This window comes from Pristiophorus japonicus, chromosome 10 (genome assembly GCF_044704955.1).
Source record: "Pristiophorus japonicus isolate sPriJap1 chromosome 10, sPriJap1.hap1, whole genome shotgun sequence".
Taxonomy (NCBI): domain Eukaryota; kingdom Metazoa; phylum Chordata; class Chondrichthyes; family Pristiophoridae; genus Pristiophorus; species Pristiophorus japonicus.
In genome coordinates, this window is record NC_091986.1 from 139,831,017 (window position 1) to 139,967,778 (window position 136,762).

The window sequence follows — 136,762 nt, forward strand, 5'->3', positions numbered from 1 at the left end:
GATAATTGAACTGGTTGAGGAAGATAGTGGAAAGGAATTACTAATGATGACACAATAAGTGAGAGAGCGTGCACCAAGGTTCTCTGATGCAGCCCGAGAGGCCTTGGTGCAGGAAGTCAATAGAAGTCCTCCTTCCACAGGGGCCAAGTGGCCTTCAAGGCAATGTAGCAAAGCACAGTGGGAGCAGATAACCACTGTGATCAATGCCAACAGTGTAGCTCTGAGGACCTGGACAGTGCAGGAAGAAGTTTAATGACTTCATATGAGTGATCAAGGTCAGTGAATTAATTTTCAAATGCCATATCCCAGAAGATGCACCACTAGCCTCACACACTGCTCAATTCACCATACCCCATCACTCACCTAACAACAATCTCTATCAATCATGATTCATACCTCACATTCACGTGCCCCATCTCACCCTCACACATCACCCTCACACATCATCATCATCATCATCATCATAGGCAGTCTCTCGAATCGAGGATGACGTGCTTCCACGTCAAAACGTTCACAGGTGTTTCAATGAAGGACCTAAAATTCCAGGTACCGAACTAAATCTTGACGGGTGGAAGATGCCTGTGTATGGATTTTTTTAACGTGTGGTGGCCATTGCACACCAGCCACCACACGGGCTTGACAGAGCTAGGTCTTGGTCCAGTGGCAAGGATTGACTGAGACGACTGGAGACCAGCTCCGCTGCACGGACCTAGTGCGCACACATATCGCAGTGTGGGCTGGCCCCTGCTGCCCCTGGGCACTCGCCTCTTCAGGGCCCCGAACTCACGCCTCTCCTGGGCCCCGATCACGTCCCTCTACAGTCTCTCGCCACTCCTTTACCCCGACCTCGCCGCTCCTGCTGTACCTGCCCACGCTCCAATCACCGACGTAGATCTGGGTGACGTCCCTCTTCACTGCCGTTACTCTCCTGCTCCAGCACGTGCTGCTCCCTAAGTGGAGCATTGCTCCTTCAGCTCCCCAGCCTGCTCCGATGGTGCTCGCAGGCCGGGGGCCGCTCAGCCTGCTGGGCCAGGCCGCCACGCTGCTCCTTCCGCTCCCTGCCCTGCTCCGATGGTGCTCGTTCATTATATTCAGCATGCCTTGACAGACTCTAGCCCGCATGCCAGACCCAAAGCAAGCGCTTTACTTAGAACTCCTTCATGGCAAACGAGTCAAGTGTGGGCAGTGGAAACGTTATAAAGACACCCTCGAAGCCTCCCTAATAAAGTGCAACATCCCCACTGATACCTGAGAGTCCCTGGCCAAAGACCGCCCTAAGTGGAGGAAGTGCATCCGGGAAGGCGCTGAGCATCTCGAATCTCGTCGCCGAGAGCATGCAGAAATCAAGCACAGGTAGCGGAAAGAGCATGCGGCAAACCAGTCCCACCCACCCCTTCCCTCAATGACTATCTGTCCCACCTGTGACAGAGACTGTGGTTCTCGTATTGGATTGTACAGCCACATAATAACTCATGTTAAGAGTGGAAACAAGTCTTCCTCGATTCTGAGGGACTGCCTATGATGATGATGATGGTAACCCATCCTCTGTGCATATGTTTTCTTAAAGTATAGCAGTGTTTCCTGTGTTTACTGCAGATTGTGGACCAGAGTCTGTCAAGGCATGCCTCACTCATAGCACTACTGTAAATATCATATCCACATCTCACATTTTGCACACACTGTCAGCTATTCAACCATGACGGGTACATCACCTAAACACATTGCACCACACTCACTGATGACTTCCCTTTCAGAACCTAACTGGTAGGAAACAGGCTCGCATGCATCACCATACCTCCATGGAGTAGATGGTGCTGGTCATTCTTGGGAGGGGCATGGCTGAGCCTGTGGCCAGCGGCAGAGTTGAAAGAGTACAAGATGCTGGTATCCTCATATGTTATTCTTCCCCTCATCCCGCGATCTTTTCTGATTTACAAGCTGCACATGGTGTAAGCATGCACCTCTTGCATTCGCTCCTTCTGCCCACCGACCCTCTACCCCCTCCCCCCTCCATCACCACAACCCTATCCTTGTGCCTTTCTCCATTCGGATACCCAAGAAATTCAACCTGCCCAGCCAGTGGTTAACGATGAAGAGGGAGAGGAGAGTGATCAAGAAGAAGAAACATTGTCACTCGATCTGACACTTGCAGCCACCAGCTCAGATACTGGCACTGTTTAGAGGTTAGGAGTTGCATGTGGTGAGTCACCGGGCACGCATGGGCTGCAGCCAGGGCAGAGGGAAAGGGTAGTGCAGGTGTTAGCTCCCCGGAAGACGAGGTCACACACGAATTCTGCTCCAGAAAACTCAGATGAAGACTTCAATGGGGCGGCCTACAGAAGAATGCTGATGGGTTTGCACAAAGAAATGCTTGGTGCATTGGCAGGCTTGCCAGAAAGCTTGAGTGCAATGTCAAGGAGCATGGAGGAGTACGGTACCAACCTTGCACAGGGCTTTGTGTAAAGCTTGGAGCCCATCCTTTCCAGCATGGAAGGGGTGGAAAGTGTCATGTATTCAACTGTCATTGTAACACATGTATAAGCTGACCTAAGTTGTGCACTGTGAGAACATTGACCACTAAGTGGTGAACTTGTGGGAGACACTCCTAACCTGGACTTTCAGGTATAAAAGGGGAAGCTCCACCCTCCTTCATCACTTCAGTGCTGGAATAAAGGTTACTGGTCACAGAGTGACCTTCTCTCAAGTATGGGCCTCATGTGCATTTATACTGTATAGTAAGGACATATTAGGCAGATCCATTAGCACACTTGTGGACCCATCCATCATGCAACATTTAATGGCCGATGTCTCAGCTTCCATTGCAGCACAAGCAGAAGTGCTGTGCTGGAAGCTCAGACTGAAGTCATGCAAGCTCTGAGTTCTCTCATGCAGGCTCATCTTAGTGCCACTTAAGCTCAGACTGCTACCAGACTATACCACTGTGAAAAGGGGCTTGCAGGATGTCAGAGCAGTCCAGCAATCTGTCCTCCAACAGATAGCTAGGATTGCTGAAGCACCGCCTCAGTGGAGTGGCAGTGGCTCCATGGAGGACAAACCTGTTGTCCTCTCTCAGGATGACAGCATTCATGCTCCCACCGAAGCCCCATATGCTTTCTCAAGTGGACATAAAAGATCCCATGGCACTATTTCGAAGAAGAGCAGGGGAGTTATCCTCAGTGTCCTGGCCAATATTTATCCCTCAATCAACATAACAAAAAAACAATATCCAGTCATTATCTCATTGTTGTTTGTGGGAGCTTGTGCACAAATTGGCTGCCACGTTTCCTACATTACAACAGTGACTACACTTCAAAAGTACTTCATTGACTGTAAAGCACTTTTGAGACATCGAGTGGTCGTGAAAGGCGCTATATAAATGCAAGTCTTTCTTTTTAAACAACTCTGGAAAGTGCCAAACACTTCCACAAACTTACAGAGCCAGTACAAATTAATCAGCAACTCACCTGAGAGTGGTTGATGATCCCTTTAACTACTGCATTTAGGGGGTCTTTACAGCTGCTGAATGCATGTTCAGCTGTGCGAGGTAAACACAGGGCGTTACTTCCAGCATTGAGGATGAAAATGGCATCATTGGTGTAAAATCAACTTGGCTAGCTGATTGACGTCATGATCTGCCTACTCTACAAACCTCGAGTGCACTCTCCCAGCGCCAGTCCTAACCCCGCACCAAGATGACATCCGGCATGGCCCACACCAGAATTGTGCGTGTGGGGCATGGACGCCACTTTCAACCCAAACGGCACCCGTAGCACACAACCAATGGACACTACACTATCGGATTTTTTGCCTGCACTCTTGAATATTGACTGTAAGCTATTTAAATCAATATTCAAGGATCCAAACTCAGACTTCCTAAAATTGATTTTCCAAGCTGACATTATGCATTTTGCTGGACTTCTGGTGAGTAACTCCTTAAAAAAAATCTTTCTTAAATATTTAATATAATTGTATAATTGTATCTTGTTTTTGCTATCTCAGAATAGAAAAATGCCAGTAATGTTGCTGTAGAATTTAGAGACCTGTATCTTTCTCCCTCCCTCTTGCATGTCAATAATGTAATTGATATTTAGTTGCACTTGGGATCCAGAATGTTACTGCCATTACAGTCTATATCCAATATGGCACCACATTCTCAACCTCCCACTTGCAGTCTCCACTCGACCAATTTACTTGGTTTAAAAGGTAATAAACACCACACTGCAGCTTTAGAAACATGTTGTTAGTAGTATTCATCCTTAATGTATGGAAAATGATCTTCTAGAAGTAAATTTAAATGCACAACAGTTTTCATAGGTCTGTGTGGATCCCCCATGATTGTGACATCACATCACTGAGCTGGGAGTCTGTGATCTCATTCATTTTAATCTGTCCAAACACTGGAGTGTTCACAGGATTGGGTAGCACAGAGGTCCGGTTACTGTGTAAATGTGGGCCAGCACAATCCATCAATTATTTGGAAAATTGTAATCCCAAATTAATAAATTAAATTTACGTAAACTTCCTTTAATTTAATTTAACGTGAAAAATAGGGGTAATGTATTCTCATCAGAGAAACATATCGATGCATACTCTATTCAACTTTCATAGTTGCCAACTGCCTGCTTTTTACACAGATGTTCATTTTAAAGCTCACATTCATGCTGCTCGTACTGGGGCCAAAATACCCACTTATTTTCGTATAGCCTAAGCCTCCTCACAGATTATTGTGAGTGATCCCTATTGTACATATGCAATCTAGCACATATACAGAAGAGGTAACCCATGATGTAGTATGGAGCAAATGATGTGAATGAAGCTCAAAGATTGGCAGGTATGAAGAGTTGCATGTTAGATTTGTTGTAAACAAGTTTCTAATAGACGTGAGGTACTCAAATCCTAGTTTGGAAATGCTTCAATGCCATCCCTAATTAATGTTGAATTTAGTGACAGAAACTAGTTCCTGGATATCCTTTAAGTGGTCTTATCCCTTAATAACTGGCTTGATTGCTCATCTACTATTTAGTCCTTAACACAATAGTATTTACTAATTATATAGTGGGTGGATATTGCAATTTCCTTCACAACTCAATTATAGAGCACTGGGCCCATCCTAATGTCATGAGGCAGAAATCCCGGCCTCCCCAGGTCCGTACGGAGTGTGTACAGTCCCGGAAAGGCATCGCAAAAGCCGGTTTTCGGCACGCAATGCCGGTGGGGAGGCCTTCTCTTCCCGTATACAGGTCCTCCATATCCCCACAGCCATGACATTCGCATGGGCAAGATTGCAGTATTTACCCATCTCTTGCCCAGCGAATGTCCTGAAAACTCTTGTGCCTGATAAAACCAGACACATAGCCTACTTTTACCAGCGTAAGAGTTTTAAAACATACAAAATCATATAAAAACACAATTTTAAAAACACATTTTAATGTTAAAAACCCTGCCCACTAAGGTAAGTTTATTTTTAACCCTAATTACAAACCTTTTTAAAAATCAGGGAAAACATTTTTTCTAAGGGCTAGAGTTTCCTCTCAAATCGTCCATTTACCGTCCAGTTACTGCCCAGTTACCGCCCAGAAATACAAGTTTCCTCTCAAATCACCTATTTACCGCCCAGTTACTGCCCAGAAATACAAGTTTCCTCTCAAATCACCCATTTACCGCCCAGATACCGCCCTGCGGTAAATTCCAGTCATTACCTCCAGGCAGTATTCGATACTGTCCGCCCATATAGTACCGCCCAAATACCGCCTAAAATGCAAGTTTCATCATTAAGATCCGTTTACCACCGGACCTTAATACCGTCCTGAAAAAGCAGGTCTTACTGGATCTTAAGTGGATCTTAAGTGGGTGGATGGACACAGATCTGACAGGTTTGTTTGATATTACACAGATCTTTATAGTTCTCCACAGTTTGATGTATTTTTTAATGGATTGTAGTATTTTCTAGTGTTAGGCAGTAATATAAATGGTCCAATAAAACCTTATTTACTCCTTTAGTCTCTCTCACTCACATTAGTCTCACTCACCCCCAGTCTCTCTCACCCCCCAGTCTCTCTCACCCCCCAGTCTCTCTCACCCCAGTCTCTCACACCCCCCAGTCTGTCAACCCCCAGTCTCTCACCCCCAGTCTCTCTCATCCCCAGTCACTCTCACCCCCAGTCTCTCTCACCCCAGTCTCTCACACCCCCCAGTCTGTCAACCCCCAGTCTCTCACCCTCAGTCTCTCTCATCCACCAGTCTCTCTCACCCTCCAGTCACTCTCACCCTCCAGTCACTCTCACCCCCAGTCTCTCTCACCCCAGTCTCTCACACCCCCCAGTCTTTCAACCCCCAGTCTCTCTCACGCCCAGTCTGTCACTCCCCAATCTCTCTCACCCCCCAGTCTCTCTCACCTCCCAGTCTCTCACCCCCCAGTCTCTCTCATTCCCCCAGTCTCTCATCCCCCCAGTCTCTCTCACCCCCAGTCACTCTCACCCCCAGTCTCTCTCACCCCCAGTCTCTCTCACCCCAGTCTCTCTCACCCCCCAGTTTCTCTCATCCACCAGTCTCTCTCACCCCCCAGTCTCTCTCCTCCCCCCAGTCTCTCATTCCCCCAACCCCCCCCCCAGTCTGTCTCACTCCCCAGTCTCTCTCACCCCCCCCCCCAGTCTCACACCCCCCAGTCTCTCAACCCCCAGTCTCTCTCGCCCCCCAGTCTCTCTCATCCACCAGTCTCTCTCACCCCCCAGTCTCTCTCAACCCCAGTCTCTTTCCTCCCCCCAGTCTCTCTCCTCCCCCCAGTCTCTCATTCCCCCCAGTCTCTCATCCCCCCAGTCTCTCTCACCCCCAGTCACTCTCACCCCCAAGTCTCTCTCCCCCCCCCAGTCTCTAACCCCCCCCAGTCTCTCTCCCCCCCCAGTCTCTCTCAACCCACCCCCCCCCGTAGTCTCTCTCACCTCAGTCTCTCTCCACCCCCCCAGTCTCTCTCACTCCCCAGTCTCTTCCCCCCCGCCCCTGCCCCTCGCCAGTCTATCTCACCTCCCAGTCTGTCTCACCCCCTACAGTTATCTCACCCCTCCACCCACAGTGATCTCCCTCTCCCCGGCCCCCCACAGCGGTCTCTCCCCCACCCCACAGCGATCTCATTCTCTGTCCCCCCCACCCGCCCCCACAGCGATCTCACTCTCTGTTCCCCCCCCCCACAGCGATCTCACTCTTCCCCCCACCACAGCGATCTCCCACCCCCCCCCCCACAGTGATCTCACTCTTGTCACCCCCTCCTCACAGCGATCTCTCCCTCCCCCGCACAGCACAGCATCTCACCTCTCGCCCCCTCCACTCCGCCCCCCCCCACAGCGATCGCCACTCTCTCCCCCCCCCCTCCCCACCTCCCCCCCCCCCCCACCCCCCTCCCCCCACCTCCCCCCCCCACAACGATCTCACTCTCTCCCCTCCCCACCTCCACCCCCACCCCCCCCACAGCGATCTCACTCTCTCCCCCTACCTCCACCCCCACCCCCCCACAGCGATCTCACTCTCTCCCCCCCACCCCACCCCCCACCCCCCCCCCCCCCCCCCACAGCGATCTCACTCTCTCCCCCCACCTCCACCCCCTCCCCACAGCGATCTCAGGCCGGCAGTCTCTGGACTCTCGTCAGTGCCTCTCGGGGGGGCGGAGCTTGGCAGCCGCGCGCGCATGCGCACAACTTGGGAGCCAAAGATTCCCGAGTCGATAGGCCTCCTCTGTCGCACACTGCCCGCTGCACTTCGTTCCCGCACCGCTTCGTTGCCGCCGAAATGGAGCACCCGAAAACCGCGGGAGCGCGCACCAGCAGCATTCCGGCGGTTGAAAAAGACGCAACCGCCGGAACACCGCTAAGGATCGGGCGGGGGAGATTTCAAAGGAAAATCCAGCCCTAAGACGTTTATTAATTTTAATTTCAATTAATTTTTATTATGGTGTTTAGTGTGTTTGTGGCCGTGTGGCTTTTGTCGGCCGGCGCGGACACGATGGATCAAAATGGCCTCCTTCTCTGCTGTAAATTTCTATGTTTCTATGGGCTCAAGTTTTGGCCTGAGTTGCTCCCATTTTTTTGGAACAACTAGTTTAGAATGGAGCATCTTAGAAATTGCAATTCTCGGCATTTAGTTTGCTCCAGTTCTAAAGGGCCCAAGTTTCCACATGATTTGCGCCTGATTTTTAGGAGCAACTGGTGGAGAACGGACTATCTTAGAAATCGCAATTCTCCACATTTTTTTTTCTGCAGTTCTAGTCAGGTAGAACAGTTTTACTTTGGAATAGAATTTTTTCTTCAAAAGGGGGCGTGTCCGGCCACTAACGCCTGATTTCAAAGTTTCCACAGTGAAAACGTATTCCAAACTAAAGTAGAATGGAGCAAGTGAAGATTTTTGTAGAACTGAAAAAACCTGTTCTACACATTAAAAAATCAGGCGCAGGTTACAAATTAGGCGTCCAGAACGAGGTGGGGGGGGAGGGCGGGGGGGAAGGGAAGTCATTAAATTCTACAATCAATCCTTATTTATACTTCTACAAATATTATACAAATAAATCCAACCTGAATAAACATTTATAAGCAAAGAAAAGATTAAATAAACCATCTTCGAAAGTGCTTCAGCCATCGTTCGTTCCCGTGGGGGGTGGGGAAGGAAACCGCCGTTTGTTGCCGCGGAGGGGAGGGAGGGGAAGGAGACAGCGGTTTGTTGCCGCCGTGGAGGGGAGGGAGGGGAAGGAGACAGCGGTTTGTTGCCGTGGAGGGGAGGGAGGGGGAGGAAACAGCCGTTTGTTGCCGTGGAGGGGAGGGAGGGGGAGGAAACTGCCATTTGTTGCCGTGGAGGGTGGGGAGGGGAAGGAGACAGTGAGAAGGGTAGCCTCAGTGCTGATGTGCTAATGGCAATGTGCTTTTATTAAAACATTTTCAAAAATTAAACAGCTACAAAGAACTACAAAAATGGCCGAGTGCCAATGTTTCCTTCACACTGCGCGTGCGCGAACGCTTCAACGCGCACGCGCAGCGTTGCCGACAGGAAAAAACTAATTTAAATAGTACCCGCCCCCTCCCACTTACAAAATTGGCGCGAGTGTAGGCTCCGCCCCCCCTGGGCGCCGCGCCAAACAGACAAGGAGCTGCAAAGCGCTCAAGAATAGCGCGTTTTTTTTCTGGCGCCGTTTTAGGCGCGAAAAACGGGCGCCCAGCTCGGAGGGGCGCCCGTTTTTTATCCTGTGGAAACTTGGGCCCAAAGAGTTAGAATAGTTCAATTTTAGAACCGATTTTTTTTCAAAAGGGGGCGTCTCCAGCCACTTACGCCTGTTTAGCAAGTTTAGGCAGCGAAAACTTACTCCAAACTAACTTAGAATGGAGTAGGTGTAGATTTTTGTACGCTTAGAAAAACCTTGCCTACACTTATAAATCAGGCGTAAGGAATGACAGATGGGGGGGGTGGGAAGTTTACAAACATTAAACATTTCACTTTTACAAATAAAGTGCCATCATCAATAATAAATGATAACTAAATCAATAAATCAACCAATAAATCAATCAAAAAAATTAAAAAATTAAAAATTAAAAAAATAATTTAAAAAATCAATAAATAAAAAATTAAGTTTCTACTCACAGACTGCAGCACCGGGAGCCCTCCAACAGCGTGCTGGGATGCCCCCACCCCCCACCCAGTGTGTGTGTGTCTCTCTCTCTGTCAGTGTCTCTCTATCTGCCTCTGTCAGTGTCTCTCTCTCTCTGTCAGTCTCTCTCTCTGTCAGTGTCTCTCTCTGTCAGTATCTCTCTCTGTCTCTGTCAGTGTCTCTATGTGTTTCTGACAGCGACGGGTGGGGGGAGGAGGGGGTGCAGGGTGGGGGGAGCAGGGGGAGGGTGGGGGGAGGAGGGGGAGGGGAGGGGGAAAGAGGAGGGGAGGGATGGAAGAGGAGGGGGAGAGAGGGAAGAGGAGGGAAGAGGAGGGGGGAGGGAGGGGAGAGGAGGGGGGAGGGAGGGGTGAGGGCGGGGGGGAAGGAGAGGAGGGGGAGAAGAGGAAGAGGGGGAGAGGAGAGGGGCGGAAGAGGAGAGGGGGGAAAGGAGGGGGGAGGGAGGAGGTGGGAGGAGAGTGGGAGGCTGAACGGGCCCCGCCGACGAGAGGAAGCTGGGCTGAAAACTTCGGGCGGGGCCCACCCCCAGCAAGATGCTGGGCGGGCGGTTCCCGCCGAGGACGGGGAGGGAGGGAGGGAGGGAGGGGGGGGAGAGGAGGGGGAATGGCTGAACGGGAGGGAGGGAGGAGGGAGAGCGGGAGCTGATTGGGAGGGAGTGAGGCCCGAGTCTGATCTTCGCCGCCTTGGTGAGCCCATTCGGCCAGGGCTAGGGGCGGCGCGCTTCGGGCCCCTCCCACGCAGCCTCGGGGGCGAGGAGCTACTGCACATGCGCGCATACTCTAGCGTGCATGTGCAGAGGTCCGGCACTGTTTTCAGCGCCGGGACCTGGCTCTGCCCTCCACGCGTTCTGCTGCGCTGCGCTGGATCGACCGGATGGAGGGGAGAATACCAAGGTAAATAATAGGCGCCGTTTCTATTCTAAAATGTTGGCGCACCACATGGAGATGCGTCGTTCTAACCCTTTGGCAAACTTGGGCCCAAAGTTTCTAATAGCAATGAGAACTTGTTGATATGGAGTTCTCATTGCTATTAATGCTGTGGAATACATTACCTGATTAGTTGACTGCATGTGACTGCACCTTCTGCGTCCGAACCTTGAGGACGGGTGAAGGCGTCACCACGGGAATCCCAGGCACCTCCGGGACCACCAAGTAAATTCGTAAAAATTCTTTGGTCAGAGGTGTTCGTTCGAAAGAAGCCTCTGACCAGAATTTCAGGGCCAATGTTGCAAACATCCACAGACAGGAGACTCAAAGTAAATGAGGACCTTATTCAAAAAACAAAGAGCCAATATGAATAAAGACCCTTTTCTCCCTTCTTCCAAGTTAACCCGAAGCATGGTTCCAGAATAAGAGCTCTATAAATTCAGCCTGTGAATAAAATCATGTATATTTGCGAACCATTTGATTTTCACAAGTATTCTCAATGTTTCTAAACTACATTCATGTTATTCATACTAGCTGCTGGAAATCAGCTGAAAATGGTTGGCATATATATGTATAAGATGCACTCATGCTGGCAACTCCATTCCCTTTAAATGCCATTTAAATTAAATGAAAGCAAGTGGTGTTGCAAATTACCAGGTATCAAACCTATTCAAAAGTGACCCCACCAATACTTGAACTTGTGTTGCTTTACATAATCACGAGGCTGAGCCAAACATGGGCAGCAGTTTGCAGTGCATTCTGGGAGCTGTAATCCGCTTTGCCAGTTTTCATACTAACAATCATGAGTCATGGTCAATGGTGGCCAATGCACTGGGCAGGTGCAGAGAGTTCCCGCCTCCAGAATACAGAGGTGACAATCAGGGCCATTGGCGCTGAAGATGTGATATGAAACCTGTCCAATAAGTTAGCCAATAGACCCAGTAGGATTGAGGCCCAGTAGACTAATTTGTGTCACCGAATGCTAACATGCCAACCGGGCCCAAAAACTTTGTCAGTATCAAATGGTTAGCATGTTTGCTTCTACCCTATGTGGAGGATATGGAATGAATATTTCCTGAAGAGAAAGCAGTTTAAATAAGTCCCATTCAAAAAACTGTACCTCTCAAATGCTTCTTCTGCTCCTCCTGCACACCACATCAAATTAGCTACCTAGTCAACTAAATATGGTAATTGTAATGTTTATTTTATACATTCAGTTTAGATCCTATTCTGAAGTAGATCACCCAATCCACCCAATCGCTGTTTGGTACAGAGCAGCACACTTCAACTACTTTCTTTAATAACTTCTATCAATTTTCACAAATTTACCCTATTCATTTTCTTCCAAGGTATCTTCTATCTTCTTCAATGACAATACAAAGAAGGAGCTTGTCAGGCATTCCTGGGAATTTCACTCTTAAGACCCATGATATGTATGAAATCCAACAATGCTGGCTACAACTCCCAGAATGCACTGTAAAGCACTACACATGCTTGGATCAGCCTGGGTGGCGGGGGGGAGAGGCGGGGGCGGAGGTGGTGTTACAGAAAGTGTCATGTGAAAACATTACAAGTTGAGGTAACATTGGGTTACTGATGTTGGATTTGATTGTTGGTAATTTGAAGCCACCCCTTTGATAGTTTCTGACTACAGCTAAAGGTTTGTAAGTGCTTTTATTTAATTTAAATAATATGTAAAGGTATCCAGGTTTAGATACATCTTGTACAAACATGCCAATTATTTTCAGCTGATTTCCATCCATCAGCAAGATTGGGGTTAAGGAACAGTCTGTTGATGTAAGTATGGAATATTTGTTATGGCTGCAGTTTAGACATGACATGTTTATGTCCCACTGCACTCGCATTATAACTATTTCTTTCTATACGTCATATTGTGAGGCTATTAGGTTTCAGCTTTCACAGAGAAACAAACTGAATTGTTTGTGGAATGTGATCCAAAGACTAATAAAATCCTGAATTCCAATGTAATAAAAAGGATTTTAACTTATTTTATTAATTGTGAAGCACTTTGAGATGTCCTAAGGTTGTGAAAAGTACTGTATAAATGGAAGTTCATTCTTTTGTTTCTTATTTAGTTGCCTTGAAGCAGTGGCCTTGATTCTAGGCCTTTATTGAGGGCTGTTTTCTGTCATACATTGTTTTTTGAGTTGTCAGCTTTTATGAAGCTGTCTGCATTTCTGAGTTTTGTAGGTTGTCATTTAAAAAAGAAAGAACTTGAATTTATATAGCGCCTTTCACGACCTCAGGATATTCCAAAGCGTTTTACAGCCAATAAAGTATTTATGAAGTGTAGTCATTATATGCTGTTTTCAAGATAGGCCATATGGCCTTTCATCCATATAAAATCAATCAGTAATTTGAAATTAACAGTCTGGGTTATATAGATATTAATAGCATTACCTGTACGATATTATTTTCAAAAGAAGTAGGAGAAGGGACTTAAGTGTTCTCTAAAGTAGCTTCACAGCAATTGAATTACTTTTGAAGTGTAGTCACTATTATATTTTGTAGACAAATACAGCAGCTAATTTGCACACATCAAGGTCCCATTAACAGCATTGAAATGAATGATAATTTGTTTTGGCGATGTTGATTAAAGGATAAATATTGCTTGGAAATCAGGACAGCCCTGATCTTTAAAAAGTACCTTGGAATCTTTTACATCCAAAGGAGAGGACAGATGGGGCATCAGTTTAACATGTCATTCAAAAATAAGCAGTCCCACAGTACAGCACTGAAGCATCAGCATAGATTATGGGGATGTATGTCATTGGGGCTTCTCCCGCTTCCCTGCTGTAACTTCAGCAGAAACCTCGGTTACACTCATAAATCTGGAATCCTCTCCCCCAAAAGCTGTGGGTGCTGGGTCAATTGAAATGTTCAAGATGGAGATTGACAGCACTTTATTAGGTAAGGGTATTAAGGGAAATGAGTGATTTTGAGGTACATAGTCTAATTGAATGGCAGACCAGGCTAGAGGGGCTTAATATTTTCACTATTTTCCACTAAATCTTTGCTGAAGTTATGTGCTCAAGTCCTGGAATGGGGCTTGAGCCTTTCATCTTCTGACTGGCAGATGAGAGTACTATCAACTGGCCCAAGGTAGTGGAGGAGTCATGCATAGAATAAGCATATAAGACAATACAAGAAGGTCTAAGTGTGTGAATGCACGGTGTGGTAAATAAGGTTGGTGAGCTACAAGTACAAATAGACACGTGGGAATATGATGTTGTGGTGATAATGGGGACATGGCTCAAAAAAGGGCAGGATTGGGTACTAAATATTCCTGGATACAAGGTGATCAGGAAAGATAGGGAAGGATAGAAAGGAGGTGGGGTGGCAGTATTAATTAAGGAGAACTGAAGAGAGAGCATGTCCTGGAGGGGTCAAGGACAGAATCTATTTGGTTAGAGTTAAGAAATTATAGAGGTGCAATTACATTTCTCAGTGTATTCTATAGGCCGCCAACGATTGGGAAGGACATAGAGGAGCAAATGTGTAGGGAAATTACAGAGGCGCAAGAACTATATAGTGATAATGGGGGACTTCAACTATCCTAATATGGGGCTCAATTTTCCCCAATGCCGTTTTTTGGCGTATTTGAAGAGTTACGCCTGTTTTTTGGGGGATCGACTAGCCCAAAAAAAAATTTTTAAGTTTCCCCGTTTTAATTTTTGAAATTAGCGTCACGCAGCTTGTCCTTTATCTTTAGGGGGTGGAGCTAAGGTCTGCGGCAAAAAAAAAGATGTCCCCCTTCTGCACGTGCTGGAAAAAAAATGACATTTTTTACGTGACAGATATGGATGCGCATGCCCAGTACACCTCCCGGTCTGCATTTAGCCATTTTTGAAGTGCGTGTGTGAAAACTTTAATTCTGAGTAGAAAAAATCAGAACTGCAATATGCAACATGGCTCAAGGACCATCAATTTCTCACAGGACGAAGTGGAGGCCCTGGTTACTGTAATTGAGGCCAGATGGCAGAGCTGGACACCAGCAGAGGTCAAATAAAAGTTTCACCAAAAGAAATGAAAAAACGCTGGAACCAAGATTCACAAGATTTCTGTGCAATGGTGACCACCCCGTGGTCCGGAGGCAAAAAGAAGTGGCAGGGCCTTGGTTATGTAGTTAGTGTAAGTAATATTTTCTGTAGGGGGTTTTTGCTCTGCTCAATTACGGGGGCCTTTGGTGGCTGTTGGTGTATTGGGCCTCTTTGCCCCTTCTAGGGGACGGTCCAGCAGCTTATGGCTCGCTGACCACTAAACTGGTGGTTTCGAAGTGCCCTAGCACCCCTATCTGGTTCTAACCTCAGAATTTTGGTGGATTATGAGCTTCCACAAGGGAAAACAAAACACTCAGAGACAAGTGGTCCTTGGAACGAAAAATAAAACGGGTACGTCCAATTTACTAACCACGGTAAGTTTCCAACAAGGTCAAACTTCATCAAAACACATATCTGACACACACTTATAAACTATGAAAATCTATGGGAAGAAACGGACACAACGAAAACCTTACACAATTTTATCTTTACAAGACATTTCCAACACCACCCCCACCCCCCTTTTTACCTGACTGACCCAGGCTGACAGTTGGGAAAAGAAACCCCAGGATAATACTTACGATCCCTTTTGATAGTTATTTTTTTAGCCTTAGGATGGTTGGTTTACGGGGTAGCTGGAGTGAATGTTGCCTCTCCCAGTTACTTCGGTCTCCGGTTCTTCAGCTGATTGGCCTCGGAGCGTTGTTCGGTGTGCGGCTCGGCTTCTTGAGACGATGTTGGGCCTCTCGGTAGTTGGGTTGTATTTCTGCACACAAGTCGAGTCCAGGGCCCGCTCGATGGTAGGTTTCCCAGCCAGTAACAGTCTGTCTCCATTCTCTCTCGGTTTCTGTCTGTTTGTGACTGCTACTGCTCCTCGACTCCTTCTTCTACTGCTCCAGCTGCTTCTTCCCTCTCGGTGGTTCCGTAGGTCCTATATTCGTATCCAATTTAGTTCTGGCCTTTTCGCGCCCAAACTCAGTTGGTGGTCCATTGTGTAAGTTTGGGTGGGGAGATAGCTTTGAATATTTAATCAGAAGATGTCACAGGTACAGATAGATGTGAGGACAGGGGTATTGTTTCAGTGCACATTGGTGCCTCAAAGTCTGCTGGTCCATTGTAACAGTCCTAGGAGTCAATCGGTTTGGGCCTCCCCTTTGATGGGCCATCACCGCAGTGATCTCAGGACTATTGTCCACTGTCCATATTAATTAGGTAGATGATGGTCCACATTCAGAATTTGATTAGGGGTGAGTCATATTTTCGAACTGGGCCGGGTAGTCCCTATTGGTTGAGGATTTCCCCGCTTCAGGCCCAACTCGACCCCTGATTGGCCTGCCAGAATGCACTTTTCCCCCATTGGCCAGTGCCTCTGTCTCGCTTGTGAGCCAGACTCCACAATGTCTGTATCCGCCCACACATTTCCCAGCCTGCCTGGCGTGAGGATTTTACTTGGCCAAAAATATTCATTTAAAATGTATAGGACGATCCCATCTTAGTTTTCTTGTCCTTAGGGTGTTCCAATAAAATGCGGCCGTGGATTTTCGAACCTTACATTTCATTTATTCACTGGAATTGCAATTGTAAATATGATCATCTGTATGTCCCACCCAGCAGAAAGACACCTTCTCTTTAAAAAGTTATATTTTCATCTTTGCAGAGGAAGATGGCACACAAAAGAGAGAGAACTCGAACAGGAGGAGGCCCGGCAAATCTGCACCCACTGACACTCTTGGAAGACAGTGTCGCTGCTTTGATGGGGCCTGCCTGGAGAAAAGCAACCACCACTGCACAAGCTTGGCCCACACTCGAGGGAGAAGGTAAGTCCTGCAAATTCCACCGTCTGGCTTTGCTAAATGTTAAGTACTGCACGGGCTAGCCATGCTTCGGTTCATGGGGATGTCTCCATCTGCTACGCTTCAGTTGATGCAGTGTGCTATCATTCATCGTGGTTCTTCAAATGAGCCTGCTGCCTGCGCTGTGTGAGCCTACTCATACCATCCTGCCCCCTCCTCTGCTACTAACCATTTGTCTGTTCTGTTATATTTTGCAGAACTTGAAGCCAACCCTGACGAGGCTGATGCCGGTGCAGAAGAAGATTCAGACGCGGTAGAGCCTGAAGAAGAGAACATCTTCCAATCCTACCTTCTCGACCAAGAGCATGGGGGTGAGGGGGAGGGGGAGGATGAAGCTCCCACTCCGCGGTGGCAGCGGGGGAGAAGAGCAGTGGCTGCGGCGAGTAGCAGGGGAAGAGAGAGAGCCTTGGGGCGGGGTTGGAGAGAGAGAGAGAGCCTGAGACCAGGGCCAGCTTTGGCGTCTCAGTCAGCCGCCTCCCCTTCCCTTCCCTTTCCTTACCCGGCACACTTACCTCAATGAACAGTGTGGGACGCCACCCACGCCGGGACTAATCCTGGACCAGGGATGTTTCCGGACTAAAAGAACTGGAGAGGTACAACCTTTAGTAAGAGGAGGAGTGGGGCCAATTAGTACCAAAATGGAGATCTACACATGGAGGCTGTTATGTCTTTAATGCTCTTATGAATGACTCCACGAGGTCTAGTATTGTACTTGAGCTGTTGTGCCCTTAGTCCCATTTATTGTAACTCCAGAGTGAGGCACAAGCATGGTGGGCAGCCTTTTATACTGGGCCCTGCACACCTATGCAGGTCTCCCACCGCAGTGCCCTCTGGTGGCACACCTTATGTGACTATACAGTTAGTATACATGGTCGACATACATCACATCACTTCCCCCCAAGTCTTGAATGCAAATTGACTCGTACATTGGCGGTGACCTGGGCTTTGCTCTTCCTGGTTGACCATTGGAGGGTTGCTTTTGGGTGGGTTGGTAGTGATATTTGTTGCCAGTGGAGGTCCCACTGGTTTCTGGTTGTGAATCCATGACTACTCCATTCTCCCCCCCACACAGAGATCATGCTAATGGCCTGTTACATGCAAGTTGCATTCCAGTTCATCACATGGGTTTTACATTTACATCTTGGTACATTTGTTGGATGGATTACAGTTGCGTTTCTTTTTGTGTGGTACATTTACATGATCAGTACAGATATATCAGTACAGGTACACAAGGACAGTCTAGTTCCAGCACGGCTGGATGAGATCCGGGTCATCTGGTGGCGGCGTAGCACCCCATGCTAGTGGGTCTGTGGATGAGGTGAGCTAAATTTGCTCGAGTTGCCGAAGCTCAGGGCTCTTGCCGTTACTCCTCGTGTCAGGCAGGCCCAAAGATAGCTGATGTGTCTGTGACCTCCCTGTCCTTTTCGTTTGCACAGTGTCGCTGCTGCTCCCTGGGAAGCGGTCTGAGCGAGTGAGCGTTTCGTCTAAGCGACAGTGGGGCTGCCTCGTCTTGTCTAGCAGTTCGCAGGGGGCTGCTGACTTGCTTTCCTTAAGGACACTCTCTAGTTTGGGATCCTGTTTGGTCCAGGTCCCGTTTGGAGGAGCCGTCGCGGGTGACGCTTCGCTCTTGGGCATTGCCGTGGTGGCGAGTGGGGTTGTGGGCTGCGCATTTTATGCCCGGGTGTTGGGCGACGGTAGCCAACTGCGAGCATAGGCGTAGATTATTATTTCTGGCCCATGGCAGTTCATGCCATTGGGTGCCTGCAATGTTAAACCGATCTGAGGCAGGGTATCGCTACCGGTGCCTCTGCTCTCCGGGGATCGTTTACTCTGCGGCTTGTCTACTTCTGTCAGCTGTGGGGACATTTTATGATACACCTTTCTGGTCCTGGGGACGCAGGCTACAGCATTGGGTAGCTCGCTGGACCTGTATATGACCGTTAGGTGTTCGCCCGCTACATTGGCTGATTGCAATTTGCACCCGACATCGCTCAACAACATTTTGCTCGTTACAGCTGGACTTTTACATTGGTTACCAATTTCAAGCAGTTCATACAAAAATGGTGGGTTGCTGGCCTCCTTTAAAATGGCCTTAATACTTTTACCCCAATCATCTTCCTTGCGTGGGACCACGTGTCGTTGCTCCATTAGCGCTGCACCTCGTGGTTTGGACGCCATCTTTTGCCTGTCCATGATGTCGACTGCCGCGATCTTCTTTCCCAGGGATTCTGCCACTGAAGCTGGGAAGGCAATGGCAAACATTTAAAGATCACATGGATGAACTTCAGCAATTGTACATCCCTGTCTGGAGTAAAAATAGAACGGGGAAGGTGGCTCAACCGTGGCTAACAAGGGAAATTAAGGATGGTGTTAAATCCAAGGAAGAGGCATATAAATTGGCCAGAAAAAGCAGCAAACCTGAGGACTGGGAGAAATTTAGAATTCAGCAGAGGAGGACAAAGGGTTTAATTAAGAGGGGGAAAATAGAGTACGAGAAGAAGCTTGCTGGGAATATAAAAACTGACTGCAAAAGCTTCTATAGATATGTGAAGAGAAAAAGATTAGTGAAGAAAAACGTAGGTCCCTTGCAGTCGGATTCAGGTGACTTTACAATGGGGAACAAAAGAAATGGCAGACCAATTGAACAAATAGTTTGGTTCTGTCTTCATGAAGGAAGACACAAATAACCTTCCGGAAGTACTAGGGGACCGAGGGTCTAGTGAGAAGGAGGAACTGAAGGATATCCTTATAAGGCAGGAAATTGTGTTAGGGAAATTGATGGGATTGAAGGCCGATAAATCCCCAGTGCCTGATAGTCTGCATCCCAGAGTACTTAAGGAAGTGGCCCTAGAAATAGTGGATGCATTGGTGATCATTTTCCAACAGTCTATCGACTCGGGATCAGGTCCTATGGACTGGAGGGTAGCTAATGTAACATCACTTTTTGAAAAGGGAGGGAGAGAGAAAGGGGTAATTATAGACCGGTTAGCCTGACATCAGTGGTGGGGAAAATGTTGGAATCAATTATTAAGGATGAAATAGCAGCGCATTTGGAAAGCAGTGACAGGATCGGTCCAAGTCAGCATGGATTTATGAAGAGGAAATCATGCTTGACAAATCTTCTGGAATTTTTTGAGGATGTAACTAGTAGAGTGGACAAGGGAGAACCAGTGGATGTGGTGTATTTGGACTTTTAAAAGGCTTTTGATAAGGTCTCACACAAGAGATTGGTGTGAAAAATCAAAGCACATGGTATTGGGGGTAATATACTGATGTGGATAGAGAACTGGTTGGCAGACAGGAAGCAGAGAGTCGGGATAAACGGGTCCTTTTCAGAATGGCAGGCACTGACTAGTGGAGTGCCGCAGGGCTCAGTGCTGGGACCCCAGCTCTTCACAATATACATCAATGATTTGGATGAAGGAATTGAGTCTAATATCTCTAAGTTTGCAGATGACACTAAACTGGGTGGCGACGTGAGCTGTGAGGGGGACGCTAAGAGGCTGCAGGTTGACTTGGACAGGTTAGGTGAGTGGGCAAATGCATGGCAGATGCAGAATAATGTGGATAAATCTGAGACTTTGGGGGCAAAAACACGAAGACAGAATATTATCTGAATGGTGCCAGGTTAGGAAACGAGACCTGGGCATCATGGTTCATCAGTCATTAAAAGTTGGCATACAGGTACAGCAGGCGGTAAAGAAGGCAAATGGTATGTTGGCCTTCATAGCTTGGGGATTTGAATATAGGAGCAGGGAGGTCTTATTGCAGTTGTACAGGGCTTTGGTGAGGCCTCACCTGGAATATTGTGTTCAGTTTTGGTCTCCTAATCTGAGGAAGGATGTTCTTGCTATTGAGGGAGTGCAGCGGAGGTTCACCAGGCTGATTCCCGGGATGGCTGGACTGACATTTGAGGAGAGACTGGATGAACTGGGCCTTTATACATTGGAGTTTAGAAGGATGAGAGGGGATCTTATAGAAACATACAAGATTCTGATGGGACGGAACAGGTTAGATGCGGGTAGATTGTTCCCAATGTTGGGGAAGTCCAGAACCAGGGGACACAGTCTTAGGATAAGGGTAGGCCATTTAGGACTGAGATGAGGAGAAACTTCTTCACTCAGAGAGTTGTTAACCTGTGGAATTCCCTGCCACAGAGATTTGTTGATGCCAGTTCATTGGATATATTCAAGAGGGAGTGAGATATGGCCCTTACGGCTAAGGGGATCAAGGGGTATGGAGAGAAAGCAGGAAAGGGGTACTGAGAGAATGATCAAACATGATCTTATCGAATGGTGGTGCGGGCTCGAAGGGCCGAATGGCCTACTCCTGCACCTATTTTCTATGTTTCTATGGCCCTGCACACCCTCCGGTCTCCCACCGCAGTGCCCTCTGGTGGCACATCTTATGTGACTATACAGTTAGTATACATGGTCTACATACATGACAGAGGCAGAGGGCATGGCTGAGGTACTAAATGAGTACTTTGCATCTATCTTTACCAAGAAAGAAGATGCTACCAAAGTCATAATGAAAGAGGAGGTGGTTGAGATACTTGATGGGATAAAAAATGGTAATGAAAAGGTATTAGAAAGGCTGGCTGTACTTAAAACAGATAAGTCACCAAGACCAGATGGGTGCATCCTAGGATGCTGAGGGAAGTAAAGATGCAAATTACAGAGGTACTGGCCATAATCTTCCAATCCTCCTTGAATGTAGGGGTAGTGCCAGAGGACTGGAGAATTGCAAATGTTACATGTTCAAAAAAGGGTGCAAGGACAAACCCAGCAACTACAGACCAGTCAGTTTAGCCTCAGTAGTGGAAAGCTTTTAGAAACAATAATCCGGGACAAAATTAACTTTCACTTGGACAAGTGTGGATTAAATAAGGAAAGCCAGTACGGATTTTGTAAGGCATATCGTGCTTAACCAATTTGATCGAGTTTTTTGATGCGGTAACATCAATGCAATTGACGTGGTGCACATGAGTTTCCAAAAGATGTTCAACAAAGTACCACATAATAGACTTGCCAGCAAAGTTGAAGCCCATGGAATAAAAGAGGCAATGGCATCATGGATACAAAATTGGCTCAGTGACAGGAAACAGAGAATAGTGGTGAACAGTTGTTTATAAGACTGGAGGAAGGTACACAATGGGATTCCCCGGGGTCGGTACTTGGACCACTGCTTTTCCTGATGTATATTAATGACTCTGACTTGGGTGTACAGGGCACAATTTCAAAATTTGCAGATGACACAAAACTTGCAAGTATAGTGAACAGTGAGAAGGATAGTGATAAATTTCAAGAGGATCATAGGCAGTTCCTCGGAATCGAGGAAGACTTGCTTCCACTCTAAAAATTAGTTCTTAGGTGACTGAACAGTCCAATACGAGAACCACAGTCATGTCACAGATGGGACAGTCATTGAGGGAAATGGCGGGTGGGACTGGTTTGCTGCACGCTCTTTCCGCTGCCTGCGTTTGGTTTCTGCATGCTCTCGGCAATGAGACTTGAGGTGCTCGACGCTTTCCACTTAGGGCGGTCTTTGGCCAGGGTCTCCCAGATGTCGGTGGGGATGTTGCACTTTATCAAGGAGGCTTTGAGGATGTCCTTGAAACGTTTCCTCTGCCCACCTTTGGCTCGTTTGCCGTGAAGGAGTTCCGAGTAGAGAGCTTGTTTTGGGAGTCTTATATCAGGCATGCGAACAATGTGGCCTGCCCAGAAAACAGGGCTGTGTCATTGCGCCAACCCTCTTCTCAATCTTCCTCGCTGCCATGCTCCACCTCACACTGAACAAGCTCCCCGCTGGAGTGGAACTAAATTACAGAACTAGTCGGAACCTGTTCAACCTTCGTCGTCAAGAGGCTATAGACAGGCTGGTCGAATGGGCGGACATGTGGCAGATGAAATTTAATGCAGAAAGGTGCAAAGTGATACATTTTGATAGGAAGAACGAGGAAAGGCATATAAACTAAAGGATTCTAAAGGGGGTGTATGAACAGAGAGACCTAGGGTATATGCGCACAAATCATTGAAGGTGGTGGGGAATGTTGAGAAAGCAGTTAAAAAAAGATACGGGATCCTGGGCTTTTAAATAGAGGCTTAGAGTACAAAAGCAAGGTAGGGCCGAATGGCCTACTCCTGCACCTATTTTCTATGTTTCTATGAACCTTTATAAAACACTGCTTCGGCCTCAACTAGAGTATTGTGTCCAATTCTGGGCACCGCACTTTAGGAAGGAAAGATTTACAAGAATGTTCCAGGGATGAGGGACTTGTTACGTGGATAGACTGGAGAAACTGGGGTTATTTTCCTTAGAGCAGAGAAGGTTGAGAGGAGATTTGATCAAGGTGTTCAAAATCATGAGGGGTCCAGACAGAGTTGATAGAGACAAGCTGTTCCCATTGGTGAAAGGGTTGAGAACCAAAGGACACAGATTTAAGGTGCTTGGCAGAAGAACCAAAGGAGACTTGAGGCATTTTGGAGTGACTAGGATCTGGAATGCACTACCTGAGGGCTGGTGGAGGCAGATTCAATCGTTGCTTTCAAAAAGGAATTGGATATGTACCTGAAAGAAAATAAATTGCAGGGCTGGGGAAAGGGTGGGTGAGTGGGACCAGCTGAAGTACTCTTGCACAGAGCCGACGACGGGCCAAATGGCCTCCTGTGTTGTAACCATTCTATAATTCTATGGACGATGGGTGGAGTGGGCTTGATGGCCTTTCCATGTCTTGGAATTTAAGTGTGCTAGTGGCGGCCAAAGCACAGGAATACAATGGGAGCTGTGTTTGCTTATCTAACAGACGCCTCGGGTGAGAAGGCGGCTGCGCGTTTTTGCGGCGCAGGCCTATCCCCATGGTTACTCTCACTTCCGGTATTCTGAGCGCTAGGAGACGTCAGCAGGAACGGGGCCGCGGGTTGGGGATTGAAGGCCGGAGCCCGAGCTGCAGTGGTTTATCTGATTGCGGTGAGAGGGACGCGGCCGGAGCGTCGAGCGTCGAGCGGTGAGACTATGGAGGTGAGTGGACGGTTCCGAGCTGTCAGTCGGTGTCACTGAGCCTGCAGTTACCCAGCGAGTCTGCCTTACTTGTGGGAGCTGGAAGGAGGTCGGCGAGCCTGGAGTGAAATGGACGAGAGCAGTGATCATTCACGCGGATACTCATATTTAAATTACGTGCCACTAATGGCTTTGGGTGAGAAGAAGCTGTGGCAAACCCCCCCCCCAGACGAACTTCTTTATTATTGCCATTAAATCTAGTGTGTATATACAATATACATTTCAAACTGTAAAACTAATCATTGGCTAATGTTTCATTTGGAATGGTTATTGTACCAACTCCAAGCAGGATATTTACAAAGCAAATCCTGGAGGATGCAAGTTCTCAGATGCCGCATTCACAGTCATTTGAGATCAACAGTAGAGCAGTATAATACATGAGATGGCGTCACTACCTTGGGCGGTACCAGGTAGTTTCTGCTGGTGTTTCTGAAGGTAGCTCTATCTCTAGCAGCAAATTAAATGTCTGATGCAGAGGCTGACCTATGGACCAAACATTCAGCACACGCCTACAATCCAGACTGCAGTGTTGTTCTTCACTTCCTGATCAGCTCATATTTCCTGAACCATTCAACAGTATCAAACTGTAAAAATCACCCAATCCAACAGGTTACATGTGAATTTTTTGTTTTGGTGCTGCAGAACCTGCCCCTTCAATATATAAACAATGGATTGCACAGCACTGGGATTCCAATATAGTTCTGCAGTATAAATCAAACACTAATGGTACACTGTTGATATAGAGCTTGCTGTGATCTGACCTATAATTCTCTATTGACATTATAGAATAAAGAGGTAATGTGCATTTCCATAATATATATGCTTTTATTTAAGTGCATTTTCATGGTGCCTTATCCTCAGGATGCCCGCAAAGCATCACAGCTAATTAATTAACTCTGAAATGTCATCTATAATGTAGGCAAATGCAGCCACCAGTTTGGTGTTGCTTGAGGAAAGAATGTTGTTGTGACACTGGGAGAACTCCTTGCTCCTCTTCAAACAATGCTATAGGACTTTGTACTTCATCTGGAATGGCAGGGAGACCTCATTTTAACATCTCATCTGCAAGATAGTACCTCTGACAACGAAGCACTCCCTTAGTACTCAAGTCTCAACCTATATTATGTGCTCAAGTCCTGGAATGGGGCTTGAACTCTCAATCTTTTGACTCTGCTAAGAGTGTCACCAACTGAGCCAAGCTGTCAATAGTAGTAAAACACTTCTACAATATGACCTGGTTCCCTGTGTTTTGAATCTCTTCTCATTTATTTAAAAAGTTTATTTATGATGTTGGGACAGCAATGTTAAAATCAAGGGACAGTCAATTCCTTTTCTACCACCGTCAACACTTTCCCTCGAAGCAAGGCAACGTTTATTGCCTCTGCAGGTATATACGCCATCTCATTTATATTAGTCGTACCTCTGGAGGGAACATGATAATACACAGCAAATAAGGTAATAGAGGTTAATGTAATAGAGGTTAATGTATATGTCTAAGTGAGCTGCTATGTAATATTGTAATTTGTATTTCCTACAAGTGAATAAACAGTTATGGCAGTATCAATGATAGAAAATTCAATCAATTATTGTTTAGGCTAAGTGAAAACATTGGAATTTTTCACAAAATATAAAATATCTTAATTGCTGTAACACCACTCACTAACATTTTGTTAAATAACTTCTGATGTAACCTATAAAGTTTCTGCATTAAGCAGATAGACTAAATAAAATGGCCTGTTAACATACTTCTCACTAAAACACTAAAGCATGTCTTTGAAAGACTGCATTATGTAAAGGAGTGAGCTGTACAGTACGTTTTTGTCAAGGTACATCTTGGAACTGTCTAACCAGCCTCTGGATTTAGTGTAAGGATTAATTAGATTTTTGTTCAGTCAGATGAATGCACAAAGTGCTGTACTTGTGTTCTAGCAGAAGCTTGTAAATGGCTTGCTACAGAAATGGCATGCAGGTGTTTTTACTGCTTCAATAAAACAAAATATTAAAAACAGTATTGAAGAGAATAATGTTGCCACAGCAACTATCTTTTAAACTTATTTTGCCAGAATTCAGCCGTATAAATGTATTCATGTACCAGCTGTAGGAGGAATGAGGAATTTACTCTTAACTGCTTTTCTACAGGCTTTCAGATCTCACAGCAGTGCAAATAACAATTTATGAAGTTTATTCAGACTGGATTTTAAATTTGATGTGCTTTTTTGTTGAGTGGACATGCTGCAAAAAGATCCCCTTGTTAAAATTGTTTTAAAAATTGTTAAAAGATGTCTGATATACACAGAAACCCATCATTAATCTTAGGAATTTCCAAACTAAACCACTGAAAAATCCACACAAGTAGGAATTCAGTTTGCCTGATACATAAGTGCACATTCTCCCTGTAGGACCTCCATTTACCTAAGTCAGAGTTTTTAGGCACAGGAAAGAAAATTTAAGCCAAGGCTTAAGGGGATCCCAAGTGTGCATAGGGATGCTGCTTAAGTTTAAGTGCCTAACACTGGGCTGCATCGAGTACTAGTAAGCTTACTATTGCTTGTCTTGGGATGGTTTACTCTGTTAAAGGGGCTATATCATCCATCATCATAGGCAGTCCCTCGAAATCGAGGAAGACTTGCTTCCACTCTTAAAATGAGTCCTTAGGTGGCTGAACAGTCCAATATGAGAGCCACAGTCCCAGTCACAGGTCGGGGTAAGGGAGAGTGGGACAGGTTTGCCGCAAGCTCTTTCCGCTGCCTGCGCTTGATTTCTGCATGCTCTCAGTGATGAGACTCAAGGTGCTCAGCGCCCTCCCAGATGCACTTCCTCCACTTAGGGCGGTCTTTGGCCAGGGACTCCCAGGTGTCGGTGGGGATGTTGCACTTTCATCAGAGAGGCTTTGAAGGTGTCCTTGTAACGTTTCCTCTGCCCAGCTTTGGCTTATTTGCCGTGAAGGAGTTCCGAGTCGAGCGTTTGCTTTGGGAGTCTCGATTCTGGCATGCAGACAATGTGGCCTGCCCAGCGGAGCTGATCAAGTGTGGTCAGTGCTTCAATGCTGGGGATGTTGGCCTGGTCGAGGACGCTAATGTTGGTGCGTCTGTCCTCCTCGGGGATTTGTAGGATCTTGCGGAGACATCGTTGGTGGTATTTCTCCAGCGACTTGGTGTCTATTGTACATGGTCCATGTCTCTGAGCCATACAGGAGGGTGGATATTACTATAACTCTGTAGACCATGAGCTTGGTGGCAGATTTGAGGGCCTGGTCTTAAAACACTTTTCCTCAGGCGGCCGAAGCCTGCACCGGCGCACTGGATGCAGTGTCGAATCTCCTCATCAATGTCTGCTCTTGTTGATAAGAGGCTCCTGAGATATGGGAAATGGTCCACGTTGTCCAGGGCCGCGCTGTGGATCTTGATGACTGGGGGGCAGTGCTGTGCGATGAGGAGTGCGGAAATGTACGTTGTCCAACTATGAACTCCCTACCCATTAGTATATTGACTTGCACGGTATTTGAAGCTCAATGGTAAGAATCTTATTTCCAGTGCCTTGATGGTCTACCCATCAAGGTTCCATTAATGAACAAGGCTGGCTGGTGAATTATTAACAATGCATTAGTGTACTGTGGAACTGTCTGCATCTAGTACTGGATTATAGAGTATGGCACAAAGCATTGATGGTTAAAATGTTCCATTGCTTAGCATGCCATCTTGGAGCCAACTCAACTTCAATGAGATTCTGCTTAATTCGTTTCCCTTCCACCACACCACATCCCCTGCCCCTGCCCCTCCACACGAGGATAGATATTGTTCATAATGAGATGATTGGCAAGCCCTTGATTGCCCATGATTGATGGCTCGCAGGTACCAGAAACTCATTGCGAGTGGTGTGAACAGTACAACTCATTATAAAATGTGTGAGTACCCATACTTTTCTCTATTGACATTAGAGATGGACACGCACCATATACACCATCAAACTATGATTCCACTAATTGATGGTGCAACTGCTTGCTTCTCTGCAAGATAGGCACCAAACCCTGGATATGTGACCGTGTGTTCATATCCTGTTCTCCCAAGCCTCATTGTAGAGCTTCACAGGTGTTCTGTAAGAAAGGTTATTGGGAACGGGGAGAAGAGAAACTCAGTTAATGCCATATATTTATGGGGGGGGACTAAACAGTTAATAATTATTCAGAAGCAACTATTTATCATTTCTGCCACTAGTTTCCACAGTATAGTTTCCCATTATCTGAATGCAGGAGAAATCTAACTTTTTAATGCCAAATGACAGGATGTGGAGCTAACTAGCACAACTGAAGCTGTCATCCAACAGGATAAACTTTGATTTTCGGCATTTTGAATCATTGCAGGGGGAAATTTCTTATGTTCCAATTTCCTTCGTTGCAAGTAACTTAATCACGAATGTGCTCACATACATTTGGCCACATAGTGAATTTACTATGTGCTACCTTTTAAATTTAATTGCCAAAATGATGTTGCTTGCTTTCTTGTTAAATTAACACCCCCACTATTGTTAAGTTGAGCAGAACTGCAGTTCTGTCAACTGAATTTGATATGAAGTGTATAATTATTATTGAAGTTTGCAGAGCGTGAAACATGATGCAGAATAGGGGCTCTGATCACTGGACAGAAATTAGAGTCTGTAACCATTTTTAAATAGCATTTGTTTTTATAGATAGAAAATTACATTATGGCAAGTGAGAATAAGAAATTTGATTTTAATGCTGAATTTAAACTGTAGTTATAGGATTTCCCAATTATTCATTACAGATGCAAAAATATTGTGTTGATGGCAATGCTAATATTGTTGTGGTTATCGTGAGCATTGGTACCATGTTAAAACACTGCAACCAACTTCATAAGTTGTTGTAAAGTTTCAGTTTCTGTTGTTTAACAGGAGAGTAGTCAAGATGGTGTGGCTTCACCAGCAACCCCTGGAACAGGAAAATCTAAGGTTTGAAGGAAAAAAATCTTCTTAACTTTTCTTAATCTTTAACTACATAATTTCCCAGCTTGTTTTAAAGGTACAGCTAAATATTAATTCCTTGTCAATTAACATTGGAATATGTTCATACTAATTCATGTTCTACTATATTTACAGCTGGACACTCTATCAAAGGACGACCTTATAAAATTCACAAAGAAACAGATTGTGCTTTTACAGAAGACAAAGTCAAAATGCTCTGGTAATATGTATAGTCAATGCAGATCTTTGAAAAGAGAATCTACTATCGACTTTTAAATAATTATAATATGCATTGTTTTCTCTGCTCGCTGAAATAGTGAATACTGATCCAGTGTACTGTATTGGAAGGACTACTGTGCCCAACTGTATGAGGGAGCTGAGAATTACTACAATTGTTTTTGGGTACTCATGATCCTCTTCATCGTACAGTTTAGTTCTAATAAGGAACTGATCACTTAATTCTACTGGTCCCACCTCATGCCATTCTAACTCTAATCACCTGGCATAGTGGATGCAGTAATAAGTTCATTTAGCATCTGTATTTCAAGCTGCTTGGATAATGCACTCAGGTTGCTTATGGGCAGGAGCATGCAGTCTTATCAGTTTACCCAAATGCAAAATGACAACTTTGATGGGGTAATGAGTAGTCCTCACTTGGAAACTTGACCCTTTCTTTAGTTTAGTTTGCAGAGAGTGACATTCATGCATTGGCTCCTTGCACTTCCATTACTAAAACTAGCTACTTAATTTCAAAACATTGGTCTATGACTCTACTGTCAGGATAAGGAAGTTAATTTTAGTTATCTACACTTAAAGAATTGGTGCATGGATGTTACTCTTTTGCAAACTGAACTACAAAAATGACTTACATTTATAGTGCACCTTTAACATAGAAAAATGATCCAAGACACTTCACAGAGTCACAATCAAAGTAATGGATGCCTAGTCAAAAACAGAGATGACAGGGTGACCAATAACTTAGTCAAAGAGCTGGGTTTTAAGAAGGCACTTAAAAGAGCAGAGGAAGATGGAGTGGTGGAGGGATTTAGGGAAACAATTCCACAATGTAGGGCCGAGATGGCTAAAAGCACAGCTGTCAATTGTGCGATGAAGTGACCGGGTATTATGTGGGGACAGGTGCATGAGGCAGTGAAATGGAGAGTTCCAGAGGTTAGGAGTGTTGTAAGGCTAGAAGACGCTGCCGAGATAGAGAGGGGTTAAATTATGAAGGGAGTTAAACATGAGACTGAGAATTTAAAATTTGAGGCACTGCAGGACCAAGAGCCAATGTCGGACAGCGAGGATAGGGGTGATGAGTGTGCGATACGAAAAGGTTAATAGAGTTTTGGGTGAACTGAAGTTCATGGAGGAAGGGAGCCCAACCACGACTGGCATGGAATAATCAAGTCTGGCAGTGACAACGGCATGGGTGAGAGTTTCAGCAGTGGATGGTCGAAGACAGTGGCAAGGGGATGGAATGGGTGGCAAAGATGAGGAATTTGTGATACAGCCGAAGATGATGACTCCTGTTGTTTATCTGGAGCAAATTGCAGCTGAGCCAAGACTGATTGATGGACTAGCAGTCTGACAACAGAGAGGCAATGGAGGAGTTGAGGGAAATGGTGGAGAAATAGAACTGGGTGTCATCAATGTGGATGTGGAAAATGACTCCGGTCTTCGGACAGTGTTACAAGGTGCAGCATGTAAATGAGGAAAAGGAGGGGACCAAGGATAGATCTTTGGGGAATCCCAAAGTTATCATAAGCCATTTCAGAAATGGTTATCAGCAGCTATGATAATATGTGCATTTAAACAAGATATGCTACAAACAAACCAGTGTGCATTTAACCAATCCAATAATAATGCATTAATAGCAAAATGCCAAGATTCTGAAAAAGTTTGCATTTAACAAATTTACACTTAAAGATACTTTTGTATTTGCCATTTCTGCACTTCTGAGGAATATGCTGGGCTGGCAGCTCTCCCCTGAGCTCTTCTTTGCAATTCCAATCATTAAATCCTTTACTCTCCTCCCCCTCCCCCTTCTTTTCTCCAGTGTTTAAGACCCAATATCCAAGCTACAGGTTCAACCTTGCTTGTTCTGTATTTTTACCTCGGTTTTTTTCAACAGCTTTTTTCCCTCATATTTGTTTTCCTGGGCTCCTCTGCCATCAAGACTGTGCTGCTCTGTATGCCTTGAATGCTGTGCCTCAGTTCTGTCACTCTCCAAGTTTAAGTTAACCTGCTCCAGCCTGCATCTGCTGCTGTTATGTGCTGGGCTTCAGATTTGTACTTCATTGCACTGCTGACCTCTTGGCTTCGCTGTGTTGTATCCTATTCCGCACCAAGCCCAATTATCCATCACCCCTGGCCTTGCTGACCTACATTGGATCCTAGTCCCCCAACGCCTTAATTTTAAAATTCTCATTGTCATGTTCAAAACACTTCATCGGCTTGCCGCTCCCTATTTCTGTAACCTCCTTCAACTGTACATCTCTGACTCTGGTGTTTTGTTGATCTCCCGCCCCCCCCCCCCCCCCCGCACCTCCAATCCTTCGCTCCACCTTTGGCAGCTGTGCCTTCACCCATCCAGATCCTGTAGGAATTCCCTCCCTAAATGGCTCCACCTCTCTACCTCCCTCCCCTCCTTTAAGGCTCTGCTTAGAAACCACACGTTTGGTTACCCTCCTAAAATCTGCTTCTTTGTATTGGTGTACATTTCTGTCTGATTACGCTTCTCTGAAGCATTTTGGGATATTTTTCTACGTTAAAGGCGCAATATAAATGCAAGTTATTGTGTCTCACTGGGAATAGTATGTTTATTTTTTTTAATGTATTAACTGGATCATAGACCTTCCAATAACTGTACCAGGCTTGACTGTACTAATTTCTGACATTTTCTAGTACCTCTGTTTTTAAACTCAATTATATTTTGTTTATTTCTAAAAAAATATTCATTTGTGGTTTAATTTTTTGCTTTGGCAGATTTAGATCTAATCAAGCAGGTTATTTTTGAAAGTTTTACAATACAAATATAATGTCATTTCAGTACTGGAAAAAGAAATTGAACAGCTCAAAACAAAACAAACTATTGGAGCTAATGATGCAGTCATCCAGGTAATACCCATGAAGCAGATTACAGTCATTGTTGTAATTTTATAAATGCTTTTACAATTAACCCTGCTTACTTGCTCAAATGAAACTGGCATACCAGCAGGATTTGAGAGTACTAGTTTAAATTGTGGAAATGGTTATTTGAGCTCCTTAGCATGAACAAAACTACATCTTTTTAATTAGTATGAGTAGTAATCATCTGTAGAGTAAATGATTGGATATTTCCATCCAAAACTGACATTTTTTTGTTGTCTTTGGGACTTTTTATGCAAAATTGCAGTACTTGCTTGCAATAAGTAGATGTTAACATAATTTGTTGCAAGGTGATGGGTTGCACCAAATCATGTCCTAATCATTTCATAGCGTAACTGGCTCTTCCTTTCCCTTGTTTCTGCATCATATTGTGCATTTACTCAATAAGCCATTAAGGGAGTTTCATTCTTTGAGTTCTCAAAATGGCATCAAAACTTATTCATGCTATTGCTCACTGTACTGCCCTTTTACCTGCCCAGAGGAACTTGAATAGGCATTAATGTCATTTGAATAGTGTACTGGGTGAAGGACAAGCAAGAGCTTAAATATAGATGGCGTGAGAGAAATAGTAGTTAATTACATTGTGGGAGAAAATTTGCCCATACTCTTGTCTCATGGTGTTAGCTGCTCTATAAACGTATAGAAGGGCCTTGCTTGCACTAATCAGTGTGGTAGCAATATTGTAGTTGGATAATGTTATCATTACTGTTTGTGTGCTGCTCCAATACATGTCAGTGTGAATTACGTATACAGGTTGTACACCTCTAGTCCGGGACTCTTTGGTTCGGCAACATCCCTGGTCCGGCATCATTCCCAGCGGGGAGGTCGTGACCCATGCTGTGTCCTGGGCTAGCCGCTCCTCCTCCTCCCCGCTGCCTCCGGTGTTGCCTCCGGTGTTCCCTCTGAGGTCGGTGCGCTGCGTCCTGGGGTCGGGCTGGGCCGGGCCGCTCCTCACCCCGGCGCCCCCTCCCCGGTCGAGTCAGCGCAGAGAGGGAGCAGGGAGCATGGGCCTGAAATGCTGTGCAGTATGCTTCTGTGCAGCGCACGAGCAGAACACGACTGGGTCGTTGCACAGCAGTTCAGACCCAGCTTTGGTGCATCGGTCAGCCGCCGTGCTCCCCACTCCCTCTCCGCGTCAACCTAACCGGGGAGCTGGCGCTGGAGGCAGCGGGGAATGACCAGCCCCAGGGCACAGCGTCCTGGCCCGACCTGGGTGGTGGGGGGTGGGGGGGGGAGGAAAGGAGGAGCAGCTAGCCCCAGATCAGCAGTACACCTTATTCCTTTTTAACTGTGTTTGATTTTGCTTTTTTTTTAAACCGAGAGCTCTCTGCAACAGCTGCACAGCACATCTTGTCAACTGGACTCTGCTGTGGATTCCAATGAATGTAGCAGAAAATTGTCAGGAAACTTTGCTGACAGTGGGATTTTTAAGTCAGCGTGACCTCCCGTGGTCTGGAAAATTCTCTGGTCCGGCACCAATCAGGTCCCGAGGGTGCCGGACTGGAGAGGTTCAACCTGTATAAGCAAATTTGCCTGTATGTAATGAAATTGAAATAGAATTAATATTTGGGTTAGGTGTCCATTTTTGAAGACTTCAGGTTGTGTCACTATATCATAGAATAGTACAGCACAGAAGGAGTCTGCACCAGCAAGGTCAAAGAGACCTAAAGGTTGTCTGACTCCCTCAATGTCAGAACTCCACTTACTTCCAGAAAGAACAAATGCCATCCTGTTACAGGGAGCCAGGTGACAGGCAGATCTTGATCGAGTACCTGAGGTAACAATGAAATGCACTGCTCACAATTTTAATTGGGATGGATCACCTCATTGCCCTTCAGCTCCCAACACATGGAAAGGGAATTTGAAACAGGATAACATCACCACCTGGTGCCCATAACTTCACAGAGTCACAGAATATTGAAGATTAACTATTCAAGTTGGTTAAGCTCATTGTTCTTTTAAAAGATATTTTGTATAATGTTCAGATGCAATCAGTTCTGTACCTTGGCCTGCTATAGTCAATCTGTGTTCAACATTGCTGCTCAAATGTTACGCATTGATTATATGATCTTTATTTGCAAAGGAATTAGGAAATTACTTCTGTCCAGTTGAATATAATAATAAAATCAGAATGTTTTATAACGTACATAAATTTAATGTATTGGTGTAATTGTTACCATTCTGTCTATTTGACTAGGAACTGACAACCAGGCTGGATTCAGTTCTTTTGGAAAAAGCAGAAGCTCAGCAAAATACGCTTTCTCTTAGAAAGGAGATTGAAAAAAATAAAGAGGAATTGAAGGTAGTGACTGTCCATTAATGATTTATTCTGAGGGCTGGATTTTCCACTTTTCTGTTTTGGGATTGATAATGGGGGTGGGGCGGGAAAGTTAGCGGCCGGGAATAGTTTGAGCTTTAGTATGTATGTTTGGGCATCTGGGCCCTGTGTCAGAGAGCGCAGCATTAAGGGAGGCGTTGTACACCCCTCTCGGCGCAAGGAAGAGAAACTACCGAGCTAAAGAGCCGGGCCGTGAGCGAGAGAGTCCTGGGGGGGCGGGGAACCTAAAAAAAAGTTCCTAAAACATTGCCCACGCCACCACAACACAAATTGCACCAAAAATTAAAACAAAAAACACTCGCACTTACTTTTGTAATACTTTACCTTCCTCTCTGCGGCTGGCATGGCTGGAGCGCTCTGATTTCCCAGGCAGTCATTGCGGGCGCGCTTCTGGGCAGACGGGTCAGGTAGGAGCTCAAATTCTCGTGCCGGTGTCACAACCATAGGCGTTGCACATCCAGCACAGCTCTTCCTGCTGGTGCTGTTCAGCGCCACTGCAAAACCCGGCCGGAGGATCGCAGCGGGGTACTGGAGACCTCACCGCTGCCTTTCATGCCGCTCTGAGGCCAGACCGGGAACGCAAAGAACCAGAAAATCCAGCCTTAAAAAAGATAAATGGCTGTCTGTGCCCTAAGCTCTGGAATTCTGCCCCTAATCCTCTCTACCTCTCCATCTCTCGCTCTCGTCCTTTAACGCCCTCCTTAAAACCTATCTCTTTGACCAACCTTTTAATCACCCCTCCTAATATCAGCACAAGCATATGGTATAAGAAACGTCTTGTTTATGCCTCTCCCTTTCTCATATCCCCTCTTTCTGTTATTCCCCCTCCCTCTCATACACTGGCACTGATTTTATGGCCCAAACTCCGAGTGTCATCATCAAAGGCAGTCCCTCAGAATCGAGGAGGACTTGCTTCCAGTCTTAAAATGAGTTTTTAGGTGGCTGAACAGTCCAATACGAGAACCACAGACTCTGTCACAGGTGGGGCAGATAGTCGTTGAGGGAAGGGGTGGGTGGGACTGGTTTGCCGCATGCTCTTTCTGCTGCCTGCGCTTGTTTTCTGCATGCTCTCGGCGATTAGACTCGAGGTGCTCAGCGCTCTCCCATATGCACTTCCTCCACTTAGGGCGGTCTTTGGCCAGGGACTCCCAGGTGTCAGTGGGGATGTTGCACTTTATCAGAGAGGCTTGTAACATTTCCTCTGCCCACTTTTGGCTTATTTGCCATGAAGGAGTTCTGAGTAGAGCGCTTGCTTTGGGAGTCTTGTGTCAGGCATGCGAACAATGTGGCCTGCCCAGCGGAGCTAATCAAGTGTGATCAATGCTTCAATGCTGGGGATGTTGGCCTGGCCGAGGACGCTGATGTCGGTGCGTCTGTCCTCTCGGGAATTGTAGATTCTTGCAGAGACATCGTTGGTGCTATCTTTCCAGCGACTTGAGGTGTCTGCTGTACATGGTCCATGTCTCTGAGCCATACAGGAGGGTGGGTATTACTACAGCCCTGTAGACCATGAGTGTACCTCCAATGCAGACAACTGCATTTGGCCTCTGCTGTACAAAAGGCATGTGCCTGTCACATTCGCAATGCTCCTTCCTTGCCTCCTATCTGGTTCAAAGCTCAACAGCAGAATGTGTGCAGCAAACTCTTCCATATGCCATAGAGGCGCATCAAGGTCAAAACAAGCCAGTTTACAATGCAACTAAGGCAAACACATTGGCCTTGATTTTTACGGGGCGGTGGGGTGGAAACGGTGCGCGTGAGCCCGATAGCGGTTGGCACACCCATGGAGTCCAGTGCAGGGTCCCAATTAAATGAAATGTTCTGGAGTCCCACCCGGCCAGAGTCACTACTTGGCTGGCAAGCAGGAGCAGGAATTTGGCAGCAGGGAGCCACAGCCGGGGACCCAAGAGAGTAGTCCCTACTGGTCAGTGGGAGGAGGAATACCAGGGCAATCGTGTGTCAGTGATCAGTGGGGAAAGCGGAGGTCCCTCGTGATTGGGCGGGGGAGGAACAACTCCCTTGCGATTGGGTTGGGGGCGGGAAATTCCCTGGCGACCGGGAGAGGTCTTCGCTTCTCTTCTTCCCCCACCCCCCCCCCCCCCCCACCATGGTTCTGCTGGCTTGACATTAATATTACGTTGTGATGCCATCAGGCCACAACTTTTGCATCATTAGCAGGCTCCCACCTGCTTTGAGCAAGAGCCTCTTTGATGGCCTGAATCACCACTGCTATTATTACATCGGCTAGGAATGTTGCGAGTTGGAGGCTAGATTTTTGATTTTCAAGATTTTAACCCCTTGCTCAACCCTATCCTGCCCGTCAGAGATTGGGGTGGGGGGGGGGGGTGCGGTTGAGTTAAAATCAAGGCCATTATGTTCCTGACCCAGAATGGAAGGAACATTACCTCCTTTAATGTCATGCTGCATCTTTTGCACCTTGACTGAAACTGTGGGCAATTACAGAGAGCAGCACCCCAGCAATAGAAGAGTCATATATGGCTCATGATACGCCAGTGTGCATTCTAAAAAAGTGGAATCAGTAGTCTGTTCGAAGCTCGAACATTTTGTTGTCTCTATATAGTTTTTTTAAACTAGTGGAAATTTTAAAACAATGTTAATATTCGTTTTTGCTTTTCCATCCCTCATTTTTTATTTAAATATTAAGTGTTGGTTTAGAAAATGCTGCCAACTTGCAGCCTGTCCATCAGCATCTGAAAAGGGAAAAGATAGATTTATCATTCAAAGGGTCTAGACTCAAAATTTTAATCCTGCTTTTCAAATGCTGGTACATCTATTTCAAGCATTTGTTACTCAGTGGTTACCTCATTAAGTGAACTGATTTGGATGATTACTGCACTGATATTAATGTAGCTTGCTCATACTGTTTTGGCTCAATAACTGCTTATCTATTGCTCTGAGATCAGTGGCTGTCTCTGTTCATACAGAAATATTCTACTCTTAATTATCATAGTTTGTCTTTGTAGGATTTTAAAAAAATGATGTATACTTGTTTGGATTTAACAGCAGAATGATACACATAGAATTGACTGCATTCAAAGTTTGACAATGGTCAGCGATGAGTGAAGCTTGTATTTGTTAAAATGCTCCAAACCTGTGAGGATCATTTGTAGCTTCCATGTGAAATTTTTAAAATATTGTCTTCTCCTTTAAGCATACTAAAGATCATATTCTTCTATATTTCAAAACTATTTAGCTAAATATCACTATAACTTCAGTTTGAGGGGCACAGTACATATGTTCATGATGTAGTAAATGAACTATGGTGTAAATGTTTTTAATCCTTTTAAGGTTGCATTGTCAAAAGAAACAGAACTCCAAGAGGAGATGGAATTGTTAAAAAATCAACACTTAAACAAAATTGAAGCTTTGTATGGGGAATTGGAAGCTGCTCGTGCAAAACATAAAGAAGAAGTAACCAGGTTCGAAAATGAACTTCAAGAGTCAAATCTCAAACACAGTACCAACATGGGACAACTTGAGCAACTGCTTGAAACCTACTCAGCTCAGAAAAATGAAGCAAAGAGACGGGAAGAAGAATTCAATGAAGTTAAAATTGCCTCTGAGGAGCAGATTTTGCAATTGGAACAACAATTAGAAGCTAGCGCTGAGAAGCAGAGGGAAGAAATGAAAAGGCTACAAGAAATTAATGGTGACGCTGTTGCTGAAAACGAAAGTGAAATGAAGGAACTCCAGAAGGTCCTTCAAGTAATCCAAACCACCCATCAAAAAGACTTAACACTGTTGAAGCAACAGTTTGAATCTGCTGTCATAGAGCACAAGAAGGAACTTAAGAAGTTAGAACAAGATTTAACAGAGAAACATTCAATAAAAGAGAAAAGTTTTGAGAATGAACAGATCACTAATAGAACCAACTATGAGCATCAGTTGAATCAGCTGAAGGAACAGTTAAAAAAAATGACAGAAGAACAAAAAGAGGACCAACATTTGCAAAATGAAGTCCCTAAAGAGTCAGTTTCTGAATCCAATGAGCAGATGAAGTACCTTGAGAACTATGTGAAAAAATTAGAATTGCAGCATAGTTTGTTACAGGATGAACTTGCATACATGAAAAATGTAAAAGAGAAGCTAGAGATGGAACTGCACCACACAAAAGAAGAGTTATTTCATGAACGAGAGGACTGGGAGTTTAAGATAAATGAACTCCAGCTGTCCAAGGAAGAATATATGAATACGGTTACAAAACTGACAGATGAACTTCAATCTATTAATGACTGCTGTGAAATGGCAGCCACCCAGCATTCTTATGAAATGCAGGTTATAACAGAACAACATAAAAAAGGTATTGCGGTGCTAGAACAAACTTTACATACTGCAGCTGAAAATGAAAAACAAGAATCCCTTCTCAAGGTAAATAATCTGAAGAAGCAGTGCCAAACATTATTGGAGGAGAAAGAAGAGGCTGAGTGTCATTATGAAAACTTGCGCAAAACCATGGAAGTATTACAGACTGAATTAGGACAATCTGCTTCAAAGATCAGCTATGAGTTTGAAGTTATGAAGCAGCAGCAATCTGATGAAATTCATGACCTGCAGCAGAAACTCAGAAGAGTTTTTCATGAAAAAGATTCTCTTCAGGAAACGATCAACAGGCTGCAGGCTGAAGTTGAGGAGGCTAAAGAACTGAAGCAAACTGTAAGTAATTTTCAAGAGATGAATCAAGAGTTGACATCTTCAATTCAGAAGAAGGAAGCAAGTGTGAATGATTTACAAGAACAAGTGGACACTTTAATCAGAGAGAAAGAGGAATTAGTAACAACATTGAATATCTCTGAAGAGTCAATAAATAGGTTAAAACAATCTCTTGTGGTGGACCAGGGTAAATGTGCAGGACTTCAGCAACAAATACAAGTACTTGATAAGGACAAATGTGAATTGCAGAAAAGATTGGATGAAATTGCGCATCATTTGGAAGAGGCAGTTTCAGAAAAGGAGTCTAGCTGTCAAAAACTAGGTGAGATGGAAAACAGACTAGGAGCTGTTACAACTGAGAGGGAGCATTTGGACTCCCAAACACAAAATCTGGAAGAACTTATTACAAAGTTAGAAAAAGAAAAGGAAGCTTTACAAAAAGATGCAGCTATGTTCAGTTTACAAAATGAAAATATGGGAGCAAATGAAGAAAAACTTCAAGATCTCAATAAGCAACTACAAACTCTAACTCAGGAAAGAGATGGTCTCCAACTGGCAGATGGAATTGAAAAACAGAAACTTCTTGATGTTAAACTTGCAATAATTAATATTCTTGAACAAGAAGCTTTTAGCTTTGCAAATGATGCTCCTGAGCTAAGTATAATTGAGGCAGTGCAATTACTGGAAGAACATGTGACAAAAATTAGGGAGGAAAAGCAATCCGTGGCACTCCAATGTGATGAGCGTATACTGCAATTGCAACGAGAATTGGAATTACAAAGTGATGCAATTAGAGATCAACAAGCTGAGCTCAGTTGTTTAATAGATGACCTCAGAAAAGAAAAAACCCTTTTGCAAAAGAATCTAGATGAAGCACTGTTGGATAAGGAAGGATTGCAAAGAGATCTGTTAGAGATGCAGAACCTAAGTGAAAAAATCACTCTTGAAAATGAAGATCTGCTCGTTCAGATTCAGAATGTTACAGAGAAACTTGAGAACTTGGAAACAGAAAAGCAAGAACAGAATGAGAAAACTGAAAAAGAAGCAACACAAGATAGAGAGGAGCAGTTAAAGTGCCAGCTGAATGAAAAAGAATCTGAGCTATCAAAGTTTAAAGAGGAGCTTCAAACTGTGAAGGTAACCATTTATATGAATAATTAAATAAGACTAGAATATATAATTGGGGGAATTAGATGACATCAGTTGTAATCTAATAGCTTTGAGTTGAAAGTTTTTCTAATTCCTGTGTGGGTCTGAGTTTAAGCCGAACTTCTAGCCGGTGTGTTGAATGCTTATCGCCTGACTGAGAATTAGGAGTGATTACAGCATATATCCTCTGATATCCCAAGATGTAATCATTGCCTTGTAAGTCGTCTCCCAGGTATGTGCATTAATATGCTGAATACCATGATACCTCGATGTCGTAACTGTAGAAAACATCTGTTTAATTTCTCATGGTAATCTAGTTTATTTTCTATGCATAAATTTCTTAGTGCTGAATACCTGCTTTGAAAGTAACAGCAGCAAACCTCTGTTTGCACAATAGCCAAATTGATTTGGAACTGTTTTTGTTCTTAAGCTCAGTTTTTTTTCTTAAAAAAACTTTCAAGGTGAAAGGAATTTGAGCAGTACTTGATTCATTTTAGATTCAAAACCTCTTTTGGGGCTCATTGTTAGTTTGCATTTTTCTGTGACTTTTTTTTAACATTCCCTCATGTCTGTGTGCCATGCTTGCCTTTGTCAAATAATTGACTCCCTCCAAAGATGAATGTTAGTGTGGATAGAGTCTCTGAGGATTTTGTTAATTTGAGCAATGGGTTTGACAAGAAGAGATTGCTTTCAAATACCAGATAAAACTTTTAACAAATACATATGTAACTAAGATGCAAGTTTTTATGATCTATACTGAAATTAGTCTTGCTGTAATTAATTGTTTGTGGAATGAAGTTGCAGTTGTCTTTCTCTTCAACTGAATGACGATTTGAAAGTGTTTAAATTAGTACTGGTAGCTGTTGGTCTATATATGAATAATCATTTTGATTTTTCACATTAAATCAAATCTTGAGCAGTAAATTTTATAATTTGTGGAGGAAAATGGTTGGCATCTTGCAGTTTCAAGAAACTTTAGAATATAAATAATCCTAAACTATGCTACAGCTAAAAAATGGGTAACCTTTGTTTTCTTGGGTTCAATACAGGATTTGATGCAGAAAACTTCCAATGAAGGAAATACCTTACAAAACACTATTGTAGAAATGAATGACAAAATAGGTATGGTTTCCTTTCAGTTCCTCTCATTTCCACTGAAATTTAAAGTGTAAGTATTCCATTTGTTACTATATGGGAATTGAATATTTTTTCAGAAATATTTTTGATAAAGACTTTCCTCACTAATAGCTGAATTTGGCTCTGACAATTTATCCTGCAACTTGGCTCTGTAACAGCTTATCTCTGGCAAATTGATCCTATGTGATCATATAATCCACACCCAATATCTAACATACCCAGTCTTGTTTAAGCAGTTATCCTTTTATGTACATTTAATTTAAATAGATACTTTTATTGAAAATAAAACAAGTGAATTTCAGGCTTTCTCATAAGGGAGTAAAACAATCGGGGGCGAAATTGACCTGCACCCCAATTAGGGGCAGTAACCTTCTGGGGCCGGGACTTTCTGCGCCTGGCACAGAAATCCCACCCCCGTGCGAAATTGCCCTTACCGCCCCTGAAAGAAAGGGGAGTGCAATTTCACGTGCTCCACTTCCTCTGGGGGCAGTAGCTGGGGCGCTACTGGGGCGCTGAGTGAAGTGCTACATGGATGGTTCGTGTAGTGCTGACGTGCTTCAACGCCTCTGCCCTTCGATTTAAAGAGGAGGGTCGCTGCGCACTCTGAACAGCCTCTGATGGCCTCCACTGGGCCACCAGGACAGCATACAACTGGGCCTGCAGTCTGGCACACAAGAAGGAATGTCGGGCTGCACGATAATGGCCCGACCATGCATAGCCGCCATCGGTGAGCTGACGCGAGAGTCTGCAGACAAAAAAAGATGGCGGCCCGGGGTGCTGCAGTCCAGGGCACTGCCACCCTCCCCTTTTAAAGAGCGCCCCGAGAGCGGATGTCCGCCAACTTTGCGACCTGCGATGCTGGCATTGACATCTGTTCGCACCATCCTCGCTGCCCACGGGGCAATTTATCCCGCAGGCCGCTAAGGGGTCAGCATGGGGCAATGAGGGGTCGCCACTCACGCGATGATGTCATCGGCGTTTGCGCGGTGCCTCCGCAAACTCCAGGCAATTTCCCGTGTGGCAGTTGTGCGCTCCTCCCCCAGATGAAAAGTGCCTGCTGCCCGTAGGCGCTAATGGGACTATAAAAAGGGGCAATTTCGCCCCATAATTATTGCCAATTTCCTATGCTTTGTTCCATTTATACAAGTCCTTTTGGTTTCATGTTTGTCTCCTAATTGTGGCACTTAAGTCAGTTATGGTAAGATATTTTTTCCCCCTGAAGCAGAGTGGATTTTTATATAAAGTAACACTATGATAGCCAGATATTGAAACCCAGCATTAAAGCGTTCTCAGTAGCTTAGTGGGTTAATGTACTGTCTGGCGTGATATTAACTGCATACAGACCAGGAAGGTCCGTGATTTGATGCCTGGTCTGTAATAAGATAGCTCAGCTGGGTTGCAATTGTGTTTCAGTCACTTGTGATCAATCAATAGCCTTATAAAACTGGCAATGTGCTCCCATTGGAATGTCATTTTACAAGGCATTGAATGTCTCCTTGTCTTCCATAATGAGCATCATTCTGCTGTTCCTGATATTGATAGTAAAAGCAGTTTCAATCTCAACTATGCTGCTTTCAAATTGAGCAGTTTCTATTCTCGTATACTGCTCCCTTTCTCCCTTCAAACTGATTCTGTTTTATTTGTATTGAGCTATTTGTTATATATTTGTTTTCTATCTATTGTTGTACTTTCTCTTTTCCATCGGGAAATATATTACCAATAATGAAGTAGGTTAGCTTCTGGTGTATGTTTTAAGCTCTTCTGGCACAAAACAAGTAATCATTGACATTGGAGAAACCCTGATATACATAGAATCATATAAATTTATGGCACAGATGGAGGTCATTTGGCCCATCATGTCTGTGCCGGCTGCAAAAAAGCTATCCAGCCTAATCCCACTTTCCAACACTTGGTCTGTACCCCTGAAGGTTACGTCACTTCATGTGCATCTCCAAGTACTTTTTTAAATGTGATGAAGGTTTCTGCCTCTATCACCCTTTCAGGCAGTGAGTTCCAGACCCCCCCCACCACCACCCTCTGGGTGAAAGAAGTTCTCCTCAACACCCCTCTAATTCTTCTACCAATTAATTTAAATCTATGACCTCCTGGTTATTGACCTCTCTGTTAGGGGAAATAGGTCCTTCCTATCCACTCTATTGAGGCCCCTCAATTTGAGACACCTCAATCAAGTCTCCCCTCCGCCGCCTCTGTCCAAAGAAAACAACCTCAGCCTATCCAATCTTTCCTCATGGCTAAAATTCTCCAGTCCAGGCAACATCCTTGTAAATCTCCTCTGTACCCTCTCTAATGCAATCACACCTTCCCTTTAATGTGATCAGAACTGTATGCAGTACTCTAGCTATGGCCTAACTAGTGTTTTATACAGTTCAAGCATAACCTTTTATCTATGCCTTGGCTAATATAGGAAAGTATCCTGTATGCCTTCTTAACCACCTTATCTATCTGTCCTGCTACCTTCAGAGATCTGTGGACATGCACTCCAATGTCCCTCTGTTCTTCATCACATTTAAAAAGTACTTGGATATGCACTTGAAGTGCTGTAACCTACAAGGCTACGGACCAAGAGCTGGAAAGTAGGAATGGGCTAGGGAGCTGTTTTTTGGCTGGTACGGATGGACTGAATGCCCTCCTTCTGTCCCATAAATTTCTATGTTTCCATCCCTCGTAAACGAAATAACCCTGAAACTTTCCAGGCTCTTGTGCTGTACACTAATTAAACTCCAAGTCATCCAGAACTTCTCTGACGATATCCTATGCCATATTAAGTCCTGTTTACCAATCTCTGTTTTCACTGATCACCACTGCCTTGCTGTCCCTCAGGATATTGATTTTTAAATCCTCGTCTTTGTATACAAATCCCTCCGTGGCCTCCATCCATCTTCTGAAATCTCCTGCAGGTCCACATTATAGTTCACTCCTTCTGGTCTTGTGATCTAATGTAGTTTGCAGCTTCCATTGCAGCCCTGGCTAAAATTAACTCGGCTAAGAATGGTTTTCAAGCCTCCAGTCTTCTGGTCTGTATGGCTCAGCTACTCCCCAGATTAAATTATGAGCCATTGCATCCCATTTCAATGTGCAGATATCTATACATTGATATGTGTAACCAGGCCTTTAGAGAAAAAAATGCTTAATTGCAACTTATTGACACTCTAATTTCTCATCCCAGTTTCTCCCATTCTGAGAAAGAGGAGTAAAATGTTGTCCAGAAGTGCAGTAGGAACATTTTGGAGGAAGAAAACAATCTCTAACTCCGTCGCAGAACATTAGATGTTCTGGACCACAACGTTAGAACAATGTGGATAAGGGTATTTCTAGTAATATGAATGTTGCTGATGACATCAAGCTGACATGTAGAGAGAATAGCGTACAAATGGTTCTGAATGGCTGAAGTGTGACAGAAGGATTTTAATGTGGACAAATGTAAGGCAATTCATGTTGGTACACAATAGGTGACTCCCTATTTGCAAAGGTAGAAAATAAAAAGCTCGATAACTCTTGGGAAGGATATCACCACAGGTTAAAACTTACCAGACGATGAGAAACCTTTTTTTCCCAATGGGTTCTTGAAGGATAGTTGAGCACTACATTTCAATCTATATTCAACTTGGATTCAACAGGAAATAAAGAATTTCACAGAGTGTGTGATCATCTGTGTCTACACTTAATCCTTGTAACTTTCAATATTGTACTTGGCTATCTTATAAAAAGGTCCATTCCACTCATTTGCTGGTCTCACTTGTGACACATTCATTTTGTATTCATGTCCTCTAGTCTTGAAATAACAGTTTAAGTTATTTATTTGTCAGCATTATCAAGTCCTGAACACTATCCTTCCTCCTTCCTTTTTCTTTCTCCAGTGAATTCAAATCAACTCTATGTCTTAATAGCGTAAAATTTTAAGCCCTGTGGTCATCCTTCACATTCTTGCATGAAACTTCTTCCATGCGTCAATGTAGTTCTGAAAGTAATTTACCCAAAATTGGACATACTGCAGTCTTCTAAGAATTCAAAGTTGCTTCATTCAGATTCTCTGATGATTCAAGCCATTTTTATCGCTAAAATCTTACTTTTCTATGTTATTTACTTTGTTTGCTAAAAAGTTGTTCAAACTTAATAAATCTCAGGGGTCGGCGAAATCGGAGGATACTTAAAAGGAGAAAATTGCAGGAACTCGTGCACAAATCTTCCAGAAATCACTGAATACTGGAAAGTGCCTGGGGACGGGAGAAAGGCAAATCGATTCACGAATGGGGGAGGTCTTGCAAATGTAACTTACTTGTTTTCTTTGAGGAATGACAAAGGAGTTGATGGAAGTAAGGCAGTGGATGTGATATACTTGGATTTCAGTAAGGCTTTTGATACAGTTCGTCTGGAAAGTTGAATAGTGAAAATAAAGAAAGTGGGAATCGGTAGAAATATTTTACAATGGATAGAAACAGAGAAAATAGGTGCAGGAATAAACCATTCGGCCCTTCGAGCCTGCACCGCCACTCAATAAGAATCTTATACGTTTCTATGAGATCCCCTCTCATCCTTCTAAACTCCAGTGAATAAAGGCCCAGTTGATTCAGTCTCTCCTCATATGACAGCCCAGCCATCCCTGGAATCAGTCTGGTGAACCTTCGCTGCACTCCCTCAATAGCAAGAACGTCCTTCCTCAGATTAGGAGACCAAAACTGAACTCAATATTCCAGGTGAGGCCTCACTAAGGCCCTGTACAACTGCAGTAAGACCGTCCTACTCCTATACTCAAATCCCCTAGCTATGAAAGCCAACATACCATTTTCCGCCTTCACTGCTTGCTGAACCTGCATGCCCACTATCAGTAACTGATGAACCATGGCACCCAGGTCTCATTGCACCTCCCCTTTTCCTAATCTGCCGCCATCCAGATAATATTCTGTCTTCGTGTTTTTTGCCCCCAAAATAGATAACCTCACATTTATCCACATTATACTGCATTGGCCATGCATTTGCCCACTCACCTAACCTGTCCAAGTCACCCTGCAGCCTCTTAGCGTCCTCCTCACAGCTCACATCACCACCCAGTTTAGTGTCATCTGCAAACTTGGAGATATTACACTCAATTCCTTAATCTAAATCGTTAATGTATATTGTAAAGAGCTGAGGTGCCAGCACTGAGCCCTGCGGCATCCCACTAGTCACTGCCTGCCATTCTGAAAAGGAGCCGTTTATCCCGACTCTCTGCTTCCTGTCTGCCAACCAGTTCTCTATCCACGTCAGTACATTACCCCCAATAACATGCGCTTTGATTTTGCACACCAATCTCTTGTGCGAGACCTTGTCAAAAGCCTTTTGAAAGTCCAAATATACCACATCCACTGGTTCTCCCTTGTCCACTCTGCTAGTTACATCCTCAAAAAATTCCAGAAGATTCATCAAGCTTGATTTCCCTTTCATAAATCCATGCTGACTTGGTCCGATCCTCACTGCTTTCCAAATGCACTGCTATTTCATCCTTAATGATTGATTCCAACATTTTCCCCACTACTGATGTCACTCCAACATTTTCCCCACTACTGATGTCAGGCTAACCGGTCTATACTTACCCGTTTTCTCTCTCCCTCCTTTTTTAAAAAGTGGTGTTACATTAGCTACTCTCCAATCCATAGGAACTGATCCAGAGTCGATAGACTGTTGGAAAATGATCACCGCTGCATCCACTATTTCTAGGGCCACTTCCTTAAGTACTCTGGAATGCAGACTATCAGGCCCCGGGGATTTATCGGTCTTCAATTCCATCAATTTCCCTAACACAATTTCCCGCCTACTAAGGATATCCTTCAGTTCCTCCTTCTCACTAGACCTACTGTCCCCTAGTACATTCAGAAGGTTATTTGTGTCTTCCTTCGTGAAAACAAAACCGAAGTATTTGTTCAATTGGTCTGCCATTTCTTTGTTCCCCATTATAAATTCACCTGAATCCAACTGCAAGGGACCTATGTTTGTCTTCATTAATCTTTTTCTCTTCACATATTTATAGAAGCTTTTGCAGTCTGTTTTTATGCTCCCTGCAAGCTTCCTCCCATACTCTATTTTCCCCCTCCTTAATTAAACCCTTAGTCTTCCTCTGTTGAATTCTAAATTTCTCCCAGTCCTCAGGTTTGTTGCTTTTTCTAGCCAAATTATATGCCTCTTCCTTGGCTTTAACACTATCCTTAATTTCCCTTGTTAGCCATGGTTGAGCCACCTTCCCCGTTTTACTTTTACTCCTACTCCAGACAGGGATGTACAATTGCTGACGTTCATCCATGTAATCTTTAAATGTTTGCCATTGCTTATCCACCGTCAACCTTTTAAATATCCTTTGCCAGTCTATTCTAGCCAATTCACACCTCATACCTTTCCTTAATTTCAGGACCCTAGTTTCCGAATTAACTGTGTCACTTTCCATCTTAATAAAGAATTCTACCATATTATGGTCACACTTTCCCAAGGGGCCTCGCACAACAAGATTGCTCATTAGTCCCTTCTCATTACACATCAGCCAGTCTCGCATGGCCAGCTGTTTGGTTGGTTCCTCGGCATATTGGTCTAGAAAACCATCCCTAATACACTCAAGGAAATCTTCCTCCACTGCATTGCTACCAGTTTGGTTAGCCCAATCAATATGTAAATTAAAGTTGCCCATGATAACTGCTGTACCTTTATTGCACACATCCCTTATTTCTTGTTTGATGCTGTCCCCAACCTCACTACTACTGTTTGGTGGTCTGTACGTAACTCCCACTAGCGTTTTCTGCCCTTTGGTATTCCGCAGCTCCACCCATACAGATTCCACATCATCCAAGCTAATGTCCCTCCTTACTATTGTGTTAATTTCCTCTTTAACAAGCAATGCCACCCCGCCTCCTTTTCCTTTCTGTCCATCCTTCCTCAATGCTGAATACCCTTGGATGTTGAGTTCTCAGCCTTGGTCACCCTGGAGCCATGTCTCCGTAATGCCAATTACATCATACCCGTTAACTGCTATCTGCGCAGTTAATTCGTCCACCTTATTCCAAATACTCCTCGCGTTGAGGCACAGAGCCTTCAGGCTTGTCTTTTTAACACACTTTGCCCCTTTAGCATTCTGCTGTGATGTGTCCCTTTTTGTTTTTTGCCTTGGGTTTCTCTGCCCTCCACTTTTACTATTCTCCTTTCTATCTTTTGCTTCTGACTCCATTTTATTTCCCTCTGGCTCCCTGCATAGGTTCCTATCCCCCTGCCACATTAGTTTAACTCCTCCCCAACAGCACTAGCAAACACTACCCCCTCGGACATTGGTTCTGGTCCTGCCCAGGTGCAGACCGTCCGGTTTGTACTGGTCCCATCTTCCCCAGAACCGGTTCCAATGTCCCAGGAATTTGAATCCCTCCCTTCTGCACCACTGCTCAAGCCACGTATTCATCTGAGCTATCTTGTGATTCCTACTCTGACTAGCACGTGGCACTGGTAGCAATCCTGAGATTACTACTTTTGAGGTCCTACTTTTTAATTTAACTCCTAGCTCCCTAAATTCGTCTCGTAGGACCTCATCCCGTATTTTACCGATATCGTTGGTACCTATCTGCACCACGACAACTGGCTGTTCACCCTCCCATTTCAGAATGTCCTGCACCCACTCCGAGACATCCTTGACCCTTGCACCAGGGAGGCAACATACCATCCTGGCGTCTCGGTTGCGGACGCAGAAACGCCTATCTATTCCCCTTACAATTAAATCCCCTATCACTATCGCTCTCCCACTCTTTTTCCTGCCCTCCTGTGCAGCAGAGCCAGCCATGGGTGCCATGAACTTGGCTGCTGCTGCTCCCCGCTGATGAGTCATTCCCCCCAGTGCTCAAAGCGGTGTATCTGTTTTGCAGGGGAATGACCACAGGTGATCCCTGCACTACCTTCCTTGCACTACTCTTCCATTTGGTCTTCCATTCCCTATCTGGCTGTGGACCCTTTACCTGCGGTAAGACCAACTCACTAAACGTGCTATTCACATCATTCTCAGCATTGTGCATGCTCCAGAGTGAATTCACCCGCAGCTCCAGTTCCGCAATGCAGTCCGTCAGGAGCTGGAGGCGGATACACTTCCCGCACACGTAGTCGTCAGGACACCGGAAGCGTCCCTGACTTCCCACATAGTACAGGAGGAGCATAACATGTGTCTGAGCTCTCCTGCCATGTTTTAACCCTTAGATTAACCTAATTGGGCAACAACAATGTTAAATGTTACTTATTGATAAAGAAAAGAAAAGCTACTTACCAATCACCAGCCAATCACTTACCCCCTTGGCTGTGATGTCATCTTTCGATTTCTTTCTACTTTTTGCCTCCCTGCTGCAGCTGCACCGGCAAGCCTCACCAACGAACTCCCAACTCTGCCGCTCCGCCTCCTCGACCCGGCTCCCCGGACCCCCTGCTGTGCCTTTTGTAGGCATCACCAACAATATGTATTTGTCAGCTAATAGAACCCAGAGGGTAATGGTACATGGATTGTCATCATCCTGGGAGAATGTTGCTAGTGGAGCTAAATTTAAAAAGTAGGACCTCAAAAGTAGTAATCTCAGGATTGCTACCAGTGCCACGTGCTAGTCAGAGTAGGAATCGCAGGATAGCTCAGATGACTACGTGGCTTGAGCAGTGGTGCAGAAGGGAGGTATTCAAATTCCTGGGACATTGGAACCGGTTCTGAGGGAGGTGGGACCAGTGCAAATCGGAAGGTCTGCACCTGGGCAGGACCGGAACCAATGTCCTCGGGGGAGTGTTTGCTAGTGCTGTTGGGGAGGAGTTAAACTAATATGGCAGGGAGATGGGAACCTTTGCAGGGAGACAGAGGGAAGTAGAATGGGGGCAGAAGCAAAAGATAGAAAGAAGAAAAGTAAAAGTGGAAGGCAGAGAAACCCAAGGCAAAAAGCAAAAAGGGCCACATTACACCAAAATCTTAAAGGGGAAAAGGGTGTTAAAAAGACAAGCCGGAAGGCTCCGTGCCTCAATGCGAGGAGTATTTGGAATAAGGTGGACGAGTTAACTGCGCGGATAGCAGTTAACGGATATGATGTAATTGGCATCACGGAGACATGGCTCCAGGGTGACCAAGGCTGGGAACTCAACATCCAGGGGTATTCAACGTTTAGGAAGGATAGACAGAAAGGAAAAGGAGGTGGGGTGGCGTTGCTGGTTAAACAGGAAATTAATGCAATTGAAAGGAAGGGCATTAGATTGGATGATGTGAAATCTGTATGGGTGGAGCTACGGAATACCAAAGGGCAGAAAACGCTAGTGGGAGTTGTGTACAGGCCACCAAATAGTAATCGTGAAGTTGGGGATAGCATCAAACAAGAAATAAGGGATGTGTGCAATAAAGGTACAGCAGTAATCATGGGCGACTTTAATCTACATATTGATTGGACTAACCTAACTGGTAGCAATGCGGTGGGGGAGGATTTCCTGGAGTGTATTAGGGATGGTTTTCTAGACCAATATGTCGAGGAACCAACCAGATAGCTGGCCATCCTAGACTGGGTGATGTGTAATGAGAAGGGACTAATTAGCAATCTTGTTGTGCGAGGCCCCTTGGGGACGAGTGACCATAATATGGTAGAATTCCTTATTAAGGTGGAGAGTGACAAAGTTAATTCGGAAACTAGGGTCCTGAACTTAAGGAAAGGTAACTTCGACGGTTTGAGGCAGGAATTGGCTAGAATAGACTGGCAAAGGATACTTAAATGGTCGACAGTAGATAAGCAATGGCAAACATTTACAGATCACATGGATGAACTTCAGCAATTGTACATCCCTGTCTGGAGTAAAAATATAACGGGGAAGGTGGCTCAACCGTGGCTAACAAGGGAAATTAAGCAAAGTATTAAAGCCAAGGAAGAAGCATATAAATTGGCTAAAAAAAGCAACAAACCTGAGAACTGGGAGAAATTTAGAATTCAACAGAGGAGGACGAAGGGTTTAATTAAGACGGGGAAAATAGAGTACGAGAGGAAGCTAGCAGGGAACATAAAAACTGACTGCAAAAGCTTCTATAAATATGTGAAGAGAAAAAGATTAGTGAAGACAAACGTAGGTCCCTTGCTGTCGGATTCAGGTGAACTTATAATGGGGAACAAAGAAATGGCAGACCAATTGAACATATACTTCGGTTCTGTCTTCACGAAGGAAGACACAAATAACCTTCCGAATGTACTAAGGGACAGTGGGTCTAGTGAGAAGGAGGAACTGAAGGATATCCTTATTAGGTGGGAAATTGTGTTAGGGAAATTGATGGGATTGAAGGCCGATAAATCCCTGGGGCCTGATAGTCTGCATCCCAGAGCACTTAAGGAAGTGGCCCTAGAAATAGTGGATGCATTGGTGATCATTTTCCAACAGTCTATCGACTCTGGATCAGTTCCTATGGACTGGAGGGTAGCTAATGTAACACCACTTTTTAAAAAAGGAAGGAGAAAGAAAACATAATTATAGTCCGGCTAGTGGGGAAAATGTTGGAATCAGTAGTGGGGAAAATGTTGGAATCAATCATTAAGGATGAAATAGCAGCGCATTTGGAAAGCAGTGACAGGATTGGACCAAGTCAGCATGGATTTATGAAAAGGAAATCATGCTTGACGAATCTTTAGGAATTTTTTGAGGATGTAACTAGCAGAGTGGACAAGGGAGAACCAGTGGATGTGGTGTATTTGGACTTTCAAAAGGCTTTTGACAAGGTCCTGCACAAGAGATTGGTGTGCAAAATCAAAGCACATGGTATTGGGGGTAATGTACTGACGTGGATAGAGAACTGGTTGGCAGACAGGAAGCAGAGAGTCGGGATAAACGGGTCCTTTTCAGAATGGCAGGCAGTGACTAGTGGACTGCCGCAGGGCTCAGTGCTGGGACCCCAGCTCTTTACAATGTACATTAATGATTTGGATGAAGGAATTGAGTGCAATATCTCCAAGTTTGCAGATGACACTAAACTGGGTGGCGGTGTGAGCTGTGAGGGGGACGCTAAGAGGCTGCAGGGTGATTTAAACAGGTTAGGTGAGTGGGCAAATGCATGGCAGATGCAGAATAATGTGGATAAATGTGAGACTTTGGGGGCAAAAACACGAAGACAGAATATTATCTGAATGGTGCCAGGTTAGGAAAAGGGCAAGTGCAACGAGACCTGGACGTCATGGTTCATCAATCATTGAAAGTTGGCATACAGGTACAGCATGCGGTAAAGAAGGCAAATGGCATGTTGGCCTTCATAGCTAGGGGATTTGAGTATAGGAGCAGGGAGGTCGTACTGCAGTTGTACAGGGCTTTGGTGAGGCCTCACCTGGAATATTGTGTTCAGTTTTGGTCTCCTAATCTGAGGAAGGATGTTCTTGCTATTGAGGGAGTGCAGCGGAGGTTCACCAGACTGATTCCCGGGATGGCAGGACTGACATATGAGGAGAGACTGGATCAACTGGGCCTTTATACATTGGAGTTTAGAAGGATGAGAGGGGATCTCATAGAAACATACAAGATTCTAACGGGACGGGACAGGTTAGATGCGGGTAGATTGTTCCCGATGTTGGGGAAGTCCAGAACCAGGGGACAGTCTTAGGATAAGGGGTAGGCCATTTAGGACTGAGATGAGGAGAAACTTTTTCACTCAGAGAGTTGTTAACCTGTGGAATTCCCTGCCGCAGAGAGTTGTTGATGTCAGTTCATTAGATATATTCAAGAGGGAGTTAGATATGGCCCTTAGGGCTAAGGGGATCAAGGGATGTGGAGAAAAAGCAGGAACAGGGTACTGAGGGAATGATCAGCCATGATCTTATTGAATGGCGGTGCAGGCTCGAAGGGCCGAATGGCCTACTCCTGCAGCTATTTTCTATATTTCTATGGCCCACAATGGATCTTGGGAACCCATGAAAAAGGTCCCACGGTGGGTCTTGGGACCTCTTTTGTTTAATAACTTTGTAAATGATCTGGAGCTAGTAATCACAAACACAGTGGCTGCATTTTCAGTTGAACAAAACTAATGAAGGTGGTAGACTCCAAAGCTCAATAAGGTAAGCTGCAGAAAGATTTGAATACACTTGCGAATTGGGCATACAGGTGGCAGCTGAAATTCAGTGCAGTGAAATGCAAAGTGCTTGGGGTAAAAAAAATTCAGGAAGGGAATATTACGTAAATGGAAATAAAATAATCCATGAAAAATGAAAGAGATCTGGGGGTCCTGATTGAGAACAATGCTCAGTGGCAGTGAGTAAAGCAAATCCGATGTTGGAATGTATTAAATGGTCACCATTGAGCTAAAATAGTGAGAAAATCTATCCACTTTTTATAAATCATTGATGTAACCACACATAGATTATAGTGTACTGTTCTAGTCCTCACAATACAAAAGGATATTACAGCTACTGAATGGATATCGAAGACTGAAACCAGACTGTTTCACAGATAGAGGGATTGGATTATGAGGAGCAATTATGTAAATTGTGCATATTCTAATTAGAAAAGAGAAGTTTGAGAGGCGATATGATTGCTGTTTTTATGATTCTAAATGGATTAGATAATGTAGACCATGACAAGCTATTTCACCTTATCCAGCTCAATAGATCCAGAGAAAGAAAGACTTGCATTTATATAGCGCCTTTCATGACTTCAGGAAGTCACATTGTGCTTTACAGCTAATTAAGTAATTTTGAAGTGTAGTCACTGTTGTAATGGAGAACACGGTTTACACTTCAAGGAGGGTAAATTCAAATCACATCTGTAGAAAAAATATTTCCGAGAGCGAGTGCTCAATCTATGGAACAGGCAATCTCGGGAGTTGGTGGAAGCGGTTGGTATTGATTCATTTAAATGCAAATTAGGTGGATTTATTTCAGAAAATATGACTTTGGGATATGAGTTATGAGTTATCTGAGAAATTACATGTGATAGCATGCTTGGGAGGAACAGGTGACTTTGGACCCATGGTTCCCAAGACTCTCCTCCATTGAGGTTTTCCTTGCTGGGTCTGGGTCTGTTGTCGACTAATTGATTATTATGATTCGTCAACAACTCCATTATTGTTGTATCTTGCAACTACCAGGATGGTAGAAGGCAAACTAAATGGACCATGGTCCTTTATTGTCTAGCAATTGCTATGTTCTTTTTGGATAATAAGACGTTGGGGCCGAATTTTGTATCCGGGGCGCTAGTGAAGCGTTGAACGAGGATTGACATCATGATCCCAGTGAAACTAGAGGGCGGGGCGGTAAGTTTTTGCGCCGCCACAAACCATGGGCCAAATTTGCCGGCCGGGCGGTAAAAACTGAACGCCTGTCATAACACCTAGAAACGCCCGTTATCGCCCCTCTGGGGCGCTAACTGACACGCAAGGGAGCCGAAAATCCAGCCCTTTAAAATTGTAATTTGGCATTACAGTATCTTCCAGTTCATAAGGACAGACTTGCATATGATTTTTGTGAACCTTATTTTGATTATGATTTTAATGTATTGGTTTTGGGCAGGAATTTCTGCTGGGATGCGCTGGTTTTCTCAGCACAATTATTTAATGCAAAGGTTTTTAAAAAAAAACTGACGTTCTAAAAAGCTGCACGATTGCGCTGGTTCGTGGCACAATTTTTTTCGGCGATATGGAAATGAGTTTGTGGAAACTCGAGGGGAAAAACACTTATCAAAACTAGCACAATTTTGAGCGCAATTTGCAGCTGGATCGCCAATTGCACCCAAAGAGGAAACTCTTGGCCAGCACCGTGTTTAAAATTATGGAGTGACTATTTGTCCTAACTCGCGCTTCTGCGCATGTGTCTCCTGCTGCTCCCCCAGCAATTTCCACAAACCCTTTTCTACGCATGCGTCCTTCTCTCTCCCTCTTTCTTCTCCCCCCCTCCCCCCCCCCCCGCCCCCCGCCCCCAATCCGGAACCGCCCCGAACACCACGTTGCCTGCTGAGCCCTGAGCTCCCTGCTGGGCCGCCGAGCCCTGAGCCAGGAGGAGAGCAGCGGGCAGAGGCGGGGGGCGGATTTCACTGCACTGAATTTCAGCTGCCACCTGTATGCCCAATTCGCAAGTGTATTCAAATCTTTCTGTAGCTTGTCTTATTGAGCTTTGGAGTCTACCACCTTCATTAGTTTTGTTCAACTGAAAATGTAGCCACTGTGTTTATGATTACTAGCTCCAGATCATTTAGAAACATAGAAAATAGGTGCAGGAGTAGGCCATTCGGCCCTTCTAGCCTGCACCGCCATTCAATGAGTTCATGGCTGAACATGCAACTTCAGTACCCCCTTCCTGAAAGAGGTCCGAAGACCCACTGTGGGACCTTTTTCATGGTCCCCAAGATCCATTGTGGGACCATTGGCAACATTCTCCCAGGCTGATAACAATCCATGTACCATTACCCTCTGGGTTCTATTGGCTGACAAATACGTATCCATTGTAAAATATTTCTACCGATTCCCACTTTCTTTATTTTCACTATTCGACTTTCCAGAGGAACTGTATCAAAAGTCTTACTGAAATCCAAGTATATCACATCCACTGCCTTACTCCCATCAACTCCTTTGTCATTCCTCAAAGAAAACAAGTAAGTTACATTTGCAAGACCTCCCCATTCGTGAACCAATTTGCCTTTCTCCCATCCCCAAACACCTTTCCAATATTCAGTGATTTCTGGAAGATTTGTGCCCGAGTTCGTGCAATTTGCTCCTTTTAAGTATCCTCCGATTTCGCCGACCCCTGAGATTTATTAAATTTGAACAACTTTTTAGCAAACAACGTAAGTAACATAGAAAAGTAAGATTTTAGCGATTACAAATGGCTTGAATCATCAGAGAATCTGAACAAAGCAACTTTGAATTCTTAGAAGACTACAGTATGTTCAATTTTGGGTAAATTACTTCCAGAACTACATTAATGCATGCAAGAAGTTTCATGGAAGAATGACCACAGGACTTAAACTTTTACGCTATTAAGACATAGAGTTGATTTGATTTCATGGAGAAAGAAATAGGAAGGAGGAAGGATAGTGTTCAGGACTTGATAATGCTGACAAATAAAGTACAAATAAATGACATAAACTGTGATTTCAAGACTAGAGGACATGAATACAAAATGAATGTGTCACAAGTGAGACCAGCAAATGAGTGGAATGGACATTTTTATAAGATAGCCAAGTACACTATTGAAAGTTACAAGGATTAAGTGTAGACACAGATGATCACAAACTCGGATTCGGTGGGGGTGGGGTGTGGGAGATGGGAGAGAGAGAGAGAAAGAGAGACACACACAGACAGGGGGGCGGGGGGAGGAGAGAGAGAGAGACACACACACACACACACACACACACACACACACACACACACACACTGGGGGCAGGTAGAGGAGGTGGGGAGAGAGAGGGAGAGCCGGGTGGGGGGGTGAGGGAGAGCCGTGGGTGGGGGGGAGGAGAGAGGAGAGAGCCTGGTTTGGGCGGGTGGGCGGGAAGAGAGAGAGCCTGGATTTTGGGTCGGGGGGTGGTAAGGTCATGCACTTGCGCTTGGGTAAGGGACTTAGGCTGGGGGAGGGATGCACTTGCGCTGGGGTAAGGAGGGAGTTCGGCTGGGGGAGGGATGCACTTGCGCTGGGGTGGGGAGGGATGCACTTGCACTGGGGTAAGGAGGGAGTTCGGCTGGGGGAGGGATGCACTTGCGCTGGGGTAAGGAGGGAGTTCGGCTGGGGGAGGGATGCACTTGCGCTGGGGTGGGGAGGGAGTTCGGCTGGGGGAGGGATGCACTTGCGCTGGGATGGGGAGGAATGTGTCCTTTCTGACTTCTGAATTCCAAATGGATCATGTTACACTCTGCAAAGTTGGGCTGGGTGGTTCTATTTCCACATTCCAGAGAAACTTCAGGGTGGGGCTTATCCTCCCAAGGGGACCAATCAGCAATAGGTCATGTGATAATGGAAAGCCAATCAGAGAAACGGCTGCAATTCAGTTAGTACAAATAAACGCATCCTTAAAATTATTTTCAGTTTTAACTTGAGCAACCCCATGAAAGTGATATCTTAAGAGCAATGTTTTTAAAAAAAAAAAAGAATTAGAAAAATTTTGATTGGCTTATTGGTAATGTTTTAATTTTAAACAGTTGCTCTGGAGAAAGTAAGCAATGACAAGGAAAACCGAATGAACAAGATTAAAGCTGTCGCTGTGAAAGCCAAGAAAGAACTTGATGCCAGCAAAAAACAGGTAAGGTATCCAGTCAAAATTTTCCCTTTCCATTTGAAATTAATGTTTGCAATGTGTCCTTAGTACAAAGAGTTCTTTATTTTCAATTAGGTGCTACTGTTAACAGAAGAGATGGAGATTGTAAAGTCTGAGCGAGACAAATTGTCTTTTTCCATAAAAGACATTATGCAAGGAGCAGAAAGCTACAAGGTACATTATTAATTACTTAAAATTGTGGGGACAAAATTGTAAAAGACTAGAGAATGTCTGATTTGTGTATACCTGTACTTTCCCTTTTTGAGAGAGTGACATTCCAAGTGGGCAGCGGAAAGCCCTATAATACAATATCTCTTTTTCCAGAAAGCCTTCAATAAAGTGTAGAGTGTTCGTTTTTTTACACTACCATGATTTGTAGACCTTGGGAATTACAGAAAAAGACTACACGTAACGCAAAGTTAAGGCTTAACCCAACTATTAGTTTTATTACGCAAAAACCAACTAAAAATGATAGAACAAGACTTCTGAGAGAATTGACTGAAGACATACAATCACCCGTCCAGTTAGTTGTAGGCTCGTGGTCGTTGGTTCCATGACCGGTTGTTCCCCTCCGATGTTCCCTCTTTCTGGTCGTTTTCTTCCTTTGGTTCCCTTTTTCTCCTTCCCTTCCATTCTGAGCTGCTTCCAGCTCATACATATATATCCATTTTATAAATAAATGTCCTGCTGGGCTAGGTTTTCAGTTAATGCATCTGGATTGATTTCGTTATGGTGATCCGTTTCACTCACTGCGGTGATGGGTCTGGATGTCCACAATTTGCACACGGAGTCGACAGGGCAAAAGATAGCTCCTTATCTTTAGTGCCCCGTTATCCAAAAATGCACGTCCTGTGGGATCCTTTGCAGACTTGTAATCTCCATAGGGAACTGTTTTTCCCCTTCTGGCCAATCAATCCGGGGATTCCTTGGTTAGATTTATCAATTCCTTTGTTTTGATACATAATCAGGTCTAGCTCCAGACCGCAGAGATTATTTAATCGGTGATGAGTCCCCACCTGCCCTAGGCTGGCGCCTTTTTCTCCCCCCATCCAGTCAGTCCCAAAAGTTGTTCGAAACCATTTTTAGTTTGTGGCCTCTTCCTGTGCTTTTTTGTGAAGGTGTGTAAACCTTATACTTCCCCCTTTAATGTCTCTTGTTATAAACTCAGACACATTACTCTCGGTGACTTCTTTTCCATGAGCCTTTTTGGGTGTATTGCAGCCTTCAGCCAAAACTCCAGATTACATCCCTTTTACAACAAAGCAGTACCTTTTACAACAAACCAATGTTTTTTTACAACAAAACAATGTTCTGCCTTGATTCATCTGACTTCAGTTTATACTTTTACAAACACTTTGGCCTTGATTAATTTTAATAACCCTTCAAGATTCCCTTCCTTCGTCTTTTATTTTAATTTACAGGACAAGATAAATAGATACAACACTATTACCAACTGTACAATTACTAATGAGTGTGATACGATTCGAACCCAGGGGGATCTCAATATTGAATCCCAAGTCCCATCGTGGAGGGGCAATCATTTCCTCCCTTCTTTTTTTGTTCGTTTGGTGTAACGTGTGATAATGTTTGTGGGATAGTTCGATGTCCTTTAATAGTTCGGTCAAATGTTCGGGTAATGGCAGGATATCGTATCCAAAATGCGATATGTATTCCTGGAGGTTTGGTAAAGTACTGTTGACTGTGATACTTATGTGTTTGTGGTCTGAGATAGGAATTATCCTTTCTTGTGCTATTAGTATCTCTACCTGGGGTTTGAAACAAAAGGTAGAATCTATCACTGGACACCAAATGTCCTGCTGTACCGACTTTCACTGGTGGTGACAGAGTATGTTTCTTTCTCTTGTACACAACCTATAGCGGGACATGGTCGTGAGCCGTCATTTCCATGATGCAGCTTATAGGCTGCCCGTCCCCGTACTTGAACCCACATGCTGGCCGATCGAAAGGATTCAGATGCTAGGGGCACAATACCACATGTGTACCTCCTCTCTGACATCTCTCCAGAATAGCACCAGTTATTGAGTCTCCCAGCTTCACCACATACTGAGGGGTTTTATGATGTTTCACATGTACTCCGTTCCAAATTACCCCAATGTTTCCCACCCGATATACCGGTACAGGTCATTGCGACTGATCCATCACCGGTATTCTAAGCACTATCCCCATTACAGACTGTTTACTCTGACCACAGTTGACCGGGACTGGGTACGCTTCAGAGGCTGACCATAGATGGCACGAATTCAGAAGGTTATTGGAGATACTCAAAGCTTTTAGGTGCCTGTTACTGACCCGTGATGGTACGTGGCCTTGTTTTAAATCCTCTAAATTACTGCGTCCTTCATTTAACAACCAAGCTCCATACATGACACACACGTCATTCTGAACAGCTTGATCTGACGTGTTTCTACCCTCCTTTATTAAAGCATTGATGGTCTGAGCGTGTGTCTCCACCTCAGCTACCATCTCCTTCAAATGGATTGTCATTACCTGGTCCTCCTGTAGTTTGTGACCCTCTACGTCACTACTCTCTTCCAGTATTTTCTTTAACTGTTCCCTTTAGGTATTTACTTGGACTTGCAACTGCGCGTTGTCTACACTATTGACCAGTGATGTCCCTGTATTAAACACTGTAGCTACATCATTCATCAGTTCCCTTTTTTGTCTCCCATAACCCATCTGGCTGTTGCTTATTGGTTTGTACACTTCCTCCTGACTTTCGTCCCCATAATTCTTCTGATCGAATTGTTTAAACATTTCTTTTAACAATCGTTCATATAACTTTTCCGTTTCAGGCCGGCACCACTGGGGTAATTGTAACTCTGTTAAATTCAGAATACCCGATGCTATTTCGTAATACACAGCATGATGCAACATTTTTTTCTGTTGGGATTAACGCCAGCCCATTCTTAGGCCCAGGTGTTAGGACAGGACATGGAATTTCTTAGTTTGGAATCTCCAGCATTTTAGGGAGAGGTTTTAATCTGCTCGCGATCAGTTCGGTTGCATTGACTGTTTTTGGAGGGTTCAGGTCACACAAGAATCAAAATCCTGTGTCCAATTCATTCCCGACCCAGAATCCTGCCACTGTCGTTTAAAAACGATCGCCACACCTCCCCTGCACTTGTGGTTAGATCCAACCACACAGACATAAATCCCTTGTTCCTCCTTCCACCATTTCTCCCAACACAATTTCGCCCCTTCCTTTGTTCCTGTGGTCCGCCTGTTTGAACTATTACCCAATTTCTCCCATTCTGTGGATGCATTAATTTTTCCCCTTTCTGTTTTCCGTAACCACCACCATCCTCCCATGTGGGTACTTGCTTTACATTCCAGACAAACTCGTCTACCCTCTCTCATCCGTACCATTCTGCTCGTGATGTTTACCCTTGGGCAGAACACTGATACCTCCTCAAGTTTACCCTCTGTTTGTCTGGAGTACTTGGTCGAATTTGACCCTAACCACCCTGGCCAACTCCCAGTGTGTGCATAGGTGTTTGTGCCCTTGTTGCTCCGTATTGCTCCCCCTTGAGTTACGGTGGGGCCGGTTCCTCCCATACTCCCATATGTAAGGAATGTCTCGGTGTCTCCCTGTTCTTCCCATCCTGCTATAATCAGGGTCATCCATAGGCCTATCCACAACGTCCACCTCATCTCGTATCCCTGGCTCGATTCGCTCCTATAAAGACAAATTAAAGAAATACTTTTGCTCTGTAGGGGCTCCCCCTCACAGGTCCTTCTTCAGTTATATACATATGTACATTTTTTTCTTTTAAGATCACTGCTTCCCTCTTCTCTTATCCTGATGCTTGGGCTTTCAGAGACTCGGAGGTGGAGATGGAGGAGGCGTCCAAGTCATCCTAGGTCACGGCACCCGACCACTCCATCTTAATGCTCCGTCCCTTACATCTCCATTATCATCATCCCACAGCATGGGTGAAAGGCTTACATTGATCAAACTCATCACAGTTCCCGTTTTTTACTTTTCTCTCCAGGGTTGCACAGCTTATATTGGTTTATGTGAAACCACTTTATTTATTTTGGCAGCTGGATTGCATAGACCAAAGGGCTTGTCTTGTCTACTATGCTTAATGGTCCTTTGTACAACAGTTCAAATGCCCCTATTCTGGCATAATTCCTGACCATTACCCGATCCCCTACCCTCCATTCCTGTGTAACCCTGGGTTCCAGCAGCAGTTTATTCTGCTGGTGCTGTCTGCCCATATTGTTAGCTGCTTCCCAATGCAACCCCTTCAGAGTATCATACAGACCTCTGACAAACCTGTCCCATGTGACCTCTTTAATCTGCGCTTCGTTCAGGACTGGTGCTAATATGTGTCGGAGTCCTCATAAGTCTTCCTGTCATCAGCGCATGTGGGGAGTGTCCCGTACTTTTAGAGAGACTGGCTCGGTGACTTATTAGTATTAGGGGTAGGATCTCATCCCATCTCTTTGGGGTATTTCCTGTCTCGTTCCTAAGCCCCTCTTTTAAGGTCCGGTTTGTCCTCTCTACTGGACCTGACGATTGGGGGGTTATACGCCACAAGCCATTTTCCCTGTATTCCTAACAGCTTTAGGGTGGCCTGGATTACCACTCCGGTGAAATGACTCCCTTGATCTGATTCCACTATTATGGGCAGTCCCCATCGAGAAAATACTTCTTGCACTAGAATCTTTGCTGTGACTACTGCGGTGGCCGCCCTACAAGGAAAAGCTTTTATCCATTTCGTGAAAAGATCTACTGCCACCAAGCAATATTTATAGCCTCTGCCTGAGGTGGGCAGTGGCCCTATGAAATCTATCTGTATAGACTGCCATGGCCCCTCTATCCTCCTCGTGTGTCCCAACGAAGCTTTCCTCCGGTGTGGGTCTGGATTGTTTGCGACACATACCAGACAATTCTGACAATCTTTTACATTGTTTCTAAGCCCGGGCCACCATCCCACGGCCTCCACTTTATTACACGTCGTTTCTGTCCCTGGATGTCCAGCCCCTGGACCCCCACGAGCTAGCTGCAAGAATTCTTCCCTGCACTGCCCAGGCACGATCCAACTGTCTACTTTAAATAGCATTCCCTGTCTTACTGCTTGTCTGCAGCTCCCAAAGGTCCCGCTACAGACTTCCCATCTATCTTGTCTCTAATCGCTGCTCTAAGTTCTGCAACTCGTAGCTGAGCCTGTTTTAAATCAGGCGGCAATGGTACTTCTTTGGACCCCTCTCTGCCTGTTACAGTCATGATCTGTCCACAGTCATATGGTCCCAAGGTTTTCCTTCACCTGCCCCTGTTTTGGCCAGTGTGTCAGCTTTCTCATGTCGTAATCCTTCTGATCCCTACCTGTGACGTCCAGAATGACTTTTAACAGAGGAACCATCTCCAACGACTCCCTGTCTGAGGACTTAAATCCTCGCCTAGCCCATATTGCCAAATACTCTGTATAGGAGTTACAAGTGAACATGGAGTCCAAACATATCGTATAGGGAGTTGGGAATTCACTAGGGTGTGTGACCACATACGCTACAGCTGCAGTTCGGCCTGCTGTACACTTAAAGGGCTCAAATTTCGGCTCGAGTTGCTCCTATTTTTTTGGAGCAACTAGTTTAGTATGGAGTATCTTAGAAATCGCAATTCTCGGCATTTAGTTTGCTCCAGTTCTAGTTAGTTAGAATAGTTTCGTTTTTGTACAGTTTTTTTTTCAAAAGGGGGCGTTACCAGCCACTTACGCCTGTTTTGCAAGTTTAGGCAGTGAAAAGTTATTCCAAACTAATTTAGAACGGAGTAAGTGTCGATTTTTGTACGCTCAGAAAAACCTTGCCTGTACTTTAAATTAGGCGCAGGTAGCGAGAGATGGGGGGGGGAAGGGAAGTTAGGGGATTTTACAAAGCATTAAAAGCTTCACTTTTATCAATAAAGAGCTATCATCAATAATAAATGATAAATAGATCAATAAATCAACCAATAAATCAATCAATCAAAACAAAATAAAAAAGATAATAAAAAATCAATCAAATAAAAAATTAAAAGTTTCTACTCACCTACTGCAGCACCGGGAGCCCTCCAACAGCCTACTGAAGAGGAAGGCTGGATGGTATCTGGTACGACCAATTCTATAAATTGAGAACCTGCAGTCAACTAGATTTTCAATGATCCATTTGCAGCTCTATTTGTCCTCTTTATGCTCCTCCTCCTTTTTCTCACGTTCACATTTCGCTTCTTCTGCCTCATGTCACTTAATCAAACCCTCCAGTTCCTCCTACTTCAGCACCTTTATGCGCGTTTTCCCGTTTTCTTTGGTTAGTGTTGCAATTTCCACCTTTCCAGCCGTTAGTTTGCTGACGTCCATAAGTCATATTCAACACTTTAACTGCCAATGCAAGTGCTGACTGCAAAGTCATATCTCCTTCTTTGAAGTCTTGTTTCAGCATAGATACTGCAGCGGCGCTTTTATTCCCAATGCAGGTGGCCTTCCACCCTCCGTAGTTTCCGCTGGGGTCACTTTGATACAACTGGTAGCCATAGTGCTTATTCCATCCCATGTAGAGCAGCAAAACACCAAAAGGACGCTTCCCTTCGAACTGTGTGTAAGCCTGCTTGATATCCCAGAGTGTTGTGACCAACTGCTCACATGGCCCGCCACTGAGGAGGAGTTCGGGTGGGGCCCGCCCCCGACGAGATGCTGGTCGGGTGGGCCCCACCGCCAAGGAGGTACGGGCAGTCAGGCCACTCAGCCCGGGATAGGGTCGTTGCCCAGAGATGGGACGCGCTGGGAGGGCCAGGAACCGGCACTCTTTTTTTTGGTGCAGGGCTGTAGCTCCGCCCCCAGCAGCTCCTGCTGTGTCACGCTGAGCTGCCAACACCTACAGATATCAGAGAATTGAGAGATGAGTATTTGGCACTTTTTCAGTTCTCGAAATTAGGCGGGCCTCTCCAAGGTGCGCCGTTCTACCGGGAATCTGAAACTTGGGCCCAAAGTTTTGGGGAGTTTTATGGCTTTTTCTCTCCCTGCCTCAGGATCGTAAATCCCACATCCTGTTTTTTTTCTCTCCGCTCGTCACTGAACTAGACCCATCTACCTAAATGTCTCTGCCTGTCAGACATTCCCCTGCTCGGAATCCCACATCTACATCCCACGCTCCTTCCACTGAACACACGTGAGCTGCCTCCGGATAAACCATGTTCGGGGCTAGCTTTGGTTCTCCTAGCCGTTCTACCTTCAGGTCTAACTGGGTAAGCAACAATGTCCAGCGGGCAATCCTGTTACAGCTCATTGTCACATCTTTCATTCTACCGTCCAGTAACATTTGTGTCGGGGTGTGATAGGTCAGTAGCGTCACTGTAGCTAACCCTGTGAGTGACCGAAAATGTCTTACTGCCCAAAAAGTTGCTAACAGCTGTCGCTCGCAATTCGAAAAGCTCTTTTCTACTTCTGTGAGAACCCAGGAGGCGTAGGCCACTGGTCTCAGCTTGCTGTGTCACTCCTGGAGCAACACTGCACTCAAGCTATCCCCTAGTAGCTGCTACCTCCAGACTAAAGTCCTGGTCCCCATTTATTGCTCCCAACGCTGGTTCTGTCTGTACCACCTCCTTTTAACCGGATGAAAGTTTCCTGACAACTCTCACTCCATTCCCACTCTACTCCTTTCCTAAGAAGCCTCAATAAAGGAGCTGCCATGGCTGCATATCCTTCGATAAACTCCCAGCAGTAACCCATTGTTCCCAGGAAAGACCTTACTCCAGACACGTCCTTAGGAACGGGTAGTTCCTGGACTGCCTTTCTCTTAGCTCCATCTATAGTGCGCTCTCCTGCTCTAATGGTCAAACCTAGAAACTGCACCTCCTCTTGGCCGACTTGAGCTTTCTTTGGGTTTACCTTAAAACCTGATTCTTTTAACAAATGCAACAATTCACTCAATAATGGCCCGTGGTCCTCCACACTTTTGGAGAATAACAACAGGTCGTCCACATATTGGACCAACTGATTTAGCTGACTAAAACCTTTTAGTGCCTCGGCCATACTCTGGTGAAAGATCGAGGGACTGTTGTGAAACTCTTGTGGAAGACATGTCCACATGTACTGCTGACCCTTAAAGGTAAAGGGAACTTTATACTGGTCCTCCCATCTCATGGGAATGGACCAAAACCCATTTGAAATGTCCAGCACGGTAAAAGTTGTTGCGGCCGCAGGGATTCTCCCTATCAAATCTGCTACCAATGCTACTATGGGTGCACAGGCTGAATATTTTTATTCAGGACTCGGTAATCTACCGTGGCCCTCCATGAGGTATCGGGCTTCTTTACTGGCCATAGGGGTGAGTTTACATGTGTGACTATGGTTCTCAACACACCTTGATCCACCAGGGAATTTATAGTAGTTTCCAAATCCCTTTCTGCTTCCCAGGGAAAATTATACTGTTTCTGGGACCGTGTCATCGGATCCCCGTCTATCTTCACCTCTACCCCAGTTACTTTCCCGCAATCATGCTTGTGCGTTGCAAATGCATCCATATTCTCCCGTACATGCCCTTGATACCTGGCTGGAATGTTATCGACTAATCTTTCTAAGTCATAACTCCCTTTTGGCTTCATCGTGCAGGTGCTGCCTTTGTTGGTACTGTTGCTGGGAATCCCTACGATCTCTCCCATCCTATCTGCATCAACTGCCCCCCATAGACAATTGTTCTTCATATCCACTATGGCGTAATGTGCCAACATGTAGTCGGTCCCGAGAACTCCCGAACCGGGCTGTTCCTACTTCATTAAAATGCATTCCCACTTTGTTGTGTTAGGCCCTAATTCTATGGTTAAGGGGTTTGACACTGCCCCAGCCTGTTCATTACCCGTAAAACCCGCCAGTGTAAATGGGACTCCGCTCGACCACAGGGAAGTGGTTGGATTCGGTGAATGCTAGAGGCTCCTGTATCTACCAGATACCTTCCCCTCACTTCTTCCACCTTCACATCCACACATGGCCTGCCCCACTCATCGTGGATGAGAGGACACAGGTACTCTGGCTGGGCGCAATGCCAAAGTGGGAGCGCTGACGCATTGTGTCCCATTTCTCCCACTGTAGCATTCAGCTTTCCTCCACCCATGCCCATAACCTGCTGTAATGCGGTCACTAAAACCTGTATTGGGTCGTCGGCTACCTTCCTTTGGCCTTTTTCTGCCTCAGCAACCTCGTACCCTGGCTTCCCTCCTCTCAGGAGTCTACAATCCTTGCTCCAGTGTCCCAACTTCCCACAGTTAAAACACCCTCTGGATCGACCCACATTACCTTCCTCTTGTCTCCATTCTCTTTGTCCTAACCTCTCCTTTTACTTCGTGCATCTTCCCTTTTAGTTTCTCCTCTTCCCCTTGTCTGGACTTAAATGCTAGAGTTAACCTTCTCAATACCCCTGCCTCAGTATTTTGGGGATCGTCTGGGTCAAACCATGCTTTGACCTTTGCTCTGAGCCATGGCAAACTGTTAGCCATTATGGTTCCCCTATTAAGTCTGCCTGTATCGGATTTCCTCCAGTAGCCCTTAGAGTCTATCTGCAAACTTATCAGGTGATACGTTTATTTGCTGCCTAGTCTGTTCTACTTGCCAAACGGACTACCTTGACTGAACCCTAACGCTGCCAAGATTTCCTCCTTTAAGTCCTGTGGGGTTCCTCCACTTAACTTGGTGGCTGTCGACAAACTCTGATATAGCTTCCCTTCCAGGGAGAGCAGTGTTAACTTCACTATCTCCTCGCTGCAGCTATCTGCTCTATGTTAGCAAAATGAGTAGAGGCAACAACTCCTTGCTTACATTTTTTCATGCCCGTCAGCATCACCTGCAGCTGAAGTAGCGTGTATGGGATCACATAGTCACTCTGTAATGGTGCCGGACCACTATTTGGTAGGGGTGTGCCGAATTTCTGCTGTCTCAAGGGACACATCGGTTTCGGGGGTCCCGGTGCCTCGGGAGCCGGCCGACGCTTGCTATACTCGGGCCCATCGTCTGACTCTCTCCCCTCTGGATCCCAAACTTCCTCACCTCCTCCTGGTGCCATGAGACAGAGCATCCCTTTGGCCCCATCTAACTCTGCCGTTAACTGGCAGATCCTTTCTTTACAAGGTCTGTGATCTGCCCCCTCGTAACCCAGTTTCTACGCTACCTGATATGCTATCTTGATCTTTCTTAGCTGTTCTTCTGCCTCTTTGGCTCTCTCTAAGTGCCTTTCACTTTGTTCGATGTACGTCTGCTGCTGCCTTTTGCACTCGGTCACCTGACACTGGAAATATTCTAGGTGATTACACACAATTTCTTCCTTAATACCTTGGTCCTGTTTTTCTCTCTCAAAACTGCTTATCTCACCTTTTGATTTTTTTATTCGCCTCCTCCAGCTGTCCTACCTTTTCTCTCAACAGTTGTGTCTGCTTCTGCGGGCACATAAGCCAAATCGCCGCCTTTTTTGACCCTTTACTACTAACTGTCCACTCTGCCGCCTTTTCCTGCTGATCCCCAGAGTATAGCATTTCTCGTGCCCATGGCTCTGAAATGTCCAGTTTGTTGTGTATATATGCAGCTAGCTTAGCCTCCATGGACTTCCTACGACTGCTCTTAGCCGTGGGCAGTACCGCGCTTTGCTGCGGTGAGTCCATTTCCAGTGCCCCTGGCTAATAAATTTTCCCTGACTACCTTGGTCTCCCCTGAGTCCACCTTGCAGTGCACTGCGGTTGCTGTTACACTGGCTTCTCTCTGTGGTTACCCTAGTCAACCCGAGATTACTCCAGCCTGTCCGAGACAGTTTCTCTCCTCTGGCTACCTGAGCCGCCCTTGAGATCACCTCTGGCCTCCCTGAGACCCCTTTGCAGACTACCCGCAATTACTTCTCTCGGTGGCTACTCGAGTCTGTCAGAGTTCTTCGGTTATCCTAGTCACCCTTGAGAGTACTTTGGTCTCCCTGAGACCCCTTCGAAGACTACCTGCGATTCCTTTTCTCGGTGGCTACCCTAGTCAACCTTTGATTACTCTAGCCTACCTAAGACTGTTTCCCTCCTTCTCTGGTTCCCCGAGCCGCCCTTGAGAGTACTTTACATATTTATGACTACCTTAGCCGACCTGAGACTTAACCAAGCCTCCCGAGGGTTTCTTGCTCTTGATTTGTGTCCGTGATCCTATTCCAAACTCCGAGGTCCTGCCGTACTCGCCATTTTCTGTAGGGTGTTCGTTTTACACTCTTCTTTGATTCATAGACCTCGGGAATTACAGGAAAGGACTATATGTAACGCAAAGTTTAGGCGTAACCCAACTGTTAGTTTTATTGCGCAAAAAACAACTAAAAATTACAGAACAAGACTTCTCGATTGTAGGCTCGTGATCGTTGGTTCCTGACCGGTTGTTCCTCTCCGATGTTCCCTCTTTCTGATTGTTTTCTTTCTTCTCCTTCTCTCCTCTTCCGTTCTGAGCTGCTTCCAGCTCGTACATATATATCCATTTTATGAATAAATGCCCTGCTTGGCTAGGTTTTCCGTTAATGCATCTGGATCGGTTTCATCCTTTGTGTTGATCCATTTGACTGGCTGCGGTGATGGACTTGGATGTCCACAATTTGCACATGGAGACGACAGGACAAAGGATAACTCCTTATCTTTAGTGCCTCATTATCCAAAAATGCACACGTAGTGGGATCCTTTGTTGTCCTGATTTCTTGTAGTCTCTGTAGGGAACTATTTTTCCCCCTCTGGCCAATCAATCTAGGGGCTCCTTGGTTAGATTGTATCAATCATAGAAACATAGAAAATAGGTGCAGGAGTAGGCCATTCGGCCCTTCGGTCTACACCACCATTCGATAAGATCATGGGTGATCATTCCCTCAGTACCCCTTTCCTGCTTTCTCTCCATACCTCTTGATCCCCTTAGCCGTAAGGGCCATATCTAACTCCCTCTTGAGTATATCCAATGAACTGGCATCAACAACTCTCTGCAGCAGGGAATTTCACTGGTTAACAACTCTCTGAGTGAAGAAGTTTCACCTCATCTCAGTCGGAAATGGCCTACCCCTTATCCAAAGATTGTCCCCTGGTTCTGGACTTCCCCAACATCGGGAACAATCTACCAGACAGGGATGTACAATTGCTGAAGTTCATCCATGTGATCTTTAAATGTTTGCCATTGCCTATCCACCGTCAACCCTTTAAGTATCATTTGCCAGTCTATTCTAGCCAATTCACGCCTCAAAAAATCGAAGTTACCTTTCCTTAAGTTCAAGACCCTAGTTTCTGAATTAACTGTGTCACTCTCCATCCTAATAAAGAATTCTACCATGTTATGGTCACTCTTCCCCAAGGGGTCTCGTACAACAAGATTGCTAATTAGTCCCTTCTCATTACACATCACCCAGTCTAGGATGGCCAGCTCGCTGGTTGGTTCCTCGACATATTGGTCTCGAAAACTATCCCTAATACACTCCAGGAAATCCTCCTCCACCGCATTGCTACCAGTTTGGTTAGCCCAATCAATATGTAGATTAAAGTCACCCATGATAACTGCTGTACCTTTATTGCATTATTCCCTAATTTCTTGTTTGATGCTGTCCCCAACCTTACTACTACTGTTTGGTGGTCTGTACACAACTCCCACTAGCGTTTTCTGCCCCTTGGTATTCCGCAGCTCCACCCATACCGATTCCACATCATCCAAGCCAATGTCCTTTCTTACTATTGCATTAATTTCCTCTTTAACCAGCAATGCCACCCCGTCTCCTTTTCCTTTCTGTCTATCCTTCCTAAATGTTGACTGCCCCTGAATGTTGAGTTCCCAGCCTTGGTCACCCTGGAGCTATGTCTCCGTGATGCCACTAACATCATACCCGTTAACTGCTATCTGCGCAGTTAATTCGTCCACCTTATTCCGAATACTCCTCGCATTGAGGCACAGAGCCTTCAGGCTTGTCTTCCTAACACACTTTGCCCCTTTAGAATTTTGCTGCAATGTGGCCCTTTTTGCTTTTTGCGTAGGTTTCTCTGCCTCCACTTTTACTTTTCTTTTTTCTATCTTTTGCTTCTGCCCCCATTCTACTTCCCTCTGTCTCCCTGCATAGATTCCCATCCCCCTGCCATATTAGTTTAACTCCTCCGCAACAGCACTGGCAAACACTTCCCCTGGGACATTGGTTCCGTTCCTGCCCAGCTGCAGACCGTCCGGTTTGTACTGGTCCCATCTCCCCCAGAACCAGTTCCAGTGTCCCAGGAATTTGAATCCCTCCCTGCTGCACCACTCCTCAAGCCACATATTCATCTGAGCTATCCTGACTAGCACGTGACACTGGTAGCAATCCTGAGATTACTACTTTTGAGGTCCTACTTTTTAATTTAGCTCCAAGCTCCCTAAATTCGTCTTGTAGGACCTCATCCCTTTTTTTACCTATATCATTGGTAACTATATGCACCACGACTATTGACTGTTCACCCTCCCTTTTCAGAATGCCCTGCACCCACTCCGAGACAACCTTGACACTTGCACCAGGGAGGCAACATACCATCCTGGAGTCTCGGTTGCGGCCACAGAAACGTCTATCTATTCCCCTTACAATTGAATCCCCAATCACTATAGCTGTCCCACTCTTTTTCCTGCCCTCCTGTTTTGATGCATAATCCCTTTGTTTTGATGCATAATCAGGTCTAGCTCCTGACTGCAGAGATTGTTTTTAATCGGTGATTAACCTGCCCCAGGCTGGCGCCTTTTTCTCCCCCACCCAGTCAGTCCCAAAAGCTTGCTCTAAACCATTTTTAGTTTGTGGTCTCTTTCTGTGCATTTTTGTGAAAGCGTGTAAACCTTACAAAAGTTCCATATGAGATGCTGTTATGCAAGCTCAGGACAGTATACCAAGTAAAACTTGGAGATGGTTATGGACATGTAGTAGGTAGGCTGATCTCGATATAGTATGTAGATTCGCAAATTGAATGGAGCACTGTGGTTGTTACTATCCCTGTGACGCCTGCTGCCAACAAAAGAATGAAAATAAAAAGGCACCCCTACCAATTCCATTATGATAATGAATACATGGACGTAATTTCTTCAGGTAATTCTCTCTCTTCACAAGGGTCAGATTATAGTTAGAACCGTAAGAACATAAGAACATAAGAATTAGGAACAGGAGTAGGCCATCTGGCCCCTCGAACCTGCTCCGCCATTCAACAAGATCATGGCTGATCTGGCCGTGAACTCAGCTCCACTTACCCGACCGCTCCCCATAACTCTTAATTCCCTTATTGGTTAAAAATGTATCTATCTGTGATTTGAAGACATTCAATGAGCTAGCCTCAACTGCTTCCTTGGGCAGAGAATTCCACAGATTCACAACCCTCTGGGAGAAGAAATTCCTTCTCAACTCGGTTTTAAATTGGCTCCCCCGTAATTTGAGGCTGTGCCCCCTAGTTATAGTCTCCCCGACCAGTGGAAACAACCTCTTTGTCTCTATCTTGTCTATCCCTTTCATTATTTTAAATGTTTCTATAAGATCACCCCTCATCCTTCTGAACTCCAACGAGTAAAGACCCAGTCTACTCACTCTATCATCATAAGGTAACCCCCTCATCTCCGGAATCAGCCTAGTGAATTGTCTCTGTACCCCCTCCAAAGCTAGTATATCCTTCTTTAAGTAAGGTGACCAAAACTGCACGCAGTGCTCCAGGTGTGGCCTTACCAATCCCCTATACAGTTGCAGCAAGACCTCCCTGCTTTTGTACTCCATCCCTCTCGCAATGAAGGCCAACATTCCATTCGCCTTCCTGATTACCTGCTGCACCTGCAAACTAACATTTTGGGATTCATGCACAAGGACCCCCAGGTCCCTCTGCACCTCAGCATGTTGTAATTTCTTCCCATTCAAATAATATTCCCTTTTACTGTTTTTTTTTTTCCCAAGGTGGATGACCTCACACTTTCCGACATTGTATTCCATCTGCCAAACCTTAGCGCATTCGCTTAACCTATCTAAATCTCTTTGCAGCTTCTCTGTGTCCTCTACACAACCCGCTTTCCCACTAATCTTTGTGTCATCTGCAAATTTTGTTACACTATACTCTGTCCCCTCTTCCAGGTCATCTATGTATATTGTAAACAGTTGTGGCCCCAGCACCGATCCCTGTGGCACACCGCTAACCACCGATTTCCAATCCAAAAAGAATCCATTTATCCCGACTCTCTGCTTTCTGTTAGCCAACCAATTCTCGATCCATGCTAATACATTTCCTCTGACTCCGCATACCTTTATCTTCTGCAGTAACCTTTTGTGTGGCACCTTATCGAATACCTTTTGGAAATCTAAATACACCACATCCATCGGTACACCTCTATCCACCATGCTCGTTATATCCTCAAAGAATTCCAGTAAATTAGTTAAACATGATTTCCTCTTCATGAATCCATGTTGCGTCTGCTTGATTGCACTATTCCTATCTAGATGTCCAGCTATTTCTTCCTTAATTATAGCTTCAAGCATTTTCCCCACTACAGATGTTAAACTAACCAGCCTATAGTTACCTGCCTTTTGTCTGCCCCCTTTTTTAAACAGAGACATTACATTAGCTGCTTTCCAATCCACTGGTACCTCCCCAGAGTCCAGAGAATTTTGGTAGATTATAACGAATGCATCTGCTATAACTTCCGCCATCTCTTTTAATACCGTGGGATGCATTTCATCAGGACCAGGGGACTTGTCTACCTTGAGTCCCATTAGCCTGTCCAGCACTACCCCCCTCGTGATGGTGATTATCTCAAGGTCCTCTCTTCCCACATTCCCGTGACCAGCAATTTTTGGCATGGTTTTTGTGTCTTCCACTGATGAGACCGAAGCAAAATAATTGTTTAAGGTCTCGGCCATTTCCACATTTCCCATTATTAAATCCCCCTTCTCATCTTCTAAGGGACCAACATTTACTTTAGTCACTCTTTTCCGTTTTATATATCGGTAAAAGCTTTTACTATCTGTTTTAATGTTTTGCGCAAGTTTACTTTCGTAATCTATCTTTCCTTTCTTTATTGCCTTCATATTCATTCTTTGCTGTCGTTTAAAATTTTCCCAATCTTCTAGTTTCCCACTAACCTTGGCCACCTTATATGCATTGGTTTTTAATTTGATACTCTCCTTTATTTCCTTGGTTATCCACGGCTGGTTATCCCTTCTCTTACCGCCCTTCTTTTTCACTGGAATATATTTTTGTTGAGCACTATGAAAGAGCTCCTTAAAAGTCCTCCACTGTTCCTCAATTGTGCCACCGTTTAGCCTGTGTTCTTAGTCTACTTTAGCCAACTCTGCCCTCATCCCACTGTAGTCCCCTTTGTTTAAGCATAGTACGCTCGTTTGAGACACTACTTCCTCACCCTCAATCTGTATTACAAATTCAACCATACTGTGATCAGTCATTCCAAGAGGATCTTTTTCTTAGAGATCGTTTATTATTCCTGTCTCATTACACAGGACCAGATCTAAGATAGCTTGCTCCCTTGTAGGTTCTGTAACATACTGTTCTATGAAACAATCCCGTTTGCATTCTATGAATTCCTCAAGGCTACACCGTGCGATTTGATTTGACCAATCGATATGTAGGTTAAAATCCCCCATGATTACTGCCGTTCCTTTTTCACATGCCTCCATTATTCCCTTGATGTCCACCACCGTGAAGTTATTATTTGGGGGCCTATAAACTACGCCCACCAGTGACTTTTTCCCCTTACTATCTCTAATCTCCACCCACAATGATTCAACATTTTGTTCATGTGAGCCAATATCATCTCTCACAACTGCCCTGATATCATCCTTTATTAACAGAGCTATCCCACCTCCTTTCCCTTCTTGTCTATCTTTCCGAATTGTCAGATACCCCTGTATGTTTAATTCCCAGTCTTGGCCACCCTGCAACCACGTTTCTGTAATGGCCACCAAATCATACCCATTTGTAATGATTTGTGCCATCAACTCATTTACTTTATTTCGAATGCTGCGTGCGTTTAGGTCGAGTGTTTTAATGCTAGTTTTTAAACCATGATTTTTAGTTTTGACCCCTCCTGCAGTCCCTTTATATTCATACGTATTGTCCCTTCCTATCACCTTGTGGTTTACACTTACCCCAGTGCTACTCTGCTCTGTTGCCTCCTGCCTTTTGCATTCTTTCTTGGGGTCCTGTTCATCTGAGCTCTCACCCACTCTAACTAGCTCAGAGCCCTCTCCTGGATTCCGAATACTCCTCGCATTGAGGCACCGAGCTTTCAGGCTTGCCTTTTTATTACACTTTGACCCTTTAGAATTTTGCTGTACAGTGGCCCTTTTTGTTTTTTGCCTTGGGTTTCTCTGCCCTCCACTTTTACTCATCTCCTTTCTGTCTTTTGCTTCTGTCTCCATTTTGTTTCCCTCTGTCTCCCTACATTGGTTCCCATCCCCCTGCCATATTAGTTTAACTCCTCCCCAACAGCACTGGCAAACACTCCCCCAAGGCCATTGGTTCCGGTCCTGCCTAGATGCAGACCTTCCGGTTTGTACTGGTCCCACCTCCCCCAGAACCGGTTCCAATGCCCCAGGAATTTGAATCCCTCCCTGCTGCACCACTGCTCAAGCCACGTATTCATCTGAGCTATCCTGCGATTCCTACTCTGACTAGCTCATGGCACTGGTAGCAATCCCGAGATTACTACTTTTGAGGTCCTACTTTTTAATTTAGCTCCTAGCTCCTTAAATTTGTCTCGTAGGACCTCATCCTTTTTTTAACCAATATCGTTGGTACCAATGTGCACCACGACAACTGGCTGTTCACCCTCCCTTTTCAGAAAGTCCTGCACCCGCTCCGAGACATCCTTGACCCTTGCACCAGGGAGGCAACATACCATCCTGGAGTCTCGGTTGTGGCCGCAGAAACGCCTATCTATTCCCCTTACAATTGAATCCCCTTTCACTATCGCTCTCCCACTCTTTTTCCTGCCCTCCTGTGCAGCAGAGCCAGCCATGGTGCCATGAACTTGGCTGCTGCTGCCCTCCCCTGATGAGTCATTCCCCCTCAACAGTCCTCAAAGCGGTGTATCTGTTTTGCACTTCAGCTTTTATCTCAGTTTTTAATGGTGATTTGACCCCCACTACGAAGTTGCTACTTGGAATCGCTCCTTGGTGTCCTCATTATTCACTGTATCGACAATGGTCCTGAAAATATTAAACTATCCCTAGTTCTAACGTTAATCTATTTCTTGTCACCCATTATAATTGTTAGCTGAACAAGCATTATATTCATTAGAGCAACAGGGAAGACTACTGACTCAGTTGCCTCATATTGGGCATGACAACATGAGGTAACTGAATTTGTGTTAATAAAGATAGTCATCATTCCAAGGTGTTTTGTGGGCTGGGGCAATTCAGCAGCATGTCGTCCTATTTATATTGCTTCCGAGGGCAAGTGATCAGTTATTTCAGTTTCACCCTGAATCGAATTCCAGGAGATTGCTGATGATTGATTGATTGAATGCAAGTTTGCTAGAATCCATTGTTCAGAGTGCAAGATGTTTATAGTATCACATGAGTTGAGGTTCACAAATGGTAATATAAATGATCTTGTATTCAGCTGTTGCATTGCTGAGAATAGTATCCTCAACATGAAAGGAAATAATACTGTCAGCACTTGCTATTTTCCTTCCCCTTTTTTTCACCAATGTTTCTACCCAACCTTCTTGATGGTGTTGACTCTTTATTCGGCCATAATTCCACAGTTTATCCTGGGGACAGTAACTGCCAAAACGATTCTGTCCTTGCCCAACATCTACAATGCACATCCAGTTGAATAGCAGTCAAGGTTGGAAGGTGTGGCTGATTTTTTTTTTTTTAATTTCTTTTCCCAGCCCAGGGATCTTAGACATTCTTACTGATACCCCAACTGAAAACAGCTAAGTCAGACGTTGGACCTGCTTCATCTGTATGACTCAGATACTCATTGGAAAAGTTTACTAAGCCATTTGTTGTTTAAAATAATAAACAACTAAATTGACAAAAAAGTGTTGTGTATGGAGAAAGAGTCAGACTGAACACTGAGCTCAAAATAAAGTGTGACCGTAGTCTTTTATTGCACGTCTCCAGAGTGCCTCTCCAACCTGTGAAGCCTCCTTAAATACCTGTGCTCCCAAGGGATTATGGGATCCTTTAGGACTTCAGGGGATGAGCCCTCTGGTGGCTGTACAGAGTAAATACAAGTATACATATATAACAACACTTTTTCCGCCCCCACCCCTCCCCCAAAGTCAATAGTGTAACTATTTACAATGTGAGTTAATCTGGGGCCCTTCTTGCCCTGGTTGTCATCTAAGTGTGAAAGCTGGTGTTGTTGAATCATTTGTTGGGCCCTCGCTGGGCTGCCTGATGGATTGGGCCCTGCTGTGCTGCTGTGAATGATGGGTTCAGCTTTGTGGTCAACCGTGGTGCCGGTTGTCACTGGTGTGTATGTTGGGGGATCAAAAAAGGTAGAGGTCAAGGTGGGTTGCTCAGGATAGTCCATGAATCTGAGTTTGATTTGGTCCAAGTGTTTCCAGTGAATGAGTCCATTTGAAAGTTTGACCTGAAACACCCTGCTCCCTTCTTTGGCCACGACAGTGCCGGGAAGCCACTTGGGACCTTGTCCATAATTGATTTCAATCTCGCGTGACACATTTGCGCTATCATGGTATGCACTTTGTTGAAGCCGCCTGCTCTCTCCCTGTTCATGTAGATCAGGGTGAACTAACGAGAGCCTTGTCTTAAGTGCTCTTTTCATGAGCAGTTCAGCAGGTAGGATCCCAGTGAGTGAGTGGGGTCTCGTGCGGTAGCTAAGCAGGACTTGGGACAGGCGAGTCTGCAGTGAATCTTCAGTTACCCTCTTCAAGCCTTGCTTGATGGTTTGCACCATTAGACACTGGTTTAAACAGGGCAGATGTGACCAGTTTGATCCCGTTATGGGTCATGAATTCTTTGAACTCAGCACTGGTAAAACACGGCCCGTTGTCACTCACCAGTACATCGGGTAAGCCGTGTGTGGCAAACATGGCCCACAGGCTTTCAGTAGTGGCAGATGACGTGCTAGCCGACATTATCTCACTTTCAATCCACTTGGAGTACGCATCTACAACCACAAGGAATATTTTACCCAAGAACAGGCCTGCATAGTCGATGTGTACCCATTCGTCCCCTTTTCGTAGTAAGACATGCAGTGGTTCTAACAGTGTGCTGAGACCCGGTGAGAAGTTACCAAAGTAGTTCAGGAGTCCCAGAAGCGACCGCAGCTCCGTCACGTTCTGTGGCCTCGGTGCGCTCTCGATTGCCTCCATCTTCGCGTTGGTGGGCCTGATGCCGTCCGCTGCAATCCTCCTTCCCAGGAAATCCACTTCAGGCGCCGGGAAAACGCACTTCGAGCATTTTAATCTGAGCCCCACGCGGTTGAGTCGACTAAGAACCTCCTCCAGGTTGTGCAGATGCTCGCCTGTGTTCCGACCTGTGACCAAGATGTCGTCCGGAAGACCACGGTGTGCGGGACCGACGTCAGTAAGCTTTCCATGTTTCTCTGGAATATTGCCGTCGCCGATCGGATTCCATACTGGCATCTGTTATAAACAAAAAGACCTTTGTGCGTGTTGATGCAGGTGAGCGCCTTCGATGATTCCTCCAGTTCCTGCGTCATGTAGGCTGAAGTCGGATCCAGCTTCCTGAACGTCTTTCCATCAGCCAGCGTTGCAAAGAGGTCGTCAGTCTTTCGTAGTGGGTATTGGTCCTGCAGGGAGAAATGATTGATAGTTACTTTATAATCGCCACAGATTCTGACGGTGCTGTCTCCCTTGAGGACTGGGATGATAGGACTGGCCCACTCGTGAACTCGATCGGGGAAATGATGCCCTCTCTGCAGCCGGTCTAGCTCGATCTCTACCCTTTCTCGATCTCTACCCTTTCTCTCATCATGTACGGTACTGCTCTCGCCTTGTGATGGATGGGTCACGCCCCCGGAATTAGGTGGATCTGCACTTTTGCTCCTTGGAATTACCCGATGTCTGGTTCGAACAGCGAAGGAAATTTGTTTAAAACCTGAGCACGTGAAGTGTCATCAGCGGGCGATAGTGCTAGGACGTCATCCCAGTTCCAACGTATCTTTCCCAGCCAGCTCCTGCTGAGCAGCATGGGACCATCGCCCGGTACCACCCAGAGTGGTAGCTTGTGCACCGCTCCATCATAAGATACCTTTACGGTAGCACTGCCGATTACAGGAATCAGTTCTTTCGTGTAAGTTCTTAGTTTCGTGCGAACTGGAGTTAAGACTGGCCTTGAGGCCTTGTTGCATCACAACCTTTCAAAAGTCTTTTTGCCCATGATGGACTGGCCCGTGTCCAGCTCCATTGACACCGGGAGTCTATTTAGTTCAACATTCAGCATTATCGGGGGACAATTCGTGGTGAATGTGTGCACCCCATGTACCTCTGCCTCCTCGATCTGAGGCTCTGGTTCATCGTGATCCTGTCCTCCTCTGCAACATGGTGGTTTGCAGGTTTAACAGACTTTGCAGCTCGCCTGCACACTCGGAGGTATCCCATTGTCCCACAGCCCTTGCAGATGTACTCTTTGAATTGGCATGAATGGAAATGATGATCACCCCCTCAGCGCCAACAAAGTGTTAATGGCCTTGCATTCATCCCCCTTGATGGTGGACTCTGAGACATCTGCAGATGTATAGCTGCAGGTATGTGTGACCTGCCATGTATGTTACGATTCGAAAACAACATCACTTTGTTCACAGTGCTTGTAGCAGCACTTGTGTGCTGAGAGATTTGCTTCATATTGTCGCTGGTGGCAATGAATGCCTGGGCTATCACTATGGCCTTACTCAAGGTTGGGGTCTCTACAGTCAAAAGTTTGCGAAGTATGGTTTCGTGGCCAATCCCAAGTACGAAAAGGTCTCTGAGCATATGCTCCAAATGTCTTTCAAATTCACAATGTCCTGCAAAGCATCATGGCTCGGCGACATAACTCGCCACTTCCTGGCCTTAAGACCTTTTGTAGGTGTAGAACCGGTACCTCGTCATCAGAATGCTTTCCTTCGGGTTCAAATGCTCTTGGACTAGTGTGCACAAATCGTCGTACGATTTCTCCGTGGGTTTCGCTGGAGTGAGCAGATTCTTCGTGAGGCCATACGTTGGTGCCACACAGACAGTAAGGATATAACAAAAAGGATGTTTATAGTACCTATTAACTGTTTGAGTTTCTCTTTGACTGATATAGTTTATTTAAGATTGTATTTCTTTGGCTAGAATCTTCTGCTAGAATATGAGAAACAAGCAGAAAAACTAGATATGGAAAAGGAGCGAGCACATAACTGTGAACGTCGGGTGGAGGAGCTTACACGTCACCTACATGCGAGTCTTGAACAGGTACGATGCTGTCTTCGTGAACTGCTGCCTACTGAGCAGTATTTTTCCATTGGTAAAATATAGAAGTTCACAATGCATTTTGGTCTATATCAACTGCATAATTACTACGTTTAAATGGTTACAATAAATCTTTAACGATCTAGGGCCCAAGTTTCCACACGATAAAAAAACGGGCGCCCCTCCGAGCTGGGTGCCCGTTTTTCGCGCCTAAAACGGCGCCTAAAAAAAAAATTGCGATTCTGGAGCATTCTGCAGATCCTTGTCTGTTTGGCGCGGCGCCCAGGGGGGCGGAGCCTACACTCCCGCCGATTTTGTAAGCGGGAGGGGGCGGGTACTATTTAAATTAGTTTTTTCCTGCCGACAATGCTGCGCGTGCGCGTTGGAGCGTTCGCGCATGCGCAGTGTGAAAAAAACATTGGCACTCGGCCATTTTTGTAGTTCTTTGTAGCTGTTTAATTTTTGAACATTTTTTTAATAAAAGCACATTGCCATCAGCACTTGCAGCCTTCTCACTGTCTTCTCCCCCCCCCCCCCCGCGGGAAGAACGGGCGCCTCTCCCCACCCCCCCCCCCCCCCCCCCGCGGGAAGAACGGGCGCCTCCTCCCCCACCCCCACCCCCGCCCCGCGGGAAGAACGGGCACCTCAGGCTGACTGCAGCATTCTCTGTGCCTGAAGCACTTTCACACAGGTAGGAAGATGGTTTATTTAATCTTTTCTTGGCTTATAAATGTTTATTCAGATTGGATTTTTTTGTATAATATTTGTAGAAGTATAAATAAGGATTTATTGTAGAATTTAATGAGTTCCCTTCCCCCCCCCCCCCCCACCTCGTTCTGGACACCTAATTTGTAACCTGCGCCTGATTTTTTAATGTGTAGAACAGGTTTTTTCAGTTCTACAAAAATCTTCACTTGCTCCATTCTAAGTTAGTTTGGAGTACGTTTTCACTGTTGAAATAAACTTTCAAATCAGGCGTCAGTGGCTGGACACGCCCCCTTTTGAAGAAAAAATTCTGTTCCAAAGTAGAACTGTTCTAACTGACTAGAACTGCAGAAAAAAAAATGTGGAGAATTGCGATTTCTAAGATAGTCCGTTCTCCACCAGTTGCTCCTAAAAATCAGGCGCAAATCATATGGAAACTTGGGCTCCTAGTCTGTAGTGGCAATAGCAATAATATGAAAAACTTTAACATAGAAAACGGCTGATGATGCTTCACGAGGACAAAAAAGAGGGTGAGCAGCAATACAAGAGTTAAGAGAAGTGACAGTATGATTGACATGGTAGATTTTGAGGATACTTGTAAATGTGGGGAGAGAAGTGGAAAGGTGGAGGGATTTAGGGAAGGGGTTCGAAAGAGTGGGACTAAGATGGCTGAAAGCTCTGCCAGTGCTTGAGCAGAGAAAGGAGGGATGCACAGGAGGCTAGGGCACAGATTGAGATGCAAGGGTGGGTCGAGGCTGTAGAGTGATTTAAAAAAATAAGGACCAGGATTTATACGTTAATTGCAAACACGGGAGTTTTAGATGCGTTATGGAGGTTGGATCTTGGCAGGCCAGCAAGGTCGAGGAGGGGGGTGGGAGGGAGTGATTTGGAGAAATGGGCCGGAATCTTACCAACCCTGTGAGTTTGGAGGCGGGCCCACTGTCAAAATAGATTTGATTGACAGCGAGGCGGAAGTCCACTCTGAACCCGTTTCCTTGTAACTTTCCAAATTGCTAGTTAGAAGCTATTTAAGTAGCATTTTGCAAGGTCCAAATGATTTTTCCAAGTTTTTTTTACAAGGTTCACGTCCCTCGGGTATCAAGTCAGGTAAGTGCGTCGGGTAGTCATAGAAACATAGAAAATAGGTGCAGGAGTAGGCCATTCGGCACCTCGAGCCTGCACCGCCATTCAATGAGTTCATGGCTGAACATGCAACTTCAGTACCCCATTCCTGCTTTCTCGCCATACCCCTTGATCCCCCTAGTAGTAAGGAATATATTTAGTGAATTAGTCTCAACAACTTTCTGTGATAGAGAATTCCACAGGTTCACCACTCTCTGGGTGAAGAAGTTTCTCCTCATCTCAGTCCTAAATGGCTTACCCCTTATCCTTAGACTGTGACCCCTGGTTCTTGACTTCCCCAACATTGGGAACATTCTTCCTGCATCTAACCTGTCTAAACCTGTCAGAATTTTAAACGTTTCTATGAGATCCCATCTCATTCTTCTGAACTCCAGTGAATACAAGCCCAGTTGATCCAGTCTTTCTTGATATGTCAGTCCCGCCATCCCTGGAATCAGTCTGGTGAACCTTCGCTGCACTCCCTCAATAGCAAGAATGTCCTTCCTCAAGTTAGGAGACCAAAACTGTACACAATACTCCAGGTGTGGCCTCACCAAGGCCTTGTACAATTGTAGTAACACCTCCCTGCCCCTGTACTCAAATCCTCTTGCTATGAAGGCCAACATGGCATTTGCTTTCTTAACCGCCTGCTGTACCTGCATGCCAACCTTCAATGACTGATGTACCATGACACCCAGGTCTCATTGCACCTCCCCTTTTCCTAATCTGTCACCATTCAGATAATAGTCTGTCTCTCTGTTTTTACCACCAAAGTGGATAACCTCACATTTATCCACATTATACTTCATCTGCCATGCATTTGCCCACTCACCTGACCTATCCAAGTCACTCTGCAGCCTCATAGCATCCTCCTCGCAGCTCACACTGCCTCCCAACTTAGTGTCATCCGCAAATTTTTATGATACTACATTTAACCCCCTCGTCTAAATCATTAATGTTCAATGTAAACAGCTGGGGCCCCAGCACAGAACCTTGCGGTACCCCACTAGTCACTGCCTGCCATTCTGAAAAGTACCCATTTACTCCTACTCTTTGCTTCCTGTCTGCCAACCAGTTCTCAATCCACATCAGCACACTACCCCCAATCCCATGTGCTTTAACTTGCACATTAATCTCTTGTGTGGGACCTTGTCGAAAGCCTTCTGAAAGTCCAAATACACCACATCAACTGGTTCTCCTTTGTCCACTCTACTGGAAACATCCTCAAAAAATTCCAGAAGATTTGTCAAGCATGATTTCACTTTCACAAATCCATGCTGACTTGGACCTATCATGTCACCTCTTTCCAAATGCGCTGCTATGACATCCTTAATAATTGATTCCATCATTTTACCCACTACCGATGTCAGCAACTCTGGATTGGTTGGAACAGTTGACAGCTGCAGAAGTGGTATAAAAGCTACCAATTCACAGCTGTTCAATTTCAAATCAAAGATCTGGAGCCTTCAGGATTTTGAATACACTTTTCAGATTTATGGAGGTTTGAAGTGGTTGCAGTGAGCTCTCTATCCAGTGTCACCACCTTGGAGCAACCTCTCTCACCATTGACAAATCGCTTCTGTCATCTCAGTTGCCATCTATTCCACCAGCATCAGTGCCCTTGAAAAAGTCTTACCTTGGTCCTCAGAATTCCACCGCAATCAGCCCCAACATCAACGTCACCAGGCACACCAGCATCACCAACAACACCAATCGTCTCCGCAATCACCTTATGCTACACAGGGCATCAGCATCCAACCACATTGCTGCCCGGGACGCCAGGAATGACCTCATTATGGCCACATTTACTTCACTTGACGCTGTATACTCTGGCTACCACATGATACGCCAGATTGGCACCACCCCACACCAACACCAGAAAGCAATCCTACAATGCCCAAGCCATTCCTTGCGCACACATCACTATTGGGAGGGGGGTGGGGGGAGGGGGGTTATATCTCACCATTCACTGCAACTCACTAAGCCACTTTCAAAGGTGCACAGAGAGATCTGTCCAAGAAGCCAAAGTGTTGAAAATATAGATTCCAATGTTTGACAACACATTAGCAGAAACATTATATCAGTATTGGCGACACCCAAGTGCCTACCCTTATGTTGTTAGTTAGTATGATTGGACAAGGATGATGGGGAGGGGTGGAGATGCAAAGCAAGTTGGTGTAAGGATGTGCAGGAGTAGGGTAGAGAAGGCAGAGTGATGGGGATGTAATGAGTGGCACAGCAGGATGAGGTTGAATGTGGCTTTGCAGTACAGGTTGAGCGTCCGAAATCTGGAGTTCCAAAATTCGGAATGTTCTGAACACCAGACCGGGGTCGTCCGGAAACCAGAAAATGTTCTGAAATCCAGACTCCCCCGCTTTGGCGGCCCGACTTCGTCCTGGCCCGACCTCGCCTCGGCCCTCGGCAGCCCGACCTCGCGCCGGCTGTCACCCCCTCGGCGGCCTGACCTCCCTAACCCAATTACCTCGGCCCGGGCAAAGATGTTCCAAAATCCAGAAATATCCGGAACGGCCTCGGTCCCGAGGTTTCCGGATTTCAGATGCTCAACCTGTAATGTTTCATGATCCGCTGAGATCATTGAAAGGTTTGCACCACTGCAGCCAGGTCCTCCTGACGACATCCCTGCTTGTGCCCTCTTGTTGAATGTGCAACATTGGCTGAATTGGTATCCTGGGGAGGTCTCTTCCGCCCATTGGAAGGGAAGAGAAGCATCTGGAGGTAGACATGGGAGAGGTTGGGTGCAACCGTGCATCTTTGTGCAGTGCTGGTCAGTGTTTGCAGTATTTCAACACTGGCAGCAGAACTGTCAAAATGAATGTAGCCATGGTCCCTCTATGGAAACTGGTTGATGACGCATCATCAGATGACGTCATCAGACCCGCTTCCTTTTAATGGGCCGGGAACCTCGCAAGGCGGGCTGAACAAGCCGAATCAAGGTAAAACATGTCGGAGGCCCGGATCAACACAGCTGCGGGGTTGGGACTTGCCAAGGAGCTTGCCCGCCCCAGACCCGCTGAGGTTAGAAACCTAGAAAATAGGTGCAGGAGTAGGCTATTCGGCCCTTCGAGCTGCACCACCATTCAATAAGATCATGGCTGATCATTCACCTCAGTACCCCTTTCCTGCTTTCTCTCCATACCCCTTGATCCCTTTAGCCATAAAGGCCATATCCAACTCCCTCTTGAATATAACGAACTGGCATCAACAACTCTCTGCGAAAGAGAATTCCACAGATTAGCAACTCTCTGAGTGAAGATGTTTCTCCTCATCTCAGTCCTAAATGGCTTACCTCTTATCCTTAGACTGTGATCCCTGGTTCTGAACTCTCCCAACATCGGGAACATTCTTCCTGCATCTAACCTGTCCAGTCCGGTCAGAATTTTATATGTTTCTATGAGATCTCCTCTCATTCTTTTAAATTCCATTGAATACAAGCCCAGTCGATTCAGTATTTCTTAATATGTCAGTCCTGCCATCCCCGTAATCAGCCTGGTGAACCTTCGCTGCACTCCCTCAATAGCAAGAATGTCCTTCCTCAGATTAGGAGACCAAAACTGAACACAATATTCCAGGTGAGGCCTCACCAAGGCCCTGTACAGCTGCAGCAAGACCTCCCTGCTCCTATACTCAAATCCCCTAGCTATGAAGGCCAACATGCCATTTGCCTTCTTCACCGCCTGCCAATCTTCAATGACTGATGTACCATGATACGTTGCACCTCCCCTTTTCCTAATCTGCCGATAATATAAGAAGATAATATTCTGCCTTCATGTTTTTGCCATCAAAGTGGATAACCTCACATTTATCCACATTTTACTGCGTCTGCCATGCATTTGCCCACTCACCTAACCTGTCCAAGTCATCCTGCAGCCTTTTAGCGTCCTCCTCACAGCTCACACCACCACCCAGCTTAGTGTCATCTGCAAACTTGGAGATATTACTCTCAATTCCTTCGTCTAAATCATTGATGTATATTGTAAATAGCTGGTGTCCCAGCACTGAGCCCTGCGGCACCCGACTAGTCACTGCCTGCCATTCTGAAAAGGACCCGTTTATCCCGACTCTCTGCTTCCTGTCTGCCAACCAGTTCTCTATCCACGTCAATACATTACCCCCAATATCATGTGCTTTAATTTTGCACATCAATCTCTTGTGTGGGACCTTGTCAAAAGCCTTTTGAAAGTCCAAATACACCACATCCACTGGATCTCCTTTGTCCATACTACTAGTTACATCCTCAAAAAATTCTGGAAGATTTGTCAAGCACAATTTCCCTGACTTGGACCGATCCTGTCACTGCTTTCCAAATGCGCTACTATTTCATCTTTAATAATTGGTTCCAACATTTTCCCCACTACTGATGTCAGGCTAACCGGTCTATAATTCCCCGTTTTCTCTCTCCCTCCTTTTTTAAAAAAGTGGTGTTACATTAACTACCCTCCAGTCCATAGGAACTGATCCCGAGTCGATAGACTGTTGGAAAATGATCACCAATGCATCTACTATTTCTCGGACCACTTCCTTAAGTACTCTGGGATGCAGACTAGCAGGTCCCGGGGATTTATCGGCCTTCAATCCCATCAATTTCCCTAACACAATTTCCTGACTAATAAGGATTTCCTTCAGTTCCTCCTTCTCGCGAGACCCTCTGTCCCCTAGTATTTCCGGAATGTTATTTGTGTCTTCCTTAGTGAAGACAGAACCAAACTATTTGTTCAATTGGTCTGCCATTTTTTTGTTCCGCATTATAAATTCACCTGATTCTGACTGCAAGGGACCTACATTTGTCTTCACTAATCTTTTTCTCTTCATATATCTATAGAAGCGTTTGCAGTCAGTTTTTATGTTCCCAGCAAGCTTCCTCTTGTACTCTATTTTCCCCCTCCTAATTAAACCCTTTGTCTTCCTCTGCTGAATTCTAAATTTCTTCCATCCTCAGGTTTGCTGCTTTTTCTAGCCAATTTATATGCCTCTTCCTTAGATTTAACACTATCCCTAATTTCCCTTGTTAGCCACGATTGAGCCACCTTCCCCGTTTTATTTTTACTCCAGACCGGGATGTACAATTGTTGAAGTTCATCCATGTGATCTTTAAATGTTTGCCATTGCCTATCCACCGTCAACCTTTTAAGTATCATTCGCCAGTCTATTCTAGCCAATTCACGTCTCATACCATCAAAGTTACCTTTCCTTAAGTTCAGGACCTTAGTCTCTGAATTAACTGTGTCACTCTCCACCTTAATAAAGAATTCCACCATATTATGGTCACTCTTCCCCAAGGGGCCTCGCACAACAAGATTGCTAATTAGTCCTTTCTCGTTACACATCACCCAGTCTAGGATGGCCAGCCCTCTAGTTGGTTCCTCGACATATTGGTCCAGAAAAACATCCCTAATACACTCCAGGAAATCCTCCTCTATCGTATTGCTATCAGTTTGGTTAGCCCAATCAATATGTAGATTAAAGTCGCCCATGATAACTGCTGTACCTTTATTGCACGCATCCATTATTTCTTGTTTCATGCTGTCCCCAACCTCACTACTACTGTTTGGTGGTCTGTACACAACTCGCACTAGCATTTTCTGCCCTTTGGTATTCCGCAGCTCCATCCATATAGATTCCACGTCATCCAAGCTAATGTCCTTCCTTACTATTGTGTTAATTTCTTCTTTAACCAGCAACGCCACCTCACCTCCTTTTCCTTTCTGTCTATCCTTCCTGAATGCTGAGATTGGTAAAATCCAGGCCATGGAGTCTTCATATAATGAAAGCATGGATTAGGGTTTCAGCAGCAGTGGGATGAGATGAGGATAGATGCAGGCAATCTTGTATAAGTGAAAATAAGTGGTCTTGGTGATGGGTAGCATTAGGTATTTGAAGCTCAAAGTTGAACAGCAGACCAGGGTTGTGTACCATGTGGTTCAACCTTAGCAAGCAGCCAGAGTGGGCGGTGGTTTTGGAGGAAGGACTGCATTATTATTCATGACTTGATTCAATTAAGTAATCTGACAACACAAAAAGTAGTTATTGAGTTGAGAAAGATGGTGGGGAGATAGAGCTGGGTGTCATCAACACATGTATGGAAACTGACCACATCTCTGTGGATAAACTTGCTCAAAGACGAGTCAGGAAAAGGAGGGGGGCAAGAATGGAACTTTGGGGTAGTCAGAAGATCCTTGAGGCCATGTGGCGAAGCCATTGCTGGAGATTTGTTGGTTAAAGTTGGAACATGTAGGTGTGAAACCATGGAATGGCATGTCCACAAGGTAGATCATAGAGTGGAGGTTCTAGACCAAGAATGAATGGTCAACTGTGTCAAATGCTGCAGAGAGGAGAAGGAGGAATAAGGAGCCATAATTGGAATCACAAAGAATCTCATTTGTGACTTTGTTCATGATGGTCTCAGTGCTGTGAGCACAATGGAAGTATAACACGTAATTATGGGAGAGGTGAGCATGGAACTGGGTGACAATGACCTATTCCGGGAAACAAAGCAATTAAATGCTGCGTGTCATCATCATCATCATGTACTATTGAACAAACATTTACAAATGGAAAATTTTAAAGTTCATTTAAAAAAAAAATTCTACTTTTGTATAATTGTTTTCAGTTTTCCACTTGAAAGTAACCTATTGGAAGCTAACATACAAATAAGTAGCAGGTATGTGGGTACACATGGCAGTGTATTTAACAGGTAATATTTAAGTGGAAAATTGGCAAATTGGATCCAAAATTGGCTCAGTGGCAGGGAGCAAAGGGTAATGGTTGAGGGGAGTTTTTGTGACTGAAAGGCTGTTTCCAGTGGTGTTCCACAGGACTCAGTACTCAGTCCCTTACTTTTTGTAGTACCCTGTATAAATGATTTGGACTTAAATGTAGAGGGCATGATAAAGAAGTTTGCGGATGATACAGAAATTGGCCATGTGGTTGACAGTGAGGAGGAAAGCTCTAGACTGCAGGAAGATATCGATGTTGGGCAGAAAAGTGGCAAATGGATTTCAATCCGGAAAGTGTGAGGTAATGCATTTGGGGAAGAGCAACAAGGCAAGGAATACACAAAAAATGGGAGGAAACTAAGAAGTGTGGAGGAACAGAGGGACCTTGGAGTATATGTCCACAGTTCCTCAAAGGTAGCAGGACAGGTCAATAAGGTAGTTAAAAAGGCATACGGAATGCTTTCCTTTACTAGCCGAGGCATAGAAGAGCAGGGAAGTTATGCCTGAACTGTATACAACACTAGGTCACAGCTTGAGTACAGGAAGGATGTGATTGCACTAGAAAGGGTGCAGAGAAGATTTACGAGGATGTTGCCAGGACTGGAAAACTTTAGCTATGAGGAAAGATTCGATAGGCTGAGGTTGTTCTCTTGACTTTAAGTCAAAGAAGATAATGGAAAGCTGCTGATTATAACCCCTCCATCTCTAAACAATCTAACATACAAAAAAGTTGCATCTCTCCATGAGACATTGGAATGCTTTTTAATTGATATTGCATACCTAAAAATGTACTCACTGAAAGAAAAATGCTTTGTTCACACAGTTCTCAAAAATGATTAAAATATTAAGTGACAATTTTCCTTTTTTTTTGCCTGTTCACTGATGACTTAGGAATTTTTCCATTTCAAAATGCTTGTAATGATAAATTGTATATACCATATTTCAGCAGCAGCACAGGAAAATATTTTATATATTTCCATGTTAATAACATCAGCTACAGTCAGTGGGCTTTTTGCCAGTTCCCACTCCTTTTCTGTGAGCTTTTTTTGAGGGGGAGCAAGCTTACTGATGTTGTCTAACTTTTTAGCGTGAAATGAGAGTTGAAAATCATGGTGTTACCCTTGCTGCTGCTGGCAGGGCTATACTGGAGGTAGGATGTGTGCAGCAGCCTTCACGAAGCTCAGATGATGCTTGTGCAGTGAATAGTACTTCTGCATTCTTTCTTCTTTAAATTCCATGCGGGGGTGGGGAGTGCTATCTCATGCATCTTGACTAAAGTTTGAGGTCATATCGACCAGCTCTTCAAAATAATTACAGATCAGAAAGGTCACTTGGCCAATCTTGATTCATCTATTCCAAAAGGCCCATACCTGCATCCTTGGTAGAGTATGCAGTTAATTGTTATTTCTATTTACACACATTTGGGGAAAAAATACCAAATTAATCTGGAGAAATCCAAGTTTCTTTGCAGCGCAAACAATTTCAGTAGAAAATATTTGAAAGGGCTAATTGGTTAATTTAGGGTCTCCTGATTTACAATGTGAAAAATGTCAATTGAGTTAGATACTTCTCACTACATGTTTAAATATTTCCAAAAAGGGAGCTTTTTGGAGAAATGAGCTGTATCATTTCTAATCTAGTTCAATATTTCTAATGTCTTTATTCAGCACAAACAGTTGGCTTCAGATAAGGAAGATATGTTGGCTCGTTTGGGAACTTTGCAGTCAAATACCAGACAACTAGAAATACAAATATTCGAATCTGAGAAAGCCAAGATAGCTGTTGAAAAGGAGCTCGAGGCCATAAAGCTTCTTAAGGAACAGATATCCAAGGTAATGGAAACTGAATGTATGGTTTTAGATGCATTCTGTGGAATTCCACGAGTTATTTTCTCAAAGATTTTATTTTTTTCCAAATTTGTTTATATATAAAAATGCATTGTACTCTTCAGGAGAATCATGTATTGCTGAAAGAAGTTGAAGAACTTAAAAAGCAGCTTCAAAAAGAGAAACATCAGCTGCAACAAACAGTACAAGAACTGGAACTTGTGAGAAAGGTAAGAAACTTCATAAGGCACAAATACACTGCAGCTGGTGGACAGACGGAGCTTTATTTAAATTGCTCTGCCACTGCCTGGCTGGATGTTTAATTATCCTGTTTAGGAGAGAGCTTTACACATGTCTGGATAGATGCACGAGGAGAGTTGTCACCCAAAAGTTAGAAATGTAAATGTTGAGAGTAGGGAGGATAAAAATGTTCCTCTCTCAACCTGTCCACAGAAGAATCCAAGAGCACTTTATAAATTGGGTCATATGACCTGAATTTTTAACATTGTACCTTCACAGATGTTGCTGACCTAGCATTTTCTGCTTTAATTTCAGATTTCCAGTATCTGCAGCATTTTGCTTTTCACTGTAACCAATAGTGGGTGAAAAATAGTTTTAGAATAGACAATAATGACAAAGTGCAGTCCTCAGAGTGTCTACCACAACAGACACTGTTTTGGCATGACATAAAGTGGAGTGCCAGAACCTGGACTGATGTGGTTTCAAAGAAACTCTGATCTAGACCACGGAGTGCAAAGCTAGGTAGATGTTGGAAACCGAACCTACTGGACCTGCGACCTGACTTATTCTGAAATCTTATAACCCAATTGTTTGCTACAACCAGGAGACTCATCCTAATGAAATTAAGGCCCCTGGATCTTCCAGGTCAAAATTGCAATTGGTTAATGTCCAAAATGTATAGAATAAAAAGACTAATGAACACCTGTACAATATTATCACGTTTAAAAATAAAAGTTGACATGAATAAAGTAATGTAAAATAGTGATCTTATTGTTAATAACTCATTGCCAGCGTACTGTGTGCATGTCTACCATTTAAGTGCTGAAAGGCAAATATCAGGGAAAAGTGCAAAAAAAATACTTATGTGCCAGAGAGAGCTTTGTTCAAACCAAATTCAGGGCAAAATATTTTAAAAAGGAAGAGAAAAAGAAAGAATTTGGATTTATATCATATCCTTCACATCGCAAAGAGTTTTCACAGCCAATAGATTACTTTTTTTGAAGTACAATCGCTGTTATTTAGGTAAACAAGACAACTTGCACACAGTAAGCTGCCACAAAGATTAAATGGGATAAATAACCAGTTAATCTATCCTTTTTGGTGGTTTTGGTTAAATGATATGTATTAATTAAATGATGTGTATTGCTTAGGACACTGGGATAATTGACTGCTCCTCTTCAAATGGTGCCATGGAATATTTTATGTTCACTTACAGGCAAATGGGATCCAATGTCCCCGTTAAGCTGCGCACCCGCACAGCAATTTTGATGTCCCGTGCAAGCTGCTCACCGGCTTTTAAATGGAAAAACAGTGTATACATGGAAATTTGAATGGACTGCACAGCTCATTAAAGGATCCACGCACCCAAAAAAAATTAGTGGAGACCAGTGTTTCCTGTCATTTTAGGGGGGCCACATGGCCCCTTTAACTGGTTGCGTGGCCCATTCAAAAGTCCGCACATGCGTGATTTCTTCAATTTAAAGCCAGCTCACTGGCTGCGCAGGACCCCTGGAGCATTGCACGGATGCGCAGCTTAAAGGAAACGTTGGTGGGTACTCAGTTTAATGTTTCATCCGAAAGATAGCACTCCCTCAGACTGCACTGAAATGTCCATCTAGATTATGTGCTCAAACCCTGTAGTGGGACTTTATTTCATACTTGTGAAATAAATCCAGCAATACGTCGCTATCGGTGCAATATGCTCTATTTAGAATCCAAAAGTACATTGCAGATAACTGTTACTCTGAATGTTCAAGTCAAATAATTACTGTTCCAACTGTGGTACTAGGATGCTCAGAAAAGCACTCTAATGGACATGGAGATTGCAGACTATGAACGTTTTGTGAAAGAACTGAACCAGAAAATTACTGATCGAGACAACCGGATTGTAGAAACAGTAGAAGAAATGGCATTGCGCAAACAGCAACTAGAAACTATGGAAAATGAAATAAGTAAGTTGAGCAGTTTGAGTACTTGGGGGACACTTAAAATTTTACAGCTGATTAAATATGGATCCAGCAAGAAATATTGCATGCTCCATTCCCACACTCTCCTGGTTTCTACTTGCATGCCTTAAATATGTTGCATTGTAAAGGGCTAGTAGAACACTTTTCTAGTCTTAAGCAGTTCACAGGCCATTCCTAGGTTGTGATCCTCAATGAAATGAATAGAACCACATTGGTAAAGGCAGCCCCTCTTTGGTAGTGAGACCACTAAAATGGCAAGTCTACATAAGATGAGGAAAAACATACAGGGGTGAAACTGGTCTTGGGCAGTAGTGAAAAACAGGTGAAATCAATGGAAAAGAAAAACTGGTGGGGTGTAAAACGACTGCAGATTCACTATTGTTTGTTTTGCGCTACTGCCAAATACCAATTTTACCACCACAATGTTTAAATAACAGTGAAAGGACTTCTGACATTTTTTCCATATAGACATTGGGACTTTGAATAATGCTTACTTTGGACTTTTCTTCCCCCTTAATGTGAGGAGCTCATGGAATTCTTTGTCTGTAAGATTGCGATCATGCATTCAGCTGCCTCCGCCACTTCCCTTCCTTCCCCTAGCCCACCAGGCCAAACTTCCTCAAGTTCCCCCCTTCCCTAACACTGAACTCGCATCTTTCTCCAGTTTTTCTCTGATTTTCCCTCATGACTACTCTCATCTTGTCCATGAAACCCACTTCCTGCTCCCTAGACCCTATTCCCACCAAACTGCTGACCAGCTAACTTCCTTTTTTGGCTCCCATGTTAGCCGACATTGTTAACGGTTGTCTCTCCTCGGTACTGTCACCCTCTCCCTCAAATCTGCCATCATCGTCCCCTCTCCTAAAAAAAAAACAATCCTTGACCCCTCTGGCCTTGCAAATTACCACCCCATCTCCAACAATCCTTTCCTCTCAAGTCCTTGAACATGTTGCCGTCTCCCAAATCCGTGCCCGTGTTTCCTGCAACTCCATGTTTGAATCCCTCCAATCAGGTTTCAGCCCCCACCAAGTACCGAAACGGCGCTCATCAAAGTCACAAATGACATCCTTTGTGGCTATGACAAAGGTAAACTATCGTTCCTTGTCCTTATCTTGTCTGCAGCCTTTGACACGGTTGATCAGTCCATCTTTCTCCAACGCCTCTTCAACGTCGTCCAGCTGGGTGGGACTACTCTCGCCTGATTCCATTCTTATCTATCTAATTGTAGTCAGAGAATCACCTGCAATGGCTTATCTTCCCGCTCCCGCATTGTTATCTCTGGGAGCCCCCCAAGGATCTATCCTTGGCCCCCCCCCCCCTTCCTGTTTCTCATCTACATGCTGCCCCTTGGCACAGCGTCAGTTTCCATATGTATGCTGATAACACCCAGCTTTACCTCACCACCACTTCTCTCAACCCCTCCACGGTCTCTAAATTGGTAGACTGCTTGTCCGACATCCACTTCTGGATGAGCAGAAATTTTCTCCAATTAAATATTGGGAAGACCGAAGCCATTGTTTTTGGTTCCCGCCACAAACTCCGTTTCCTAGCCACTGACTCCATCCCTCTCCCTAACTTCTATCTGAGGCTGAACATCACTGAGCTACTGACCACATAACCACGGCAAAACTAAGACTGCCTATTTCCACCTCCGTTATATCGCCCTTCTCCGCCCTTGCCTCAGCTCATCCGCTGTTGAAACCCTCATCCATACCTTTGTTACCTCTAGACTTAACTATTCCAAAGCACTCCTGGCTGGCCTCCCACAGTCTACCCTACAAACTTGAGGTCATCCAAAACACTGCTGCCGGTGTCCTAACTTGCACCAAGTCTCGTTCACCCATCACCCTTGTGTTCGCTGACCTACATTTCTAAATTCTCATCCTTGTTTTCAAATCATTCCATGGCATTGCTGCTCCATATCTCTGTAATCTTCTCCAGCCCTACAACTTCCCGAGATATCCGTGCTCCTCTAATTCTGCCCTCTTGAGCATCCCTGCTTATAATCGCTGAACCATTGATGGCCGTGCTGTGGAATTCCCTGCCTAAACCTCTCCATCTCTCTACCTCAATTTCCACCTTTAAGACGCTCCTTAAAACCTAACTCTTTGGTCATCTGCCCAAATTTCCCATGTGGCTCGGTGTCAAATTGTTTGTCTTAATATTCCTGTGAAGCATCTGTGGGATGTGTTACTATGTTAAAGGCATTATTTAAATACAAGTTGTTAATTTAATACTAGTTACAAATTTAATTTTATGCAAAGTTTAGTATTTTATTTTTCAAAAGCTATTAACGATGCAATGTGCAAATGGACAATATTTATACTGTTCCAAAAATATGTTCACCTTATGATTGAAATCATTTCAGAAGAATATAGTAAATAAACTGTGCTGCCCTAATAAATTCTATATTAATCCTTTCAACCGATGACATAATATGACCTCTGTAGGAGATGTAATATTAAGTAACCTGATTATATGGTCATATTGCAGAATCTCTTCAGACAACCTCGGAGGAGAACAAAGAGAAAAATAGCAAGATGAAACAAATCCTAGTGAAAACCAAGAAGGAACTTACTGATTCAAGGAGAGCTGTAGGTCCAAACTGATTCTAATCACTGTGATAATATATTTTTATTACAGAACTTTTTGTTTGTAAATATTTGCACAATTAAATAAAATGTGTATAAATGGCACTTTCATTTCCTCTCAGTCAAGTTTCAGGAAGTAACTTGTATATATGTGTAATAGGATCTGATTTAGACAAGATGGTTGCTGAGATTTGGAATGTCCATAGTTCTCGGGGGAGTTCTTGCATATCTGACGAGCATTCTTTTTGCTTAAATGTGGGTGCTTGAGACAAAGGAGTGAAAAGAAGCAAGAGGCAGTCTTGCAGAGGAAAAATAGGATTAGAGACTCTCAACGGAGAACCCAAAAGATCTCCAGATGAAACACTGGAGAGAACCACAGAAATACCAAATCAACAAATGAGTATTGTATATATTCAATTTAACCATAATTCCAAGATACTAAAATCTTATTTTATACAATGGACAACTTGGACAGTTTCCCTATATTAAAAAAAGAAACACAAAATTTGAGCAGGATGTGGCGGGGGCGCGGGAGGGGTTGCGGAGGAGGTAGGCAAAACTTGTACAGATTTTGTGATCAATGAAATGCCTTAGGATAGTAAATGTAACAATACAGAATATTATACAAACGTTAATTGCATACTTACTACTCAACATCAAATGGAAATTAGCCCTTAAATTTGACTCATGAGGTTTGGCAAATAAATGTATAATTGACATGGTATTATGTTTTTAGGAAGTAGAGCAATTAGTTCTTCAAGCTTCTATTAAGGAAGAACTGGAAGCAAACCAACAGCAAGTGGAAAATTACAAGGTACCTTTATCTGTGATTTTTCAGCTAAGTTTTCAGAAATGTACCCTTTGAAAAAGTATTGTCATGAATAGTAACTAGTTTACCAACTGTTTGACTAACTGTTTGGTGGAATGGTTGATTTCCTGTTCCATAAATTAAGGACTCGGGATTCAAGTGGGAGTGACTTTTGAACTTCTGTGGGCTGCCTTTTGTACAGTACTGCTTTTTTGTGAGTACATTGTGTGCATGTAGATTTCTTTATAATTATATAATAACACAAAAAGGGGCAACAACAAGACTTGGGAACCATAGATCAGTGAGCCGAATATCTGTTGTGGGTAAATTATTCGAAGGCATTCTGAAAAAGAGAACAATAAAACACCTATATAGGTGCAATATTTTCTATGTTTCTATGTCTATATGGTAAAAGGGAGTTGGCATGGAACTATGGAAGGGAGTCTTGCTCAACAATTCTTTTGGATTTCAAAGAAATCTTGTTGACAACAGAAATGTTGTGAATATGATCTATTTACATTTCAATGGGTCTTTGATACCAAGCAACACGAGCAATTATTCTACAAGGTAGGAAACACAGAATTAGAAGTGCAGCTTCTGAGGTGAATTGAAAATTGGCTAAACAAAACAAAAAGCGAAGGATGATTTTAAATGGAGCTGTATTTGAAAAAAACAAAGTTTCACTAGCAGACTGCTTCAGGAATCCGTGCTGGGGTCATTGTTTTTTTTTTACAATCTACATAAATGATTTAGAGCGAGAACAGAAACAATGGCCTTGGTATTGATCCTCCCTAACACATTTAAAAATAAAAAATCGGGGAACAAATCCCCAACCTGCCGTGTAGCGCCTGTCACCATTTTTATGGCAGTGGATTGCGAGGCTTGCGTGTGTTCCGTCTTGGAGAGGCAGAACAATTCATTATCATATTTAAATTGGGCTCCCACGGAGCAGTATTGGGAAGTTCAAAGCCATTGTCTTCGGTCCCCGCCACAAACTCCGTTCCCTCGCCACTGACTCCATCGCTCTCCCTGGCAACTGTCTGAGGCTGAATCAGACTGTTCGCAACCTTGGTTGTCGTATTTGATCCCAAGATGAGCTTCCAACTGCATATCTGCGCCATCACTAAGACCACCTATTTCCACCTCTGTAACATTGCCCGACTCCACCTGTGCCTCAGCTCCTCTGCTACTGAAACCCTCATCCATGCCTTTGTTACCGTTAGACTTGACTCTTCCAGTGCACTCCTGGCCAGCCTCCTATCTTCCACCCTTCATAAAGTTGAGCTCATACATAACTCTGCTGCCCATATCCTAACTCGCAACGTCCAATTCACCCATCACCCCTGTGCTCCCTGACCAGTGGTTCCTGGTTAAGCAACGCCTCGTTTTAAAAATTCTCATCCTTCTTTTCAAATCCCTTTATGGCCTCGCCCCTCCCTATCCCTAACCCCCTCTAGCCCTACAACCGTCTGAGGTATCTGTGATCTTCCAATTGTGGCCTCTTGTGCATCCCCACCATTGGCAGCCATGCCTTCAGCTGCTGAGGCCCAAGCTCCGGAATTCCCTCACTAAACCTCTCTGCCTCACTACCTCTCTTTCCTCCTTGAAGACACGCCTTAAAACCTACTTCTTTGACCAAGTCCACCCAAATATCTCCTTATGTGGCTCTGTGCCAAATTTAGTTTGACAACGCTCCTGTGAAGCACCTTGGGCATTTTACTATGTTAACAATGCTATGGGCTCAATTTTCCCCAGTGATTTGCACTTTTTTTGGAGTAGGCTGGTATTTTTGGCGTATTGTGTAAAATTTTTGGTGTATTTTTTTTTCAAACTTTCTCCCTGTGATCTGTGTCAGTGTAACGAACTTAGTTCCAATTTATCTAGGCCAGTTTTTTTTCACCTCAAAGGGGGGCGTTCCCTCATGTTTGCGCCGGTTTTTTCAATTGTTCACAGTTTGGCCAACATTTTTCTCCATTACATTGATGTATCTGGCCCTTCCCAAGAAACCTTCTGCTGAGTCAAAAAACCAGCGCACATTCACAAATCTGTGCTGAAAAAAGCCATTGTTTTTAAATCAAAGATCTTGGAGGGAGTCAAGAACACTGTCAAAATCAATAATAAAGTTCAATTGATTTTTTAACCTGTCAACGTAGAAATGTAAATTTGTTGGATTTCACACACTTTCTCATTTTTTTACTCGCTCACACGCCACCAGCGAACGTCTTGAAGAAGGCCTGGAGAGTTGTAGGTTTGGCCGGCAGAATCTGCCTCGCCTCCAGACACACCGGCTCGGGGTTCGGCTACAAAACAAGCCATTGGCAGGGGGGTGGGGAAGAGAGGAGAGGAGGGAGAGATAGCCGATCTTACAGCTTGCAGCCCGGAGAGGGAGAGAGATAGCCATTCTTACGACTTGTAGCCCAGGGAGGGAGAGGGAGAGAGAGAGAGAGAATCTTGCGGCTTGTCGCCCGGGAAGGGGAAGGGAGAGAGAGAGAGAGAGAGACGATCTTACGGCTTGTAGCCTGGGGAGGAGGAGAGAGAGGTCACAAGACTCGGGTGGGGGGGAGAGAGGACAGGTTACATTCATACAGACCTTGAGGAGAGAGAGAACTGTGAACCTGTGCTGCCTGCTTTCCTGTCCTTTTGAGCTTCTTTGAAAATTTAACTTTAAGTATGGAGGCAATACTGACAATGCCACACCTTGTGAGAGCCTTCTGCATCATGGTGCCACATAGGAGACAATTGATGAGAGCTCATCGCATCAGGAACATTGGAACCCGTAGGGTGCTGGGCAGGAGACCTTACTCACCTCGGGTATATCGAGACAGGCATTCGTACCTGTACTTGAGTGCTGCAGACTCAGAAGGCTGTGTTTCCGCAAAGAAGTTGTCCGTGAGATCTGTGAGTTGGTGAAACCAGACCTGCAGCCAAGAAGCATCAGGAGGACTGTTTTGTCAATTGAAGTGAAGATAACAGATGCACTTTCATTCTATGCCTCCGGATCGTTTCAAGCTACAACTGGGGATGTGTGTGTCATCTCTCAACGTGCAACACATGTCTCTATTCGCCAGGTCACGGCTGCACTGTATGCGCTGAGGAAAGACTTCATCAAGTTCCCGATGACCGCCCAAGCAATCCACGACGGCTGTTTGAGTGGGCCCCGCCGCGGAGGAGCTGTTTGGGCGGGCCCCGCCGCGGAAGAGCTGTTCAAGCAGACACTGCCGAGGAGGTGGTGTTCGGATGGGCCCCGCCGTGGTGGAGCTGTTTGGGTGGGCTGGCGAGGAGGCCCCGAGGTAACGGCAGCGAGCGGGGGTGAGGTGAACGGCGGTGAGCCAAGGCTCAAGGTTGGGCAGTGGCGGGGCCCCCGAGGTCGGCGGGTCCAGATTCCTGAACATTTTACGGATTCCAGACGACCCTGCCACTGATTGGTCCGGATTCCTGAACATTCCAGATTCCGGAACTCCGGATTTTCAACTCTGCACCTGTAGTATAGATGCATTTAAGAGGAGGCTAGATAAGCATATGAGGGAGAAGGAAATGGAGGGTTATGCTAATAGAGTTAGATGAGGAAGGATGAGAGGACGCTCAAGTGGAGCATAAACACTGGCATGGATTGATTGGGCTGAATGGCCTGTTTCTGTGCTATATATCATATGTATGTATGCAATTCAAATTAAAAAGCAGTAGAGATTATAGTAATGAAAGGACATGCAGAAAATCCATAGACTATTATTTTTGTTAAATGTTGCAGATTCAAGTGGCAGAGTTAACTGCTGAAAACCATAAGATTCAGGAACAATTGCGCCAAACGAATGAGCAGAACCGTCGTACAGTGAGTACATTTACACACAAGATGGAAGCTCTTCAGGAAGAGTGCAATATTGCTAAGGTACAATCTTGAGTGCACATAGAGTTATCTCCCAACACAACCAAAACACAATTTTTGATATAAAATTGTACAATAATTTTCGATGTTTTTCAGCAGAAACTATGGGGTCAAGTTTCGGCATGAGTTGCTCCTATTTTTTTGGAGCAACTGGTTTAGAATGGAGTATCTTAGAAATTGCAATTCTCAGCGATTAGTTTGCTCCAGTTCTAGTCAGTTAGAACAGTTTCATTTTGGAACAGATTTTTTTTTCAAAAGGGGGCGTGTCCGGCCACTTACGCCTGTTTAGAAAGTTTAGGCAGTGAAAACTTATTTCAAACTAACTTAGAATGGAGTAAGTGTAGATTTTTGTACGCTCAGAAAAACCTTGCCGACACTTTAGAAATCAGGTGTATGGAACGAGAGATGGGGATGGGGCGGGGGGGGGGGGGAAGGGAAGTAATTAAATTCTACAAGCATTCAACAGTCTCACTTATACAAATAAAGAACCATCCTGAATAAAAAATTATAAACACAGCAAATACAAAATATTGAATATTCCTACCTGTGTGAAGCAGCAGCAGCCTTCGAGCTGCGGTGCTTCAGGCAGCCTTCCTTCCATGTAGGAGACGCGGAGGCGTCAGTGACTCGACGGCAGCCGAAGAAACAGCAAGCAGCCTTCGAGCTGCAAAGGAAGCTGAGGCCATTCGGCCACGGGATAGGAGCGGCGGCAGTGGCTGGACGGCAGCCGAAGACACAGGAAGCAGCCTTCGAGCTGCGAGGGAGGCTGAGGCCATTCGGCCCGGGGACAGGGTAGGCGTGCAAAGCACCAGGAGGGAGAGGCAGCCAGCTAGCCAGTTTGAAACTTAAATTTGTAATTGCAGAATGGGTGCTGCATTGTCAACACCACGGGTTATGCCAATGGTTCACCAGCAATTCACTGCATAGGAGAGAATTGATTAGAGCTCACCGCACCAGGAACGTTATAGTCCGTAGGCTGATGGCCAGGAGACCTTGCCCACGTCGGCAATATCGAGTCAGGAGTTCATACCTGGACATGAGCGAGGCTGATTGTGTCAAAAGGCTGCGTTTCCGCAGAGAAGTTGTCGTTGAGATCTGTGATATGCTGAGAGCACATTTGCAGCCCAGAAGCAGAACGCCAACTGCCTTGTCTGTTGAAGTGAAGGTAACAGCTGCACTTGCCTTCTATGCCTCGGGATCGTTTCAGGCTACAATTGGAGATGTGTGCGCTATCTCTCAACGTGCAATACATGCCTGCGTTTACCAGGTCATGGCTGCACTGTATGCGCGGAGGAATGACTTCATCAAGTCCCCAATGACCGCACAAGCGATCCACGAGAGGGCTGTGGGCTTCTTCAGGATTGCTGGCTTCCCAAAGGTACAGGGCTGCATTGATTGTACCCACATAGCCTTGCGAGCACCTGTGGAGGATTCCGAGCAGTACAGGAATAGAAAAGGTTTCCACTCCATCAATATGCAGCTCGTGTGTGACGACAAGCAGCGCATCATGTCAGTCGATGCGAGATACCCTGGCAGCACTCATGATGCGTTCATCCTATGCGACAACGTTATATCTGACATGTTTGAGCAGCAGCCAGAAGGGCAGAGCTGGCTACTGGGAGACAAAGGGTACGGCCTGGCCATCTGGCTCATGACGCCCCTACACGTGACACGGACGGAAGCTGACCGTCAATACAATAAGGTGCACATTGCGACGCGCAACATCATTGAGAGGACCATTGGCATAGCCCCATAACTTAGCCATCATGAGGCAACAGGAGCTGGTAGTGGAACCAGAAGACCCACATGAGGGACCAGTGCTTGATGATAGTAATTTGGAAGAGCAGGATGAGGGTGATGACAACGATCAGGAAAGCATGCAAGGGCCGTCCATCATGCTCCTTTAACGATTGCTCGAGCCCTGCGCTAGCAGCTCATCCGTGAACGCTTCAATTACTGATGCCTGAGGGCTCTGTGACCACTGTTGCGCATGGACATGTTTATTCTTTGGAGTTGTTCCTACGTTGTGTTGTGTTAATGGAACATGATTCAGTTTTAATGAAAAAATATTTTACTGAAAAGTTAATGTCACTGTAATAAAATATTTGTTGTATCAAACTTTACTTTTTAATGACTCTTGAAGATCACTTAAAAACTTGTAAAGTTACAAAACAATTTCAATGTGAAATATCTTACACTCAAGATCACTTAAACTTCAAGATCACTTTTTAGGTGCAAAATTAAATAAATTAAAAAATGTGAGAGCATTTACACTATAAGATCACTTCAAAACCCTAAGATCATTTATAAGTTGTAAAGTTACAAAACTTACAAAACAATTTCAATTTGAAAAACGCTACTACAGCTACATCAAGAACAAGAACAAAAGCAGCAAAGAAAGCCTCAACCATCTCATACACATCTCAGTAAATGTTCACTTCTTCATGGGGGTGTCATTTGATTGGCGGGGCTGTGTGCCCTTATTGCAACAGCTACCTCCATGAGGGCATGTGCCGTCGCTTGCACTCCCTCGGACATTCCCTCTCTAAGTTCCTGTGTCATTACTGCTTTTTATCCCGTCAGGACCATCACCTATTCACCCACTACACTGACGCTACCGATGAGTGATCGGATAAGCACATTGGTCTCCACACCCAATCACACAACGTGAGCCGCATCTGTTGCACGCTGCATCTCAGGAAAGCGTGTCTCCAATCTCCTCCTCCTCTGCCTGGGTCTGCCTCGCGGCGCCACTACACTGGGAGGCGCGGGTAGGGACGGGGGGACGTTCAGTGTTCCAAACGACACCACTACACTGGGAGGGCAAGGGCTGTGACGGTGGGGCGCTCGGTGTTCCAGACGACAGCACTCGAGTGCGAGCCATGGGCTGGGATGGTGGGTGAATGGGTGTAAACTGCTCCATGATATCACCAGCACCACTGGGACCCGCAACGTCGGAATCAAAACCATGGAAGGTGGAACCAGAACCTATGCAAGGGGTTGAAACTTTGATGCCCCTTAATGTGGGCTCATAAACATTAATTTGGAAGGTCTCCCCTGTAGACATTTCAGTCATCGCTGCCAGCATCCAGTCTGGATCGTCCGCATCTGGTTGTACTGGTTCTTGTTCTGGATCTTCAGGATCCTCAGGGTTAGCATCATCATCATCATCATCATGTTCTGCAGAATATATCAGAACAGTCAAATGTTTAACAGCAAGGGAGGGGGCAGGATGGGTGGCATGAGTACTCTCACACATAGCAGGCCAGGCAGCAGGTTGATTTAAAGGGCCACGATGCATTTTCAGGACTTGCCCTCTTCCTCGCGTGCGGGCCCAGCTTGTGCTGTACTGATTGCTTTTCTCCATGTATGACTCATCATGGCAGCTACCCTCTGTTCCAAGGGTGTCAGTGGATGCAGATTGGGCGTGCCTTCTCCTGTTTGCGTTGCTTCCCTTTTGTTGTGGGGGCAATTTCTTCTGCAAGGAGTAAAATATAACTTTTTACAGAGTGCGTCTTTCTGCAGGGTGGGACATACAGATAGTCACATTACAATTACGATTACGTTAAAAAATGAAAATATTACTTACACTAACTACTTGACCAAGGTCATGCCATTTCTTTTTACACTGGCTTCCAGATCTCATGGTATGCACCTCTGCGCAGTAATCTTCTGCAACTTGGTTCCAGCGTTTCTTCATTTCTTTAGGTGGCATTTTTATGCGACCTCTGTTGCTGGTATCCAGTTCCTGCCATCTCTGCTCAATGCTGTTTACTAATATCTCCACTTCCTGATGCAAGAAATTCTTTGTTCTTGGTGGACGTTGTTCCATTGCTGTATTGAATTGACACTCTTATTTTTCAAAACACAGTCCTTATTTTGCATGCACCTGTTCTGGAAGTTTAGTAGCAAAAAGCAGCACTCACTGATTTCAGCAGGTGATTTCTTCAACAGTGCTGCTAAAAGAACTTCAGGCACAAAAAAATCACCAAGGTTCAATCCCAAGCCTTTCCAGAGCTCCACGAAACAAATCAGCACTTTTCTTCAAGTTCCTTTAAAAATGGCCGAGTGCCAATGTTTATGGCCTACTGCGCGTGTGCGCGCTCCAACACGCACGGGCAGGACTGCTGGCACGATATCCTCCCATTTAACTTAACCCTGCACTTACAGAATCGGCGCGACTCTGTTGCTCCGTCCCCTCCTGATGTCTGCGCGCCGAGCTCCGAGGGACCTGCAGGGAGCCCAAGAATTGCAAGATACATTTTTGTCGAGCTTTTAGGCGCGAAAAACGGGCATCAATGCCCGAAACTTGACCCCAATGTGACTGCAATTTTGATTTGAGCTATAAATGCAGTCTCTCCAGTCTATAGCTCAGATAGTCAAGTGTCTGTAACCACAGGACTGGGTACTTTTTCCAGCCTCACAGCTGTCTGTAGTTACTACAGACGATTATTTGATAGTAAATCATAAATAGTAAAAATTAGTGAATTTTCAGTCATTTTTACTTGTACAACATTCTGATTTCCTGAGGATAATTTGCTGAGTTTTTCCAATTGGAGCAGTGACAATAAGAAAGAAGAAACAATTTAAGTAAAAGATTTTTTGGAAAATAAATAAGTGAAAAGTGAACATTTGCTGCTGAAGCCGCTGTGTGCCATTGATGTCAGTACAAGGTTCTTTTGAGGGCATTGTCTGCTAACTACCATATTTAAATGTAGTGTTCACATTGATTAGTCATTCTTTTCATTTCACGCCTGTCCTGCCATGGGTAATTCACATTTATGGTTAATTCACATTCACAAAAGTAATTGGACTGTACAGCCACCTAAGAACTCATGTTAAGAGTGGAAGCAAGTCTTCCTCGATTCCGAGGGACTGCCTATGATGATGAATTCACATTTGTGCTGCGAGTAAGTTGTTCCTTTCTCTCGTGGAGTAAAATATATATTCAGCATCTCAACATGTTAATTCAGACACCACTTTCTTTTTAAACAAAGAAAGGTATTTTTTAATGAATATTATAAATTATAGGGCATATTTTGTAAGCTTCTGTTCCCCAAGCAGCAACTTGCTCAATGGGTGCATGGATTAGAGAATCAGGCACACTGACCTCCATCCTGACTCTGAGCATTCAACACTTTTTGCTGCTTTAGAGTGCCTGATTTTCCAATCTGTTCCAGTCGAGCAAGGCTCTGTGCTGAGAGCCTCACCTTGCAAAGTTTACCCATATATATTCACTACCCTTGGGAAATGGTCAGGATTCCATCATTACAAACAATGAAGTGACCAATAAATTAATTAATCCTGATCACAGAAAAAATTCCCAATTTACAGCATTAAATTGAGGATTAATTCTGATGTGCTATGCAAGTTACTTAAATAATGGTAGAATTTAGTTCATTGAAAGTCTTGTACTTATATTGATGTGATTTCATGTTGCCCTCACAGGCTGAGCAGACTGCAACTGCTGTGGATTTTGAAAGTTACAAAGTTCGTGTTCATAATGTCCTAAAGCAACAGAAGAGCCGGTCAGCTGCCCAGAGTGAATATGAGTTGACCCAGCAAGAAAAGTAAGTTTTCTAATTTTCTAATTACAATCTGTATTACTGATGCAATTTAATTTTACTTCACTCTTTCAGTTGTTTACTGATGATTCCACACTACCTCCTTCACTTGTATAGGTAGAACATTCTTAGTTCAGAACTACCACATGAATACTTGTGGTCATCTCACAAATGCAGCTGAGCTCCCATCATTCCCATTGCTATTATCCACATATCAGACTGGGAAAAGTTAAGACTTTGGATTGGGACGGGACAGTTTTCTGGAACAATATGTTGTAAAACTGACCAGGGATGAGGCCATGCTAGATTTAGTGATGAGTAACAGATCTCTAGACCAACAAAATATGGCTTAAAGGAACCTGGGAGTAACCGTAGACTCGTTACTGTCAATGTGGAGAAGCAAATAGAATGTTGGTATACATAGCTAAAATATTTTAAGTTGACGAAAGATTATTCTGAGCCGATATAATGTCAGACCACATTTGGGGTACCGTTTACATTTTTCATTTCTATGCTTCAAAAGAAGCGTGCACAAAAAGAGTAACAAGAATGACTCCGCATTTCAAAGAATGAACTATGAGAAAAGAATAGAATAGAAAAGTTTAAGTTGGATAATATAGAGAGAAGAAGGTTCAAGGGTAGGTAGGAATGGCATCAAGGTAAATAATGTTTTACAAAGTATGAATGAATTGAACGCAGAATATTGCTTCAAGGTAAATTGGGCCAGTAAGACCAGAGGGCATTAATGCAATTAAAAGTAAATTAAAAATGGATCTTATGAAAGTTTTCATTATTCAAAGGGTGAAAAACATTTTGAATAATCTGTTCCTTTTTATTTTTCCCCCTTTATAAAGCGACTTGGAGTGTTTTATCACATTAAAGGCACTACATAAATGTAAATTGTTTTAACCTACCAGCGGCGTGTTAGAGGCATTCAAAATGCAGTTGGTTGCTCGTTTGGATGGGTTAATATGCCAGAAGGATATGTTTTGATGGGCCGGATGGCCATTTCTTGCCCTTGACTGGTTTGTGTCACATTTGGGAGTGAAACCCTGATGTCTCTTTCTCCCTCTCTAGTCTGTCTATGTGGGAACCCGTTGTAGCAGTCACTAACTTAGCAGAAAATAGGGATCTAACTCCATTACTTTATTGTGAAAAAATATTTTGTGTAATATTGGATGGTTTGGCCAATCGTATTCAAGCTTCAAGAGACGTGCCAAAAGCAACAGTTGTGCTGAATAAATGTAAAAAATTTTTTGTTGTAGAGAACATCTCCAAAAGATGGTTGACCAGCTGAAGGCCAAGTTACAAGAGACTCAGTGCAATCTACAAGTCAGTGTGGCTGAATTACAGGCTCTGCAGTTAGAGCATGACATGCTGCTGGAGCGACATAACAAGATTCTGCAGGATGCTGTGTCCAAGGAGGCTGAGATTCGAGAAAAGTATGTCCTTTTTTGTTTTTCAAGTAACTCAAGTAGACATTATACAAAATGATCAGTTCTTAAGTAGTTATAAATATTGTAATTACTTTTATATAAAAAAATCTTTGTGAATTAGTTTGTGTAACTTGGATGTATTTACAGTTACCACTATGTACCTTTTTTTTCTTAATCTGGCATTGCATCTTGTGTACAGCCCTATAACCAGAGACTTTTCCATTAACATCTAGAGCTGAAATTTTGAGAACATCCGTTCTTGAACTTCGAAGGCTAATTGATATTTTTGCACAGCCAAGATGAAATGAACGTTAAACAGAAAAATATCTCGCAAATTTAGAGTTGTGGAAACTTAATAATCCTGTAACTAAAGTACTACAAGAGATATTTTTATGTTTCATTTTAAGCACTGAGGTGTTGCAGTACAAGATTTTAAAATTTTAATTTAAACTATTTGTTTTTGAAAGGAAAATAGTTATTTTCACAAACTAGTCAAATCCATACACATGCAATCTTAATGTAAAGAAATTACAGATAATATACTCAGTTTTACTCTTCACAAAGTAAAGATTAGATGATCACACCTGTTGCATATTAACTAATTTGTAACCTCTACTTTTTGTCCTCACCCATTGTGTATAACTGTATCAAACTGTAGTTTACGATGCTAAGTATAATCTTTCTAACTGTTTCATGTATAAATAGCCTGCTGTTATTTGACGTATGATGAATTATTTAATAATTACTCATCCCAAAGGTAAGGTCCTGCATCATTTTGCATTAGCAACCTTCTATTATATACAGTTGCAAATCATTACAAGTGGCAGGAGCAGAGGGGAATTAAAATGCAAGTAATTATTTAACAAAAATATAGGAGGCGTGATGAAAATTATGGTTAATCTAGAGATCAAATGACTAACAAGCCATTGGAGGTTTACTCTTGTGGGTTATGTCTCTGGAGCCCCTTGATTTATATTAATCCCATATAACCTTGTCTCCTGTATATTGATGAATATTATGTTTTATGGTCATGGTGAATCTGTGCATAGTCATTGAAAGTGTTGCAGAAATATGTAGTTTGAAAATTGAAATCATATTTATCATTAGTGTTTACATGCAAGTATACAAATTGACAGTGGGATTTCTTTCTTGGAGACCGGTTTAATTCTTATTAATCCGGATTATAAATCAAATTGTGACGCTTGATTGAGATTCTTTTTCACAATATATATTTTTTTAATTCGTTCAGGGATGTGGACGTCGCTGGCAAGGCCAGTACTTATTGCCCATCCCTAATTGCCCTTGAGAAGGTGGTGGTGAGCTGCCTTCTTGAACCGCTGCAGTCCTTGTGGTAAAGGTGTTGTATAAACAAATTCAGTATTTAATGCTCATCCGCTTGCACATCATATTACATTCCTGGTGCTCTAGATTTATTTACGCAGTGCTAGCTAGGGTTTAATGATACAGTAATATACGGCATCACATGTAGGTAAAATCCAGAATTGCACCACAGAATTCCACATTTAGTGAATTCCTCAATTCAGCCCGGGTATTTAAACAAGGGAATAGAACAGGACAGAAAATTGTGGGATGTTGCAAGTCTTGTGTATCTCCTATGGAGTAACATCAACAGAAGCCAGTGCAGTGGTATCCTGCCTATCCATCGTCTTGATGCATGGGGAGAGTGCTATTTTATAAGGAAGTTTTGTGTAATGTTTCACAATTGCACTGAGATGAAGTTGATGACACTTGTATTTTTAAACAATACTTTACAGACTTTGCTGTTTGCAGTCTGAAAATGTAATGCTGAAATCAGAGCATGCTCAGGCTGTAAATCAGATGATTGCCCAGAATGAAACAGCACACAACAGCTCGCGCGAGCAAGTTCGGCACCTGGAAGAAGATCACAGAAAAACAGTTGAAATGTTCCAGAAACAATTGTCCAAGATGGAGGCACAGATGTTCCAACTTCAAACTGAAAGTAATTTAGCAAGTGAGTCTCAATACTTGTAGAACTGTTAATGTGAGATTACAGTCATTCTACGGTATATAATTGTAGATGAATTTAGAGACCATACCCTGCTGATTTAAAGGGGGAGAGAACAACAATTTGCAATTATATTAGAACAATGTTTTGATAAGAAATGCTTTCTCTTTTGATTTTATTTGCTACATACTGAATACACTTCAGATTTGTTTGAGTTGTGAAAATATTACAGATCAGATAGATGTGTGTTTTTCTTTAGAACAGTTAATTGAAATATATTGAGTGCCTCTTTCACAGATTACCTATAACTTGACTTTGGATAATGAATTATTGATTTGCATACATTTCTGTGCATTATTTATTAGTTATTACTTCCATTTTAAATTAACACTTCCAGCTGACAAATTTCCCCCATCAACAGTGAAACATTTCCCATTTTTTCCAGTTCTGATGAAGCGTCACAGATCTGAAACGTTAACTTTGTTTCTCTCTCCAGAGATGCTGCCTGACCTGCTGAATATTTCCAGCATTTTCTGTTTTTATTCCCATTTCCTTCATTCATTTCTTAAAAGAAACTTCCTATTAGGGTATCATTAAATTACACCATCATATAATCTATTCAAATTGTTCTTGTATTTGGGAGATTATCTTTCTCACTCTCTCTCTCTCTCTCTCTCTTTCTCTCCCCACCTCTCTTTCTCTTGTTCCCCTGTGGCATTACGCACTGGGAGTGGGATTAATGGGCAGTGTTTAACTGGATCAGAGTGGGGGAAGACTTGCATCGAAAGACATGTATGAGCTAACTCATTGTGTAAAAGTGGTCATGATTATTCTTTAGATCGCATAGCAGCTGACCAGCAGGAAGACCTGTTTATTCTTCTGCCGGGAGGGGAGAGGGCGTTTCGGGGAAGACATATTTATCATTTGGGTCATAAGGTGATCAAACAGCGGGAGCAGAGGTGAGGAGACTTGCTGAGAAAAATACATTACATATGATGGACAGCACAGAAACAGGTCATTCGGCCCAGCTGGTGTTTATGCTCCACACGAGCCTACTTCATCTAACCAAATTAGCATATTCTTCTATTTCTCTGTTCCTTGTGTGATTATCATCATCTTCTTAGGCAGTCCCTCGGAGTTGAAGATGACTTACTTCCACACTAAAAATGAATTCTCAGGTGACTGATGAGCCCAATGTGGGACCGACAGTCTCTGTCACAGGTGGGGCAGATGATTATTGAAGGAATCAGTAGGTGGGGTGCTTGGTTGCTGTGTGCTCCTTCCACTGTTTACACTTGGCTTCAGCTTGCTCCCAGCAAAGAGACTTGAGGTGTTCGGATGCTTTTCCTCCACTTATCTAGTTTACCCTAAAAGGCATCTATGCTATTCGCCTCAGCTACTCTGACCAAATGAAATAGTAAAACCTGGAATGCTGAAAAAGGCAAATATAATTTTTTTAAGAAACAATTTTTTTTTTTAAATGAGAACTGGCTACTTCTCAAAATCAAAATGGCTACCAACAGTGGCTGGGGAAAAAAATAGTGGTCTGCAGCTCCACCCAATGGCCAGAGCCTACAACAAAATGTTACAGACACCACCAGGAACAAGTAGTGTGGGCACATAGAAGTGTTTAATATTTAAATTCATATAAATTAGAAAATGTATTCAATGATTGGTGTCATTTCTGAACAAAAATTTAAAGCTAACACATTTGACTTCTGTTTCTGTATTTTTGTCCAAGGTCCTCCACCACTTCAGCCATCAGGGAAGATTTTGCGTGACCGAAAAAACATGGACGTATCTCTGTTAGATATAAATTCCATTGACCGTGAGGAAGGGGAAGGAATGGAGATGACTGAAACAGAGTCGGTGCCTTCTACCAATAGTCAAGTTGCATCTCTTGAGCAATTGCTCACTTTTCCTGATACTAATTTAGGTTGGTTGACAATAGTGAATTTACAACAGGCCTAGAATGGTATTTTGTTAACTTTCCTTATCAGACTTTATTTTATTTTTATATATATATATATTTATAAAAAGATTTAAGGCCATAAACTTCTTATTGTGTTCTTTCAGTGAATATTTTACTGAAAACTTTCAGTTTATCATATTTAATTACATTGGGCCCAAGTTTCAAGTTTCGGCCTCAGTTGCTCCTGATTTTTTGAAGCAACTGGTGTATAACGGAGTATCTTAGAAATTCAAATTCTCGGCATTTAGTTTGCTCCAGTTCTAGTCAGTTAGAACAGTTTCACTTTGGAACAGAATTTTTTTTTCAAAAGGGGGCGTGTCCGGTCACTTACGCCTGTTTTCAAAGTTTCGGCAGTGAAAACTTACTCCAAACTAACTTAGAATGGAGTAAGTGAAGATTTTTGTACGCTCGAAAAAACCTTGTCTACACTTTAGAAAATCAGGCGTAGGTTACAAATCAGGCGTAGGGAATGGGGGGGTGGGTTTAAAGGGAAGTTTACAAACATTAAATACTTCAGTTTTACAAATAAAGAGCCATCATCAATAATAAATGATAAAAACATCAATAAATCAACCAATAAATCACTCAAAAAAAATTTATAAGAAATAATTTTTTTTTTTAAATCAATAAACAAAACATTTTCTACTTACCGACTGCAGCACCGGGAGCCCTCCAACAGCATGCTGGGCTGCCCCCCCCCCCCCCCCCCCCCCCAGTGTGTCTCTATCTCTCTGTCTGTCTGTCTGTCTGTCTGTGTGTGTCTCACTCTCTGTCTGTCAGTGTCTGTGTTTCTGACAGCGAGAGGAGGGGGTAGAGGGAGATAGGGATGGGGGAGAGGGGAAGGGGGGGAAGGGAAGGGGAGGGGGGGGGAGGAGGAGAAGGGGAAAGGGGGGAGGAGGAGAAGGGGAAAGGGGGGGAGAGAAGGAGTGGGGGGGGGAAGGAGAATGGAGGGGGGAAAGGAGAAGGGGGAGGGAGGCTGAACGGGCCGTGCCCAGCACCAGATTTACAGGTAGGTGGCGTTGGATCGGGTCCGGGGGGGGGGGGGGTGCGGTCGGGAGCATGGGTGGAGGGGGGGGGGGGTGGAGGAGGGAGCACGGGTGGGGGGGGGGGGGTGGAGGAGGGAGTTCGGGTAGGGGGGGGAGGAAGCGCGGGTCGGAAGGAAGGAAGGAAGTAGGAGCTGGGCGTGGGAGGCAGCCTTATGCACGCAGCCCCAGTGAGGCCATTCGGCCAGGTCTAGGGGCTGCGTGCTTCGGGCCCCTCCCACACAGTTTTGGGCGCCTGGAGCTACTGCACATGCGCGCCCACTGTAGCGCGCATGTGCAGAGGTCCCGGCACTGTTTTCAGCGCAGGGACCTGGCTCCACCCTCCACAGCTCGTGCTGCACCGCGCTGAGGGCCAGAGGACCAACAGGAAGCCGGAGAATAGGTAAGTTTTTTTTTTTAGGTGCACTTTGTGGCGCGCAGCGCGGCCCGAAACTTGGGCCCACAGTTTGTTTTGTTATAAAGAAGGGCAAACTTCTCAAGACATACTAAATGGTGGTTATTTAAATCTTTAGTGTGGTTATTCCATACATTTGTAGAAGTTATTATAAAACGAAATGCATATCTTAAAATTATCTGTCTGCAATAGTATTCTTTGCATATTGAAGCTGCTAAGGAAGACAGTAAGTGCAAACCAGCATTTTCTCAATAGAACAAAAGGAAAACCTAAAGATGAACCATTTGGGGCTGCACACTTTTATGTTTCCTGAAGGTTAGATTGAGAACAGTATTGGCAGATGTCTGGAAACAGGTCAGTTGCTTGTCCCCTCAATGAACATTGTTGTGAGTTATAGAGGGAAGGAAAGTGGGGAATGTCTAAAAGCACAAACTAAATGCTTTCTAATCCTTGATTTTGAATTTGGGAAACTACTATTCGCTTTCTCTTATAGGAACAAAGGCCCAACAAAACAACTAAAATATTTCCATATTTATGTTAACTAGAAACTGTTCTCACTTGTTCCATTGATGATTTGCAGAAATTCCTCCATGGCAGCCTGAGCCAACGCAAGAGGAAATAACACAGAAGTTGAACACCGCTACGAAGAGTATTGACCATTTAAATGGGCTCCTACGTGAGACAGAAGCTACCAACGCCATCCTTATGGAACAAGTTACGGTAGGAACACATGGGCCAAGTTTCCACCGACCCTTAGAACGGCGTACCTCCGTGAGGTCCGCCGACTTTTTAGAACAGAAACGGCGCCTATTATTTACCTTTGTATTCTCCCCTCCGTCTGGTCGATCCAGGCCCTTGGCGCGGCGCATCAGAACGCATGGTGGGACGGAGCCAAGTCCCAGCGCTGAAAACGGTGCCGGGATCTCTGCACATGCGCGCTGGAGTGTGCGCACATGTGCAGTAGCTCCTCGCCCCCAGATTCTGTGTGCATGTGCTGCAGGCTGTGTGGGACGGGCCGAAGCACACCGCCCCTAGCCCTGGCCGAATGGACTCCCCGTCGCGACCTGCGAGGGAACAGTGGACTGAAAGCACAGACGACTATCCCCCCTCCTCCTCCTCCTCCTCCTCCTCTTTTCCCCCCTTCTCCTCCTCCCCCCCTCTTTCTCCCCCCCTTCTCTTTCTCCTCCGCCCCCCCCTCTTTCTCCCCCCCCTTACCTCCCTCTTCTTCCCCTCCCTTACCACCCTCTTCTTCCCCACCCTCCTCCTCCTCCTCCTCCTCCTCCTCCTCCTCCTCCTCCCCCTTCCACGCCCCTCCCCCCTTCCACGCCCCTCCCCCTTCCACGCCCCTCCCCCCTGTCCACGCCCCTTCCCTCCTCCTCCCCTCCCCCCCCCCCCCTCCTCTCATCTCCCTCATCGACGGCACGATAAAGGTAGATTTCTATTTTTTATTAATTAATTGCTTATTACTTTTTGTGCTTTGTTTAGTGCTTTGTAAGTCTTGGTGCTTTAAATGTACTGCTTTGTTTAGTGCTTTAAATGTACTCATGCTTCTTTAATGTTGTTGTGATGGTATTTAGTGCGTTGGAAAATCTTCTAACTTCCCTTCGACCCGCCCTCCCCCCTCCCCCCCCCCCCCCCCCCCGCAATCTCTGGCTCTCACACCTGATTTCTAAAGTGTCCGCAAGGTTTTTCGGAGCGGACACATATGCTGGCCTAAGTTAATTTGGAGTAACTTTTCGCTGTCTAAACTTGCTTAAATGGTCAAAACAGGCGTAAGTGGCTGGTAACTCCCCCTTTTGGGAAAAAAAAACTGAACGAAAAAGAAACTGAACTAACTCACTGAAACTGGAGCAAATTAAATGTGGACAATTGTGATTTTTAAGATGCTCCAAAAAAATAGGAGCAGCTCCTGTGGAAACTTGGGCCCACTGAGTGGGATGGAGCATTAAAATAACTGGTTAATTGTTTTTGTTTGGATACTATACTACAAACCTGAATGACAGTAAACATCGTGAATTCAAGAGCTAACTGATTTTGAAAGGGATAGTGGCAGCACTGTTTTGCTTATGTATTTTTTTTGAATGCTAAACCATTAGTGATGAGATTATATGTTAATACAAGACCACCGACCGTCTCCTCCTGCCAGCCGCACATCCTCCAGAAACTCCTCCACTTCAGTAACATCGCTGTGTTTGGTCCAGTTCTTCTTGTTAACCCACCTGCACTGTATTTTCTCCCATCTCCCATTTTATTCATTTGTGAATACAGAACTTTTGTAATTTTGTTTGAACTGAACATAAGTTAATACCGTGATCAAAACAGACATTTCCACAGATTTCAAAACAACTAGGAGCACAAGGCAAGATCTATTTATTTTGAGGAATTTTCTCATGTAGTGTAAAAGGAAATGTGCCTCAGTTCTTTAAAAAATCAGATTTTTGTTTGGTGTCCTCTTCATTTGATGTTGGGAGACAGAAGCATGGGCAAGTTGGTCAGTTTTTAAGATTAAGTGGTCACATGCATGCTCCTGTCTTGTGAAAGTTAGTGTTTAAACCTAGAAGCCACAGTCTGTTATGTGAATGTGGCTTAACTACAATTGACATCTTCTGAAGTAAGTCACAAGATCAGATAAGGATGAGAGAGGCCATTCAGCCCATCTTAATTCACCCAACTAGAAAGCCCCAACTGCACATCGAAGGGTTTCTTAAATGATTCTATGGTTTTCACATCCACTACACTACTTAAAATCCATTCCATATATTGATCCCTCTTTCTATAAAGAAGATCCTCCCAATATCAGTCCTAAATTTGATTTTTACTAGGTTGAGCCAGTGTCGTCTTTGTTTCATTTCTGAACCATTTATCATTTTTACACTATAAGATCAATTCAAGGCTGAAAAGTTCAAGATTTTCTGTTTTTAAAAAAAAAAATGGAATTGTTGGCCTAATAATATTTTGTATTAAAAGTGTGTTCTTCTGTTCAGCTCTTGATGGTAAATGTGGTTTAATCGGAATGCAACCTTGTTAGGATTGAGAGTGGATAATTTTCAGCAGGTAACCGTGTCTGATCCTGTCCCAGACACTGGTGCACTCTCTAGCTTGTGAAATGGGTGAGGTTTTGGCAGTTAGAAAGATTTCTTTAGCTGAATTTAGCCTGCAGATCATAAATGGATTTGTATTAGTGTCTCCAGATGTGCAGGAAGAGCACAGTGATTGGTAGAATTTGGTAGCCTTTCTCTTTTGCTCACAGGCAAAGTTAGTGAATTGGATGCTGTCATCACCTCATGTGCACACAAGTATTTTCCAGTAGATGTCACTGGCCAGCAATCAGGAGTGGAAGTCCTAGCTCATCCCCACGCTGGGGGTACTGGGGCTAATTACAATGTTCCAACTGCTGCCCTGATTGAGAAGAGAACTGAGAAGAGTTAGTATACAAATAGTTTGGTTTTAATTTTAACTCTGTGTGCTGACTAAAAATTAAATTGTCCTTTTAAAATGGCCAATGCCAAACTCACTATTGAATAACTCCATTGTTTTTAGTATTATAATTTAACTTCTACCAGCATAAAAAAGACTGTTGCGAATCTGTGCTGGAGCTTTGTGAAGTGACAGAAAATATTATAACCCATGGAAATGCCGAATTTGAATCCTCCTTTCTGATCTTGTGTTTTAACTGAAGTTTAAAGCGTGTTCTTTTCCCACATAGCTGCTGAAAAATGAAGTGAGGAGGCTAGAGAGGAACCAAGAACGTGAGAAGTCTATCGCAAACATGGAGTACTTGAAGAATGTTATGTTGAAGTTCATACTCCTAAATGCAGGTAGTGAGAAGCAGAGCCTTCTCCCAGTAATTGACACAATGTTGCAACTGAGCCCTGAGGAGAGAAATAAGCTTGCTGCTATTGCTCAAGGTAAAGTTTGAAACCTAACAAAAACTGTATGCTGCATGTTTCTATAAGTGAAAATCTTAACCACCTGTGTGAAAAAAATTCTCCTCATTTCCCCACTAGTTCTTTTGCCAATATTTTAAATCTATTACCTCTGGTGACTGACCCACTTGTCAGCGGAAACCGTTTCCCCTATTTGCTCTATCAAAGCCCCTCATTGGGCCGGATTTTGCAATCAGCGGTGATTGAAAAGCACCAACTGTTCATTACACTTAGACTTGCCCACACACTTTCAAAGGGGTTTTGCACTGGAACCTACTGTGATTTGAAAGCCTTTTCGGCACAGCGCCTGGGGATCTGGGATCTGTACAAACAGGAAAAGCAACAATCTTTAGCCAATCAGATTGAAGAATTGTTACTGAGCAGCGCAGAGTCTGAACCAGGAAGTACATGTTAGAATAGTTCGTTCATTCAATGTCTAATCATGTACTGAAAATGAAAAAAGAGCGGGAAAGAAAGATGGGATTAACAGAGAGAGATAACCGACAGAAAAAAGTTTTAAAACATTTACGTTTCATTATTTTTTTAAATCTTCAACAATAATTAAAATCTGAAGGAATGAGACGCCATACTTGTAAAATTTAATTTTCCATGCCAGAGTAATTAAGATTAATCACGCCGTTAAAAATTCACTTACACTTGAATGGACAAGCCCCAACATTTTCTGGCGTGTTTAATAATGGGCAACTTCACGCCCTTCCATATATTTCAATGGTGAGTCTCTCGCGATATACTGTTATAGCGAAGCTTCTGGAGGAGCAGGGTAACTCTGACAACAACTTCCAGATTTCTACATTTAACTGTGCATGTACGGTCGCCGGAAATTGCTGTCCGAATTATTCTTTGATAATAGTGAGCGCTGATAGAAACATAGAAAATAGGTGCAGGAGTAGGCCATTCGGTCCTTCGAGCCTGCACCACCATTCAATATGATCATGGCTGATCATGCAACTTCAGTACCCCATTCCTGCTTTCTCTACATACCCCTGGATCCCTTTAGCCGTAAGGGTCACATCTAACTCCCTTTTGAATATATATCTAACGAACTGGCCTCAACAACTTTCTGTGGTAGAGAATTCCACAGGTTCGCAATTCTCTGAGTGAAAAAGTTTCTCCTCATCTCTGTCCTGAATGGCTTACTCCTTATCCTTAGACTGTGACCCCTGGTTCTAGCCTTCCCCAACATTGGGAACATTCTTCCCGCATCTAACCTGTCCAATCCCGTCAGAATTTTATATGTTTCTATGAGATCCCCTCTCACTCTTCTAAATTCCAGTGAATTTAAGCCTAGTCGATCCAGTCTTTCTCCATATGTCGGTCTTGCCATCCCGGGAATCAGTCTGGTGAACCTTCGCTGCACTCCCTCAATAGCAAGAATGTCCTTCCTCAAGTTAGGAGACCAAAACTGTACACAATATTCAAGGTGTGGCCTCACCAAGGCCCTGTACAACTGCAGTAAGACTTCCCTGCTCCTATACTCAAATCCTCTCTCTATGAAGGCCAACATGCCATTTGCCTTCTTCACCGCCAGCTGTACCTGCTTGCCAACTTTCAATGACTGATGTACCATGACACCCAGGTCTCGTTGCACCTCCCCTTTTCCTAATCTGTCACCATTCAGGTAATAATCCGCCTCCCTGTTTTTGTCACCAAAGTGGATAGTCTCACATTTATCCACATTATACTGCATCTGCCATGCATTTACCCACTCACCTAACCTGTCCAAGTCACCCTGCAGCCTCTTAGCATCCTCCTCGCAGCTCACACTGCCACTCAGCTTAGTGTCATCTGCAAACTTGGAGATATTACATTCAATTCCTTCGTCTAAATCATTAATGTATATTGTAAACAGCTGGGGTCCCAGCACTGAACCTTGCGGTACCCCACTAGTCACTGCCTGCCATTCTGAAAAGGACCCATTTATTCCCACTCTTTGCTTCCTGTCTGCCAACCAGTTCTCTATCCACATCAATACATTACCCCCAATACCATGTGCTTTAATTTTGCACACTAATCTCTTGTGTGGGACCTTGTCAAAAGCCTTTTGAAAGTCCAAATACACCACATCCACTGGTGTTCTCCCTTGTCCACTCTACTAGATACATCCGCAAAATATTCTAGAAGATTTGTCAAGCATGATTTCCCTTTCATAAATCCATGCTGACTTGGATCGATCCTGTCACTGCTTTCCAAATGCGCTACTATTTCATCTTTACTAATTGATTCCAATATTTTCCCCGAAGTCAGGCTAACCAGTCTATAATTATCCGTTTTCTCTCTCCCTCCTTTTTTAGCCTCACTGTTATTTTTAATGCAAAATTCAGGCATTGACTCACCCCTGTCCTGTAAAATAATGTCAGCTACTCAAAGTGCTATTATTGAATAAAATCTGTTTTATTGGTATGTACAGTACAGAAATAACATGCTGATAAGTAAAAAATGCAGAAATGTGATCATCTGGGATCCCTTTGCAGACTCCCTAATATCTGGGTACACTGGTGTACTTACTTAAAGAAGGCAGCTTGTAGCAAAGTGTGCTGGTATACCAATATGGTGTGCATGGACTAGTAAAGGAGGCTCGCACTTGATTCCCATACAGTGAATTCTCAGTTTTAAATGGGTCATGAATGTGGGAGAGGTGCTTCTCTCCAAATGGAAAATCAGAAGACAAACCAGCCAACATTGCCCTCATCCACTGACTGGAAGGCAGAAGAAGTAGCGCATGGGACATTTTTGTCAATAGTGCATGGTGCAGGAAATATCACGGTCAGAGGAAAACTAATATTAAAATTTTACAGTTTTATTTTATAACTTGTACACCAGTAAACATTTATCAGTGACTTTGCTTGCTCATTGACTTCCTGAAGTTAGCTATGCTGCCAAGGATGGTGAAGCATCAAGGAGAAACCAGGTGCTCCACCACAGGGGGAAGAAAAAAGTTAGTGAGCTCTACATCTACCTGTTCTTGTACACTTCCAAACAACCAGTTTCAAAGCGGCATTGGTGGTTTGCAAATGTGTTGCCCACCTGCCAGACCAGGGATTTTGCATGATGCAGGGAGAAGAGCAGTTTTTCCTGTTCAACTAAACAAAACTACATGAAAATTATGCAATTTTCATCTTTATTTTTCTACTAACTTGCATAGTTTCCACCTCCTAGTTTTAAGGTAGGCATAATTAGATCCATTAATTTAGTTTTGCTTTATTTTTAGGAGATGAGGAAAACACTTCACGATCATTGGGTTGGGCTTCGTATCTTCAAAGCTGGTCTGGACTCTGATAAACATCGCTGGGACAAGATATTTAAGTTAACATTCCAGCCTTGAAGAGAAGACAGTTGTTGGTTTTATGGAGAGGAGACCTGCCTTATGACTGACTTTTTCTCAGAATTCATTTGCCTATTATGTTTCTTAATTTGCTTGTAAATACCCTTATTTACTATGTATTAATTGTGTTTTTTTCATACTTCTAACTTTAATATCACTTATGGGAAGAACTTGCAACTGGAAGGAGAAATTTTTAAGTGACTTGCACAGAAAGTTTAAAGTAAATTCGTGATCAGTCTATCTTCTTTGTTCCAATAATGTGAAAGCAATGTTACATGTAGCTGAAGACAATTGGCATGATGAGCCCACTTATTTTATATACTATTGTAAAGGGGGCTCCTGATGTTGTCTGATATAAAATGGTCTTATGGGGGCAATAGTTTACTTAAAGCGAGAGCTATTCAATTAATGTTATGAATCCATGAAACCAAATATTTTAATGTGTTTAAAAGTTGAATGGAATGTAAAATACGTTTATATATATATATTCAAAATTAAGAGTTTACCAAGAATGTCTTGACTTTGTACATACTTAAAGCTTGCAAATTTAAGTCTGAGTATTATATAGATACATGAAAGCATAGAATTCCATTTGGGATTATATATGTCTTCATACCAGTATAAATGCGTTCATTGGGACCAGCTGTATATTTGAATTTGTTTACTTTTTATTATGAGCAACCAGTAATCTAAATGGAAAAAATCAGAAATACCAAAAATAAACCATGTTGAAAAATGGAGAAATGAAAGTGATGTGCACTGAAGAGATTGAAGGTTTTGCACACTATTGATAATATAAAGATGAATTGGGTTTCTGGAAATTCAAAGGCTATTGGATACGTTTAAAAAATATACAATACACTATTTTTTCAAAGTTGTCAGAGTTGTATCAAAATTATACCAATATATTGTGTTTTTCAGTAGAGGGATCAAATGAATTATTTTGAAATATATATAATGTACTTTATTGCCTTATTTTCTGAAAATATCCCTACAAGCTATACATGTTGGGATATGAAGATTCTTCTGTAAATTTTGATTTTATCTATGATACAAAACCCATCATATTTCTCCTCTTTCCCAGATTTCCATTGGCCCCTCAGTAATAGTGGCCAAAACTTGCTGCCTGCCATCCATCAGTAGCACTGAACTAGAAAGTATGAGAGAGCAGCCAGGTGATGGGTCTCCTGATAATTTTCCCCTTCTTCCCCTTGAATGCATCTACAATTCTCTTAACTTGCCCAGTTAAGTCCATTTTTCACCCCTGATTAACTACTTTTATTGTGACATTGTACATTCACAATGTATTACCTCTACTAACAGCCTCTTGCTTTCTATGTTGAGCCACTGACTATCTCTCACAACTGGAATAGGGAAGGGACTTGCCATTTGGATATGTAATATGCAAAATAAGAAATGTGAAGATTAATCTGAGATATTTTGTTAGTTATATGGGGTTGTAAGGAGATTTTCAACTACAGTGCACATCCACATTTTGACTCATAACCAATAAGGAATCTCACACATGGCTGTAATTCACTACTGACTATCGGATTTGATAACACAAAATAACCTTTTTATTCTCGTGCACAATGTTCTTATATAGATATTTTGTGGAATGTTATAACTGGAGCACATGCTTAAAGATATTTAGCATGGTAACTCCAATAGTGTTCAATGTTTTGCCTATCCTCTTCATGCTGATCTTGTGTTGGATCATTTAAAATGTGCTCCATCCTCATGATAACATGGGCCTTGAATGCCAAGCATTGTGTGTTATATCTATGTGTGGATTTTCAATGAGTGTCCCATATACTATGAAAAACTCCCAGGGCTGAAATCAGTCTGCCTCAGCGCAGTTAATACTCTTACTCTGTGTGTAAATAATGAATTGTGTCTCACATATAAAACACATTTAATAGAAGTATACCAGGGAATGAAAATATGGGCATTTCATTTGACTGGATGTTGATTTATATCCAACCTTTGTTTTGGCATACTTAATATACATTGTGTTTGCAATTTGAGAGCTGACTACTAAGAGAAGCTGCAAGAAATGAAGAATCAGCTTGTAAAATGGTGCCACTTATGTGAATTGAGATAATAGCCTGTGAAGATCTTGGTGCTTATTTCAGTCCATTTTCATGAGCGTAGTTTTGTTTCAATTTGTGTTTTCTGCTAAATTTGCCTTTCAAAAGTGTGCTCCGTTTTTCCCAGAAGACTGATTTGCTAATCAGAGCTGAAACCGAACGATTTTCTTAATGGCTATTATATAACTGTTCTATGTAATGGCTTTCCAGCTAATTGTGTAAACACAAAGCTGATAGTTCAATATATCTATAATTGTTCCCAATTATAAATTCATTGCACTCTTGTTTTTAAAAAAATATACACTTTTCATGGTTCAGCAGTTTGATTTATTTTTAATTTTTGAATGAATGTGTTGCCTATAAATTAGCAAAAATTGTAACAAGCTGAATACTCTAGTCCAAGATCCCTGTTTTAAAAGCAGTAATGGAGTGCTTTGTTGATTACTTGGATAGTAATCTGTCCACTCGGATACATTTCAGGGATTGTATTATGACATTACACTGCTTATATATTTCAAATTCTCAAAGTTCAAATGTAATATATTTCTCTCTGGGAAAAGGCTCCTGCAACTTCTTAATTTACATGCTGCCCCTTGACGACAACATCTACTGTCATGGGGTCTGCTTCCACATATACACTGATGACAGCCAGCACCATCTCTCATGATCCTTCCACTGCCTATGTGCTGTCACAGTGTTTGTTTGACATCTGTTCTTAGATGAGCCATAACTTGCTCCAGCTAAACATGGGGAAGACTAAAGTCATTGTCTTTGCACCGCGCAACAAACCCTTGCACCCTTACTACCAATTACATCATCTTCTACACTGTCAGGCTCAATCAGACTTTGTAGCCTTGGTGACCTATGGAATTGTCCCAAACCTATTCATTCCTGTCACACTTACTTCCACCTCCGTAACATTACCTGTCTGCACTCCTACCTCAGCCCATTTCCTGCTGAAACCCTTGTACATGCCTTCGGAATCGATTACACCAATACTCTCCAGGCTGGACTCCCATCCTCCAACTTTTACAAACTTTAGGTCATCTATAACTCTGCTGCCCATATACGATCCCGCATCAAGTCCACTTACCTGTCCTCACTGGCCTACATTGGTTCTCTGCCCCTAAATTTTAATTTGTTTTTATTTGTTCTGGGATGTGGGCGTTGCTGGTAAGGCCAACCTTTATTGCCCATCCCTAATTGCTCTTAAAATGATGGTGGTGAGCTGCCTTCTTGAATTGCTGCATTCCTTGTGGTGAAGGAACTCCCACAGTGCTGTTAGGGAGGGAGTTCCAGGAATTTGATCCAGCAACGATGAAGAAACAGCAATATATTTCCAAGTCAGGATGATGTGCAACATGGAGGGGATGGTGCTCTCATGTGCTTGCTGGCCTTGTCCTTCTAGGTGGTAGAGGTCGCGGATTTGAGAGTTGCTGCTGAAGAAGCCTTGGGGCGAGTTGCTGCAGTGCATCTTGTAGATTGGACACACTGCCGCCACGATGCGCCGGTGGTGGAGGGAGTGAATGTTGAAGGTGGTGGACTGGGTGCCAATCAAGTGGGCTGCTTTGTCCTGGATGGTGTCGAGCTTCTTTAGTATTGTTGGAGCTGCACTCATCCAGGCAAGTGGAGACTATTCCATCACACTCCTGACTTGTGCCTTGTAGATGGTAGAAAGGCTTTTGGGAGACAGTCACTGCAGAATACCCAGCCTCTGACCTGCTCTCTAAGTTTCTGGTCAAGTGAAGTTTCTGATCAATGGTGACCCCCAGGATGTTGATGGGAGATTTGCCGATGGTAATGCTGTTGAATATCAAGGGGTGGTGGTTAGACTCTTGTTTGTTGGAGATGGTCATGGCTTGGCACTTGTGTGGCATGAATGTTACTTGCCACTTATCAGCCCAAGCCTGAATGTCGTCTAGGTATTGCTGCATGCTGGCATGGACTGCTTCATTATCTATGGAATTGCGAATGGAACTGAACACTGTGCAATCATCAGCAAACATCCCCATTTCTGACTTTGATGCAGGGAAGGTCATTGATGAAGCAGCTGAAGATAGTTGGGCCTAGGACATTGCCCTGAGGAACTCCTGCAGCGATGCCCTGGGGCAGGGATTTTGACTTCCAACAACCACAACCATCTTCCTTTGTGCTAGGTATGACTCCAGCCAAGAGAGAGTTTTCCCATTGATTCCTATTGAAATCAATTTTACATGGTGCCTTGATACCACACTCGCTCAAATGCCTTGATGTCAAGGGCAATCACTCTCACCTCACCTCTGGAATTCAGCTCTTTTGTCCATGTTTGGACCAAGGCTGTAATGAGGTGTGGAGCCGAGTGGTTCTGGCGGAACCCAAACTGAGCATCGGTGAGCAGGATTTTGGTGAGTAAGTGCCGTTTGATAGCACTGTCGATGACACCTTCCATCACTTTGCTGATGATTGAGAGTAGACTGATGAGGCGGTAATTGGTCAGATTGGATTTGTCCTGCTTTTTGTGGATGGGGCATACCTGGGCAGTTTTCCATATTGTCGGGTAGGTGCCAGTGTTGTAACTGTACTGGAACAGCATGGCTAGAGGCACGGCTAGTTCTGGAGCACAAGTCTTCAGCATGACGGACGGGATATTGTCGGGGCCCATTGCCTTTGCTGTATCCAGTGTGCTCATCCACTTCTTGACATCACGTCGAGTGAATTGAATTGGCTGAAGACTGATTTCTGTGATGGTAGGGACCTCAGGAGGAGGCCGATAGGAATCATCCACTAGGCACGTCTGGCTGAAGATGATTGAAAACGCTTCAACCTTGTCTTTTGCATTTGTGCGCTGAGCTCTGCTATCATTGAGAATATTCATGGAGCCATCTTCTCCTGTTGTTCAATTGTTCACCACCATTCACGACTGGATGTGGCAGGATTGCAGAGCTTTGATCTGATCGATTGATTGTGGGATCGTGTAGCTCTGTTTATAGCATGCTGCTTAGCATGCATGTAGTCCTGTGTTGCAGCTTCCCCAGGTTGGTACCTCATTTTTAGGTACACCTTGTGCTGCACTCATTGAACCAGGGTTGGTCCCCTGGCTTGATGGCAATGGTAGAGTGAGGGATATGCCAGGCCATGAGGTTACAGATTGTGGTTGAATACAATTCTGCTGCTGCTGATGGCCCACAGCTCCTCATGGATGCCCAGTTTTGAGCTGCTAGATCTGTTCTGAATCTGATGGCCTACATCCTAGGGTTTTAAAAAAGCTGACTACATAGGTTGTGGGTGCATTGGTTGTGATCTTTCAGAATTCCCTAGATTTTAGAATGTTCACCGCGGATTGGAAGGTAGCAATTATCACTCCGCTATTCAAGACAGGAGGGAGAGATAATGGAACTATAGACCAGTTAACCTGACACCAGTAGTAAGGACGATGCTAGAATCTATTAATAAGGATGTGGTAACAGGGCACAAATCATATGATTTGGCAGTCAACAAGGATTTATGAAAGGAAAATAGTGTTTGACAAATTAGAGTTTTTTGAGGTTGTAACTAGCAGGGTAGATAAGGGAAACCAGTGGATGTAGTGTATTTGGATTTTCAAAATTCATTCGATAAGGTGCCACACGAGGATATTACACAAAATGAGGGCTCATGGGATTGGGGGTAGTATATCGGCATGAATTGAAGATTGGTTAATGGACAGATTACGGAGTAGGAATAAAAGGGTCATTTTTGGGTTGGCAGGCTATAATTAGTGGGGTACCGCAAGGATCAGTGCTTAGGTCTCAGCTATTCACAATCTATATCCAAGTTTGCTGACTCTACAAAGCTAGGTAACAAATGGAATTTAATTCAGAGAAGTGTGAGGTAAATGCACTTGCGGGGGCGGGGGGCGGGTGCTAATAAGGGAAGGGTATACACATTAAACGGTAGGCCACTTAAAAGTGTAGATGAACAAAGGGACCTTGGAGTGCTTGTTCACAGATCCCTGAAAGTAGCAGGCTAGGTGGATAAGGTGGTTAAGAAGGCATATGGAATGCTTACCTTTATTGGCCGAGGCATAGGCTACAAGATCAGGGAGGTTATGCTTAAACTACACTGTGTATACAGTGGTATACTACACTGGTTAGGCCACAGCTGGAATACTGCGTGCAGTTCTGATCGCAGTATTATAGGAAGGACGTGATTGCACTGGAGAGGGTGCAGAGGAGATTTACGAGGATGCTGCCTGGAATGGAGAACCTTAGCTATGAGGACAGATTGGATAGGCTGGGTTTGTTCTCTTTGGAACAGAGGAGGCTGAGGGAAGACCTCACTGAGGTGTATAAAATATTGAGGGAGTTGGATATCGTGGATAGCAAGGGCCTACTTCCCTTGGTGGAGGGGTCAATTATGAGGAGGCATAGGTTTAAGGTGACTGGTGGAAGGTTTAGAGGGGATTTGAGGGGAAGCTTCTTCACGCAGAGCGTTGTGGGGGTCTGGAACTCGCTGCCTGGAAGAGCGGTAGAGGCTGAAACCCTCACCACATTTAAAATGTGCTTGGATGTGCACTTAAAGTGCCATAACCTGCAAGTTTACGGACCTACAGCTGGTAAGTGGATTAGACTGGATAACCTCTTGTTGGCTGGTGCAGACACGATGGTAAGTACATCATGGTGGTGGTGATCTGGATTAGTTTTGATCGCCTGGATGGGTCATAAAGGAATTTTCCCAGATTTCTTTCCCCAATTGACCTCAGCTTTTATCTTTTTTTGCCTCTCCCAGGAGAGATCGCATGACTCTGGGTGGGGCGGAGTGTAAAATGTTGCGATACATGAGGTATCGGCAGTTGTGGGGCGGACCGGTTAGGCCAGGTGCTCTTTATCTGTCCACCATTGTTCATAGGTTTATATGTAACCAGGGCTGCTGACCGAGGGCCGTGTGGCACTTTGTTGGCCGGCCTGGACAGGATGGGCTGAAATGGCGTCCTTCTGCACTGTAAATTTCTATGTTACTATCCCATTTAGAGCGGTGGTAATGCCACACAGTATGATGGAGGGTGTCTAATTTGAAGACAGGACTTTGTCTCAACAATGACTGCAGTGATCACTGCCACCAATGCTGTCGTGGATAGATGCATCTGCGACAGGTAGATTGGTGAGGATGAAGTCAAGTAGGTTTTTCATTCATGTTGGTTTTCTCTCCACCTGCTGCAGGCCCAGTCTGGCAGTTATGTCCTTCATGGCTCAGCCAGCTCGGTCAGCAGTCGTACCACCGAGCCACTCTTGGTGATGGACATTGAAGTGCCCCACCCAGCGTACATTCTGTGCCCTTGCTACTTTGCATCTTCCAAGTGGTGTTCGACATGGAGAAGTACTGATTCATCAGCTGAGGGAGTGCAATAGGTGGTAATCAGCAGGAGGTTTCCTTACCCATGCTTGACCTGGAGCCATGAAACCTCATGGGGTCCGGTGTCAATGTTGAGGACTCCCAGGGCCACTTCCTTCCGACTATACCACTGTGCTGCCACCTCGGGTGGGTCTGTCCTGCCGGTGGGACAGGACATACCAGGGATGGTGATGGAGGAGTCTGGGACGTTGGCTGAAAGGTATGATTCTGTGAGTATAGCTGTCAGGCTGTTGCTTGACTAGCCTGTGGGACAGCTCTCCCAATTTTGGCACAAGTCCGCATATGATAGTGAGGAGGACTTTGCAGGGTCGACCGGGCTGAGTGTGCCATTGTCATGTCCGAAGCCAGTGCTGAGGTCAATGCCGGATGGTCCGTCCGGTTTTATTATTACTGTTTTCTGTAACAGTTTTTTACAACTGAGTGACTTGCTTAGGCCGTTTCAGAGGGCAGTTAAGAGTCAATCACATTGCTGTGGTTCTGGAGTCACATAAAGGCCAGCTGGTAAGGGCAGCAGATTTCCTTCCCTAAAAGACGTTAGTGAACCAGATGGATTTTTACAATCTGGTAGTTTCATGGGGCCCAAATTTGGCCAGTACAGATTTCTGGCACACTCACCAGAGGTGCTCCGCTTTTGTAGAACTCCAAAGGCGCCAAAAATCTTCAGGCTGAGTTTGGCCACTCCCCAGCCTCTCCTCAATGGTGGCGTTGCGTGGCAACTGGATTCGGGGGTGGAGCCAGGTCCCGGCGCTGAAAACAGTGCCGGGACCTCTGCACATGCACCCTAGAGTGCGCGCGCATGCTAGTAGCTCCTCGCCCCCAGAATCTGAGTGTGCGCTCTGCAGGCTGTGTGGGAGGGGCATGAAGCGCACCGCCCCATCCCTGGCCGAATGGGCTCCCTCAATGGCGGCCCGCTGCCTTCCCTTCACATAAAGGTAGGACTTCTATTTTTTATTTGTTATTGATTGATTGCTTTATTACTTTGGTCTTGGTGCTTTAGGTGCAGGGTTCCTTCTATTTTTTTATTAATTAATTGCTTATTACTTTTTGTGCTTTGTAAGTTTTGGTGCTAGGTGCAGGTCCTCTCAGCTTCCTTGTATTTTTTATTTGTTATTGAATGCTTATTTTTGTGCTTTGTTTAGTGCTTGGTGCTTTAGAATGTACTTACCTGCACTGATTTCTTAACTCTCCGCAAGCGTTTTCTGTGCGGGCCACAAGTGGCCACATACGCCGGCCTAAGTTAGTTTGGAGCAACTATTAGCTGTCCGAACTAGCTTAAATGGCCAAAACAGGCGTAGGTGGCTGGTAACGCCCCCTTTTGGGAAAAAAAACTAAACTAAAAAAAATCCTAACTAACTCACTTACACTGGCACAAATTAAATGTGCAGAATTGCGATTTTTAAGATACTCCCAAAAAAAATCAAGTTGCTCCAAAAAAAACTGAGCAACTCCTGGCCAGATTTGGGCCCATCGTCACCATTACTGACACTAACTTTTTATTCCAGCTTTTTAAAAAAATTTAACTACATTTAAATTCCACAGCTGCCGAGGTGGGATTTAAACTCAAATTTCCGGATTATTAGTCTGGATTACTAATCTCGTAACTTAACCACACATGTTTAAATCCCTCCGTGCCATTGTACCTCCAGCACTACAAACCCGTCCTCCCTGAACGCTCCATTCCTCTGATTTCAGCATCGAGTGTACCCCTTTCAGCTCATCATTGGCAGCTGTGCTTTCAGGTGCCTGAGCCAACACTTGCCCTTCCCTTCCGCACTTCCATTTCCATCTTTTAAGACCCCCCTTAAAACCTTTCTCAGCTTTTGGTCACTTCTAATCTCTCCTTTGGCTTAGTGCTTAGTGTTTTTCCTCATGTCTCTGAATTGTCTTGGGATTTTGTTGTATATTAAAGGGCCTATATAAATGCAAGTTGTAGTTGAACATGTAGGTTAAACAATGGCACTATCCTAATCTCATTAGGAAAATCAAGGCCCATGATTTCTTTAAATCTTTTACGGTTTTAAAAAAAATTCCATATTGGTGATTGGTGTACAGATCAAAACTACCATTTTCCTGGGGTTCCTAAACTTGATGTTCCATCAGCTACCCAAGTGCCCCCATCTAGTATTCGCTTTTGAACATCTCAGTCAACGAGTGCTCCTGTCAGGAAATTGTGAAAACTTTTTAATTGTAAATCCACTAGAATAATTTTTGTGTGCTTTATGAACAAATGAAGCTATACATCTATATTTAGTACAGTTGGTTCTGTGACTTAGATGCTCTTTCACTCTGTTGAGGCATATTCTGGATATTCTATTAGTGGCCTTGTCATCTTCCCTTGATCCCCAAGTACAGTGAAAAAGCCAGTCAGGGGAGGCCCACATTCATGTTGCCCAACCAAGCAATCCAGTTATTTGGGAGCTTTGAAGTAATTTTACACGATCAGTATTAGTGTTGCATTTAATTGGCCTACTTAAAAATCACCATTCCTTCCCTGAAGGCATTGATCTTACCCGGGTAAGATTCCACAAGTGCTGGGTACCCTTTGGTACCTTACCCACTTGCCTTATTTATGTGTGAGCCTAGACAGAGTCACCTACCCTGCCCAATGCTATCCAACCTCAGAAGCACACCTACTGCATTTTTTTATGATTCACCTTTTTCCTGTTATCTTAGTGAGATTACCAGATTAGTGGCAATTTCATGCTGTGGGCTAATTCTATCGGAGATCTCTCAAACATTATGGGCCCGAAATTCGCCACTGTAAGGATCGATTTAGCTCCATTTATTGGAGCTAAATAAACTTAGGGCCATTTTGCTAGTTTTGCCAGTGGTGTAACGCCGTCCTCAAAAAAAAAAAAAAAAAAAAAAAATAAGGGCCAATTTTTTTGAGAACTGTTTTCGTGACGTCACTCGGGGCCAAACCCAACAATAATTACGTTTTTGCAAGTTTCCCCTATAAGGATATTTTTAAGGACAGTGCTAAATACCACTTTTTAAAAAGCTTGCCTTAGCTAGTCGAGTCCAATCGAAATCGACATTAACGGGGCCATCTTGGGAAACAGAGCTAAAAGTTAAAGCTTTGGGAGGGAACAAAACCTATATTTCATATAAAAACTACTTAAAAATGTGCTGAACATTTGAGGTTTTAAAAGTTAAAGGACTACTTTGACTACGAAGTAGCAATTTCAAAAATGTAAACTTTTCGGTAATTTTGTTTTATTCTTCAGCCTGCACGGTCAGCCACACTGCAGTGCAGCAATTTTCCTGCCCTCTTCCTCGAAGTAGGCACACTGGCCATAACTGGCCTTGGTACCCGACCTGGGAGGCAACACCACCACCGACAGTGGGGAAATAAAGAGCAGCAGCCCAAGGACTCGGCATGCCATCCTAACCTGACCTGGGAGGCAACACCACCACCGGCAGTGGGGAAATAAAGAGCAGTACCCCAAGGACATGAAACTACACAAACATTTCAGTCTCATTTCCAACCAAAGCAGACTTGTTAAAGGGGTTTAGGGACCGTGACTACGAGAGAGAGAGGGGAGAAATAATGGAAAGAGACAGCGAGAGAATGAAACGAAGACAGATTGAACTCAAAACTGTGTGGTCAGGCCATGTTTATTTTAAACAACAAGTTTCAGTAAAAGGTGCCTAAATATCCATTCACCAGCATCAAAGCAGAGAATAAGGAATTTTTCGGTCAGTGTAATTTCCCCGCCTGCATTTTAATTTTAGAGCCTCAAGTATATGCTGTGTTGGGCATGCGCAGAACGGGTGTTATTTTTAAGGCAAAAAAAATTTAGTTCCATCCTTAAAAATGGTGGTAATTTAAGGCAACACCAAAATTTTAAGAACTTTTGGGGGTTTTTTGGTGCTATTTTGGCATAAAAAATCAGCCATTATTCACACACAGCACCAAAAAACAGGACTGTTTTTCAATGGAAAGTCTGGCCCTATATGTATGAACTTTGCAATCAACAGACAAAGTATATCAGGTGAGATTAGATTCCAAACTCTAGTCCCAGAGGTGAACACCTCGTGTGCTGATCTACTGTGTCATCCAATCACCAATCACTTGGGTACTGTCTGCCATATATACCAATTTAAACAATAAAACAGGACTAGAATATTAATGGCATAAAAGTGTAGAAGCAATAAATGCTTTTTATACGTACTCCATTGCCCTTGAATAATTGATAAGGGGAGGAATAAGTGAGCAGAAGTAGTTTGTATCCAATGTATTTACGTGTACTTGTAACACATACATTGCTTTGTATCCGTCAGCAGTGTAAATGTTATTCTAAAGTTTCAATTGCTTTTATATACTAAAAGTATGTAATAATTAACTACCACTTACATGAAAAAAATTGATGTGCCCAGTTCTGATTTGTGCTGCTGATGGGCGAGGCAGTGTGGACTCATAAAATTACCTCATGCATCATTGATGCATTAGTCATCCATTTTGCCAGCAGCAAGTTACTTTTGATCTTTAGAGAGATGGCCAGTAATACCATCATATCTATGAACTCCATCTTAATCCCACTGCTTCCACATTACATCCTCCCTCGACTAGTTGTTTTGTAAAGATTTCACAACTACATTACACCACTTCATAAATTAATCCACATAACTATTATTCTTGGTGAAATATAGTGTGCTAGATCCATCTGAGATTTAAATGCATTAATAGTAACACCAAAAGCCTTTTTGTCAATAAAAGAAAACTATGCTGATGTAAAGTTGTAATCATTTTTCTTTTTCCAATTTTCAATCTCTTCTCCTGAACACAGTAACTCATAAATTAGTTATGGTTCCAAAGGCACTTGCAGCCTCTAATATCTCATTCAACTGGCCATTCTTTATCAGAGAGACTAAACGGTGAATGCCAGCAGTTAGTTGATTGTAGGAATCGTGGCAGGTGAGTCGATTCTGTTTGTGTATGTCAGTAAATATTTATGCTTTCCAGCGTATCTTGGCTGACTGAGGACAATTATAGAGCCTATACTTGAGTCAGAACAGTCCAAGGATTTAGCTCAAGACCTTATCAATGACTCAATCTCACAACAAACACTGTATTTACCCACACATCCTTCAGGACTTGTGTACAAATAAGCTAAACAAACCCTGATAAGGGACACATTCCATACTACCACTATCACATTGCCCATTATTCAACAATTCACCACTATTCAGCTACATTTTAATAAACTTTTCGAATGTGAAACTTCATCCTCTTATACTCTCTTTAAAGCTGGAATTGTGGTTGATGCTGACCGAATCGGTAAAACTTAGCCAGATCCGTGGCAGTCAAAGTCACATTATTTAAAATCCAGCTTCTGATTGGCTAAATTCCATTTCAAAACTGTTTCTTAAGCCACTCAGTTGAAGGTTGTTAACATTTGACCTGATCAGATCAGAAAAACAGCAGGTCAATCTCTGATGCAATGTTGGGTGTTAGAAAATGGATTTGCACTGGACTTAGACGCTTCGTTCCTTTTTCATTTTCCCCAACTCATTCTGCCTGATTGTGATTTTTTTTCCTCCACAGGAGTCAAATATTGTGACGATTATCCAATATTCAATTTCTGTTAACGTAAAAATCAAATTGATCTTTAAGTTATCTTTTGATGAATAAAAGTTTATTTCTGCCAAAGAAAATATCCATACTTCCTGACCAGTAAATAAACTCTAGCACAGATCAGAACAGATGTCATACAGGCCAGTTGGTGTCAGGTTTAATCCAAGGGATGTGCTGAGTTAGCTAATCCCAACCATTGTGTGGGAAGTGTTCTAGTTTTGGGTTGTACAGGTGAAAATCGATCAGACTACCTGTTTGTCAAGGCTATGCTGGAAGTATGTGATGTGTGTCTCAGATAAGGACAGGGTGGAGCTTGGCCATGATACCTCTCGCAGTCAAACCGCCTGCTGACATTCACTCACATGTGAACCTTGTTAGTAATAGCCACTTCAGTGTGGTAATGGAAAGTGATCTGTACCATCGAGCTATAGCACAAGCAAGGAGTCATCACCCTAATGAGTAAAGGAGCAGTGAAAACTGGCAAGAAAAATGTCGTCTTAATCATTTATTTTTAATAAAAAGTTCATATTATAAAAACGTAATATTTAGTTTCAAAATTACTGCAGAAGAGATCAAAACTGAGGATGAATAAAAATAACTAATAAACAAAATGATTATTTCCTGCAAGTATTCACCATAGAAGACACTAGTAGCATGCCAACCACCATAGGAAGTTCTACAACTAAATTTAATGGTTTGGTGTCACTTCTGTGGGCATCCTCTTAAGGTTTAAAGGTTCCCAAATTATAAATCCCCAAAGATCAATACCATAGTGTGCTTCCACTGGATTGAAAACAAACCAACAAAGTACCTATTTTCAAGCAAAGCCATAAAACAAAATTGAACAATTACTACAAGGTTTGCAAAATAATGGAACTGATCATTCGGTACAACAGTGATGATTGCCTATATTCCAACATGGTTTCAGAAGGTACAAATCCTGTCTTGGCTGACCTCTTTGACTTTTTGAGAAGTAACATCCCAAGTGGACATTGCAAAGCCCAATGATATAGTATACCTAGACTTCCAGAAAGCCTTTGATAAAGTTTCACATGAAAGACTGCTACACAAGTTTAAGGCAGTTGGTGCCCTAGGTGAATCTTGGAGGTGAAAAGGAATTGGCAGAGAGGAAACAGCAGATCTTAGTTAAGTGAGTGATATTGGGTTACGAATAAGAACTAGTGGAAAGAACTAGAGATTAGTGCTACAGCCCCTACATATTCTAATGTACATAACGGATCTCGATTCAGAAATGCAAAGTATTTGTTCATATATACAGAATATACTAAACTGGGATGGTGGGAGGCACTTGAGTCTGCTTAAGCAGCTAAGGAATTACAGAGGCACCTAGTCAATATTTGCAAATCGGTAGAACAATGGCAGCTGAAATTGAATGCAGATAAGTGCAGGTTCTTACACATTAGGGATAAAAATGGGGAACATACTTAATGAGTGCTGTCAAATTAGATAGGAAAGAGGCTGAAACAGATCTGGGAATCGACTCAACATTGACTATATCAGTGCAGGTAAGCAATTAACAGCCAATGGAATGCTGAGCTAAGGTCACAAATGAGTAAAGCTGTTTGAAGATTTAGTCAGGCTGAACCTTGAATAATGTGTTCAGTTAAGGCCAGTTCGAAATGCATTGCAAAGAAGGGCCAAGAGGCTGTTATGAGAAAAGATTCGTGTAACTTTTTGGATTCTTCAGCCTTCAACAGATCTTTAAGGGGTATACAAGATACAATAAAAGGTTCATCCTGACACTATTTCAAGTTGAACCATGTGTTATGTATGCAATAAAGGTATAAACTGAGTACTGTTTAACTGAACAAGGTACACGCTTGGCTCTGCTTTATTACGGCCCAAAATGCCTGACTCACAAAATAGCTGGCCTTTTATACCAGAGCAGCACCATATGCGTGCTGCTCAGTGGCCTCCAGCAATGACACCATCTGGTGGCTACAAACAGCATGTACATATATGACAATACCCTCCTTTGAGATCTTATCACAGTCTTTCACAGGTTGAGATGGTCCGGTGCTTTACGCTCCCGGGTTGACCATCTCTGAACATTCACCAAAGGCTGGAATCGAACTGAGTCTGTTGTGGCTGGTGGCTGGATGGCTGACAAGTTGGGGGTGGCAGTGGCCATGTCAGGAATTGCAAGTCCATTTTTCTTGAACAAGTCCGTGATGGAAATTCCAGGTTCACTGATGACTCTTGAGTTCACTGAAGGTTGCTGGTAGGTTGGTTGGTCATCAATGGTTTCTTCGTCCGAATGCTCTGGCTCGTCTGTGTGCCTCAGCTTTGTTTGATCCATGTGTTTCCTGCAAGTTTGCCCATTCTTCAGCTTAATAACAAATACTCTGTTGCTCTCCTTGGCCATGACTGTACCAGTGATCCATTTGGGACCCAACCATAATTCAACACATATACAGGATCATTAACAGAAATCTCGCGTGACACAGTTGCGCGATCGTGGTACCCTTGTTGACTCTGTATTCTGTATTCAACATGATTACTTAAATCTGGGTGTACAAGAGATAACTTGGTCTGAAGACCTCTTTTCATCATGAGTTCAGCAGGCGAAACCCCTGTGAGTGTGTGGGGTCTTGCCCTGTAATTCAGCAGTATGCAAGACAAGCGGGTCTGCAGTGACTCTTGGGTTACTCTCCTTATGCTTTGCTTGATAATTTGTATTGCATGTTCTGCTTGCCCGTTGGACGCAGGCTTGAATGGTGCTGACCTTGCATGTTTTATGCTATTAAGTTTTACAAACTTCTGAAACTCGTGACTGGTGAAGCACGACCCATTGTCATTCAACACTATGTCAGGCAGACCATGTGTCGCGAACATGACATTGAGATTCTCTATGGTTGCCGTGGACATGCTGGATGACATGATTATGCATTCTATCCACTTCGAAGAAGCATTCACCACCAATAAAAACATCTTGCCCAGGAAGGGACCTGCAAAATCTACATGGATCCTGGACCAAGGTTTGGATGGCCATGACCACAGACTCAGCGGGTGCTTTGCTGGGCTGTATGCAGGTGTTGCACTGATGCATGTATGTTTCCAGCTCAGAATCAATTCCTGGCCACCATACGTGGGACCTGACGATAGCCTTCATCATCACTATACCAGGATGTGTGCTGTGTAACTCACGCACAAACTTCTCTCTCCCTTTCTTAGGCATTACAACACGATTGCCCCACAATATGCAATCTGCTTGAATAGACAGTTCGTCCTTGCGACGAATGTACAGTTTGGCCTCCTTGCACATTTGCTTAGGTATGGCAGACCAATCCCCTTTGAGGTTGCAACCCTTTACCACCGATAATATTGGGTCCTGGCTGGTCCAGTTCTTAACATGTTGAGCCGTGACAGGGGTACCTTCACTCTCAAAAGCATCCATGATTAACATTAAATCTGCCAGTAGTGGCGTTTCCATCTCTGGTGTGGGCAACGGCATTCGGCTCAAAGCATCGGCACAATTCTCTGTGCTAGGTCTGTGGCGAATGACATAATCATAGGCAGATAATGTCAGCGCCATCTTTGGATGCGGGCTGAAGCGTTGGTATTGATACTTTGCTCTCGGAAAACAACGAAATGAGCAACTTGTGATCGGTCTCTAATTCGAACCTCAGACCGAACAGGTATTGATGCATCTTTTTAACACCATACACACACGTTAAAGCTTCTTTTTCTACCATACTGTCAGCTCTTTCTGCTTTAGACAAACTTTTGGATGCATACGCGACAGGTTGAAGTTTCCCTGGCTCATTGGCTTGTTGTAACACACAACCAATTCCATATGATGATGCGTCACAGGCCAAAACTAAACGTTTACATTGGTCATAATGTACCAGCAGCCTGTTCAAGCAAAGCAGATTGGTGGCTTTCTCGAAAGCTTTGTCTTGTAATGCGTCCCACACCCAGTTGTTGCCTTTTCTCAATAGCATGTATAGTGGTTCAAGTAAGGTGCTCAATTTAGGTAGGAAGTTACCAAAGTAATTGAGTAGACCCAGGAACGAATGCAACTCCGTCTTGTTCTGTGGCTTGGGTGCATTCTTGATGGCTTTGGTTTTCACGTCAGCAGGCCTGATGCCATCAGCGGCGATTTTCCTCCCGAGGAATTCGACCTCCGGTGCCATCACTTCGAGCGTTTAAGTCTGAGTCCCACTCTGTCCAAACGCAGTAGAACCTCTTCCAGGTTGTTCAGATGTTCCTTGGAGTCACGACCGGTGATCAGGATGTCATCTTGGAACACGACGGTTCTGGGAACGGACTTCAGTAGACTTTCCATATTCCTCTGGAATATTGCTGCAGCCGAGCGAATTCCGAAAGGGCACCTGTGGTAAATAAACAGTCCTTTGTACATGTTAATGCACGTAAGTCTCTTCAACTTCTCGACCAACTCCTGTGTCATATAGGCCGACGTCAAGTCCAGTTTTGTGAACGACTGCCCTCCGGCTAGTGTCGCAAACAAGTCATCAGCCTTCGGTAATGGGTACTGATCTTGTTTCGAAACCCTGTTGATCGTAGCCTTGTAGTCTCCACAGATTCTGACTGTGCCATCA

At 44.1% G+C, this 136,762-nt stretch overlaps 1 protein-coding gene across 1 annotated transcript; it reads left to right on the top strand.

Moving 5' to 3' along the window:
* Positions 1-23,375: 23,375 nt before the first annotated feature.
* On the top strand, positions 23,376-121,520 carry LOC139275108 (GRIP and coiled-coil domain-containing protein 2). Its single transcript, XM_070892119.1, has 23 exons — positions 23,376-23,500; positions 28,448-28,504; positions 28,652-28,736; positions 31,566-31,633; positions 33,861-33,965; positions 37,311-39,809; positions 40,871-40,943; positions 57,082-57,182; positions 57,273-57,371; positions 79,484-79,603; positions 89,829-89,993; positions 90,113-90,217; positions 92,017-92,179; positions 94,688-94,788; positions 95,522-95,599; positions 99,342-99,479; positions 104,925-105,046; positions 106,306-106,482; positions 108,252-108,469; positions 110,205-110,399; positions 112,453-112,592; positions 115,579-115,780; positions 119,028-121,520. The coding sequence occupies exons 1-23, from the start codon at positions 23,495-23,497 to the stop codon at positions 119,093-119,095; spliced, it is 5,085 nt and encodes a 1,694-aa protein (XP_070748220.1). The 5' UTR covers positions 23,376-23,494; the 3' UTR covers positions 119,096-121,520.
* The last annotated feature ends 15,242 nt before the right edge of the window (positions 121,521-136,762 follow it).

What these genes read in the sequence shown, in the direction of transcription:
- LOC139275108 (XM_070892119.1), top strand. An exon ending in CTGGAACAGGAAAATCTAAG is followed by an intron (nt 28,505 to 28,651) that starts GTTTGAAGGAAA and finishes CTATATTTACAG; the next exon opens with CTGGACACTCTATCAAAGGA. An exon ending in TTACTGATTCAAGGAGAGCT is followed by an intron (nt 94,789 to 95,521) that starts GTAGGTCCAAAC and finishes TTATGTTTTTAG; the next exon opens with GAAGTAGAGCAATTAGTTCT.